The 144,179-nt window shown below is 33.5% G+C and overlaps 8 protein-coding genes across 12 annotated transcripts; 6 read left to right on the forward strand and 2 right to left on the reverse strand.

Annotated features, from left to right (window-relative positions):
• The first annotated feature begins 19,824 nt into the window (after positions 1-19,824).
• Positions 19,825-33,671, forward strand: LOC142636662 (phosphoinositide phosphatase SAC2-like). Of its 2 annotated transcripts, XM_075810937.1 has the most exons (16): positions 19,825-20,090; positions 20,265-20,365; positions 25,145-25,349; positions 25,460-25,625; positions 25,813-26,035; positions 26,671-26,747; positions 26,867-27,057; positions 27,146-27,243; positions 28,070-28,209; positions 28,314-28,439; positions 28,960-29,299; positions 29,883-30,004; positions 30,146-30,226; positions 31,559-31,789; positions 31,875-32,061; positions 32,996-33,671. In XM_075810937.1, the coding sequence occupies exons 2-16, from the start codon at positions 20,306-20,308 to the stop codon at positions 33,071-33,073; spliced, it is 2,325 nt and encodes a 774-aa protein (XP_075667052.1). In that variant the 5' UTR covers positions 19,825-20,090; positions 20,265-20,305; the 3' UTR covers positions 33,074-33,671. The 2 variants fall into 2 exon arrangements, with proteins under 2 accessions (XP_075667052.1, XP_075667053.1); XM_075810938.1 differs by lacking the exons at positions 19,825-20,090; positions 25,145-25,349 and having other exon boundaries at positions 32,996-33,669.
• Positions 33,672-37,827: 4,156 nt separating this feature from the next.
• On the forward strand, positions 37,828-38,397 carry LOC142633331 (uncharacterized). The gene has a single exon (XM_075807557.1). It carries the CDS (start codon positions 37,828-37,830, stop codon positions 38,395-38,397), a length of 570 nt encoding a protein of 189 aa, XP_075663672.1.
• A 7,296-nt stretch (positions 38,398-45,693) lies between these two features.
• On the reverse strand, positions 45,694-48,673 carry LOC142634359 (small ribosomal subunit protein uS2-like). Its single transcript, XM_075808656.1, has 5 exons — positions 48,437-48,673; positions 47,227-47,489; positions 46,866-47,063; positions 46,574-46,772; positions 45,694-46,005 (listed from the first exon to the last, which is right to left on the reverse strand). Exons 1-5 carry the CDS (start codon positions 48,579-48,581, stop codon positions 45,911-45,913), a joined length of 900 nt encoding a protein of 299 aa, XP_075664771.1. The 5' UTR covers positions 48,582-48,673; the 3' UTR covers positions 45,694-45,910.
• A 1,167-nt stretch (positions 48,674-49,840) lies between these two features.
• LOC142636352 (protein SLOW WALKER 2) lies at positions 49,841-59,821 on the forward strand. Its single transcript, XM_075810543.1, has 16 exons — positions 49,841-50,739; positions 51,766-51,841; positions 52,271-52,390; positions 52,459-52,534; positions 52,932-53,000; positions 53,121-53,201; positions 53,879-53,950; positions 54,784-54,876; positions 55,078-55,233; positions 55,374-55,457; positions 55,598-55,741; positions 56,926-57,015; positions 57,371-57,453; positions 57,547-57,906; positions 58,416-58,638; positions 58,803-59,821. Exons 1-16 carry the CDS (start codon positions 49,956-49,958, stop codon positions 59,481-59,483), a joined length of 3,192 nt encoding a protein of 1,063 aa, XP_075666658.1. The 5' UTR covers positions 49,841-49,955; the 3' UTR covers positions 59,484-59,821.
• Positions 59,822-61,649: 1,828 nt separating this feature from the next.
• Positions 61,650-64,039, reverse strand: LOC142633567 (17.4 kDa class III heat shock protein). The gene is made up of 3 exons (XM_075807812.1): positions 63,838-64,039; positions 62,831-63,068; positions 61,650-62,147 (listed from the first exon to the last, which is right to left on the reverse strand). The coding sequence occupies exons 2-3, from the start codon at positions 63,032-63,034 to the stop codon at positions 61,890-61,892; spliced, it is 462 nt and encodes a 153-aa protein (XP_075663927.1). The 5' UTR covers positions 63,035-63,068; positions 63,838-64,039; the 3' UTR covers positions 61,650-61,889.
• A 17,329-nt stretch (positions 64,040-81,368) lies between these two features.
• LOC142637316 (auxin-responsive protein SAUR78) lies at positions 81,369-82,166 on the forward strand. The gene has a single exon (XM_075811590.1). It carries the CDS (start codon positions 81,538-81,540, stop codon positions 81,898-81,900), a length of 363 nt encoding a protein of 120 aa, XP_075667705.1. The 5' UTR covers positions 81,369-81,537; the 3' UTR covers positions 81,901-82,166.
• Positions 82,167-102,169: 20,003 nt separating this feature from the next.
• LOC142633785 (putative complex I intermediate-associated protein 30) lies at positions 102,170-106,912 on the forward strand. 3 transcript variants are annotated; one of them, XR_012843968.1, is made up of 9 exons: positions 102,170-102,484; positions 103,381-103,442; positions 103,713-103,826; positions 104,228-104,278; positions 105,109-105,200; positions 105,640-105,720; positions 105,864-105,962; positions 106,395-106,549; positions 106,634-106,769. XR_012843968.1 is itself a non-coding variant. In XM_075808034.1 (8 exons), the coding sequence occupies exons 2-8, from the start codon at positions 103,403-103,405 to the stop codon at positions 106,820-106,822; spliced, it is 666 nt and encodes a 221-aa protein (XP_075664149.1). In that variant the 5' UTR covers positions 102,178-102,484; positions 103,381-103,402; the 3' UTR covers positions 106,823-106,912. The 3 variants fall into 3 exon arrangements, 1 of the variants encoding a protein (XP_075664149.1); XR_012843969.1 differs by having other exon boundaries at positions 102,171-102,484; positions 106,419-106,549; XM_075808034.1 differs by lacking the exon at positions 106,395-106,549 and having other exon boundaries at positions 102,178-102,484; positions 106,634-106,912.
• Positions 106,913-117,677: 10,765 nt separating this feature from the next.
• Positions 117,678-122,807, forward strand: LOC142636399 (uncharacterized). Of its 2 annotated transcripts, none has more exons than XM_075810608.1 (6): positions 117,678-118,146; positions 118,451-118,544; positions 118,793-118,863; positions 119,576-119,632; positions 121,366-121,566; positions 122,351-122,807. In XM_075810608.1, the coding sequence occupies exons 1-6, from the start codon at positions 118,039-118,041 to the stop codon at positions 122,495-122,497; spliced, it is 678 nt and encodes a 225-aa protein (XP_075666723.1). In that variant the 5' UTR covers positions 117,678-118,038; the 3' UTR covers positions 122,498-122,807. The 2 variants fall into 2 exon arrangements, with proteins under 2 accessions (XP_075666723.1, XP_075666724.1); XM_075810609.1 differs by having other exon boundaries at positions 117,679-118,146; positions 122,347-122,807.
• The last annotated feature ends 21,372 nt before the right edge of the window (positions 122,808-144,179 follow it).

Here is a 144,179-nt window from a genome sequence, read left to right on the forward strand (position 1 = left end):
CAACTGCCAAGGCATGAACCAAAGAAATTTAGAATCCAATAATGAAAAATATGCTAAAATAAAAAACTAAATATACTATGAAAAATAAAACTAGCATCCAATCTTAGTACATTTATAAGGACACAATTTGGCTACAAATTTGGTTGTAAATGTAACAACTTTACTTAATATATTTTTTTACTGGATAAAAAATTTGACAAATTCACAATCGGATTACCTTTTTTCTTAGATTTTTCATACTTACAAAATTTCTAGAATATAAAAAATTAGTAGTTATGTCATCAATCAATTGTTTTAATTTAAAATTTTTGTAGTTTATGAATCATATAGTAAATAACATCTGATTGACACAAACATGCTTATTAAGAGTGTAAGCAACATGAGAATCAATGGTTTGATTTAATTTTTTGAAAGGAATTTGTAGCCTTATACTATCAAGTTTGTAACTAAATTTTGTCCCATTTTTAATCAATTATTTATTAAAACAGAATGTAACGTTCTTTTAAATCTTGAAAATAATCTATGATTGATTTTGTATTAAATTTGTAGAAATTTTCTTTTAAATGTACAAAGTCAAATATTCATTTAGAAAACCATATTCATTTTTATTGTGAAGCCTAATTTCAACAATATACATTATTGAAAATGCTCATGTTGTAGTTGTAGTAGAAATAGAATAGTAAATACAAAGCACAATCACTCTGTATATGAATTGGCAGGTTGTTGTATCAATTCCTGTCAGGTATTAGACGTGATTAAGAAAGAAAGATGATGAATTAAAAAAAAAAAAACATGCGTGTTTTGGAAAATGTTTGTACACACAAACTGGTGAAAAAAAATTATTTAATATGTAGAAACAAAAAGATTAATCGTACTTAAAGAATAATCATTGTCTCTTAAGTATTTTGTTGATTTAGGGTCTATTTAGGATTCATTTATTTTGCTGAAACTAAAAACTTTTTGTTGAATGTATTGTAGATAAATGTAAAAGTTAGCTGAAATAGTATAGTGAGACTCATGAGTAGTACCAAAAAGTGCAGTGGAGCCCACAAATAGTAGCAAAAATAAGCTGAATAGTATAATAAATTGGGAAAAAATAAGCTATCCAAATGCAACCTTAGAAAAGATTTTTTTCTCTCTAAAGGATTTTGCTAACATGCATAAAAAGACAGAAAAAACCTTAAAAGTCAAAATTTAAAAAATATTGTCATTTTTTGAATAACTTGAAGTAAATAATAATAATAATAATAATAACCTTTTTATCATTATTTTAACACAGGTAATACTAGAGATAGAATCTATTTTATAAAAAAAATTTATAAACTGCTGATTTGATGAGTGATTATTGATAAATAAAAAAGTGATGTTAAATATGGATCTAGATAAAAACCAGTAAGAAGTTAGCCACAACATTAGTTTGTAAAAATGTTGCAAGATAATTTTGTGTCTGTAGTATTGCTCTTCGAACACTACTTTCTTCGTGACTGTGATGAGATTATGATATTATTAAACAATTAAGCCTATTGGTTTGATTGGTGAGTTTACAAAGAAACCGTGGCTTCACAACCCCCACGTAACTTAGATTAGTTAGCAAACCAAACAGAGACAGCAAAAAGAGTTAGTATTCTGTCCACAAAAAAAAAAAGGTTTGGTGTACCCAAAACCAAACCAAACCTTTGCGAATTACTAACATTAATTATACTCAAAAGTACTAAACCACAACAATAGTCAACATTTTTCATTGATTTTCCATGCAAGATGGGCAAGGAGATAGCCTAACAACAGGAAAGCTCGTAATGGCAAATTACATGCCAAAATACCAATCACCAACCTTGCATATCTAACACAACCCTTTAGACGTATTCCATCTTGCTATAAAAACCCCGAGCATGGTCATTGTTTCTATCATCAAAACCAAAGAGAATTCCTTGCTTTCCCAATTTCAAAACCTTGTAAAACACTTCTTTTTCTATCATGGCATCTAACAAGTTTTTCATCTTGGCTTTCTTTGTGGTTTTCAGCGTATTATCAAGCATCAACCTCAGCTTAGCAGCTCGCAACCTCTTACAAACTGTGCCAGTGCTGCCTACTTTGCCTAAACCAACACCATTGCCACCTTGGCCTACACTGCCATTGCCAACCACTCAGCCATCACTGCCCACTCCCACACAGATGCCTCCACTTCCCAACTTGCCCACCATCCCATCAATCCCACAGTTTAACTTTCCTCAAATTCCAAACATTCCCTCACTCCCAACTATTCCCACTACAATTCCTTCCTTCCCATTCTTCTCACCACCACCATCTGCTACCAGTACTACTAAGCCTTGAATTATGTTTTATCTTATGCCAACCGAACTAGTATACAGAACAGACACATTCAATGGCATGGAATTATTGGGGGCGGTTATTTTCTGTTTAGTTTTATATGGATAATTTATGTTGTATGAAGTATTGTTATTTATTGCTTTAAAAGTTGTGTGTGAGCTGTGTCAGCTCTTGTATTGCTAGATTTCATTGTATGGAAATTACATGGTATTTTATAGATATATTTCTATGTAATTTTACTTTCATTTACTGTCTCTCTTACTTATTATTATTATTTTTCCTTTTTCCTTGGGCCATTTACGTTGAAGCTCATCTAAGTTTTAAGAAATACATTGTTGTAGCTAAAGACTCTGACTTACAGGGTTGATCATCCAGTGATATGGAAAAAGTTATAGTAAAAATAATGGAATTGCTATTCTACCATACTAAAAGAAATCAAAATGACTATTGGCAATGGCACATACTTAATAACAAAACCATTAAATTATTGAAGTCACGTGATGATTTTGATATAAGTCATATAATTAGAAGAGCGCGATTTGATAATCATTTATATAACCACATGATGCATCGAAAGAAAAAACAGAGCCAATAAAAAAGCACATACATACAGTAACAATAATTTTTAACAATAATTTGTCATCTTTATAAAGTTTCATGAATAAACATATATAATATTTAATTTGCTATAGATATGTAAAAAAAAAATCACAATTATTTTATTGTCTTTTTTTTATTATTTATTATTTTAATCTTTCTTATTTTTCAAATACTATCATTGTAACATTATATTAAACTCCTATGTTTTGCTATTTCTTTAAGTATTATAATGAATTTGATATCTTGAGTTTTTGAATCAAACATTTAAAAACATTTGAAAAAATGTAACGAAGAAAAATATATTTACAATTCCATATATTATACAATTGTAAATCCAACTTATGACTTATAACTCATAGCAATGATAGAAAATTCTATTAGATCCAATCAAGTCCTCAGTTACCAATGCTTTGAAGTTAAAATGAATAAAAGAAAATTTCTTTTATATGAAAAAAAGATTTAATCAAGAATAACTAATTCACTAGACAAGATAGGAAAAAGCTAAAAAGGAGAAATACTATTCTAGCATTGTTCTTATATTTTTTTTCCGAAAACTATATTTTAAGGAGTAATAAACTTTATTGTTTTGAGGGAGCCATTTGACAATTATACCATTGATATTATTTTTTTTATCTACTAATAACAATTTACCGCCTTAGTAGTGAAATTATTTGGAATATGTATTAATTTTTTTTGGAATCATTGGGCTAATCAATTGTTTTGTCTGCATGCTTGTCACCTTGGTACTAAATTGACTTCGATAAAAGTCTAGGAGATATAAGGGTCACTATATCAAAGTTCAAGGGGTGTAGAATTTTCCCCTCAAACCATACATCATGACTATTAGATAAGTCATGATACTCTAAGCACACATGAATAAACATTTAACTTGCTTCATAAGAGAATAAAGGAATTTTCCTCCAAACAAGTTTGAAGAACAATTACCTTCTTTATAAAAAGAAAAGTGTATGCGATCAAATAAGTTAGGTCCACCAAATTTGGCTTTGATCCAATTGGGTACGGGTTAAATGAAGTTTGGGTTGGAAACCTATCAAATTAAAACAAGTTGTAAAAGTTATGACAGTTTAACATTTATGCAGATTTTGACGGGTCAAATCAACCAAAAATGACCCCAAAAAAATTTTCACATACGAAAAAAAAAAAAGTAAAAAAAATTAAACGCGAACATTTTTTTTTTCCTCTCTTTTAATATAAAAAAGAGAACAAAGAAAAAAAAATTTGTTTGGCAATAAATTCTTAAGTTTTCAATCCAAAGATTTCAAATTTAATAATTTCATAAAAGAATGAACAAAAAATCATATTCCATTACCAAATATAAACCTCAGGTGCACCTATTGTAATATGTGAAATATGGTTAACAGAGTAATAACAAGCTTTTTAAATTTTATCCAGAAATACATAAATTAATTAAAAATTTGCAAGTGAATGAGAAATATATATATATATATATATATGTATATATATATATATATATATATATATATGTACGGGGAGTATTCCCAGGCCCATTGGATCCTAGGCCCTAGTCCCGTGATACAGTGCAAGACCTCACACCCACTGGATCTTGGGCCTCAGTCCAAACACCCTTTAAGGCCCAATCTTAGCCCAAAAACGACACTAGGTCCGTTCATCCTTGAGCATATTAGAAGCAAACGCATGCCAATCAACTTATAACCTCATTGGGAATGCACTTGCTCGGGACGGTCTACGTGCTCGGCAGCTCGGTACTGCCTTAGGGAATATCGCTGCTGAATAACCTTTTTGGAGGTTGGAACCAGTTCCAATACCATTAAACCAACTCCCACAACGGAACATCTTTTGAAGAGAAATGATGAGATTGGACCACACCTACACAAGTGATAACCCCTCCACTCATCTTATACTATAAATAGAAGAATAGAATGAGAAGAAGTGGTTGGCAAGTGAAGAGAGAAAACAGGGAGAAAAGAGTGATAGTATCAAGAAATAATAGAGCTACTTGGAGAGAGAAAAGGAGTTCATTTGAATGAGGAGGTGCTATCGGGTCGCCCGACAAAAGACTTCCCGTAGTGGGAAACTCTTAAGCCCACTACACAAATAAGTGTTGAGCCCAAATATTGGCCCATCTAGTTTAAAGCCTTTTTTTGGGTAGGCACAATTGATGCCGCCTGTGGGAATCTGCTACGTAGCTGTGGTTCTGCAGAGACTCATGTTGGGAAAATGTCTGAAGGTTAGTCAGGGAGTTATGCTGGAAGCGGTTCTGGGAGATCCTCTCGAGGGTCTGCTTGGCAAGAAAGAAGGCAAAAGAGGTGCGAAGACGTGGAGCATGAGTAGGACGAAGAACGATCTGACCTCAGAGAAGGGTTGTTTCAAATGCATCAGACATTGTCGGGCGCTTTGGGGCGTCATCGTTTTAATGAAAGGAACGAGGAACTTAAAAGTTTGCGTAGGTTGGTAAGAGATTTGGAGTTGGAAGCAAGATGTGTAGGCGTCAGAGAAGAGACCACGGGGAGCGTGATGAAGCGTCGGCTAGCGTGGGAGGGCACTATGGAGCAGGCTCCCACCAATTTGGTTCCCATTGACACTGAGATTGTTCACGGGAGTATATAGACCGGGACTTAATTTCCCCAGAAGAGCAACAACCCTGGAATACTGCTATGGATGCTATGAGTCGAGCATTACGTAGAGCTGCTCGTCTGCCATTCTCAGGGGACATTGAATGGGCCCCTATGCTGAGTAGATTTACACGCCTCCGTTCAATTCTTATGATGGGAAAACGGACCCGGTAGAGCACATAAGCCATTATATCCAAATGATGTCTTTGCACACTTATAACGACGCATTAATGTGCAAGGTATTTCCATCGAGTCTCGAGCCCATCGCTTTGAGATGGTTCAATAGGTTAAGGAAAGGCTCAATTCACAATTTTGCCGAGCTGATTCAGGAGTTCGGCTTCCAGTTTATGACCTGCAACCGGGTGCCACAACCAGTAGATGCGTTGCAACATTAGCTAGTATTAGGAGCTGTACAACTAGATCGGCGGAGGCAACGAAAAAATCGCCACAAGTACTTTTCAATTAGGATTGCCCGAGGACTCCGAGTTGCGAGATTCGTAGACAAGGAGACCTTCCGAGGATATGAGGCAGTTGATGAGGCATATCGAAGAATACAAAAGGTTAGAAAATGACCAGCAGCAGAACAAAGGCAAAACTCCGATCATGAATCAGCCTCGGCAGGGGGGCTTTCAATCAAGGCCCCAAAGGGATTTGAGGATTTGGGATCCAGACGCATAGGTAGGGGAAGTGAACATGACGTTCAAAGAGCTAGTGCACAAAATTGTAGATCAAATAAAAAATTAGCCATACTTTCGGTGGCCAAACAAGATAGGGGGTAACTAGTTAAGGAGAAATCAAAACTTATACTATACTTACCATAAGGACAAGGGGCATACTACTGAACAATGCAGGGTGTTGTAAGATCATTTAGAACAGCTAGTAAAGACAAGGTATTTGAAGGAGTTTGTGGTGGATCCGAGAAATCAGGAAGTTGGGTAGAATACTCGACCCCGAGGAAATCCCCTCCCACCCCCATTAGGAGTGATAGAGGTTATCCATGTGGCTTCGAGGGGTACCCTGGTGTCCAAGAGGAAAGGAGTACCAGCCATGGTGTCGGCAGAGGGTTGCTTGGGTGAGCAACCGTCCAAAAAGAAATTGAAACACGCCTTGGAACCCATCGCCTTCAATGACGACGACCTAGAAGGAAAAATTCAGCTGCACGACAACACTTTGGTAGTTACAACCTGGATAAATGGTTTCATAGTGGAGAGGGTATTGATCGACTAGGGGAGTGGTGTCAAAGTAATGTACCCCAACTTGTTCAAGGGGCTTGGCTTAAAGAATGAAGATCTCTCCAAGTACAATACAGCCCTAGTAAGGTTTGATGGCCGGATGGTGATCCCTGAGGGGCAAATTTTGCTACCCGTGAATATGGAAGGTAAGGAAGTAATGGTGACATTTATAATGGTCGCCTCGTTTTCTCCATACACGACAATCTTGGGAAGGCCGTGGATTCATGCAATGGGAGCAGTTCCATCCACCTTACACGTGAAGGTCAAATTTCGCATCGAGCAAGGTATTGCTATAATGAGGGGAAACCAGTAAGTAGCCAAGTAGTGCTCAGTGGTCGCAGTTAACCAGGAGATCAAACAAAAGGAACCAACCGGAGAGGTCCCCTTATAGCAATTACAAGAACCTCAGGGGGAAATGGGGGCTAGCTGTGCTGAGGATTTAGTAAAGGTAAGGATACTTCCAGATGATGATAAAAGTTTTCAGATAGGAGCTAGTATGAAGTATGAGGATAAGGTGGAGATGTTGCTGTTTCTGGTACATAATGTGGATGTATTTGTGTGGAGCGCGTATGAGGTGCCTAGGGTGGACCCTGAGTTCACAGTTCACAAGCTTCATGTGGACCCATTGTTCCTTCCCAAGAAGTAGAAACCGAGGGGATCAGCAAAGGAGCACGTTGAAGCTGTTAGGCAAGAGGTCAAGAGTTTGAAGAAAGCTGGGGCAATAAAGGAGATATTCTTTCCGGAGTAGCTTGTGAATACAATGGTGGTAAAAAAGAAGAATGGAAGATGGAGGGTTTGTGTTGACTTTACTGACTTGAACCGAGCATGCCCAAAGGACCCATTTCATATGCCAAAGATTGATCAGCTAGTGGATGCCACGTACGGGCACTTGAGGATGAACTTTCTGGACGCTTTTTAGGGTTACCATCAGATTACCCTAACGGCCAAGGACCAGGAGAAGATGGCGTTCATTTCCCCTAATGCCAATTACCACTATACCGTGATGCCGTTTGGGCGAAAGAATGCTGGAGCCACTTATCAATGGATGATGGCGAGCATGTTCAGAGATAAGATTGGGCGTACAGTTGAGGTGTACATTAACGATATGGTGGCTAAAAGCAAACATGAGGAACAACATATTGATGATCTTAACAAGGTGTTCGAAGTGCTCGGGCAACACAAGCTGCACCTCAATGCTAACAAGTGTGCTTTCGGAGTGGGGGCTGGCAAGTTCCTAGGGTATTTGATCATTAACCAAGGAATAGAGTTCAACCTTGATCAGATTGAAGCTATGAAGCACCTCAAGCCGCTGGGCAACCCAAAGGAAGTCCAAGTACTGATCGGCATGTTAGCTGCCCTTAACCGGTTTATTTCCAAGTTTGCTAATTGGTGCTATCTGTTTTACCAACTTTTGAAAAAGTGGAAGGGATTCCACTAGATTGAGGATTGTGAAAAGGCTTTCCAAGACCTGAAGGAATATCTAGTACAGGCGCCTATGTTGACAGCCCCAGAGTCCGATGAAGACTTATTTATGTACCTCTCGGTGTCTGAGCATATCGTGAGTGCCGTGCTACTGGGGGATCGAGGTGTACAACAACCAATATACTATGTCAGCAAGACCTTGGTCGATGCTGAGGTGAGATATTTGCCTCTAGAGAAGTTATTAGCGCTAGTTCATGCTACTAGGAAGCTACTCCATTATTTTCAAACCCATACTGTTTATGTATTGACCGAGTATTCTCTACAATCGTTATTGAAGAGATCTGATTTCATAGGTAGAATAGCTAAGTGGGGAACTCGGCTAGGCTCTTTTGACATCAGGTATAAACCTAGAATCTCGGTGAAGGGTCAGGTTCTCGCCGATTTCGTTGCGAAGTTTTCCCCGAGAGGGGAGAAGAAGATGGTTTGCCACGTAGAAATCCTTCCGTGGAAGGTGTTTGTGGACGGTGCATCCAGCGCATCAGGAGCCGGGGCTGGAATTGTGATAATCACCTCGGAAGGAATAAAACTAGAGCACTTTTTTAGGCTAGGCTTTAGGGCTTCTAACAACGAAGCCGAGTATGAAGCCTTGCTTGCTGGATTAAGAGTTGCTTCAAACCTAGGTGCTAAGGAAGTACAGGTCTACTCAGATTCTCAATTGGTGGTTAATCAGGTGCAAGGAAGTTTTGAGGCCAAGGACCCTCGAATGATGCAATACTTACGGTTGGTAAAGCAGACTATAGACCGCTTTCTAAGTATGAGAGTGATTCAAGTGGCCAGGGGACAGAATCAGCACGCTGACTCTTTGGCCACATTGATGTCGTCATTGACTGAGGAGGTACCCTGGTTAATCAAAGTGGAGTTGGTAGCCGAACCGAGTATTAATGAGGGGGTAGGTGTTTCATTGATAACAACAGCCAAACCATGTTGGACGGATCTGATCATTGAATTTTTAGCCGAGGATCGAGTGCCAACAGATGAAAAGGAAGCAGAAAAGGTACGCCGGGCGACTGCTTAGTATTGGTTGTCAGTTGATTGTAAGCTATACTGAAGGTCTTTTGAGGGCTTTACCGCTGTTGCTGCCCCAGTGGATGGGCGCGGGGCACGAAACGAGCTAGGCTCATCTTCCGACTCGGCTGCTGCTGGTTTGGCTGCCTAAATTGGGGCTTCAAGCTCTTCAACAGGCACGTGGACTCTACGGCTTTGAGACATGAGATTTGCCGAAGCATCCCGTATAGGTTCCAAGGATTTTGCGATTATGAACTGGGGACCGAGATCCCGAGCTTCACCAATGGTTAACTGAGGAGGGAGAAGGTTGGAGTGCCGCACGTCTATGTACGACAGCAGAGGATTGTCCACCAACAAAGCTTACTCGTAAGGTTGCCAAGTCGAGTAGACGGGAGTACAGCCGAGAATAAGGTGAGACACCTGAAGCTGCCCGTCAGAATTAACAAATATTTCTGATCGGAGCACAAAATTCAAGTCCCTTATGAAAGCTCGAATTTGTGTTAAAACACAAGAGCTTGTTTAGACCCCAAATTAAAAATACGGCTCGGTTGATTTTACTCTTACTTAAACTAAGTGCGGAAACAAGAGTAAATGTGAGCAAATAAACAAACAAGCTACTCTAATCCATAATCATAGCAACATAGCAGTATAATGGAATGTAAAAGAGTAGGGAAGAGAGATGCAAACACAAGATAACACGTCGATGTGTTATCGAAGAGGAAATCGAAGAACTCGGCGAAAAACCTCTCCGCCGCCATCCAAGCAGTAATCGATCCACTAGAGAATAAAGTTGGAGTACACGAATAACAAAAGACCCTCCAAGCCTAGTCTACCCAATGTACTTGAGCCCTCCAAGCTCCTGTTACCAACGGACTTCATGGAGTCATGTCTTCTCTAGCTTTTCGGATCTCACAATATGCCCCGATTACATCCGCCAAGCCTCATCGGCTTTTTTTGGAAAATCTCCAAAGCTTCCCAAGTTCCAAAATGCTCTTTACACTCTGAAAAGGTGTGGGTTATATTTGGGGTACAAATCTCCTCTCAAGGTATGGCAATGGGAGAAGGAATGAGATGAGGGTAAGATGATTTCTCACTTAAGGATTAGTAACTCTCTCTCTAAAAGATGGGTGTATGTGTTGTAGAAAACCTATCAAGGGTTTTTCTCTTTTAATGGCCTCCTTACACATTGTGAGTAATGAGGGTATATATAGTATGGGTGAAGAGTAAGAAAGTCACACTTAAAAAATCCTCCAGATAGAGAGTTTCGAGGGTGTCTTGCGGGAAGGCCTTAATCGCGAGACAGTCGCAAAAACCTCTAGGCTAGCACAACGTTTTAGCTTCCAGTGTGTGCTTCTCACGTGGCTCTTTCGCGGGCTAGCATCTAGCGAGACAGTCGCGAAATCCACTGTTCTTCAATTAAGCTTAAGTCTTCACCAACTTAATACTAAACCCAATATAATAAAATCTTACAAAGTATAAGGAACAAAATTAAAGCAAATACAACACATTTTGTCATGGAATAAAGCTAACATAAAACATAGTTGTAAATCACAACTTTACAATCTCCCCCTTTGGCTATTCTATGACAAAACACCCTATAACAGACTCTAGACTTAAACGTGAATTTGAGAATAATGGCAAAACTCACTTACACCTAAATTTAGAAGCTATGAAGCACTTGGAACATATATACCTGTAACCTGAAACACTTGCACAAAACGCAATAGACCCTTGAGGTAAATCAAGTGATAAAAAGACAAGTATAATGTAACAAGTAAAATGTGATCAAGTAAACATGATGTGAAACATATGAGCAACTTGATCATACACCAGAATAATCATATAAAAATGACTACAATGATCACATGAGAAAGCAAATGATCATCCAAACATGCAATCATTAAAGCACAAAGACATAAGGATATATACATGTCCAACACACAACCAATGCAAAACACAAAGGAATTGCATTAAGGATACAAGATCCAACAAGGGAACAAGTGTGTTCCAACACATAAACACGATGCAATGAGAGAAACAAAGCATAGATAATAAATGTAACTCAAAGCACCACAAAGTAACGAGAAAACAAACATAAAGTAGAACAAAACAAAACAAGGTTTTTTCATAAAAGAGTTGTCTTCTCCCCCTTGGTATATGCATCTCCCCTATGGCTTTCTTCCCCTACGAATGTGCATGAGGTAGAATTTCTCCCCCTAAGAATGTGCACATGAGTCATATAGAAATGATGAAACACACTGGTATACTTTCTGGTATATACTCCCCCTTTTTGTCACGAATAGACAAATGAATTAAGAGGAAGGAGGGAAAGAAAATAAGATATGAACAAGGGTATGATGCATGAGGGGTGCAAGATGTATGAGAAAATGAAGCTCAAATAAAAGATAAAACATCTTAAAAACACAATGCTACAAAGCATAAAGAACATGACATGCTAAGAATGTGGAACAAGATATGGACCTAGGCATGACATAGACACAAGAACATGTTATATGTGCTAAAATGTATAAAAAGACTTAACTAGCATGAGTGAACCCAAAACATGTCAAGTGTTAGAGTGTGTGTAACAAAGGTGCATCTAGTGTGCATGTGAGATGTATGACCAATGCATGAATAAGCACTCACGGGAAAAAGTGTATAAAACATACCACCAATGATCAAAACATGATAAACATGAATAATTATGGTGATCCCCAAAGTTTGGTACTCATCAGAGTCCAAAATAATAAGAAAATGTCATTTGAGCATTTTATCAAACACATAAAGTGCACACACTACACATGTATGACAAACAATGCAAGAACATATGAAAAATTTGCCTAAATACATGTTATTTTTGCCATAATGGGCCAACATTCATAGAAAAACATCATTTAAAATAAAGCCCAATCAAAAGATTGACAAAAAATAAGTTTTCCAACTCCCATTTGAGAAAATCCCAACTATGTACATAAAACACCCCCAAAAACATAATCTAAGGATCAAAATCAATGAAAAGAGTTTAAGATTACCTTGGAGATGTTAATGGAATGAAAAACACTTGAATTTAGTTGGGTTTTAATGTAGAAACAGTAAAACAGGGGTTTGGGAGAAGATGTGAGAAGTTTAAAACAAATGACCCACGAAATGCCCTTTAAAAGTTGATCTGGAAATTTTTGTGGGAAGTTTCGATGGTTACATACTAGCAAGATACTAGCGAAATTTCGCTGGTGTCTCACTAGTAAGCTTTACTCGCGAAACAGTCGCGAAACAGTCGCGAAACTTTCTGTCCAAAACTGAAAAACTGGAGAATTGGACCCTTTAACTCGTGACTGAGCTTACATCACGAAAACACCCAGAACCCAGAAAACATATTTTTCACACAAAAACAACTTGAAAAACTTTCAAAAACATGAGTGATACAAATCACTTCCAAAAGCAAACAAAAAGAACAAAAATCTTTTTGGTTTGGTCCACATAAGGTTGAGCACACACACATCAGATTTGAACATGTACAATCACACAAATGAAATAGACATTCATTGAACAAAGTCTTGTGTGTTGTGTGTGAGTATCAAGTGTGGAAAAGTTCTTAGTCTAGAGTGAAACTTCAATGATCAATTCAATCAAGTCATACACAACTAGTACTAAGTCAAGTGAACTATCTCAATTATAGAAATGGACATATATGATCTCCCACAAGAATGATTACATAACTTTGAAGCTTTTCAATTGGCTTCTTTAACAAAACATAACATGTGATCATTTTTGAACAAAGTACATTTCATTTTGAGATTGATGTCTGAGCTTTTGATATCTTAACTTTGTAAGTGAATAAGCCTTTGGCTTTTTAAGGCACCATACATTTCAATATAAGTCATTCTCCCTTTTTCTTAGTCAAATACTAGTATGTGTGACGGCTTTTGCAGCCCAAAATCTCTTTTCGAGATTTGACATTTGATGAGCTCTTTAAGTAAAAACATAAAAATATGAGAAAAGATATAGGCACAAGTCTATGCATGTATCAAGACCAACAAGACTATTGACTAATCATTCATGACAAGCTTGAAGATCGATTTACAACAATCACACATAGATTTCAAGATTTGTCCCACAAAGATAAATGTGCATACAAAACAAACTAAGTTTGTAAATGCACTACGCCATTAGTACGAAAGTACTAGGCCAAACTCACATGTGATATGTGCTCAAACATTTATGATCAACCTTTTTGAATTTTTCACTTTTTATGTGATTTTGGATTTTTACACATACAAAAACAAAAGCATAAAAGTAAGATCAAATGCAAAAACAACAAAGAAAATGCATATCAAGAGATGCATGATGCACAAATGCATGACAATGAAGCATCTAATGCATGAAGGGTCCTACAAAGATCAAAAGAATTAGATCAAGGACCAAAAGAGCAAAAGTTCAACCATAGGAACCCTTCCTCATCCAAACAGAACGATTGTTTGGAATGAGTGTCTCATGAGAAGTGAGACGAGGGTTGGAAGAATGAGAACCGGAGATGTACATAGACAAGGAGGTAAGAACATCAAAAAATTTCTTCAACAATTTACCATTATCCCCTGAAATCGATTTAGCTTTCATAGCACAACTTCCAAGAAGCTCAAGTTTCTCTTTTCTTTTGATTCTTTTAAGAGCTTAAAACTTAAAGCAATGAGATCTAAAATGACCAATAACATCACAATGGTGACAAACAATGGGTTTAGGTCCATTAGGCTTTTTAGGAGGGGATCTAACAACATGGTTTTATTCTCTCTTCAACTTGGGACATTGTGGTCTTATATGACCGATCATACCGCAATGGTGGCAAGTTAGAACAAATTTAGATCCATCCAAAACCTTAGGTTGAGACCTAAATGGAGGCTTTGGCTTAAGAACCTTTCTCTCCACTTTTTGGTTCTTTTGTGTGGAGAAATGTACACCGATTTGTCCTTTGTGGTAGAACACACAATTGGGTACCACAACATGATTGCAACAAATATTTTCATCATTTTTAGCAATAGGTTCAGCAATCAAACACTTGGCATGTATCTTAAGAGATTCATTTTCAAATTCAAATTCAAATTCAAATTCAAATTCAAATCCAAGTTCAAATTCAAACATTCAAACTTTTTTAGTTTTTCAAGAGAATGTTCAGCAAGTTTTTTATACTTTTCAACCAATTTATTGGATTCATTGAATTTAGTAATCAAATCATCCTTTTCACAAATGAACTTGCTCAAATTCTCATGAAAATTCTTAGTCTTTTTTAGGATTATCAACAACACCCAAAAATTCATGTAACATGTCATCACAATTTTGAGGATTAACGCTCATAGAGGCATTTTCACAAACACATGGCATGTTACAATCAACAACATCCATAGAAGCATACATAATACTATCCATGGCAAAACATACAAAGGGGTCAAGGATCACACTTAGGTAATGAAACCAAAACAAGTGTACTCGCTCTGATACCAATTGAAAGCTCGGATTTGTGTTAAAACACAAGAGCTTGTTTAGATCCCAAATTAAAAATACGGCTCGGTTGATTTTACTCTTACTTAAACTAAGTGCGGAAACAAGAGTAAATGTGAGCGAATAAACAAACAAGCTACTCTAATCCATAATCATAGCTACAGAGCAGTATAATGGAATGTAAAAGAGTAGGGAAGAGAGATACAAACACAAGATAACATGCCAATATGTTATCGAAGAGGAAACCGAAGAACTCAGCGAAAAACCTCTCCGCCGCCCTCCAAGCGGTAATCGATCCACTAGAGAATAAAGTTGGAGTACACGAATAACAAAAGACCCTCCAAGCCTAGTCTACCCAATGTACTTGAGCCCTCCAAGCTCCTGCTACCAATGGACTTCACGGAGTCATGTCTTCTCTAGCTTTCCAGATCCCACAATACGCCCCAATTGCATCCGCCAAGCCTCACTGACTTCTTTTGGAAAATCTCCAAAGCTTCCCAAATTTCAAAACATTCTCTACACTCTGAAAATGTGTGGGTTATGTTTGTGGTACAAATCTCCTCTCAAGGTATGGCAATGGGAGAGGGAAGGAGAAGAGGCTAGGATGATTTCTCACTTAAGGATTAGTAGCTCTCTCTCTAAAAGATGGGTGTATGTGTTGTAGAAAACCTATCTAGTTCTCTCTAAATGGCCTCCTTACACATTGTGGGTAATGAGGGTATATATAATATGGGTGAAGGGTAAGAAAGTCACACTTAAAAAATCCTCCAGGCAGAGAGTTTCACGGGTGTCTCGCGGGAAGGCCTTAACCGCAAGACAGTCGCAAAAACCTCTAGGCTGGCACGATGTTTCAGCTTCCAGCGTGTGCTTCTCATGTGAATCTTTCGCGGGTTAGCATCTAGCAAGACAGTTGTAAATCATTATTAAAGCAAATACAACACTTTTTGTCATGGAATAAAGCCAACATAAAACATAGTTGTAAATCACAACTTTACACCTTTCATGTACTACTCTGAGGTCGGGTTTAAACCTTTTACCGTCTACATCAAAACAATACAAAAACTGGTTAATGCTTGTTTAAGCAAAAAAATCACGGGTAAAACATGACAAAGTTAGAGGTGCTCAGTACCGACCAATGTCACGCGGCGAGAGTGGGCAGGTGAGCTCATCGGCAAGCCAATTGTCGCTCACCCGAACATATTCCCCCACTGAATTTCTGTTAGAATTGGGAAGGCATGATATGAGCCGTACTTGTACATCCCTAGCCTTTAAATAATAGTTAGACTTAATATTGCCACACAAACTATACATAAAATTTATATCGTGGTGGTTTAATTGTAACCCATATATCCGATTCAATCTACTAACACAACTTACGACTCGGTAAAAATTAGGAGGAAGTTGATCAAGACACAAACCATAGAACCTAAGGGTGCTAAGTATAAGAGGGTCCACGGGAAACCTAACCCCTCCCTCTAGAATAGCCATTAAGGGAAAAAATGTTGTGTTGGGCACAAAGTATTGTTGGAGAGCGATGTCGCCCTCATGACAATAGGCTACATCCATATCTCCAGGGATGTCAAAAACTGCCCTAAAGTTAGCCAAGGATGCCTCAGTAGAAAGAATGTGAGAGTATCCCATTCTTTAACTCTAAAGAAGGAAAAAAGAAATTGAGAGAAGAGGAAAAGGAAGAGAAACTTACTGTGGGCTCTAGGAATGGGTGATCTTGACTGAAGAATTTATGCATGGAAGAAAGATGCTCGACAGAGAAAGAGTTGAATAAGAAAGGAAGTAAAAAGTGGAATGAAGACTCAAAAGGGGCTATTTATAGGACTAAAGCATTTAATGCAAAGGAAGACGGGAAAACTTCCTGAATCCTTTTTGTAACCCCCACACGCGTGGCCTTGGTTCATGAACCGTCAAGTCATAGTTACAATTAAATACGACAGCCTGACGCGAAACTCCTTTTGAGAAGGCATTAATGTTCATCTCGTTCACTCAGGAGCTCACGGTTGAACTTCCCGAGGGTTTGCTAGCCCCACCCACGCTCTCCTTGATTCATTCTCGGTAGCTGGACAAGAATCAAGGGGGGGCTATTGTACGGGGAGTACTCCCAGGCCCACTGGATCTTGGGTCCCGCCCCGTGATACAGTGCAAGACCTTACACCCACTAGATCTTGGGCCTCGGTCCAGACACCCTTTAAGGCCCAATCTTAGCACAAAAACCACACTATGTCCGTTTAGCCTTGAGTGTATTAGAAGCAAATGCATGCCAATCAACTTATAACCTCATTGGGAATGCATTTGCTCGGGACGGTCTATGTGCTTGGCAGCCAAGTAATGCCTTAGGGAATATCGCTGCCGAATAACCTTTTTAGAGGTTAGAACTAGTTCCAATGCCATTAAACCAACTCCCATAACAAAATATCTTTTGATGAGAAATGATGAGATTGGACCACACCCATATGAGTGAGATCAGAAATAATGATAACCCCTCCACACATCTTATGCTATAAATAGGAGGATAGAATGAGAAGAAGTGGTTGGCAAGTGAAGAGAGAAAACAGGGAGAAAAGAGTGACAGTATCTAGAAAGAATAGAGCGACTTGGAGAAAGAAAAGGAGTTCATTTGAACGAGGAGGTGCTATTGAGTCGCCCGGCAAAGGACCACCCGTAGTAGGAAACTCTCAAGCCCACTACACAAATAAGTTGTGAGCCCAAATATTGACCCATCTAATTTAAAGCTTCTTTGGTTATGCACAATATATATATATATATATATATATATATATATATATATATAGGCACACACACACATACATATATATAATGAAAAATAAATACCTAGAATGTATATGTATAAATGATGAGGTTGTGGATTGAAGTATGCATGTGGTTGCGCCAGTTTTTTTATGTTTATTTTTATTTAAGTCTTGTATTTTTTTTTTATAAATCTTTTCCCTTTTTATTTTTCCGAAGATTTTTTTATTAATACTTTAATACGGAGGTGGAGGTGGTCTATTAGAGTTTAAATTAGGAGTATAGAGTTTAACTGAAATTGTATAATCTGTTATAAATTATAATACCAAAGTCGATCAACGCAAACAAATAATAGAAACTAGAGAAGCAAGGTCGGTTCCTCGATCATTGAAAAAATTAGGTTCTTCCATTGTTCAAACTTGAAATTTGAAATTAAATTCCAAGGTCGGTTAAGTATTAAATAAATTTGTTCTTCTTTTTTAATTCTTTTTCCTCTCTATTATGACTCAAAGCAAAAGTCTTTGTCGCTTTTTGTAGACGGGAGAAAGCAATGGTAATATTCTCTATTATCATATTTTCTTTTGAATGTGCTTCTGATTCTGATACCTTTGTATAGTTAAAAGATTTGCAGCTTATGCATGCTGTGATTTATGTAATTTCTATTAAAACTTTTTTCTTTTTTAATCACCCAAAATTAATGATAGCAATTACATCTCACACCGGATGGTAATTACAAAAATCAGATAAATCTTCAAATATATATATATATATATATATATATATATATATATAAGCTTTTCTTTTAAGTTTATTCAAATGGATATGTTAACAAGCACCAAAATAGACAAAATTTCTTAGAAAAGTTAAAAAAGAAACCAAATGGTACCTATAAAACTGAAAAAATGACATAAACTACAAAATAAAAAAAATTTGTCAAAAAAAAAGTAAAAAATATTGTCGTTAATGGGCACCTTGTGGTGCCCGTTAACATAACTCTTATTAAAACATTGATATAACTTGAATAAGTTGTAAGGATAATTTAGAGTAAAGTTACTCAATAGTTGGGAGAAAGAAGATTTGAATCTTGATTGTATTTATTGGAAACATCATGATCAAAAAGTGCTAGAAGAGCTATAAAGCTTTACTGCTTTAGCAACTTAGGATAAATAGGATAAAGTTATAAAGGGTACTTCTTCATTTCTTTTGTTTATTTTTTTTAATTTGAGAAATCTTAATAAAGTTATTATACCTATATGCAAAATCTTCCGGTACATTGCATGAATTTACGATTAGTTTGAATTTAATTCATAAGGAGATTAATATATATGTATTGTATTTAAGTTTTACAATCTTTTTTAACAACTAATAATCTTTTATTATTTTGAAAAATTACCTAAACATCAACAATTTCGTTGAAGTTACGGAGAAATTGTCATTGAATTTCGTAGTAGGTTTCCCATTTTTTGCTTCTGAAAATAGTCAAAATAGGCTACGTTTGTTGAGGTCAGCGGAGATTTCCAATGCATGTGATGGTTGTCTACTTGTCTTTGTGACTTAAACGTGTTAAATAAATAAATGAAACTTATAGTACCAGTTAAACGTGTTAAATAAATAAAAGAAACTTATAGTACTAGTTGGAAAGGATAAGGACGACTACTTTTCTACATGTCAATTTAATATTAATTTTCTATTAGCTAGTGTATGATTCTTGCACTATCTTAACAAACTTGTTCAAAATTTAAATCACTTGGAAAAATTTAAATATCTTCAGGTTTTGTAGAATCATTAGAAAGAAGGAATGGTAATTAATGACAAAAAAGTCATAAAACCAAGATGTTCATTAATGTTCTCTTGTTGTGCTAAAAAATCAAATAAGTTCACTCATAATTAAACCCAAAGCTTAAGAAAAAAAAACATTTTTTAATATTCACTTGTAAAGACGAATTGAGTCTTAATAACATTTTTTTTAAAGAACCAAAATAATTTTTGAAGTCATAGCTTTGAGGCAATTAAAAATATTATTATTTCACATAAAATTTCAAGATATGCAAATAAAAAAAATTAAAAAAACAAAAAATCCATGAAAAAAAAGGTATATATATCTTTTGTATACATAAACTTATGTATTATATTACGATTTATGTGCATATATGTATATATGTAATGTATTTATAAAACGCTAAGAAAAAAAAACTTATATAAATGATAACAAATACAAGACTTTGACCGAAAACTTTGACAACAAATACAGCTCATGAGATTGCTTTCTGTATTTGCCTTCTTATAAAAAGGAAGAAACCAAATGATATCAGAGTTCTTTTACAGAGACACTTATAAATTTATCCTTTAACCCGTAGTTCCTAAATTCACACACACAAAAAGATACGTATGGATAAAAGCCAAGCAAGCAAGCAAACAATAAAAGCCTAAAAAGTCTAAACCTCCAAATGGATCATATCATTATCAATGTTGTTGTTGTTTTAGCCTCTGAAAGTTGTGGGTTCTGCCTCGGCCGTACTCTGATTATCGCTTTGTTTGGAAACAGAAAAAAGGACAAGGATAAAGTTTCATCAACTGGGTACGTATGACCTCGTTTTAACTTTCTTTATTCTCAATCTTAGTCTCATATTATTCTTTCTCATAATATTACACACTATTGTGTCACATTTTTTGTATATATAATATATGTTTTTGGGCTGTATATGGGTGCGTGTGAACTGTGAAGATTGATATTGGAAGGTTTATTGTGCAGTGATAAAGCGCTTGGGATTAACGAGGTTTTGGTGGTCTATCATGGGTTCTGAGTCATCTGAGAGCTGCTTGCAAAGTTTCAGGCTCTATGAGACCTTTTCGGTAAATATATTTCATAGAGAAATAAGCAATTTCTGTCTCTATATATGTTATGTGTGTGTGTTTTTCTTTAGTTTATATGTTATGAATTATATGATTATAGTTTTTTTTTTCACTGTATTTTCTTGGTTGCTTTCTTTTTGTTCAGCTTATATAAAGATCAATTTGGGTTTGTTTCGTGTTGATTATATATAGTTTTTTTTTACTGTATTTTCTTGGCTGCTTTCTTTTTGGTCAGCTTCTTTATATATACGATAAAGATCAAGCTTTGAATTTTGGGTTTGTTTCGTGTTGAAGATATATATATATATATATATAATCATTAAAATTGAGTGGCCACTAGCCAGATTGAACGTGATGCGCATATAAGCATATTTAGACTTTGTCTTTTTGAGAGGCAATTGCGTGCAGACTCATACTAAAATAATTGTTTTGACTTTTGAACATTACAAATTTTGATATGATCTCCGTCTAAAGGTGATCTTGTTGTTAAATGATCAGCGTAAACAATTAACGAAAAACCAAATTGTTTACCTTGAATTTCTTTTTTATTTTTACTAAAATAGATTCTATTTATTTTTTTAGTTTGTCATTTAAAGAGTGGTGAGTTTGGTTTTGCCATGTGATGCATTATTTGAGATACTCTTTATTGTAATAATAATAATAATAATAATAATAATAATAATATATTTAGAAAAAGATATTCTTCATTTTAATTGCTTTGATAATAATTGAGACGAAAACCATCAAAAGTAAAATTTTCTAAACAATAATTAATTCAACCATTTAGATTTCTTAACTTCTTATAGTGAAATGTAATATACACACACATTTATTTTGATGTATTAATTATTTACTTATAATGAAATTTTGATGTCATTTCTTAAGATTTAAATGAGAAATAATTGATTTGAAATATTATATTTTTGCTCAAATTTAGTTGCTTTTGCAACAATTGAAACAAAGTCTAATAAAAAAAAATAATAACACATAATCAAGAATGTAATAAAATAATTGAAGGATATTTGAAATTTTGTTTTATCAAAACAATTTTTGCATTCTTGATCTTGAGTAGGCATAAAACATGCTTATGGAGGTAAGAAACTATATCATGCAATTTTTAGTTTTGTAAACTCATATAGTGTGATCAAATCACTACGTACACCACCCTTTTTATCTTTCAATTTTGTCTATAAATTAAAACATTAAATATTACAATTTTTTACAAGAAAATTTATTAAAATATTGGAGGAAACTAATAATACCTAAAGGTTGTGATCAAGAAAATAGGAGAGATTGGCTACACTTCCTAACCTTGAAGATGAAGAAAGGTTCACTAGTGCCTCTGTCACGTATATTTCTTAGATATGTTTATAGTTATTTTGAATTTTATTTTCTTCTCCTACTTTTTAATTTATGTTTTCTAAGTTTAGATATCAAATTAAAAAAATGAGTTTTTAAGGAACTATATATATATATATATATATATATATATATATATATATATATATATATATAAAAAGTAAATAAGCAAAATAAAACCCAAAAAACAAATCAAACAATTACATAAGTATAATTCTTTCTAATTAACATGCGAAATGTACCATTCCAATAAAATGTTTTAAACAATATTGTCTTAATTAATATTAGAAATTTCGTTCCATCACATAGATTAAAATGTTTTCTAACATAATTTCTATAATAATATATATAAAACTGAAGATATTTGACTTTTAATTGATGTCATAATATTTTTTTATTTAAGGTTTTGAAGTTTACATGTCATTATTTTAATATATATATATATATATATGTGTGTGTGTGTGTAATTGAATTTATATTCTAATTTATTTTTAAACACTTCTTTAGAATATTCTTGCATCATATCTTACTTAAATGGTAGAATCTAATTCTTTTACCCCTTAAAAAAATTATCCCACATTACTTAACAAAGACAATTATTTCAAGTATTGTCTTTTCTTTATTATAAAGATTTCTACATGTATTTTATCTTTTTATCATTACAAATATATCATTTTGTTAGTTTTGGCGTGTTTGATTAATATTTTTTCAATGTGAACCATATTATTTTAACTTTTATTATAGTCTGTTATATTTACCTAATATATAACTAAACTTTATAAGTTTCATATTTATTATTAAATTTTCTCATCTCTTACTTATTAAGGAATAAAAGATTGTCATGATAATCAAAACTCATCACAAAATTATAGTGTTATCTTAACCAAAATTTAAAAGAAAACCATAAGAATAAAGATAGACTTTATAATGATTTACTACTCAAACAATTGGTAGGCACATTTGAATTCGTAATCATGTTGATTTTGTTTTGATATAAACTCAAATTCTTACTTAAAAAAAAAAAAAAACTTAAGTATTAACCCAAACCAAAATTCAACCAAAGCTCTATAAGAGGGAATTGTAATGGGAAATTTAAAAAACACCACCAAAATACATATTAAAATTAAATAAAAAAAACCATCAACTTAATTATAAATGATATCAAATCAATATATATATAAAAGCAGAGACCTCATTGTGTGAGGGTCTAAGCTTTTGCCAAGTGGCACCTTCTATGAAATTTCTCTACAATCATCCAACTCTCTTATTAATTGACTAAGTTTACATCACAACTCTCTCTCTTCTTTATGGCTTTTAGTATACCAAATGTTTCAGTTTTTTTTTAATTTTTATTTTTAATAAAAAGGGATACTAATAACTAATGAGATCGAGATAGATAATCTTCTAGCATTTCTGTTGCCTAAATTACACAAATCCATATATTTTATTTACTGTAATCAATATTATTTTATTTTATTCTATGGGAATTCTTATTATTTTATGGTTATAAATTTACATACAAACATCTCATAAACAAAGTTTCCCTCAGCTATTAGTCTTTTTTTTAATATGGCAGGTTTTTATATTAGTTATATAAAAAGTTTATGCCTTTATGATTGTGTAGATGCATTAATCATAGCTTGCCTCCATAATGAAGTTTTGGTTTTCAACTTTTTGTTTTCACATTATGTACATTATCAATACTCTGCTATAATGATTAATGTAGGATTTTCTAAATCTTTGACTCCCCAACCTCTCTCTCACACTTTGCCTTCCCCTCTCAACTTTGACCATATGCCTCCATTCTCTTTCTTTCTCTCTTAAAAAAACTTTCTTTCTCTTCAAAAAAAAAAAAAAAAACCTTTAATAGTTAAATTTCCTAAACTACTGCTATTCTCAAATTTTGTTTCCATACTCACAATTTTTTAAAACACCAAGCCAATGGAAGAAACCTATTGCTCTTGTGATCTTTTGTTGTAGTCAGTGACTATCCATCGCACATTAAGTGGCCTTGACATGTATGAGTTCAAGCTATCTTTTGTTATTTTCAAAATTTCATTTCTTCACTTATAATCGGTAGGGTTAAGATCGTGAGATTCTTTGTTTTCCTATTTTCTGTTATAGGTTGCGTTATTGTGTATATCGATTTCCAAAAGATGCTTGAAGTCTAGAACTGAGAAGTCAATAATTGTTTATTTAGTGTAAAAGTCACATTGTCATTGTCATTTTAAGATTGTCTAATCTTAGCATATGACTTGAGTAGACTGGTCTTTTCAAAATAAACAAAAGCTAAACATGTTGTAAATCATAAATTGGATTATAGGGATCAAGCAGTAATCATCTAGGGTGGAGGTGTTTTTTTTTTTTTTTTTTTATACAAAATAGAAATTTTACTCTAGCCAAGTCTAAGTATATATGTGTGTGAAGCTCTCTCTTGGAGACTTGAACCCGGCCCTTACTCCCCATACCCCTACAAGCACTTATACTTGTGGAGTGATCATCACACCAAGGATATGCAATGGTAGGGTGGAAGGGATTTAGTCAAAGGCAATTGAATTTGCAGAGGAAAAACAACGCGACTATTCAATCCGCATTCTTTAGACTCCAAAGCTCATTTCTTGAGTAAGTTTCTTGATATTTAATTAAAGAAATACATATTGACTTTTTTCCAACAATAAATTGAGTTTTGGGTTAATGGTTTTTTTTTTTTTTTTTTGAGTTTTGGTTTAATGATGAATGTATAATGATCTATATGTTGTGTGTGCTTTCTTTTCTATGAATTTCAATAATGTATGAATCGAGGATTTTAGCATTTGGTTTATTAAGGTTTTTTTCATCTTTATTTCATTATTTTGTTTAGCTTTTGTTACTTTTTATAATGAACTCTTACTAACAAAATTTTATGACAATTATGGTATAATATGTGTACAACATTCTCTAAACTTATCTTACATAAAATATTACAATATTATCCGTGCATCGCACGGGTAACTTACTAGTTTATACAAAATAAGAAGGGGGAAAAGAAGAGCCAAAATATAAGAGGATGAAGGAAGTTTAACATTTAAGTAAAGAGTAGTAGGGAGAAACAGAGGCAAAGAGGGAAGGAAAAAAGAAAAAGAAAAAGTGTGATAGTAGATGTGGACTAACAAGACAAGAAGTTTTTTTTTTTTTTTTTGTAGGGAGAAGAAAAGTTAAAAAAGAGAAAAAAAAAAAAAAAAAAGTGGCTAATATGGTACAATGATAGAGTGGCGAAATTGTTTAGCAAAAAAGATAGAGTGGCGAATTTTATCGCATACATTAATATTTATATATATATTTGAAAATTTATGGAAAGAAAATGACATTGATGTTGTTGTTTCAGTTTTTAGATATATATAAATATAGATTACATATTCATATGAATTTTATTTGCAACAGAATTATTATATCATAGGAAGAGATAAGAAGAAAACCTTTTGGAAGGTGTTAAAGATTGACAGGTTGGAGTGTTCTGAGCTAAAAATTTATGAAGATTCTACAACATACAGTGAGAATGAGTGTGCTGGCCTGTTAAAAAGGCTGGATGAAGGGAATAAAAAAACAGGTGGACTTAAATTAGTCACAGCTTGTTATGGAATCGTTGGTATGTTATATGTGCCAGATTTTACCACCACCATGCAATCATATAAAAATGTATAATCATACAAAAATGTATACATATTAAGTATCTTTTGGGCTCGTGTTTTTTTTCAGGGTTTGTCAAATTTCTGGAGCCTTATTACATGCTGCTTATAACAAAAAGAAGGAAGATTGGTGAAATTTGTGGTCATGCAATATATGCTATTACAAAAAGCGAAATGATTCCAATTTCAAATCCTACTGTACGGACCTTAATGGCTTATTCTAAAAATGAAAACAGGTATCACTTCACAATAAAGTATCATTCAAATTCATTGCCTATAATTTGTCCAAGATAGATCTAATAATGCATCTTTTATATTTGACATAATTGAAGATATATTATTTTGTTTTACTTTTTTTCCCATATTTGACATAATTGAAGTTATATTAATTTTTTTTTACTTTTTTTCACACATTTGACATAGGTACCAGAAGCTTCTTTGCACAGTGGACCTTACAAAGGACTTCTTTTTCAGCTACTCATACCATGTTATGCGTAGTGTACAAAAAAATTTATGTGAATATAAGACAGGACAATGCATTTATAATAAAAAGTGTGTTTGGAATGCATTCCTAACAAGTGAAATCCGGAATATTCTCAAGAATACTCTGTGGACAGTTGCTTTAGTTCATGGCTTTTTTAAACAGGTATGGGATAGGGAACTTTTTAAAGATACTCAATATAGATAGATATTTAAATTTATTGAAATTGAACAATCATATAGATTTTCTTTTGATCTTTGCACACTACACTAATCCTGCTATTAAAAGCCCAACTGCTAAACTAAACTTTGTGCAAAATTTGAGTTCTTTTGTTAACTTTTTGCCAACTAGACTAATATTTTAATTATCAAAATCAATACCTTTGATTGCTATTAAGTATGCAATGAGTTGCCTTTTCTTTCATCTTTTACTAGGGGCTACCCAGTTGGTATAGCTTATTTGAAAATGGAAATATTTGAATAAGCTATACAAAGAAAAAATGAATTTTTTTTTTTTTTGGAAAAAGTGAGGTTTGAAAACGCATTACCAAAGGGGTAGGTGATCATTTATGTAGCGAGTATATGTAATCCATTTATGAATATCTATTTGAAGTAAGAATAATTCAATAGGAACATCACAAACCAAAATAAAGGTAATCTTTTTAGTAAGTTAAACAACTTTGCTGTAAGGTGTCATCCATAATTCATAATCTGATGATTTATGCATGCCTGGTGTTAACTTTATTTAATAGAGAAATGAAAGGTTTGAATGAATTGATGATTTGAAGTTTTGTTATCCAGGTCAAACTTTCTATATCTGGCAGAGAATTTACATTAACCCTTATCGCTAGACGTTCTCGTCTTTATGCTGGAACCAGGTATGGAGATGACTGCAACATACTTTCTTAGTTAAATAATTAAACCTAGCTACATCCTTTTGTTTTACATTTGATATGCCTTAGTTTCTATCACTTTATTTTTCTATCTTCTGATGCAGATATTTGAAACGTGGTGTGAATAAGAGGGGCAGAGTAGCTAATGATGTCGAGACAGAACAGATTGTGTCTGAAGATGCTACTGAAGGTCGCACAATGCGAATAAGTTCTGTTGTGCAATATCGAGGTTCAGTCCCCCTAATTTGGTCGCAGAATATTTCAGGGTTTCATAAATTCAAACCTGAATTTTCTTGTATGACTCAAGCACAACCAATTTTTACATTCTCCTTTCTCATTAATAACTTTTCATTTATTCTACTGACTTTTCTTTTGGTTTACAGTAGCACCAGAACAACATAACTATGAAGCCACAAAACTTCATTTTGAGAATCTTGCCAAAAGATATGGAAAGCCAATAATTATATTGAGTTTACTGAAGGTATGCCTTTCTATTACCTTTCTAGATTTAATGAGGAGACTAGAGGCTGAGTCGGGACTATTATTCTTTGGAATGACATGACAGTATAGTTGTAGCTAGTTCAAATTTGATAATGGCTCGAAAAATTGTAAATGAACTCAAGTAAACAAAGAAAATATAAAGAGCATTCAGTTCATTGTATATATCTCTTATTGATACAAGCAAAGGTTTAAATGAGCATTTTCAAAATTTGGTCAAGTTTGTATAAATGATTAAAAATTTTACTCTTCAAGTTGAGCTAAATTTGGCAGTCATTAGACTTGCAGAAGAAAAAAAACATAAGAGATAGAAAAATGAGTCCTGCAAAGTAGAATCTTGGCGCAACAATGAAGGTTTTTAAAATGTCAGAATAGAAAGATACTATCTTTGTATCCATAAGAAAGAAAGAAAAAAATGCTATCTTTGTCTGTGCTCATTGCTATAACCTCTTTCTTAGCTAAAATTATAATGTTTGACATCACCTCTTTTTTGTCTTTCATTCTTTACCATCTATTGTGAGCTGTAAATATTAGTCTACCATTTCCCAAAATATTTATAAGTAAATTTTTAAAAGGCTCCTTTTGATGCCATTAAGCAATAGTGATGATAACGTGTGCAGATTTTGATTTGACTTTCATAACTCACTTCATTTACGATTTATACCCTATTTGGGGCATAGATCATCTAAAATTGGAACTTTATGTAGACTTAATAGTCTACATACTTGTAGCAAAAGTAATTGTGGATCTGCTCCCTAATTTTATTCTCATTTTTTTTTTTTCATTTGTTTACAATTGTTTATTAACAGACACGTGGAAAGAAGCGTGCTGAAAAAAATCTAAATGCAGCATATGCAAAAGCTATTACATCCATCATTGAGAATTTACCAGAAAAAAATCACTTAAGGTTTTGTCGTTGGGATTTAAAAACACACATGTACCACAGAAGGTACCTACCTTTCCCTTGTATATATAATAACTATAGATTTTCTGTTACTTAAAGTATGATTGCCATAAATATAAAGCTTGATTGACATGAATCTTTTGCCGCAGAGCTATACAGGAATTGAAACAGCTAGGAGAATTTTTTGCTGATACATTGGACTTAACTGGCATCTTCTACTGTCATTTACCACAAAAATTGTGTTTGGAGGGATTTTTAAACTTATCCTACTTTGAGTAAGCCTGATACATATTGGATACTATTTGTTTGAAATAGTATCTCATGTCATTTAATTTCTTGTACATGATATGGATATGAATTTTCAGAGTTGTAACATTAACATTTCTGCTTGTCTATCCACTTGACATGTTTTTCCAAACCAACTTAGTTGTAGCTTGTAACTTGTTAAATCCTGATAACATTACCATAAAATGGAAACTGAATATTCCAGTTTGGCTTATTTTTCATATATATTACAGGGTTATTCTCGTGCTCTCATTTCCTGATTTGGCATTTCTTCACCATGCCATTGCTTTAAAATTTGCAAGTGGTGATTGCCAACACATAATTTACTGTATGTATGTATGCTTACAAGTAAATGATGTTGGATCAGCTTATAAAAAGCTGCTTAGACTCTTCAGAGCCTTCATGGATTGATTTTCTATTGCTTAGGCTTTAAGATAGTTGCTATTAGTTCAAATTTTTGACAGTTTTGATGGTTTAGTTCAAATTTTTGACAGTTTCCTTTTGCTGCAGTGAGAATCTCAATGAAAATGAGGATGCTGATAACCTAGAAACAAAAGTTGGTGATGGTGTTGGTAGTGGAGATGAATATAGAAAATATGGTGTCAAATCCATAATTTGTCAGAAAGGGGTTCTAAGGACCAATTGCTTGGACTGCTTAGATCGCACAAACATTGCCCAATATATGTATGGGCTAGTTGCCCTTGGACGTCAGCTGCATGCTTTGGGACTTATAGAATCCCCAAATGTTGATTTGAAAAAAAATTCTTTGGCAGAGGATTTAATGAAAGTTTATGAGGCTATGGGTGACACACTTGCACTACAATATGGTGGTTCCCCAGCACACAATAAGGCAATCCTTCTAAATTTTGGTGTATTTAAAATGTGTAAAATTTATTAGATGTGAATGGAAATGAAAATTCTTATGTGTTTGCTATCCAAAATGATTGTCACCTAGGATTGACTTCCAAGAAGGTATTTTAGGATCTTAGAGTACTCAGATAGTTTTGTGCAGTGAGGAGAGAATACACTTTTGCTTACTCCTTGTGAAAATTTGGAGCCGAGACTCTAAATCATATAGTTGTATCCCTCTCAAAGGTCTTTTGAGATCTTAAATTGATCATGAATGGTCCGAAGCTCTAAGTAATCAATTTTTTCATCACCTTACTTAGCAGGTTCAATACCCATAGCCAGGGCAAAACTGGATTAAATTCTAAATATATTGTATTTAGAAATTAAATAGAATCCTAATGCACCTTTTTCTCATTATAACCTTGCTGACCAGCTGGCCCCAACTAGATACATTTGTTGTGACATTATGCCAGTTAATTCTTGTCTTCCCTTTTTTTTTCCTAGCTTAGACGCATGTTTCACATTCTTGATTAAATTTCAACTCTCCCAGCTGTTCACAATTTTGCATTGGTGATGCTAAATAGATATTTGCTGAGATCAGAGGTCAATGGAGACCAGCAGCCGGTTGTCAAGATCTTATGAAAACTGTACAAAGATTTTACAGCAATGCCTTCTCAGATTTTGAGAGACAAGATGCAATTAATGTGTGAGTCAATTACTTAATAATATAGTTGATTCACTATGAAAGATTCATAAAGCCTGCAAAATGTATCATTCAAATACTAAGTGCATCAACCAAGACAGTTGGAGGAAATCTTATCAATTATATGACTTGAAATTTATGTAGGTTCTTGGGCTATTTTCGTCCGCAATTGGGTAAGCTATCTCTGTGGGAATTGGATTCAGGCCAGCGTTTCAATGATGGGAGGTAAGATTTTGATAAGCATGTTAGACACAGATTGTTGTGCTGCCTACATTTTGTCTTTTTCAATTCAATGCAACTTCTGTAATGATTAATGAAGTAAGTTAGGTAATGACTATGTATTTGCCAAGTATTCTTTTAACTCACAATAATCTGTAGGTAATTGTATTTTCTTCCATATTTGTTAATAGTCTTTTTTTTTTTCAAGAACTTGTTAGGTTTTAATCTTGGCTAATTCCTATGAAAAGATTAAGAGTAAAAATGTATTGAAATTAGTTGTACTTGAGTTAGATTAGAACTCTGTAAGAGCTAATTGAAGAAATTTGAAATCAGAGAATTTCACTCAAGCAAAATTCAAATTCGCTTGAGCAAACCATTAATTCAGATAGAAACTTTGTGAATACTTCACTTGATGTGCACTTGAGTGAAATTTTCATGATTTACAATCCAAGTTTGACTAGAAGATGTATTCTTGCTCAATGTTTACCCTACTTTGTGCATCTATATTGATATCGACACATCTGATATAGCCAATTGTTTGAAAGTTCCTCTATTCAATCCTTTTAAATCACTTGATGCACAAATTTTTGAAAAGAGAACAGCTGCCATACCAGAGCAATATAGAGAAAACTTGATCCTTTATTTCCCTTAAGCCAAACTGAAAATGAATTAGATTTTACCCACTCATTTTGTGATCCTGAAGAGTGTGAGATTAGCTTGAAACCATAGAGATTTTATATAGCGAGTTCATTGCAGAAAATCTTTGAGGAGTTCATTGGAGTTGTAGAGGTTTTAGTCCTATAAAAGGATTCCAAAGGTTTTAGGTCTACTGTGGTAAGAAGGCAAGCGAGGGGTTTGCAAAGACTACATTGAATAGGATTGGATCATAGACTATTGTAACTAATTTTTTTATGAATAAGTCTATTATCATAACTATTTCCACAACTTTGCCACAATTTATTCATGTGTTGACTTGTGATTAGTGGAATTGTGGACTCACTATTTTTTCCCACCACTTACAAGTCACCACATAGGCAAATTGTGGCCAAAGTTGTGAAAATTGTTGCGGCACTTTTTATAGTGGATTGATGGAATTGGATCCCTGAATTGGTTTTTCCCAGTGAAGAGGTTCTTCTCTAGGTTTTAGGTTTCCAAGTATACTTTTACCGCTTTATCGTTATTGCTTTAGATTTGATATTTGATTTTTATGATTGATATATTTGCTTGTGTATGACATCTATGATAATCTTGAGTATTCAATCAACAATTCCATTGCTTAGGCAAGTAGAAGTCTATATAGAATTTCAGAACTTGTAGTGAAACTTTTCAAATTTGCAGGTCATCTATTAAGAGGTCATTTTCGGAAAGTGATATTCACTCTAGGGGTGACTCAACTATGACAAGCACAGATTTAATACATAATCAGACTTTGTCTAAAGAACTGCAAGGAGGCAGCACGAGTCTTTTACAGTTCATACCAGATATCCCAACTCAGCCTTTGTCTGATGAAGCACAAGGAGATGACACAAGTATTTTAGAGTGCATGCCAGAGATCTCAACTAGCATCAGGTTAAACCTTTTTTTTGGTGGACTGATCTTTAGCCAGATAGTTAAGTGAATATAATATAATAGATGTTGGTTTTCTTTGACATAGGCAACTTATGCAAGTGGACCAAAGTCTCAGAAGTGATGACAATCATAACAATGAACATAGGGATGTATCTGACCACTCAAGTTTATTTGATATGGACTGGCGTTCTTCATCTGGAAATTCTTTTGTTGAAGCAAATGACACTACATACAGGTGCCCTGAGTGTAGGGATACGATTGATCAAATGAAGGTATGCATATTACTATCTCATTGCTGACTATGTTTTATAATGAAAAAATAAAAATAAAAAAACTATTTAGCCTTAAATTATGTAGCCAAACAGCCCCCTTTTCAAATTATGTAGCAAAATAACTTTCTTTTGGAACTCAATATTGCTGATGTCATATTCTGTCTAGAAGTTCTATGCGTATTTGGCCATTTAAATGTTTTTGAAAATTTTACACAAAACGCAACATTAGGACCGTCAAGTTCCACTTAAATATATGCATAAAATTCGATATTGCTAATATCAAGTTTTAGGAAGAACTTGGTATCAAAGAAATTGAATTCAAAAACAAGGATATTCTGCTCATAGTTTGAAAAGGGAGCTGTGAGCTGTTTAGCTACATAGTTAAAAAATTAAGGCTAAATAGTCATTTTACCCTTAATAATGATGTATCTTGTCCAACAGAAATCCAAAAATTATGTTATGCTAATCCACAGAAATTACAATAGATGAGTTAGTGACACCATTCCACTGCCCTGTAAAGACTATATGAGAAAATCTCTTCCAGGCATTTCTATCTTTGACCTTATTGGATAAAAACTTAAACTGCTATGATCAAGCTTTCAACAAATATTCAAGCATATTTAAGCACACCACTTTATTCTTGTTGTTCATGATAAGTAGCACAGGATGGTTGCAATTTCTGCATCTAGCAATGCAGCAAGTCAGTCAGGCCATAACAATTTGTCTCTCTCCCCAATAGACATCGAAGTCCTATGTTTAGTTTTTCAAGCCTCTATGAAACACGGCCCTGAACTTATTACATGGAAAAAATTGTCATCATCATTTGTCTTCTTTCAATGCAAGTGAAATGGTGACAGAGTTATTATGTTGCTTTGCTTTTTCTGGTTGCTGTAGTTAGAAAAAAAAATGCTTACTTCTTTTTCCATTTTTTTAGGGAAAATTAATTGGTGAATATGGTATGAGCTTTTTGAACTGGGTTTTTCATGGGGAGGCACTGTTCCACAGAAGTTGACAGAAGTTATTTAAATATAACACTACAGCATTTGGATGAAGCTTTTTGCTAACAGTTGGCTAAAGTTTAGCGGTACTTTTTAAAGGTCTACAGATGGATGTAGAGTGCTGGACAGAAACAAGAAGGTTAGAGAGAAATTGAAAGTTAAAGACTATTGGCATTCAATACATTCCTTCAATCTCTATAATTTCTATAGAGTGTAAATATCTACTACTGATTCTTTGATTCTCACATAGGCTTTGAATTGACACTGTAAATTTACTGTAACACAATTATAAGGTTTTGGCCCAATTTTTTTAGTTTTGCTCTTGCTTTGGCATGTCAATGTTTTGGAATTGAGGTCAACTAAATTTTCACTTTTTTTTTTTTTCCCATTATTTTGTTGGTGTATTCCTTAAAAAGAGAGTTTAGAAAGTTGGTCAGCCATTTGGTTTTTTTCTCTTTCTAGTTTTTTGGTTCTTCCAAGTTTATGATGATTACTTAACCTTTGTGCTCCCCTTTTTCCTTTTTGTTTTTCTCAATTGTGATTGTGAGTAATTAATGAAACTGGGACTCTGTAACATGTAAGTTTGTCAATCTTTTAGTTTCTCCTCAATTTTTCTCTTGCCAACTTTTTCCTTTTGTCAATTTAAGGCAATTTCTTGTTCTTTTTTTTATATCTTCGTTTGTATCGTTTCTTTTGTCTCATCTTCTCTTTCCTTATTTCCAAACTCAAATAAAATCAAACCACAGATATAATGCTCAAAACATAGATGACAGTCTTTTCAAATGATAATTGATATCATGAGATAATCATCTGCTATCATTCATATGACAAATCTAGACGCACTATGCAATCTAGACGAGGCAAATATTGAACAGTATCTTATTCTTGAAGAATGTATATCGCTCTCTAAGTGTTCCCTGCCATCAGTTTAGTACTATTATATGTAACCCTCTACGATATTGATGTTTTAATGTATTTTACCCTGCAACCAATTTTCTATGTCAATGCTTGACCCCTCCTTACCTTTTTTTTTTGTTTCTTAGTCCTACAACCTATGACAAATCCCCTTAATCTAATGGAGCAAGCCTTAGAAGAGCAAGGCATACGGTATATAACCCTTTAGCTTGATGCTAGAATGCCCATAAAATAGCAAGCTTGATGCAGCAGCATAACTAGAAACTATCTCAATATTTTATTTTTTATTTTCATTGGATAATTTTATATTTTAATCTTTTTATTTATTTAGTTTGAGTTATGATAGGGATTGAATTGCATGTCCTTAGATAATGATTAGTTTAGTATTTGGATTAGCTTAGATTATTATTTGAGTTTGATTAGGATTCATTTTAGGATGTTTGAATCCTAATCAAATTCAAATGCTAATCTAAATACTAAACTAATCATTATCTAAGGATATGCAATTCAATCCCTCTCATAACTCAAACCTTTTTTTTTTAAAGAAATTATTTTAACCTATAATGTCCGCCCTTGATTATAGATCTTTAATGTCAGACCAAGACACCAATTGGTTTTCAACCATCACAAATTTTACCAATTGAGTTAACTGAAACCCACTTATCATAACTTAAACTAAATAAATAAAAATATTAAAATCTAAAATTATCCAATAAAAATAAAATAAAATAAAATACTGAGATAGTTCTGGTTATACTCCTTCATCAAAGCTGCTGTTAGTACTCTAGGTTCCTTTCAAAATACTTGCCATTTCCCCCCTATCCAGATAGAATACTATATATTTAGATAAATATATCACATATATTTTGACAAGTAGTGAGTTGTTAGGTATCCAAAGGTAATTTGGCTATGTAAATATAGACAAATCATTATATATATATATATATATATATATATATATATATATATATATATATATATATTGTGGGGGGTAAAAAGATCCTGATGGGAATGTGGGCCTTTTGGGCCGTGTTAAGGAAGGCCGACCTGCTCCTGGGTTTAGAATTTGTTAGTACTATGGGTCGGCCCATACGCCGAGGATCCGAGGATCCAGCCGAGGGTGAACTTACCCTCGGATGGACACCAAAGAACTCGGGATTTCATAGTAAAGATTAGGGAATGACACGGTTAAGGCCAATGGTTAAAAGGGGTGAACCTTAGAATGCCCCAGAAGCACCGGTGTTGGAGAAATGTCAAGGATAAAGGCTGCCACATCCGCATTAAAGACCCTGCACCTACTACCCTGGCCGCATTTATGGGGAAGTGACACCTGAACAGTGGAAGGGAAACTTCTGGTTACTATTCAAAGGCACTGAGAAAAGAAATATCTAGGTTAAGGGGGAGATGGGACAACACGTGTACAAAGTATCAAAGGGAGGAGTATTTAAGGGGCAACCTAGAACACAAAAGGGGGGACGGACTTTTTGTAACCTAAAAAAGAAAAGAAACAAAGAGAGAGATAATATAAGAACAACTCTCGGCTTATGTTCGAGGAAGCTGATTTACTATATTCCTTGTTGTTTCCAAGTATTTGCAATCTTTAGTTTGTCATTTAATCCTCACACGCTTCTAACCTGGGTTTCAAGCCCACACTCTACAAATTCATATTGTTTAAGGCTCATTGGGCCTGAGCCCATAACTGTTCTTGAGACCAGGTGCAATTGTGCACTTACATATATATATGTAAATATAGACAAATCATTATATATTTATATATATATATATATATATATATATATATATATATATATATATATCTATATAGAAGTAGGAACCTCATTTGTGAATTATTAACCTCATCTTTTATCTAGGGTTATGCTGCCACTCTTTTACAAAAGAGAGATATAATGCATAAAAGATGAGTTTATAATCGAATGGTAAATTATATCCGTTTTGCATGGAAATTGGCATGTATGTTGAAAATATATAAAACATGTAATCCAACGGTTGGTTTTTTAAAATATGAATTCAATAAAATGTTATTGGGTGGTATAACTCTAAGCAATGTTACACCAGGTATAATTTGAATCCACACACACACACATACACATATATATATTTATTTATTTATTTATATATTCATTTAACCTTCCACCTAAGCAAATATTTCAATGAATTATATAATTTTTATTATTACTTATATTAACAATAAATAATTATATTTTCTTAGAATTTATAATTTTGATAAACATTTTAGGCAACCACACTTATTGTCATGTGTTTAATGAGGTACATGTACTCATTTTTATTAAGTATTAATTTTTTATAGGTGATGTATAATAGTTATTAATATATAAAGGGAACACATTTTTTTTTTCTCACAATAAGTTGGATGGAGGATTTAAATTGGGTTCTTTAAGTTGGTACCTAAGCTTTAATATAATTTTCTATTCACCAAAAAAAAAAATATATTGAAACAAAAACCAACAAAACACATAAACCTATTTTATAATACACGCAATAAAAAAATATAAAACATAAATATGTGGTTAAGTTACTCAAAAATAATTATATATTTGTGAGTTCGTCAAATTTTTGTTTCTCTAATACAAAAGGTTAATCTATTAAGAATTTCATATGGGAAAAGAGAAGGTTACCCATATTTTTTGATAATATGAAAAATTCTCTTTCAACTTAAACAAAAATGGTGAAAAAGTGAACAAGAATAAGAACTAGACAGCTTTGTTCTTTAGTAAATCCACACCGGAGAATGTATGTCTTGCTATCAAAGGAAGTTTGGGATTGCAAGAAATAACACAATATGAAAAATATCTTGGACTACCATCTCTAATTGGAAGGGGGAAAAGAGAGTTTTAATTACATCAAAGAAAGAATATGGAGAAAATTACAAGGTTGTGAAGAGAAGTTATTATCACAAGCTAGTCGTGAAGTTTTGATAAAATCAATTACCCAAGCCATTCTAATTTTCACTATGGGATGCTTCAAATTACCCATTGGCTTGTGCAATGATATTGAGACTGTGATTAGGAAATTTTGGTGGGGACAATGTGGAGATAGTAGGAAGATTCATTGGCTTCAGTGGGATAAGTTGACAAAATCCAAGTTTGTAGGGGAAAATGGTTTCTGAGATTTGGCGATGTTTAATGATTCTTTATTGGCGAAAAAAAACTTGGAGATTGTTACACAACAAGAATTCACTCTTTTACAAAGTCTTTAAAGCACACTTTTTCCCTAATTGTTCTATTATGGAGGCTAAAGACTCAAGGTCCGGATAGTATGCATAGTATTCTTACAAGAAAGGGATGTTATTCAAAGAGATGCTCACTGGTGAATTGGGAATGGAAAAAATCTAAAAATATGGCAGCATCAGTGGCTTCCCAAGAAGCACCCTCCATTAGTTTGTTCTCCCATGATTGCGTCCTTGGAAGAGGACACAGTTGATCTGCTTATTGATGATACAACTAGGCAGTGGGAAAATGGCGTCATTGATGGGATATTTGCACCGGAGGAAGCTAATTAACTCTACGAAATCCCAATATCTAGAGTGAATCTAAGGACGCTCTGTTTTGGCCAATGACGCGTGATGGTTGCTATTCCTGTAATTCCGGTTCTTGAAGGAGGAAGAAGAGCTTGAGGTTAGGGATATGGAGGACTATCAGGGAAACACTTTTGTGGAAGAGTATTTGGTCTTTGCAGGTGCCGAATTAAGTGAAGAATTTTGTTTGGAGTGCCTGTTGAAACTCACTGCCCACAAAGACGAATTTAGTTTGTCGTATGATCATTGAATCTCCCACATGCGATCCCTGTCAGGATTGTCTAGAAACGGTGCTCCATGCTCTTTGGTCATGCTGAGAAGTTGACGTTGATTGTTCCGATGTGGAGCTCTGGTTTTCGGTCAGGCATACAATTTGGAGACTTCAAAGAACTGGTAGCTTGGATTCTTAAGGAAAACAATAGCCCAGAATATTTTGCAATGATCGTATGGCCAATTTGGAACCAACGCAACCAGGTCAGATTACAACATCCCTGTTGCGCTCTCCATCTCATACCTCAGTTGTCCAAGGATCAACTTGAAGAATTTTTGGCGATGCAACCACCACCAAAGCCCCCACCGATTTTGACTCGGGTTTGCTGGCGCCCCCCACCTCCTGGTTTTGTTAAAGTAAATTTCGACGAAGTGGTATTTTCGGAGGAAAATAAAGCTGGTGCTGGTATTGTCATTCGGAATAGAGAAGGCTTTGTGTTGTCGTCTCAATCCCAACAGCTAAATCAAGCTTACAGTCCAAGTGCTATTGAAGCTATAGCTACACATACAGGTCTTCAGTTAGCGACGAAACTTGGCTTTACTCAGGCTGTCTTGGAGGGGGATTCTCTAACACTAATGTCGTCTCAGCAACATTAACGTGAACTAATGTCGCCTGATGGTCTGCTAATTCAAGATGTTCGTCACTTTTCTAGTTCTTTTCATCAATTACGGTACTCTCATCTGAAGGGAGAAGGTAATAAGGTTGCTCATAGTCTTGCTCGATGTGATTTAAATATCTCTGATTTTGTTGTGTGGATGGAGGATGTTTCACAACCAGTTTCTTTTGTACTTCAGACTAATTTAGCCAATCCTATTTAATAAAAGCGAAGTGGTCTTCTTCCAAAAATATATATATATATAGAACAAAAATGGCATACCAATTATCATGAAAAATTCTCTTTCAACTAGGAAAAAAGTGGCATACCCAAACAAAGTTTCCAATAATGAGTTTTCAAAATAAGGCACACTATGTACAAAAAAAAAAGAAGAGAAAAATAGTAAAATAATAATGTAAATAATAATAATGATATGTACATTTTTATTTATCACTGTTATATTTGCTTGCTTGAGTAGGCATTAAATATGTTTATCTATATCAGTCACTATGCTATAATTAGATTACTACACTACTCTTTTTCTCTATAAAATATAACAATATAGACTGCAAATTTTTTTACAAAGAAACTTATTAAGATATCGGAGAAAAATAATAACAAAATGGTGATATTTGTGTCACTCGGACATTCTAATCATCCAAACACAAACACAGAATCCAACAAATAACCAATACCCATTAGTCAAAACTATACAAAAACCAAAATCCAAAACTCAAAATCCCTCATTTCTCACTTCCCCACTTACACTTTCTCATAATCCAACACACTACAATAGAACCAAACTGCCAAAATAGAGAGAGAATTGAGAACGTCCAGTAATGAAGACTCTTTAAGTCTGAGAAACTGGAAGCCACTAACTCCGAAGGCTTTGTTTGGAAAGCAGACAAAGCCAACTTTATACCAAGGACATTAACCAAGGTGCATGCGAAGATGGAGAGAGACTCCTGTCCCGACTGTCTAGTTGATTTTAGGAGCATTTGATTTGAGTTTGTCAACATTTGATTTGTAATTGGACATTTGATTAGTACATTTGAACATTTGATGTCATATTATTAGGATTTAAGTCTCTCTTTTGCATGAGAAAGTTTTTTTGTGGAATTACAATCTTTGTTCACGATGTGCCCCTTTTCTTTACTTCACAAATGGGATTTTTTCTTCTTATTATATTTAGATATAAAAAAGTATATTCATCCCAAATTTAGAAGAAATAAGCAATATGTATAAAATTAATTAAGGTTGTCTTTCGTAGATAATGTTCAGACACTTTCACCATTGGGCATATCCACAAATGACATACCTGCCGTGTACAAACTATGGTTTTCAAACACCGAACTAGCCAGTTCAATCGGAAATAGCTACCAATCCTGTTCGGTAAAAACTTCCATAACGGGTAAAAAAATCGGTAAAAACTGAGAACCGGTAGTTGTTTTGATTCTTTGACCCTACCGATATTTAAAACCATGATGTAGACTTTCAATTATTTGTAGTCTTTGAACTTTTAGTAATATTTTCTTGGCATATACTTTCATGTCAGCAGAAATTTAGCTTATGTATCTGTATAATTATAAACTAAAGAAATTATAATCACAAACTATGAGAGGAAAGTCTTACCTTAGCTGAACGAGATCTTATTTTACTAAACTATTAATTTTTTTATTTATTAATAGGATAGTCACAACCAAAGTTTCTTTTTGAGATATTACCTACTTAAATTAGGTAATGATTTAATTAGACCCCAAATTTTATTTACGACTAATCCAACAATTAATGCTATATATACATGATTAACCAAGTTAACCAAGCATGGATACAAATAATTGCATGGATAGGCATATTGAACATTTCAAAAAAGATAAAGGGCAATAAATAAAGAGAACCAAACCTAAGATAATACCAAAAGTGTTATCAAAAAGGAAAATTGGGGTACTTGATGTAAAAATATCTCTGCGGCTAGACTGTCGTCGAATGATCAACTAGAAAGAATAGTTGCAGTATAAGACACGCACAAAATCCTCCAAGCCTAGTGTTATCTATGTACCCAAAACTGACAACCCTGATTGAGTCTTTTCTTCAATCTAGCTTCCCCGATCCCTCAACAAAGCTCAGCTGGACCTTTAAGCCTTCAAGGCTGAAATTGGGCAAACTCCAATGGTTCCCAGCAACCAATTTCACTCACAATACTTAATGAATGGTATGATTATTATTGCGATGATCTTCTTTCAAGGTTTGGCTATGATCAAAGGGAAAATTATAGAGAATTTATTGTGTTTGAGTCTCTTAACAATGGCTCCAATTCTCTCAACTCATATGTGGGTGCTTAGGGTAAAAATAATGGGAAATGAGATGTATTTATATTGATAAGGGGCTGGTATATCAAAGGATGTGTACATTTTTTGATTTTAAATTAGGAAAAAATAACTTTTTGGTCCCTACACATTGAGCTATTTTCCATTTTGGTACCCAATTTTTTGAAGGTCCTATTTTGGTCAATGAAATTGTTATCAATTTAGTCCTTACTGTCATCTCACTATTAGAAATATCGCAGATAGAGTGCATCATTGGCACATTACATGTTGGCTATTAAAACAATATTAAAAAAATTATTTGGCATTCAAAAAATGTCACATCAGCATCCATTTCAGTTTCTAAATTTAAAATAAATCCTTCAATTTTATTTTTTCAATAAATTTTTTTATTTGTTTTTCATTTTTCATTTTTTTTCCTTGGAAAACAAAAACACAAAATTAAACACAACAAACCTAAAAATCAAACCCCAAAACCACACCAAAACATCACAACTGAGTTAAGATTTATCTTTCAAACCACACGGCCACACACTTTCATTTTTCAATTTCGTGTGTGTGTGTGTGTGTCTCTCTCTCTCTCTACTTATTTGAAAATTTGTCTCTCCTTAGAGAGAGAGAGAGAGAGAGAGAGAGAGGTCAAGATTAGTTTGATTTGGGTTAGAAAGAGAGAGGTTGAGATTGATGATTGGGTCTTAGGTGGTGGTGGTAGGTGGTAGCAAAATGGAGGTTGAGATGGAGGGTGTGGTTGAAGACTCAACTTCTTAGTTTTGTAATATTAGGGGTGTGTTTTAATACCGCTTATTTTGCTGAAAACAATGTAGAAAAATAATTTTTAAATGTGTGAATAGTGGCGTGAGACCCATTTTTTATGAAAGCTTTGCTGAAAAAAAAAGATTTGTGGATCCTGTGCATTGGAAAAGTATAAAGTTACTGAAACGCGCTTTTCAAAAAAAAAAAAAAACAAACATAAAATGCAGACACTCTCATTTTCAGCACTATCCAAATGAATGCTAGATTTTGGTTTTTGATTTTGGTTTCATATGGGTTTGGCTTCTCAGTTTTGTATGGATTTGGCTTGTAATGAGAAATTGAAAGAATCGACTGGGTTTTTGCTACATGGGTTTGCTTTTTTAGGTTTGTAAATTTGATGAACATGGGTAGACAAGCCTATACCGCTGCCTCACCAGTAATTGATTAGATGCTCTCTAGCTCATTCAGCAATTTAAAAAAAAAAATGCTCTCTTGCTCTGCTTTATATGATAGGCTAAAGAAGAAATCAATAACCAAGATTGGGGAATGATGCTTGCTTATTTGTTCTACTTCTATTTCTGACTTAAAAATATGAAGCAATATGGTGTGCTCAGACACTTTGGCACGTTGTATTGTCAAATAATGGTGCACTTTTTTTTGAGAGACAGTTGGTTACTATTTTATTGAAAACCAATTTTAAATTAACCATGATCTATTACTATTGTTTTCAGGTTATATACTTGAGATAGATCTCAAGATGCTGGTGCTAGCTCGAAGTAAAATTTTGATTTCTTAGACTAGAGCCTGGGGTCTGTAAACGCTTAACTTGATAAGATTTTTGGAGAAATGCACTAGTTAATCATGGAAATGAGAAATCCTAAAGTGGCTCCTAATTGACTAAGTTTAGCTACTTGAATAAGTTACCATGCCTACTCAAAGTAAACTAAATTGAAGTGAGTTATCTCAAAATTGCATGAAACATAAAGGATTCAATCCTACTGGATTGCTCTAACACTAATTTGCCTTGAAATAAACATTAATAAAATCAAACTCCAACAAACAAGACAAATAATACCAATAGAACGAGAATGCAGAAACTGATCTATACAAGAAGGCATGTTATTGTCAATTTCATCCATGTTCAAGTAATAGGATGAAAAAGAACAGAAAAGAAAATAACTGATAAAAATTTATTAAAACAATTTTTTTTTCGATAAATTGCATATTTGGTTTTATCTTTTGCACCATATTTTAATTTGGTCTCTAACCTTTCAATTGTGTCAATTTGGTCCATAACCTTTCAATACTGTGTTAATTTTGTTCTTGTCATTATCTATTGGATGGAAATTGTTGTCGTGACAAATGACAAAAATAAAGAATATGTTTATGTTAATGTGACAATAAGCTAATTTTTTTATTTTGGTCGTTTGCCATGTTAACAATTTCCATCCAAGAGATAACGACATGAACTAAATTGACACAACACTAAAAAGTTAGGAATCAAATTGACACAATTGAAATGTTAGAAATTAAATTGAAATATGATGTAAAGTATAGAGACCAAAATCGTAGTTTATTCGAATTTTTCCCTCCAAAATTATTGGTGTAGTATGTTATGGTTGATGTAAATAAAATAGTGTCAACACTAGATGTTTGTGAAAGTAATGTTGCATTATTCACAATATATCATATCATGAAAACTATAAATGAAGTAATAAAAATAGTTGTGTTACTACTTGCTATCTCTACTTAAAACTAGATAGCCATATCTTCAAGGTAAAACCTTCATTTGGAAAGGGATGAATGAAAGACTTGGGGTTCCATTCACAAGACATGTGAGAGTTCTTGTGGGGGTAAAAAATACTAATTAGGAGTACTTAACAAAAATTCTTGATCAATACTACTAATTTCTAAAAAGTGGGAGATGATAATTTACAATGGAAAGACCAAAAAGATAGTCAAAGACAATAAGTAACTGAATCGTGTGTTTATATACGAAGAAAAAGGTGTTCTCGTGGTACAAAAAAGGTATTCTAAGTGATGAATAAAGGTGAAAAGTTCCAACTTTCTTTCTCTCTCTTGTTCTTGCTCCAGTCCTCTTGTTTTTCTGGATCCGTTTTTCTAGATCCGTTTTCTTGTTGCTTTCTTCCTCCTTTTATAGCCATATCCCTTCATCCAGCTATCTTGCTCTTAGCAAGATTTGGGGGGATACTTGTCCCATCAACCTTTTGCCTTGCTATTTCTTGATCATGAAAAAAGACTTTTGAACATTTAATGTGGCTGACATTAGGTGGAAGCAGTTCATTAATGTGGAGGTGACTTTTACATTGAACTCTGCATTTTCTTCGACGTGTTCCTTAAGAGAAGAGTGAGTGATAGGTTACCCCTAGTTAGGAGGAAGGTCGTTCCTTGGACAACATCCTACTGTCTTGCTCTTAGCTAGATTTAGGGGATACTTGTCCCATCAACCTTTTGCCTTGCCATTTCTTGATCATGAAGAAAGACTTTTGAAGGTATTTCTATTGTTCAGGCTAGTCATTCAACATTTAATGTGGCTGACATTAGATAGGAGGAGTTCGTTAATGTGGAGGTGACTATTACATTGAGTTCTGCATTTTCTTCGATGTATTCCTTAAGAGAAGAGTGAGTGACAAGTTACCCCGAGTTAGGAGGAAGGTCATTCCTCGGACAATCTTCAAGTCCTTGGGAAACGTAAGGTTTTTGAAATTACCTTAACAACAAGACCTAATGGGCCTCGAGAGAACAAGTACCATGGTTTAGTTCAATCATAGGCCCAAATGGCCTCTTCCTATTAGAAGTCCCTTTTGTCTCTTGTTGGACTCTAGGCTAGGCCCATTTCTCGAATTCACCTTTTGGGATTTGAGTCTCGAAGTGGACACTAAGTATCTATTTGGATCCAGCGTTTACAATATATATTTTTTTTTAAGCAACACGTATCAAGAGGACAAATTTCACTATATATGAACAATAATTATATATATTTGACTTTTTAGCCCCTTTTTCTCACTCATGTGTCCCGTGCACTATTCACAAGACCCACAAACTTCATTTTTCAACAACTTTTTCATTAAAAATGAGTCCCACGGCACTATTCACACATTTAAAAATTATTTTGTTACAGTGTTTTCTGTTGTATCTAAACGGACCCTAAAGCACAAAACAGACAATTTTGTTTTTGGCTAATCTTAGTTGATTTGTTTCAATTGCGTTGGCATTATAGTTATAAGTTTTAAAATATGTCATAATTTGAATCTGTCACTTATTTTACTGAAACTAAAAACTTTTTGCTAAAAGTACCGTAAATAAAAATAAAAGTTAGCTGAAATAGTACAGTAAGACCTGTAAATAATACCAAAAAGTACAATAAGACCTATAAATAATAACAAAAATAAACTAAATAGTAAATAAATTGGCAAAAATAATCTTTCCAATCTTATAAGAGTGCTGCTTCAAATGATTGTTCAAGTAGCATATCAAGTGGAGGAGATGATAATTTTACTCGGATATGATAATGCAAAGTCACAACATTTGCAGTAGAAGAATATATCAGGAATAATTACTCTTGCAATAATGATTTTTAATAGATTATTATGAAATATTCCCATACATTTTAGAGATATATATTTGTAAGACATTGTTCTCTATAAAGTTATTTTCTAGCATAATTACAGTGCCCATTAGATAGTCCTCTATTTCGAGTTTTATTTTTCATTAAATGATTTCGTTTTTTTAATGCTTTTTTTTTAATAATATGGGTAAAATGCTATCATGCAAAATGACTAGAATCATATATTATGAAATTCATTCACTGTTTCTCAGCGTATACGCAGAATTTTCCGACTAAATCATAATGATATGATGATTAAAAAAATCTGAAACTTATAGTAACATCTTAAACTACAAATAGACAAGACATTCAACTGAAGAAGAAATCAAGTCTTTCCCGAAAGATACTAATGCATCAGCTTATGAGAATGGGTACATATTGATTGAAGGGGACTGACAGGAAGCCAGAAATCAAACCAAAAACAAAAAGAATTCCCCTGTCATGAGCATAAAATCCATTATAAATAATATCTAAATCAATTGACATCTTTTGAGAAAAACACTTTTGCAATCATTAATATTAAATCATAAAAATTCCCTGCCCATGCATTAATATCCCCTCTTTTTAAAAATTCTTAAAAGACTTAATCAGGTTGTAGAGAATTTAATTCTATGATAGTTCATAAAACATGTGTTACACAAATATTAAATCATAAAATATAAAGCATCCTTAACAAAGTCAAAAATCCCTGCAACTCAAATCTAAAACTAAGCTGTTCATTTCCCAACAGAAAATTGATAATACTTAAAAATCTAACTCAAAATCCTGAATGCAAAGAGCATTTAAGTAAAAAAGCTGGCAAACTTCTTTTAATCCCAGCCAGTAGCAGGAGGAGCATTCTCAACAATGACAGTAGAAGCCATTGGTGGTGGTGGAACAACATCCCATTCACTTGTGAGAGGAGCTGTAGTAGAACACAAAAGGGTTTAGAAATATATTTAAAAACATGTCAGCAGCTCTAAAAAATGCCATATTACATAGTTATCTGCATTAACGGTTTTAGTTTAATACAAGTTAAGCATATGTTGCAAAGGTTTCTTTTAGTAAAAACTTTGAATAATGTAAAGGAATTAAACAATTGAAGGCATTGAAACCAAGAACAACCAACCAATAAGAGTTGTTAAAATTTTTAATACAGGTATAAAAGTTACCAGATAAGGACAGAACGACAGCCATCATATAATTTTTAGAAGTAAACACAAACTATCAGCTTTGTAAGAAAAGCAACAAGACACTAACACAAAAAGGGGGAGGGGAATTTAAGCTCAAAGCCAGGTTATCATGCATGAGAGAATATGTATAAACAATGTCAATAAATCACAAGGCTCTTGGAAAATATGTATAAACAATCACATTATATATGCAAAAAATAATAGCTCATGTCCATGCAAATAAAATTAGATAGACAACGTCAACAAGATAATATCTTCCATTTTAACAAGCCAATGTATAAGAAAGTAATTTAGTTCTACCTGCTTCCGCGCCCCAGGTACCAGCAACTACTGGTGGCGGAACTTCAGTGCTCCACTGGGCATCGGCACCTTGAACAGGCCATTGGTCAGCAGCAAGGGGAGCAGCAGAATACTCAATTCCATAATCTGCAATAGCAGTTGGTTCTTCTTCTTCTTGTTGCTTAGCCTCCTCTGGCTCCCGATAGAAGAATAGATCCACCTAAACATACAAAGAATGGCCCATTTTTAAATTAGCAATTTAGCTTTCCAACAGCAAAAGGCAACCAAACAAAGCATTCTAGTTTCCACATACCATCACTTCCCATTTAGCACCAACACGAATAGTACCACGCATCTGCAGAACCATCCTCGCCAAAAGCCAGAAGAGACAACCTATGCTATGCTTCCCCTTGTTGTTAGCAGGGATCCCAATATCAACATACCGCATTGGTGAATCAGTATCACAAAAAGCAATAGTTGGGATATTTCCAAGAGCAGCTTCCTTAATGGGCTGCAGTCAAATTTTGGTAGTGAGTAAACATTGGTACAAACAAGAAGCAGCAAAAGCAAAAATAATGCAAGAACATCAATATAAATATGATTCCTAAAATTTAATAACAGTCAAAGTTCTCAATAGCATGGGCATCATGTTAATTGTGAACAGCAGTAATCACCTGGTGATCAGTCCTTGGATCAGTAAGGATGAGAAGACGAGGCTCACTGAATGATGTCTGTAACTGATTGGTGAAGGTACCAGGAGTGTGCCTTCCAGCAATAGCATGGGCACCTGTGTACTGAGCAAACTTCAGGACCGCTCTCTGACCATAAGGCCTTGCAGACTGTACAATGATGTCCTGAGGATTCTCAATGGCAACAATTACCCGGGCTGCCAGCTGAAGCTTCTCCCAAGTCTTTCCCAGGTTGATAATGTAAATGCCTAAAGTCAAGACAAAAGTAATCAAGTATTATAAAATGTATATCAATACATACACATACAATAGCAAATTGCGCATGCAATATCAAACAACCCCAATTCATGTGTATATATACACACACACAGACAAGAAAATGAAGCTCTTTATAGCATTTGTATTTTTGATTTACTTTCGCAGTACACAATGCAATTAAGAACTGCATTTTCAAGCCCAAATTTCAAAAAAATTCAATTGAATCAATATATTGCAATTAAGAACTGCATTCTATTTACAGATGAAATACAAAACAATATAATCTAATATGCAAAATTTCACTTCTCATTCTGAGATTGATTGAAAACAGATACTCTACACAAAAGATTGAAACAAGCATCCACGCCGATCCTAGGGTATCTTCATTTTTGCAGAAATAAATCTCAAAATCATTACACAAATTATGTTGTCTCCGAAGTCCAAATCCAATAAGATCAATTATACAAAGACACAGCAGACAAACTGGCCAAGATTTGGAATCAATTGTATAAACAAGTCTTCAGTTTCACCAACTGACCACAATGCATAAAAACCTTCCTATTACTTCAGCATCCAAAGTTGCAGAATGTGAGACATCAAGACAATTACGTTCATCAATCTTAACAATCTTCAACATACAAACAAATATACACACATTAAGAAAAATAACAATAAGATCTCTAAAAAATAGCCAAAACCCAGAAACCAAAAACTCACAAAGTCACGAATCCCACATCCTTTTTCTTCACAAACTCTAACAAATAAGCAATACCCATTTCTCCAAAAGACACAAAAACCAAAACCCAGATCTCAAAATCCCTCCTTTCTCTCTCCCAAACTCACACTTTCTCACATTCCAAACACACTACTACACAACCAAAAACAGAGAAAGATCTAAGAAAGTGATGTTGAGGAAGAAAAAATAATAAATAAATACCATCGTTTCTCCTCTTGAAGATGTATCGCTCCATCTGGAAATCACAGTTCTTGGTTCCCAAGTGGACATCGGAGGCCAACATCATCTGAATATCAGACTCCTTTTGGGAGAGCTGGTGTGGCGGTGCTGCGGTTGTGTTTGCCATTTTTGCTTTGAAAAAGCTCTGAGCTTTGCAAAAGCTTGCCTGCCGTGCCTGAGCTTTCTGTGAATGGTAGAGGAAAATGAAAGAGGGATTCGGGTAGGGTTTTGTACTGGTAGCTTATAAATGGGGTACACTGAAACCCTAGCTTCGTCTTAATGACTCAAATGCCCCTTTCCCTACTATGCAATTTACGTTTTACACATTATATATATATATACACATTATTTATTTTTATCCATTTTCAATTAAAATAATTCATACTCCAATCCTTAAATTATTTATATAAAAAAATTTGTTTAAAAAATTTGGGAGGAAAGAAAAACTTTTTTAACTGTGTTTAAGTACCTATAATTTACACTTTTTATAAATATTTTATTTTATTTTTATCCAATTTCAATTAAAATAATTCATACTCCAATCCAAAATTATTGTAAATAGTACTTTTTTCCTTAAATTATTTATAATAAAAAAATTTTAAAAAAATTAGGATGAAAAAATATCTTTTTGTGTGTTTAGGTACCTATAATTTCCTGATTTGTATTTAGTAATTAAAAAAAATATAGTTTCTAATAGTATACTAAATATGTGACAAAAAAAATTAACTTAAAAACAAAAAGCTAGTTTTGTTACCATTTTTTTAAAATATAAATAAGACAATAAAACATAAAACTTTTAACCGAACATAACTTTAAAGTTTAAAAGCAAAAAATTAAATTGATATTGATTTTAGAGATGAAAATAATATTTTATTTTAAAATAAAATAAAATCCTAATTTAGGGAAAAAATGTTATAAAATTCACTTCTTTATGGCTAAACATTTACATCATTTTATGCAAAAAATTTTTATTTATTTTAGCATAAAATTTTATTTATTTATTTTACGTACTCACTTTTTAAAACACTTAATATTTAAATATCTATTTTACACTATATTATATTAAAATATAAATTCTCATCGATTGTTCAATCTTTTTTTTTTCTTCCTATACAATAATTATTAATTATTTATTTTTATTATTAAATAAATAACTAATAAAAAATAAATATAAAGTGAATAGTATCTAGTATAACAACTTTAATATTGAGGCTTATATATGTAAAATTTAATACATTTTTCTATTTTTCATTTTTTATCTAAATGATTCGTTGAGCTCCAAAGTCCAACCCTAAACCCTTAGACCCGAGCCCATAACAAACGTGTGTTGGCCAATACCCAATAGGGCCAACAGTCCAAAAACACTACTTTGCATCGTTCACAAAAACTTCCAACTTTCTCACACCATTCCGTTTGAAAACCCTCACTGAACTACAAAGTTACAAACCTTAAACCCTGTCTCCCTTCCCTCTCTCTCTCAGTAGCTTTCACATATGCAGTAATGGCTGGTTCATCAAAGTCCAAAAAACCTTCAAAAATCCCAGAAGACATAGACGCTATCAGATCCGACGTGGCCTCTTTTGCTTCTTCTCTTGGCCTCTCTTCCTCTCTCCCATCCTCCTCTTCTGGCTTCAACGATTCTGATTTTCTCAAAACTGGTCCTCTCAAACCAAAACCCAACAAACCCCACAAGCAAAACAACCAGAAGACCAACAATACCAATGAAAACAATGAGAAATTCAAGCCTAGTAAGGGGTTTGATAAGCCAAAACCAAATCCTAAGTACACCCAGAAGCCAAAGTTTCAGAATTTCAATCCAAATGAGAGAAACAAGAATACCCAGAATCCAAAAGACCAAGCTTTGAACACAAATGAGAAATTCAAGCCTAAACCACCTGTACTGGCAGTTGATGACAGTGATAAGCAAAGGGGTTTTGATAAGTTCAAGAATTTACCAAAGCTGCCATTGATGAAAGCTAGTGGGTTGGGAGTGTGGTATGTGGATGCTGCTGAATTGGAAGCAAGAGTTGTTGGAGAGGGGAAGAGAGTGGAGGCAAGGAATGTGCTGCAATGGAAGAGTGTGGTGGAGAAGAAGAGGGAGCTTGGGGAGCGGTTGATGGCACAGTATGCAAAGGATTATGAGGCCTCAAGAGGGCAGAGTGGGGATATTAAGATGTTGGCGGCCACCCAGAGGTCGGGTACTGCAGCTGATAAGGTCTCGGCCTTTGCAGTTATGGTGGGAGATAATCCAATTGCCAATTTGCGGTCACTCGATGCGCTTTTAGGTAAGGTTGCTTTGGAATTGAAGGTTTGACTATTTTGAATTAATAGTTTCTACATTTGAATTATGAATTTGTAGTTTGCAGAGTTTAGGTTGATATTGATTTGTTAGTAACTTTACTTCTGATGCTGAAATGTGGCGATTTTATAGAAGTTGAAGCCAAAGGGTGCTTTGATGTCTAGTTTGGTTATTCTATAAAAGTTAATTTTTGTTTCTTGGTAAATATATTTTTTATTTTCTGAAAATAGAGAATACAAAGTTTATGGTCATGGTTAAAGAAGGTTGGTTAAGCTTTTGAAAAACAATATTGTTGAGAGGATTTCTAGGCTTGTAAAAGTTATGTGACTTAGTAATATTGTGTAGCTGTAAGGAATGTGTGAATGAGATAGACGTGGGGGTGGAAGTTGGAACATGACTTTGTCTAGTTATTGATGAATCCATGATAAAGTTATGGCTTATGAAATGTACGTGCTCCTCCTTGTAGAACTCTAATCATGCTTCTATTGATATTTATGGGACTAGGGAAAGTCAAGAGAGCAATTTCTGCATGTTGTATGCTCTTTTAGATATATTGGTATTGGGGATTGTATACACAATAGTGAATACTGGTTCAAGCAGTATTTGTACAGGAATGTTGTTCTTGGATTGTTTTCCATTATAATTAGCTTTCATCTAGAACATTACTTGAAAAGCATGTGTCCTTTGTTCCATGAATTCTTTGATAAGAGAAAGTGTTGTTTATGAATGCTAGGTCTCTGTTTTTGTATGGCTTTGCTCTAGATGCTGCTTCAATACTGATTCTTGGCTTGTTTACTATTATGTGCTAAAGGGATACTACAATAAGAACCACACTTTTCTGGTGTTGTATGTATTGCATTTCAATGTGGTGTAAAACTGATGATCATTCTAGAAATGAAAGTTATTTGTGTCAAATTCTATGCACTTGAGTGCTTCTTTTTGCTCAAGGGGGTTTGATGAGTAATCTATTGGGCGATTGAGTTGCTTTTAATGGATGGATCATTTGTTGCAGGAATGGTAACATCAAAAGTTGGGAAGCGTCATGCACTTACTGGTTTTGATACTCTGAAAGAACTGTTTATTTCAAGGTTCTCTCTCTTGCTCTCTCTCTAATTTCATGAAATCTTATAACCTAGGAAATGACTAATCTCTGTTAGTTGCTTAATGCCCTCTCAGAGCATGAGTACTTGGTTGAGGTGTGCCCTAGGTATGTGGCCTCTGCCTGTCATAGCCACTTAAATCACTGTTTTTATAGTTTCTGGTTGTATTCTATTACTTTAGAGTTTCTTTTTTTTAATTTTCAATTAATGTATGAGAACCTTCTGGTTCCTAGTTTGTCATGTGTTATTGTACATGAGTCAGGAAATTAGAAGCAGTTCCACTGTTAGTATAGAATTTCATTGGCTTCAACATTTCTGTTTGTATCATGACTCTTATCCAACAATTCTCTACTTTGCATTTATGTAGATTACATGCTTAATTGCTGCACTGACTGCCCCATATTTTCCTTTTATCAGTTTACTACCTGATCGTAAGCTGAAGAGCCTCTTGCAGAGACCGGTAGATACTCTTCCTGAGACAAAGGATGGTTATTCCCTTCTACTTTTCTGGTATTGGGAGGACTGCTTAAAGCAGAGGTATGTGTTATATCTGTATCATTAAATGAACACTGCTGGTTCTACAATTATAAACATTTCTTTTTCAGGTATGAACGCTTTGTTGTTGGACTTGAGGAAGCATCAAGAGATCTGTTACCTGCACTAAAAAATAAGGCTTTGAAGGTTAGTTGATTCTTTATGTTCTCTCTCTCTCTCTCTCTCTCTCTCTCTCTCTCTCACTATCCTTTAAGCTTACTCATGAAAATTTATAATTCACTTTTATAGATCACTTTCTGAAATGTTTTCCTAATTATAGACCTTGATTCCTCTTTAGAGCACTTGTAATAGTTATTTGTAACTTGGAAGTATGATCTAAGTATCTTGCAACTATTAAAGTTCTTGAATAAGCTTTTATTTTTTATTTTTATACACTGTATGTTGCAGTGAGGTTTAGCTCTAAATCAGATGTTGCATATAAATGTGAATGATAAAATCAAATATATATAGTGGATTAGAACATAAATAATATAAATTTGATGCTGGCCAAAGTTTTTTGTGATATCAATTTCATATTTTGCAGACAATTTATGTGCTGCTGAAGAGTAAATCAGAACAAGAACGGAGGTTGCTCTCTGCGTTAGTTAACAAAGTAAGTTCACTGTTCACATTGAATTTTGGGCTCATCTTATTGAATTATTTTGTCTAGTTGAAGTTACTCCCACTTTTGAACCTGGTTTCTTGTCTGCTTCAAATTTTTGGTTACGTACAGCTGGGAGATCCTGAAAACAAGGCCGCATCCAATGCTGACTATCACTTAGCAAACCTTCTGTCTGACCATCCAAATATGAAGGTAAGACAGTCTTGTGTTGTTGCTTCTAATTCTTTGCCTTATATATGACATGGGAGCTTATGTGCTTGTTACACTGGCTTGTTTTAACCAATGACCCATACAAACTGAAACTTCAAGGGTTAGAGTATAGGACATTGCATTCTATTCTGTAGGGAAAGGCTGTACCTAGGTTATAAGTCAAATCTAGCTAGATATGCCATTTTATAGATGGACAGTTTTTAATTAGGACCCCCGTGTTCCCCCCCCCCCCCCCAAAAAAAAAAGAGCGGCTATGAATCCTCACTGCATTAATTAGGGTTGGCTTACCCACTTTTCATTGCATTTGAGGTCTGATGCAGCGTGTCATTAGTTGGGGACGCTCCAATGAGTATTTGTATTGGATCCATTCATAATAGTGACTAAATTATATGCTGGCCGTCAACCTACTGCAACCATCCTCATTTACCCAGGCTTGGGACCAGCTGTGAACTAAACATATGACACTAAGCACAAACACAAGCAGAATTAACAACCCCTTCCCCCCCCCCCCCCCCCCCCCACACACACACACATAACAAAACAAAACAAAAAAAGGAATAGAAAACTGCTGTTTTCTGGTTTTTTGGGTGAACATAGTAACATTCAGAGGAGCTATTCTGGATGCTGATGTTATCTAATTTGTGAGGTCCTGTTTACAGGCTGTGGTGATTGACGAGGTGGATTCTTTACTTTTTCGGCCGCATCTAGGATTTCGAGCAAAGTACCATTCTGTAAGTCCCTTTATATAAACTGCTGATTAATTTAATCACTGCCATGTAATTAGGAGGAAACTGCATTTAGAAAATGAATTCTCCCATATGTTTTTCTACTACTCTCCATATTTATTTCAATCTTGTACTTGGAAAAAGAATGGCTGCAGTCTTATGTATAACATCTTATGATGGAGTTTTTAAACTTGACAATCTAATGGCCACCACTTTCCTAGCACAGTGGTGAGATATTTGGAGGAGTGTTTAGCATTTTGTTGCACCATAATCATGTTTACTAGGATTAACATTTAACTGATAAAACTCATTAGATCATAAGTCTGGTGCATTTTTCTATTCTTGTGTAGGCATTCATAGGTTCCCGAGGATCATATGAAATAAGAATGTATGTATAATCTGGAATCTTATCCTACTTAGGATATTTCTACCTCTCTACCCTAATGCCATTTGTCTTGCTGTAAATAAATTCCCTCTGTACATTTGTTCAACTGATTCCAGTCACTTTGATAGTTTTGAGCTTGATTCAATGTATTATCCCAATTCTTTCTGAATTATTTATTCCTGAGGAAATTCATATATTATGACTCTATTTTGTATTTGAAATCATATGAGCAGACGGCATGTTATTTCTTGTTTTGTGCCACTTGTTTTAATGTACTGAAACTGCATTGGTACATATAGTGAACTGATTCTGATCACCTAGATTTTAAATATTCCATTAAACTATGTACTTCAACTTCCATAAATTACTCCAATTCTTTACACACACACACAAGCCAATTCATTTTCATTTGTTTAACCTGCAAACATTTTAAATCTGTTGTGTACATTTGCAGGTTAACTTTTTGAGCCAAATTCGTCTCAATCATAGGGGAGATGGACCAAAGGTGGCAAAACGTTTAATAGATGTATATTTTGCACTTTTCAAGGTATGAGTACACTTATGTTTTTACTTTTTATTATTTCTAATGATATTTTTTCTTTCACATTTAAATTAATTTTACAAATCCTCTACCTTACCAACTCAGGTTCTTTTGTCAGATGTGTAGTTCAATTACTACAATATTGAGTAGTCCTTTTGAATTACTAAGAACGTTAGAAAGTCCATTGATTATAATTCACCATTTCAGGTTCTGATTACCGAGGCTGAAGCTGATAAAAAGATAGATGGAAGTGGCAAAGCAATGGATAGAAAAGCTCATGGTTCTAAGAAGGATAGCGAAGTGAAAAGTTCATCAGAAGCTCACGTTGAATTGGATTCACGGCTTTTATCTGCTCTTCTAACGGTCAGTACCAAAGTTCATTATATCTAAGTCGAGAGTTACTCTGATTGGATTTTTTGTCCCAATTGAGATAGCCAGGCTTTCTGAAAGGCTTTTTTTCTGAATTTTTTTACTTACTTGTGCTCTCACTTTCATCCTCATAGGGAGTTAATAGAGCATTTCCGTTTGTCTCAAGCAATGAGGCTGATGACATTATTGAGGTCCAAACACCAACGCTTTTTAAATTGGTAAGTGTAATGGTTGATGTCAATTAATAGTGAGAACTGGGTGAGAAGAAAACTTTGTTTTTGTATTGTCATATGAATGTTCATATCTCATGATTGCCTTTGTAATATGCTAGATGTTAATATAAACGTTTTACCTTCAGGTTCATTCAAAGAATTTCAATGTAGGAGTTCAAGCATTAATGCTTCTTGATAAGATCTCATCTAAGAATCAAATTGTTAGTGACCGGTTTTACCGTGCCTTGTATGCAAAACTCCTACTTCCAGCTGTCCTGAATTCTTCAAAGGTAAGTAAATTTGGGCTTATTTAATGTGTGCTTCCTTTATCTTTCAACTTTTTTGGGGTTTTGTTATCACAATTTTTGGCATTCCATTGTCATATGATGGCATTTGAATATTTAAACTAGCTTATGGTATGGAAGTAGGGTGAGGGTGTTTTAATTCAAGTTCATCTCTACATGGATTTAGATATTTTTGTTCTATTGTACCTACTTTGATCCTCTTTGACATCTATGTTTCTGGTAAGGTAGTTTTGAAGTTTATGCTGAGTACAGATTGCCCGCAATCCTCTCTTTTTTTCTACAATAGAGGTGATTAGAAAAATAGAGGCGCGCCCCCTGCCCCAGGGGTGGGAGGGCCAGAGGGGGCGTTAGAGAGAGAGAACCCCCAAATTAATAGTTCTACCTAATGCCCTGTTTTTCTGATACTACCAAATGCATGAAAATGCATTTTTTTTTTTTTTTGGAAAACAACCCTATCTCATGCTAAGCTAAATAAGGGAAGTCATGAGATAGTTTTCCTTTGATTTTTTTTTTTTTTTTTCCTGATACTACCAAACACAGGAAAACGCAAAAAACTATCTTCACATAAAGGTTTTTCATCAAAACAAATGGAGACTAAGTATGACCTTATTGATATTATAGGTTCTCCTCTGTCATATACAGCCCTAAAAGTGAAGACTATCTTCCTGACCCGCGTGGGCTTGCTGTGACAATTGTTTCTTCAGTTATTGAGATAGTATGTAACAAACTTAAGATCTCTCTAAGGAATTGTTTCCCAAAATAATAATAATAATAATAATAATAATAATAATAATAATATCCATTCTAAAAATATGAATTTCAAGGTGGTTTGCAGGACATAAGTTATCCTTTGAGAATGTGGCAATCTCTTATTTAGTTAGATGACAAATTTTTCATATGTGATTTGATGATAGTGTTAACATTACTAGCTTGTTCTTCAATTTTCATTATCATTCTTCCCCAATTGACTTGTACCATAGAATTGGGTTTAGCCAGAGCAGAGTGGCATTTCTTTGATTCATTCACCCTACATGATCATTAACTTTCTTCCAGTGAAGGGGCAGACCTTTTCCCATGCAGCTTTTTTTTTTTTTTTTTTTTTTTTTTTTTTTTTTTTGCATTCTCTTGTTTTCATTTTGTGATTGATCTTTACATGGCTTGTCTTTCAGGCTGAAATGTTTATTGGACTTCTTCTTAGAGCAATGAAAAGTGATGTGAATTTAAAGCGTGTTGCAGCTTTTGCAAAGCGTGTTTTGCAGGTTAGTATTCTCAGCTTGGTCCTCTTTTAAGCAGATGTTGAACAAAAGCAATCCACTTGGATAGTTCTACATGTACTTCCTATTGTAAAGTACCTTATCAATATAAACCCAGAATTTACCTTCTGTATTGCATTCATTTATGCTCTTTTGATGCCATGAAGAAAGAGCAAGACATTTTTTTGGTCACAAATGAGGGCCCTGGTCTTTGTTTGTACATATGTTTGAGCATTTTGTAACTCATGATTTATGAAGTGAAGATCCATAGGGTAGTCAGAGTTGGGTCTGTCAATTAAGGATTTATGGCTTTTCTTGTCCTGTACTTTGACAAAAATTACATATGCAAACACACCTACAGGTTGCGCTTCAGCAGCCTCCTCAATTTGCCTGTGGATGCATTTTTCTCCTCTCTGAAGTTCTTAAAGCTAGGCCACCCTTGTGGTAAGATGGGTTTAATTTTAGGATTCTCTGAGCTTCATTGTGCCCCATTGTAAATGTTTATACATTTGAAATAAGAATTCTATCACCATACAGGAACATGGTGCTTCAGAATGAGTCAATTGATGAAGAGCTTGAACATTTTGAGGATGTTGTTGAAGAAACTGATGATGAACCAAACACTACATCAAAGAAAGAAGAACATGTTGTTGGGCTTGTTCATGGTAGTGATGCTGCTAAGTCTGACAGTGCATCTTCAGAAGATGATGATGACACTCCTGCTTCTGATTCTGAAGATGTTTCGGATGGAGAGGAATTGCTTGTGAGAAATGACTCAAAAGATCTTGAGGAATCCAAAACCTTATCTGAACATAATGGGCAGCAACGTCAAGTATCCTCTAAGTCATCTTTGTTGCCTGGAGGGTACAATCTGCGGCATAGAGAACCCTCTTACTGGTCAGTTGTCTATCCTAAGCTTATTTTAACTAGTTCCAACTTCCACAGCGTGCAACATATATACATTGGCAATAAAGACTATAATACAATACTTTGGATAGAAGCCTTCTGGGCATGAGGATAAACTGTTTAGCTCGTCAGGGGTGAAAAGCCCTTGGATTACTTGGTAACTAGTTCTAGCGGGTGGGGTCCAGTTGCCCATAGGCATTTGATTAATAGTAAGGATTATTGTACAGTATGCTCTGCGACGTACAACTAATCTAAGTGAAGTTCTCCTACATCCAAAAAAACACTTTGGACAGAAAACCACAAAATCATCCAAATTATAAATATTTAATCTAGTCATTGTGTAATAGTTAAGCAACATTGAACATCTTTGCTGTAGGAACAACCTAGTGCAGGGTTTTTCTTTTGGGTTATGTTGCAAATTTTCTAACACATTGCCTTTCTCTTTATCTAATAGCGTGTTCATTCTTTTCTCTCGTTCTAATTTTCTAATGCACTTTCAGCAATGCGAATCATGTAAGCTGGTGGGAGCTGGTGGTACTTGCTTCTCATTCTCACCCTTCAGTTGCTACCATGGCTAAGACCCTTCTTTCGGGGGCCAATATTGTGTACAATGGAAACCCACTGCATGACCTATCACTGACTGCTTTTCTAGACAAATTCATGGAGAAGAAACCAAAGCCAAGCACATGGCATGGTGGTTCCCAGATCGAACCTTCTAGGAAGGTCAGTTTCTATACTGAACTTTCTAGACCTGTAAATATTTTTCCTTAAGTAACCCCCCCCCCCCCCCCAAAAAAAAAATCCTAATGTGAAATTCTTGTCTAGTGTTCTTGAGTGATGAAATCATGGAACTTTTATTGTGTTGCTGACTTGATTTTTGTCTCCAGCTTGACATGAACAATAATTTAATTGGGCCAGAGATTCTCTCTTTGGCTGAAGTTGATGTACCCCCAGAGGATCTTGTCTTTCACAAGTTTTATGTGAATAAAATGACTTCCTCCAAGAAACCAAAAAAGAAAAAGAAGAAAGGAGCAGAGGAAGAGGCTGCTGAAGATTTGTTTGAAGCGGATGGTGGTGAAGTGGATGAAGGTGAAGTGGATGGCGGTGATGAGAGTGATAACGAAGAAATTGAAAATATGTTGGATTCGGCTAATGTTTCCATGGAAGCAGATGGTGACTACGATTATGATGATTTGGACCAAGTTGCTAATGAAGATGATGAAGACTTGGTTGGTAATGTCAGCGATGCAGAAACAGATGTCCCCTCAGATATTGCTGAGGGAGAAGATTTTGATGCCATTGCAGGTGATGATCACAGTGACGAGGGCGATGATGTTGATATAGGGGATGCAGATGATGATGTTGATAATGAGGATGGGGATGAGGATGAGATATTTGACCAAAGAAAAAGAAAACAAAAGGCTGGTGGCAAGGCTGCAGCGTCCCCATTTGCAAGTCTTGAAGATTATGAGCATTTGTTGAATGGGGATAGTCCTGCTAAAGAGGGTTCTACGAAAAAGAAGCTCAAGTCACGAAAGAAAAGAAGAGTCACCAAAAATGAATCTTGACAACTCATTCACTATACCATCTGATCTAGGAAACACAATGTAATACTCAATTTATTCACATCTTGCAGTAGCTGGAAAGAGATTATTCAGCCTAGTGCATCAATTACTGGTACAAATGGCACCCCAACTATTCCGTAGCATTTTTTGTTAAAGAGGAAATATGCTTTGATTAATCTAGAAACAGAACTCAAGGCTCAAGTGCAGCAAACTTGCTTTTTGGGCTTTGCTACACCTCATATAATCCCTTCCGAGATCCCCTTTGCTCATAGGTTTTTCTTTGTATTGGATATTTGTCACCTTCTTTGAATGAGATTGGATTGCAAAGTCCCAACATCATAGTCATGAGATTCAATTCATTGCACTTGCATGAAATGGGAGACCATGACCTCTGGTTCATCTTCTCTATATTCCAGTTTATCAACTCAAGCCATACTTTTCTTATGATGTAAAGTACAGTATTCCGTATGCATGGAACAAAAAATCAAGTATAGTTTGGATGAAAAGGAAAACGACATGTAGTTTACCAGGGCAAAAAGGACTGACCAGGGAGCTTACCAGGGCAAAAAGGACAGGGTCTTGCTCTTTTGATGAAAAGTGAATAAAAGAGAACAAACATCAAGTTGAGGAAAAAGCCAAAAGGCTATGCGTAATTTAACCATAAAGATCAGCAGTGTACTAGTGTAAACTCGATAAAACTTCATGCTATGCCTTTGTGTGGACGTGGCAAAAGGGGCAGGTCTGGTTTGGGTAGGGTCAATCGGGTTGTTGATATGTATTTTCAAACAAACTTTTTTTTTTTCAATTATAAAAAAACAAATCAATAATAACCTGTTTAGAGAGAATGAATAAAATCAATTAAAGAAATGAATTGCACTCAATGTCACTTGTTAATATTCTTTTAATTATAACAGTTTTGGGCATGACAAATTATTTATAGTCATAAATTTATGATGAAAAAAAGTCTCTAATGTTAATAGTTCATTGTCAAAATGCATATAATTACAAGTTTACAATTTCAAAAAGAGAGATCTTAAAATAAACAAAACAAGTAAGCTAGCAAAAAAGAGTAGAGGCACAGTCACATAGAGAGAAAAGAGTAAAGGGCAGAGGCGGAGAAAAGCTGAAAGGGTAAAGGTAGAGGCGCAAGCTTTGTGTGAAATTGAAAAAGTGCGAAATGTGTGAAAGTGTGAAAAGAAGGGCAGAGGCGCAAGAGTAGAGGAACTGAGCAAGCTTTGATCTTTGTGGTTTGTTACATTTCACATTTGTGCCTTTGACTTTGGATTATAGCTAGTCAATTATTGAATGGGATTTTTTTTTTTTTTTAATGGTTGTCTTGTGTTGTCTTATCTCATTCTCTCATGTCTGTGAAACTTTATTGGTTGTGAAACTCAAATAATCAAATTGAATGTGAAGCTATTGTCTTGTCTATTGTATATATCTATAATTTATTGACTATTGATTCTGGTGCTTTGTGCTTTATGCACCTAGTATCAGGATGTAGTCTCATTATTTTTTAGTGAATTTTTTTAAACGGGTCGGGTCACGGGTTATCCAAGTCGGATCATGGGTTATCTAGGTCTAGTCAAGTTGACCCATAAAAAAAAAATCAGATCAGGTTAGAAAATTCTGACCCGTTTTGCCATGTGTCTGTGTGGATTGCATTGAATGGTACTTATTAATACCTTTGTGCTGATTGCATTGTATTATAGATTTTGATTTGCAATTATTAATCATGTATCAGATTACCTCGTATATTTGCTCTACAATACATCCTCTCATGATGCGTCCATACCTTGTGAGAAGAATATGAAGGGAAGAATCAATATATCAAATCTAAGAGATTAGTTGATTTGTCGCTATATAAGCTCTTTTGGTTTGGTTAGCTAGATAATTATTCATGTATCATATCATCCTCTCATTATCTCATACACAACCACACCCTCTCACAATGTGTACACTCTGAGAAGGATCCACTTTTTCAAAATGGATGAGATACTCTTTGATTAGATTATGTCAAACTCCTTTGTTTTGGTCAGCAAGTAATTACAAGTCATACTGAACTCCAACAGAGGCTTCTAAATAATTTCTACATCCTCCGTGCCTTACAGACATTGTTTGTCCCTAGTATTAACTTCAATTTATCATATCCAAGGTGGTCTCAAACAGTGATCATAAAAGACATAAAAATAACATTACATGAATCAAAACAATACACCATTTACTACAGAAAGTACTTGGAAGATACACAGGAATTTTTTGACATGCTACATTGCTTCCTCAAACCATTCAAATGGCAACCAGCTTGACGCCTAAACTAAAACCTATCTACAACATGGTGGTGACACAATTAGAAGCATAGAAACTTATCACTCCCACTTTGTCTTTCCCATCCTCCCCAAATCTATTTTAGGAAATGGTAACTTCAACAGTTTTGGACTTGGGTGGTGGAGGAAGCTTCTCAACAACCACAGTCAAAACCCCATTTTCGCATTTGGCTGTAATGGCTGACACATTAGCATTTTCAGGCAATCTGAACTTTCTCAGGAGCTTTTTTGGTGCCCTTCTCTCAAGCCTGAGGTACTTGCAACCTTCTTCTTCTCCATCTTCACGTTTTCGCTTTCCACTGCTCCTGATCACGAGAGTGTTCTCATCTTCAACCATCACCTGCAACAAAGTAGAAAGAAGACTTTAGGCAGAGCTTCCCAAATATATATCATTTGCACAACATTTAGACAGTTTAGTTTGCTACTAAAGTCTTCAGTATGACATACGTATTCAGGCTTCATAAAGACCAAAAGGCTTGGGAGAGAAATGATAGATATTAAGTCTCCCATAGCCATTTCCAAAATATGTGTCATTTCTAGCTAAATCTTAATCATTTACAAATACCAAAAATTCATTAAATCCATCAAACATAAAATTCCTAGACAAGTTTCATGACCTACAGCCTTGCTCAATATACATATGAAGTTCTCTTGTATCATAAAGGATAGTACTAGGGATCCTCTCCCTCAAATTTTTGAAAGAGAAAAGCGCCATTTTACATCAAAGATTTAGCTTTTTATGAATATAAAGATATACATGATCCTAAGTTATCGAAAATCAGAGAGCATTCCTTATTGCGCAGAATGAGATTTTCAATCACATAAAATTAAGTACACCTACAGATTCATGAAAAAATCACATCATATCAAAATGGATGTGCAACTATCACCGCGAGCTCTCTCAACCTTGTACCTCCTCTTCATCGAATTCCACAAGCTTCTAAATCCAACCATACCATTCAAGCACACAATATTGTAAAATAAAACATTTACAATGTAAGAAGGTGGGAAAGATAGACACACCTGAATATCAGACTTGGACAGACCAGGCACGTCCATGTAGAAAATGTACTCCTTGGGAGTGTCCAAAATGTCAACTGGAATGCTCAACACACCCTTGTTCTCATTAGACTCGTGTTCCTGCGAAGGAAACATCAATTTCTCAAAGCTCTCCGGGAAATTGAACAGGTGGTTCACCAAGTCCCCACTGATCCCAACACGGCTCATTTTTTTCCAATTCTTAGCAACACAAACGAATGCTCTGTGAATTTCAACAAACACAGCAACAAGCATTAGCAACTAACTGTGACAAGAGCTATACTACAAACTTTACTACATAAATTGATGTGTCAAATTATTGTTGATGTGACACTCATTACATTCATTTGCACATTAATTTGGAAACTATTTATAGTAAAATTGACATAGCTTTGCATTATCCATCAACTACACAATATTGAAGTGTTTCATTTCATTCGTGCATAAATCAAACAAGCTTAGGGATAGCATAAACAGTACGTCTTCCGGATTAAGAACTCTGTTTGTTTCACGAGAAATTGGCAAAGTAAAGTGAAGGAAAATGGTTACAAGTAAATATAATAGCAACTAAAAACATTAATCAATAGCTTTAACCCAGAAACTACAACTAACTCATTTGCGCAAAACTTCGAAAAAGAGCAATGGCCTAGTAAAAATCCCACTAACCCAGTAAAGAAAGTATAAATTTTTCTAAGATTTACAAGCTGATGCTCTGCTTGTTTCTCGAGAAAAAAAATGCAGAAAGAGAGTGTGTGTAGCAAAATGCTAACTAGTAAAGGGTGTTAGCATTTCATTTCGTTTCATTTATGATGACCAACAAAAGATTAGTGATTGATTAAGCATTTAAAGCGTTCAAGATCAAGAAGGTAGTACTCTGTTTGTTTCTCGAGAAAACAGTAAAAGAAAGTGAAGAAAAAACTGTTCACAAATAAAATGAACTGACCCACCTAGAAGAAAGGAAAAGAAGAGAAAATGAAAACCGGATGCTTTACCTGATAAAAGGCCAAATGGGTCTTTCGGATTTGCGCGGGAAAACACACTGATAAAGCTGGGACTCTCACTGATTGTTTGCTGAGAAAATGTGGGAAATGTTTATATAGAAAACACAGAGACAAAAGCAGAGGAAAGTTCGAGAGGGACGACCGAATTGTCTGGAAAAATCTTGGCCCTTGGAGAAGCCTGATGCTTACACTTGTAAGCCTCTAAGATGGTCTTATCGTTTTATTATTTGTTGATGTGACTTATCAAATTATTATAATTATTATTATTATTATTTAAAGAATAGATAGTATTTCAAGGAAAAATATGCATTTGTTCCTAATTTTAAAGTATGCATTAAAATGTCTCTGTTTTTTAGATTTGATTTTAACAAAATCAAGTTTTGTTTAAAACTTAATACTATCAAAATTGAGTTTTTTGTATATTTTTAAGGAAATTTGACATTAGCAATGTCGAGTTCCACATAAATTTTCAAAAAAAAAATTAAGTGGTAAAATATGTATAGAACTAAATATTATCAATATTGAGTTCTACCAGTATGTATAGAACTCGATATTGCTAATGTTGAGGTCCACTTGTAACTTGATTATGTTAAAATCAAGTTTAAAAAAGAGGGGCATTTTTGCAAAATAGTTTCAAAGAGAGGCATTTTGCTGCACAATTTGTAAATTGTGGGTAAATGCCCTTTTTCCCTAGTATTTCAAATGCGTTCTATCCGTAATTTCTTTATTATCAAACTAAAATATTAATTAGTTTTTAAAATTATTAGATTAAGATATCAATCAATTTTTGATGTAAGTATGAATTTAAGCTTAACTATTTTTTTTTTTGAGAGAGTTTCAACTTATGGCGTCCGCTCCTGATAATAGCTTTTTATTATCAGACTAAGACACCAATCAGTTTTTGGTGTAGGCAGGGATTGAACCCTAGATCTCTTATACAACTTTTAGACATTTTACCAGTTGAGCTAACTGAAACCCACACCTTAACTATCTTATTTGAAAACAATAAACTTATCAACTACTCAAGTACCAACAAGAATAAACAAGTTGTTAATAATAGGTCAAAAAATTATGTAGGTAATGGATACTACTAACAACTTGCTACTTAGATTTTGTTGTGAAAAGTGTCGTCTCAGTAACATCACCCTTAGCACCACTGTGTTATCCTTGGCACACAATTTTTATTTATTGCTCGAAGCCTTCAATGAACTTATATCCATAACAAAAGTAAGAAAATCAAATTATAGCAGTATACTTAACAAAGTCTTAAAGATTCATCAATGTCTGGCTCAATCAATTTTATAGGGGCAAGCTCTAATCCATGTTTACCAATCTCTATCAATTTCTATGTCATCTGGTGTAACTAAACTTGCAATAATGTCTTGTTCAAATGCCCCATCCCAATTAGCCTCCTCAGGTCCTAGTCTTGCTTCATCTTCATTAGCCGCAACACCATCATCCTTCCAGTCCAAGTTTTCTAAATCCACATGTACAACTACAAGATATTATATTTACGCATAAGATTATAAATTTATAAGTTACGCTACCTTTATTTTTAAATTAGTAACATAAATATAAAACAACAGAAGGATCGGAATGCTTTTGGTAATCTTCAATAGTACAAGCTATTAGTTCTTGTAGAAATGCTTCAACTGTTCAACCTCATCAATGGTTAAAAATGGAGATTCCTCCTCTTAACATCCATGCAACATTGAAGCTGAAATCTTCAAAATCAATAGGATCATAATTTCGACCCATCCAATAATTCCTATAAGAAAAATACAATTTACATTTATCTTAAAAAAATTTTAAGCAATAAATAATAAGTTCATGAGAAGTGAAATTATCATACCTTTATTGCAACCTTGAAATGTAATGAACATACACAAGATCATTAAGCCTTTTTGTAATCCAATCTATTTCTTTTCTTGGAGTACAAGTGTTCAAATACACTCGAACTACAACGACCCAACACAGGAATAGCTTATATTTGGAGATTTGGTGCACTGCTTCCACATCAAGACCACCATTAATCTATATACAAATTTTGATTATAAGTTTAAATTTCACAGCTAAATATTATAATGAATTAAAGTCGAACTAATTTAAATACGTCAAAGTTAAAAGTCTTACCAAGGAGCATTTGATTACGATTACATATCAAAGAATTTAGTCCAAAATCTCCCTCGACCTTTTTACACAATGTCATGATTTGGTGCACTACCAATCACCCAATATATCTGAGACAGTAAGTTTATGCTTTTCCTTGACAATACCATGTTGGTAGTGGTTGCTAGCATTAATCTAAAAACTAGCTACATGAAGACTTTTATGAAGTCGAGTATCCAACAAGCATTATGATTTTTTAGATAGGTTATGCATTTTTCTTCTTTCTCGAAATCTTCTTAACATCTCCTCCCTAGCCTTAGGATAAATTTTTTTTATTCATGTAAATATTCCATCTTCTAGCAAATTTTGGTTTTAACAATTTTAACTGTTTTTTTTTTAAGTAATACAAACCAAAAAAAAAATTTATTTTCTTTCCTATTGAAAATATTAGCAAAAAAAATTTATATAAAAAATTCTGCATACTAGTTTTTTTTCAAAATAGGATTAAGCATATTTACAATATTTTATTCTAGCTTATGTAAGATACACATCTGGCTCGGTTGGCACTTAGCACTTAGCACTTAGCAATTTATTCCACGACCTCACCCCCTTACTTAGCACTTGTATTGGATAGAGATGCTAATCGAGCTAGAGTTTATTGACTAACTTATGAATCTGATATTTTTTGATACGTAACGTTGTGAATGTGATATCAAATTAAATATTTTTAGAACCTACCATATAATCTGGTTATGCTTTTGACCTTGCTAATGGGGTTAACATTGGCCCAAGAACTAATTCTATTTGGAGCATATCAAAGGCCACGCGTTATTTCAAACCTAATCATAAAGATAGAATGTGGCCATAGTTGCTTACATTATTAATATGAACTTAGTATATGTCTTTTTGAAATAAAAGAAATTTGTTGTTAATTGTTTCATTCAATGTTTAATTTTATTTAAATGAAATTTCAAATCCTAGGAGATTTTACACTTTACAGTTTACACTGCTTGTAAAAAAAATTGCATATTTTGAGTTGTTCATGATCCAACTAGTCTAGACTTAAGAATTCGGTTACTTATTCTACTATCAAGGTCACCTATTTCTTTTTTCTCAAAAAAAAAAAAAAAAAAGATTTAAAAAAATAGTCCCTTTTTGTGTGTGTATAATAAAGAGGAGCAATTAACTTCAGAGTTGTAGTTAGGCTATGTTTGGTTTGATGGAAAGGGAGAGAAGGGAAGAGAAATAACTCATTGTCCTTTGTTTGGTTAGAAGAGAATAAATGTGAAAAATGATTTCTATGGGTCCTACAAATTTATTATTTTTAACTTTTCTTTCAAGTCCATAAAATTACTCTTGTACCCTTAAACTTTTTGTGTGAAATTACATTTAAATCTTATTTCTTTATAAATTAAAAGGATAAAAATGTAAAATACATTTCATTTCTTTCATTTCTCTTATTCTTTAGATCCGAACACAAATTTTCTTTTCCCTTTATTTTTCCTTTCTCTTCTCTTCCCTTCCCTTCCCTTCCCTCTAACCAAACATAGCCTTAGGTTGTGCGCTTGAGACACGATTAGGCCTTTCAGAGCAAGGATCAAACTTCTAGGATTTAGTTTTTTTTTTAATTATATATATATATATATATATATATATATATATACATATATATATATATATAAGTATTTTTGTGCATTTGAGACTTACAATTTCTGTTATTATTGATGTATTGGGGATTGTTTTGATAATTTAATCAATGAGGTTAGTTTTGGATTTGATTTGATGTGGCGTTTCTTGAGGATGCTACCCTATAAGAAGGCTTTGCATGCTTCTATGGTAAAAAAATTATAAGTGTGCAGAGATTGTCACAAGCCTAGCTTATTTGTCGAGTTAGGGGTGTGACACAAGGAGAATTCTAGAATTCACCATAAAATAAAAAGAAAACTCTAAAACGGAACCATTTTTTAATAGATACAATAATATTTCAAACTTATGGTGTCCCCTCAATGATGATTGTTTATTATCATTAAACCAAGATATCAATTGGTTTTTGGTGTAGACGGGAATCCAATCTCAGTTCTATTATTTAACAACAATAGGAGCAGAGTTAGGAATTTTTGTTTGGGGGCCCGATTTGTTGTCTATACAAACTTCAGTACATATACCACATACATCTATACACTCACACACACACACACACACACACACACACACACACACACACAAATTTAGTATCTTTCACAATGAAATCCTTAAAATTAAATGTTTTATAGAGTTAAATTCAGCTTTCACCATCTTGTATAGTGAATTCTCTAAAATTTTCATTTCAATATAAGTTACTAAATTGTTTACCATTGCAAGTAAAAAATTTTGAATTGAACTAATGAAGTGTTCAGACATGAATAATTCAAAACTTTAAACAATATGAGAACGCATTTTATAACAAAAAATAAATTTGAGAAATAGTTCATTCTCTATAACTACTATGTAAGAAGGCTATAATTTGAAGAGGAAAACAATAAGAGAAATATACCTAGGAGGCTATAGGATCAAGGAAATATTGTATAATATACCAAGTCTGACAAGTTTAGGCCTTTCTCTCATCTAGAGCCTTTCTCTCTTCAAAGTTATCGCCGACAATATCTTTTTGAATAGTGTGTTTTCCCCTTTCCCCCTTTATTCATTTTTGTTTTTTGTGTGCTATCTTTAACCTGGTAGGTGAAGCCATCTTGTCCTTTTTGATTTTTTGCTCCTTTTTATAGCTTCCCATCATTTCTTTAGTTCCTTTTCTCCTGCATGTTAGTTGCATGGCATTACATTCTTTCAAGTCAACTTTTGACCCTTGGATCCTATTATGATTTGCTCTAATTTTTTTCCTTTTCTTTTTTAATGTTACTCTTCCTTTGCCTTTTGCCTTACATTTTCCCCTGTTTTTTGGGTTTTGCTTTGTCTGTCTCTATTCTTCACTCCAATCACTTGTTTCCTTTTCTGTGTTTTCCTCATTTTCTTTTCTAGTCTTTGTCGTTTACTCTAAGTGTTCTCTTTTTTTCTTTTTTTCTTTTTTCTGGTTCATGGGTTGGTTTGTTGGCACCTTGCTCCCTATGCATGCAAGGTGTCATTGTTAGTCCTGAACCTATGGACAACAATATTGAAGCGAGAGAGTATGGTTGGACAGATAGTAGTGATACAAACTATAGTAGGGACATGTGAACAGAGGAGATGAAATATGATTTGCTATCAAGCGATGACGAGATACTTTTTACCAGGCACAGACCCATTATAAGACTTGATCAGGATGATGTTGCTGCTCAAAGGGAATTTTGGAATAGGTGCGCTATTGGCTTCCTTTTGGATTATCGAAAATTCTCAGTGAGTTTCTTTCAAAATATTATTAATGCTGCTTGGAGACTCAAAGGACCAGTAACTGTGGTGGGTCGTGAATCATACTTCTATATTTTGCATTTTGAATATATTGAAGATCTTTAGCATATCTATAATGAAAGACCGTGGGCTTTGGAAGGGGCTTTGCTAGTTTTGGAGAAATGGAGACCTAACCTACTACTGAATCATCTTCACTTAAATTACATTTCAATTTGGGTACAATTTCATGGTCTTCCTCTTGAATACCAATATCCAAAGCTAACAGAGTACATGGGGCAATTGATGGGTATCGTGGAACAAGTTGATTGGAAGGATAAAATGCCTAGAAACATTAGGTTTATACGGGTTAAGGTAAGGATAGACCCATGGTTGCCAGTTATTACAGGTTTTAACTTAAGAACAGATGAAGGATCTCACTTCTGGATTCAATGCCAATATGAGAGAGTACACAAATTATGTAATTGGTGTGGATTAATAGGACATACTCGAAGGCAATGTACTTAGTGCATGGATGATATTGAAAGAAACTTATATAGAAAAAGAACGAGAATTCAAGATCTTTATCAGGTTCAGTTTTGGTTTGATACGTTGCAACCACAGTCTTCAAATGATCTACGAGCATTTTATAGGAGAAGATGGACAATACAAATTAGATTTGGACATCTAACTCAAACTTTAGGACATGCAGCACCTTTCACCAAGTCCACCACATGCATCCCAACATCCCATACCCAACACTACACAACCACCAAAAAGTCACATGCAAACACCCAACCTAGCCCCCCTAAGCCAACAATGCTCATCAACCAAATAATAATGAATCCATACTTAATGTTGCGATTAATCTATTAAACTTGAAAAATATGGCAGTACCTCCTACACCAGCAAACTCACTAGCCTCAACTAATTCAATCCCTACCAACCCAGAGACAGTTGATCAAGAGACTGGACAGATAGCTACAAACAGGTTCTCCACAAGACCTCCTTGAGCACCACTAGAAAATTCAAATTTGACCTGGGCATGGATTGAAGGGAATGACCCTTTCATCACCAATGGACAAAGTCGACATCAAGATTTTGAAGCATCGGAGACAGAGAGTGATACAACAGCGGTGTTGTTTAACTTGGATAGCTTGAATGAGGAAATGCATGAAACTATACAACCTCGACCTTGGATGAATGGCTTCATACCAAAGTCTCTAGATTCTTTTATTGAATCTTTAGTACAGAGAGTTAACCGTGGGAGATTCAGATTTGAATTGGGAGGGTCAAGCACTGGGCCAAGCCTCCTACCTGATCAGGCTGAGACAACCTAATCAAAAAATGTTGACCCAAATTGCATAAATGACTAGGAGATAGCCCATGATACTACTACTGCTGACCCAAGCCCACATGCAATCCTCTCTTGTGTTAGCTCAGCTTGTCACATGGAAGGAAGGGTGAGTGACCTTAGTCCATTTGAATTGCTCACCTTAGGCCCAGGCCCACCTCTTCCTAATACTCTTGAACCAACAACCTCTGCCAACATCACACTGGACCAAATGATACACCTCATATCCATACCTGAGGAGGATATTCTGTTTGAGAATTCAAGGAAACGACTTAGGAAAGAGATAGAGAGGTTTGGGAAGGAATATTAGACAAAGGCTTTGCTGTGGATTCTTTGATAAAGAAAGCTAGTTAGTTGTTAGTACCTTATAAGAAATACAACAAACAACTACTGCAACCACTGCCATTGTTGAATCAGAAAATGGGTTCTGGGAAGCTGGCCCTCAGCAACTTCTCCAACAGCCATGAGGGTCTTGAGTTGGAACTGTAGAGGGCTGGGCAACCCCTTTGCAGTGCTCCAATGTCAAAAAAAGGCCCACAAATATAATCCCAATATTTTGTTTTTGATGGAAATTAAACTGGACAGAGGTAAGGACTGAATCTTTTGAGAAAGTGTGGTTTTTTGAATGGATGGGAAGTCCTAAGGGAGGGACTCAATGGAGGACTTTTGCTATGATGGTCACAGGAGCAGAAGCTTACAATCCAATACAGCTCGAGGCATATGATCCACTCAAAAATGCTAGATCATAAAGGTACTCATCTTTCTATAACTTTCATTTATAGGCAACCTGCCCATACTAAAGGGAGGAAGTTTGGATAGAGCTTAAACACCTCAGGCACTTAACCAAGATGAACTGGCTTTGCATTGGAGACTTTAATTAAATCCTATCCCATGAGGATAAATTTGCTTTTAACTCTAGGAAGATTGTTAAAGCTGATTTGTTTCAACAAATCTTGAGTGAATTAGAGTTGTGTGAACTTGAGGCTAAATGTCAAAAGTACACATGGATGAATCGGAGGGAGGATGAAAGCTTTGTCATGGAAAAATTGGATAGGGCTTTTGCCACTGTGGATTGGATCAATTCTTATCCACAATATACTCTCCATAACCACCCTATCATTAGGTCTGATCATGGTGCTATTCTCCTAGACTTAGAAAATAAACACCGTTTTAGGAGAAGGCTTTTTAAGTTTGAGAAGATGTGGGTTAATCATAATGAGTGTCAGCATGTAGTCCAAAATGCCTAGGGAGTGACTGTTAATGGGACAAGAGCATTCCAACTTCAGAATAAATTGGCAAATGTTAGGAAACAATTCATTAAATGGAACAAGGAGGGGTTTGGAAGAGTTGAAAAGGAAATTAGGACCAAACAAGAACTTCTTCAGAACTTGTAGGACTCCATTCACACCTTAGAGGATGTTAGGAGAGAAAATGAACTTAGAAAAGAGTTAGAAGACTTGCTGATTAAAGAAGAGATTAAATGGGCTCAAAAGGCTAGGTGTGATTGGGTTATCCAAGGGGATAAGAACACAAAGTACTTCCAAAATGTTGTTAACAAAGAAGGGCCAAAAACAGGATTGTAAGCCTAAGGAAAGCTGATAGCACCCTGACTGAGAATTTTGGAGAAATAGAAAGAATTAAGGTATTACATTTTAAGGATAGATTCACTGAAACAAAATCTCAAATCAGTTCATTGGATCCTTGGTAAGTTAGAACATCTTCCTATTCCCAAGTTGACCCACCAACAGTTAATTCAACTTGAACAACCTCTTACAAATCTTGAATTGAATCGGCAGTCTTTCAGTTAGGCCCACACAAGTCCCCTGGTCCAAATGGCATCCCAACATTTTTTTACCAAGAGTACTGGAGTATATTAAAGCAGGCTATTCTAAATTCTGTTCATGCTTTCTTCCATTCAGGCTCAATGCTGAAAGCTCTAAACAAAACTTTCATTACCCTTATCCCTAAAGTAATGATGCTAGAGGAGGTCTCTCAATTTAGGCCAATAAGCCTTTACAATGTAACCTATAAGATCATATTCAAGATAAATGGTTAATAGGTTGAAACCTTTAATGGATAAGCTCATATCACCATACCAAAAGGCTTTTATACAAGGTAGAAACATATCGGATAATATTCTCCTTGCACATGAAATCATTGACACTTTTAAGAAAAAGAAGGGTATGAAAAAAGGATATGGGGCTCTCAAAGTTGACAAGTGCAAAGTTTATGATAGGGTAAGTTGGAGTTTCCTTAAGGCAATGCCGATCTCAATGAATTTTGGTAGTAACTGGGTCCACAAGATCATGGAATGTTTTTCCTCAGTGCAATATGCTCTTCTTCTAAATGGCAGCCCTACTCAAGAGTTCCTTCCAACCAAAGGAGTTAGACAAGGGGATCCAATCTCCCTCTATTTGTTCTTGTTTTATGCCATTATTTTGTCCACTGCTCTTATACAAGCTAAAGGCCAAAAGAAAATTAAAGGAATCAAACTAAATAGAAATGGACTCTCCTTTACTCATCTATTCGATGCTGATGATTCTTTATTTTTCTTTCAAAATGATAGGAACTCTCTGAACAATTTGAAGGGCATAATCCTTTGGTATTGCTCCCTCACGGGTTAGAGCATTAATTTCATGAAATTTGATTTGTATTGCTCTCTTAATATGCACCCTTCTATTCAGGAATCCTTAGTTGATGCATTGCAGGTTAATTTAGTTCATAATCCTAGAAAATATCTGGGTCTAAATTTCAAATTAAGGGGTAGAAGAGTTGTAGATTTTGAAGATTTGGTAGAGAGGCTTCAAATAAAACTTCTGGGTTGGAGTGCTAAATTGTTGTTTCAAGCTGGTAGAGCAACTCTAGTCTCAATAGTACTACAATCTATGCCATTATACACTTTCTCCTGCTTTAAAGTACCAAAGACAATCTGCAACAAATTGGATGCTACCATTAGAGATTTTTGGTGGGAGTATAAAGAAGGTACTAGGAAAATGCATTTAATTGGATGGGATAAGCTTTGTACTCCTAAGAGTAAGGGTGGACTTAGTTTCAAAAGATTTAGTGATTTCAATCAAGCAATGTTGGCTAAACAGTATTGGAAAATTCAAAGTAATCCTAACTCCCTACTAGCTAGAACCTACAAAGCCAAATACTTCCCTAGGACCTCTTTGAAAGATTATACTCCCAAACCTTTCCACTCCTAGACTTGGAGAGCTATTGCTAACCCTTAATGTACTGTACTGCATGAAGGAAGATGAATAGTGGGTGTAGGGCACCAAATACCTCTCAATCATCCAGATTGGTTTCAGGCTCCATGTCATAAGTTAAGGGAGCTCAATTTGACCAATGGCACAGTGGCTGACCTTATAGATCCAAATTCTAAGGCCTAGAATTGTAATCTTTTAAGGAAATTATACTCATACCCCACTTGCACAGAGATCATGAGAACTCCTAGCCCTAAAACAAATTATAACCCTGACAAGCTAGTCTAGAAGCATTTCTCTTCAGGGAATTATCAGGTAGCTCAAGCTTACTCACTTTTACAACAACATCAACCCCAATCCACGGGAAATGGAGCAACAAGTGCTCAATTGTCGAACTCTAACTGGAAGTGCTTCTGGAAGGTCAAATTACCTACTAGAATTCTTACTTGTGTTTGGAAAATTATGCAGGAAAGCTTACCTATGTTTGAAACTCTTCAAAGGAGGGGGGTTATGAACTATGCTAACTGCCTGGTGTGTGATCCAGAGGTGGAATCTACCTCTCATCTCTTCCTTCAGTGTAATTTTGCAAGAGTTGTCTAGCATGGATCAGTGGCGACGCCACTCAGAAGCCAGGGTGTTCCTAGGAACACCCTGGCTTGAATTTTTTTTATTTTTTTATATATAATAATTTAATTTTTTTTATTTGTTTACCCTTAAAAAAAAAAAAATAGGAACACCCTCAAGTAATATAAGGAACACCCTCAAAATTTTTATACCAAACAAATTTTGAACTAAAAGGCATGCAGAGGTAGGGGTGTGTGCACACATGAGGTGTGTGCTTACGCACAGTGGGGTGTGTGCTAGACTCCTAATAGTTAGTAAAAAATATGAATGAAGCAACTAAACACCAATAATTAATAATTTAATTAACTAATACATTATAAAAGACAAACAAATTAAATTATGTTAGGCTAAACAAAAATTAATAATTTAATAATTTAATAATTAATGAAACAACAATACAACAAATTATAGTTTATAAAAGACAAACAAATTTATGAAACAACTAAACAACAATAATTAATAATTTTATTAATATTTCAAATGAACTTATAGTTTATTGTACCGATATCTTTGTTCATTAATTTCTTTTCTTTTTATTTTTTTTAAAATTTTTTTCTTTTGAGGTTTTTCGGTGTGCAGAATGCAAATTTGTTTTGGTTTTAAGAATTTTTTTTTAAGTACAAACTTCATGCTTGCCAAATTTTGAATTGCGGTCAATATTTATCGAAATGTCCCGAAACACCTGAAATAGACCGAAATGACTCAAAAAATTTTCAAAGTGAAATAGAAATACCCTGAACAAAATTCCTGGAGTCGCCACTGGCATGGATCAGCTCTTGTAATCAAAGCAATAGAACTTAACACCTTCTCAGTGAAACAGTGAATTTGGACCTATATCAAGACTAATAGTATCACAGGCAGCATGAAAATGGAGCTTCTTCAAGCTATGTTCACTATCCTTTGGTCAATTTGGAACCATAGAAATATGGTTCTTCACAAAGGGAAGGTCCCTAATCCTATGGAAATTGTGCTAATGTCCCAATCTCTTATTTGCAGGTATAGAGAGGCATTTCAATTCTAATAGAGTTAGAGAAAAAGATACAAGCCAAAGTCAAGTATCTCAATACTTTCTCAAAGTTGTCAAGTCCTTATCAAGGTGGCTACAGCCAAGAATAATATAGAACAAAAAGATGTGGTTTCGCATTTGAAGCTAGGAGGATGGACGGTGCTCTTCTATTTAGAGGTGGTGCTAGCTGTGGAAAACCAACTCAACCCCTTGTAGCTTAGGAAGCTCTAGTGGAGGCTCTGATTAAAGTGCTTGCTTTAGGTTTTCATAGAACCTTTGTAGTGACTAATGACAAAAGACTAGTGGAGCTATGCAACAACCAAAGGAAGGCAACCTGGTTGGACCAAGCCTTGGCAATGGATCTGCAGAATCTTTACCAGAAGGGTCTGATCACACATTTTTTGTTAGTCCCTAATGTTGTGGTAGGCCAGATTTTGTTTGTAGCTAGTATAGCCACGAGGTTTCCTGTTCAATGTTTCCAGCAGTATATGTCTAGTAATAGCTTCACAATGTAGCTTGGTTAATCGTTGTACTCTCTGACTTTTTTCTTTTTAATAGATGTTGACTCTGTTTTATTAAAAAAAAAAATTATAACAAAAAAAAGAATGAAATATTGAATACAAATCCTTTGTACCACATTTTGTATTCTACTTTATGTTCTACCGATACAACTCGTCATTTTTTTTTTTTTTCTTTTCATTTTAAACTTTAGCTGTTTTATAAGGAAAGTAAACAAATACATGGCTTGACAAGTTGTGATTGGTAGAACATAAAACGAAATACAAAAATGTGGTATAGAAGATTTGTATTCTGAAATATTAACTTAAAATTTAACATTCCCAAAACTACATTAAACTATCCAAAATTAACAAACTATAAAAATTAAAGCCTATATTCTATCCTAGATCAATTGTTAGAACTCTCTATTAGCTTGATGCTTGAATCCCATAACTGCTCATGCAAACCTGATTGGAGCATTGCTGGGAGAATGCAGGACATCAATTTTTTTTCAAGAAGTAACTTTGTTTTAATTTGGACTCCTTTCTCTTGTATAACTAGATCAACCAATATGATTGCCGATTCTCTTTCTGATTGGGCTGGATCTTGTAACAAAGAAGGGCCCATTACATCTTTCCTCTCTCCCACCTTCGGATTTATGGGCTGAAAATAAGGAGATAGGCTCCTTTACTCTTTCGTATAATACAATATTTTATTAATTAAGAAAAAAAATTGGAAAACCAGCCGCATTGAATCAAACTAAGTGGCTCAGCTATGCTGTAAGATTCTTAGGACTTGTTTGTTCTTTGGGTTTTTACTTTTTGTGCTAAATTTGTTCATTTGGTTTTAAGATTTTGAAGGCCCATAAACTAAAAGAAAGAATTTTTTTTTCCCCTAGGTAATAAGTGCCAACTAGCTAGAGTTTTATTTGAATTAATTGATGATAAGTTGATTTATAAATCTACGAACTTGAGAGAGAGAGAGAGAGAGAGATGTCATTATAAATAGGGCTATATTCATTAAAGGACAAAACTTAAATGCGGCACCTTATGTCCACTACCTAAGTTTTGCCTTTCATTAAATATACAATATTGTTCATTTTAATTTATTTAATCACAAGTTGTATCTCGTTACAAAAATAGATTACATTTTCTAAGTCGGTATACATTTTTGTTGAACAAGTTTGAGTTTTTTAATGAACTACTTGATTAACTTTTTCTTTTACATATATAATAAAAACTATGACTAAATTAATTTATATCTTCATGAATCAATAACTAAAGTATATATTTAGACTATATAATTAACTATTTTTATTATCAATAAATTAAAAGTAATAAATTGATATCACTTATTTACAAATTTACATAACTCAAACTCAAATCTATATTAGTATAGAGGTGTGTTACATCCAAAATATTTTTACAACAAATCATAGGTGGTTAGTTATTATTGGTTCAAATTTGAAAATAGCACTAAGATTACTTTTTTGCCCCAACAATAACAACTAGTAACAATATGCCACTTATGATTTGTTGTAAAAATATTGTGAAAATGTTGTAAACATATCATTTCTCTATTAGTATATTATAAACATATAATATTATATATACATTAATGGAGTCTCATACTTACAAACTTGTTCATGAGTTATTATGTTTGAGTTCGACTTGTTTAATAGTCAAACCTAAACTTAGTTTTAAGTTTAGCTCAATGGTTAAATAACAAGTTTTTTTCTTGAACAACTTGGTTCGTTGATAGCCCTAATTTCGAGGGAAATTGGGAACTTTTCTATCTGCGCAATTTATAAATCTAACGAACTTTCAATGAGAGAGAGAGAGAGAGAGAGATCAGAACCTTTTTTTTTCTTATCTAAAATAACTACAGTTTTTCTTAACCATCTGATAGCAAGGAAAAGCTGATTTTTTAGACTTCTAAAAAAATGATGAACAAAAGATTAAGCTTCACTAAAGAACAAATTTTTCTTTAATATCATATAACAAGAACAGCTTTTCTACTTCGGGGTGTGTGGGGAAAAGAAAAAAGAAGATCTTGATTCTTTGATTTCAATAGGAATGTGTTTTAAAATTTTAATAACTGACTACATGATCCCCAACAAGATAGAGGCAACGTCCATTATATATGCAACATCATAATCATCATGCAAATATTGATTTTGATTTTATGTCTGCTAATCAGTTCTCAGACAGCATATATATATGATGCTCTCCACATTTCCAAATAAACACCTATTCAATTACATAGATTTTTTTTTTTGGAACTGAAAATGATTAATACCCTACAATTTTTATTACAAGATTTGAACCATTAAATAATCCAAATAAAAGTGAGTGATATCTTTTAATTATTTTTGTTGTAAAGCACATGATCCAATTATCCCTCGAAATCTTGCATTGATCACACACTGATTTTCCTTAAGCACATGCCCTCGATCGAAGCCAAACAAATCCTACTCCAGATTTAGGAAGAGATCGAGGCAATCCCATGTGAGTGAGCATTGCAACATTATGCCCTCGTTACCTTCCAACAAGAGTAATTAATTTGAATGTCGCAAATCATTTTCTATTATAAATAAGACATTATTATTATTATTATTATTATTATTATTATTATTATTATTATTATTATTATTATTATTAGCTTTTTTAAGACAAAAAAACTCTGAACTCATACGCACTTCCTGCTCTATTTAGTGACTTTGGATACCAAAATGAGAAAGAAAAAAAAAAAAGGGAAAAAGAAACAAAAGCAAGAATGGCTTGGTAGTAGCCAATTAGGTAAGCTTAAAAACTGATTGGTAGCTCAATTAGAAAAGTCGCTAGTGGTTGAATAAGAAATTTGGAGTTTAATTTTTTATTACACAATAAATTAATTGATGTCTTAGTCTAATGATAAAACTATTATTATGAGTAGACGTTATACGTTGAAACTCTTTCTCTCTTTAATTAAAAAAAAAAAAAAACTTAAATAAAGAAAAAGAAAATAAAAAAGATTGCTTGGAGTTTGGTGCCCATCTAACTACAGCCCAAGTTGGTGAGAAGATCTAGACTCTTGGACCACAGTGTTGGAGAGTTGGACCAGAGGTCCTTTGTCCCTAGCCTGAGAGCGCCTATGTGCCATATTGGACCACAAATTAACAATGTGACATACTGTACATTTTTTTGTTTTCTTCTAATTCTTATTTGTTCCATTTTTTTTTCTTTCTTCTTCTTTTTCTTGGGGGCCAAACAAAACATAACTAAAACTTTGAGTAAGTGATATAAATGAAGGTTTTATTATTATTATTATTATTTTGGACTGAGTCAATGACTCAAAATCCGGACATGCTAAAATAATGCATAACAGAATGGCAAAGCATATTGCAAGAAAAATCAGATGCCTATAATCATACTAATTATATGCACACTTAGAATGTTAATTAAGATCAAACCAATGCTTTTATAAATATAGGAACTTATAAAAAAAATAGTGCCATCAAAAGTCTAATCACAAAAATTAATATCTAAACTGCAAAATTCATTCTAATAATGTACAAAAACCAAACTAAAATTAAAAAATAAATAAATAAAAAGGAATTTAAGTTTTACCGCTACACAAATGAAGACAAAAGTGGGTACAGTATGGAAAGCTATATTAACAAAATAAGATGCCAAGCTTATGGCTTAATCTCATTTGGAAACAAAAACCAGTTGTTCCTTCGGATGGATGCTGGTGGGCTGGCTACCAACCAACAGCTAAATTTTTTTTGCTGTTAATGATCGTACAATATATATGCACAAGAACAAGAAACCAACCACCAAGAATGATACATTATACGTGATTATTCTTACAACCTGAGAGCTTTATTAAATTAATGCCCTCTTTTGGTGATGTATTGCAATACTTTCGTAAAATTTGAAGATAGTTGGAGACAAAGATTAGTCGTTATACTAATAATTTTTTATCATCTAAGTAAGAGAATGGGAATGGTAGATAGAATTTAATACCGGGATAGTTAGGTACTTTTGTGAACTTGTACTATATAGAAAATGATTATTCACCTAAAAGTACTCTATTGAGAGTAGCTTGTATGTATGAGATAAATGTAATGAAAATTGTTCCATTTTACACTCCTAAAATTAACACTCAAATTGTCATTCGTATACAAATGGAATTGAACCATTTAAGTTGGTAAAATGATCTTTTTATTTGAAATTGATCTATTTCATGCTTTCAATTAGTTAATACAAATTTTAAGGTGTACCTAATACTACTATTTAAAATTTTAACAAATATACTAGTTTATATATTGTTAAATTTTACAAAATAAAATCTTCATCTTGAATGAACTCTCATTAGGTGCAATGAAACGTATCTCATTTCTTTGGATTGACTGACTGATGCAATGAAACGTATCTCATTTCTTTGGATTGACTGACTGATGCATGATCGTGACAAGTATTGTGTTTCCCTTTCTTTGCACAATTTTCGTAGGGGATAATAAAAAATGTGGCTCAAAATGCCTTTCCTGATATGACCCAAACAATAAAAAGAATCAAATATACTGAATACAATTTTTTTTTAAAAATGATTCTTCGTACAAGAACATAAGAAAAATGTGCCTAAAAATAAAAGGACTCCATTGAGAGTAGCTTATATATATATATATAAGATAAATGTAATGAAAACTGTTTCATCTACACTCCTCAAATTATCACTCAAATTATCATTCATATACAAATGGCATTGAGCCATTTCAGTTGGAAAAATGATCTCCCTCATTTAAAATTAAAGTTTCAATTATATAATACAAATTTTAAGGTGTATCTTATGCTGTAATTTAAAATTTTAACTGATACATTAGTTTATATATTGCTAAATTTACGAAATAAAATCTTCATCTTAAATAAACTCTCGTCAGATGAAATGAAACAAATTTCATTTCTATGCAATGATTGATTGATGCATGCATGATATTATAGAACATGTGGCTCAAAACCTTGACAAGTATTCGATTTGCCTTGTTTTGTAGAATTTTCACAGGAGATAAACAAAATTAGGCATTGACCCTAGTTCAAAAAACTTTTCTTGATATGGCCCATACAATAAAAAGAATCAAATATACTTAATCCAATTTTTAAGGGCTTTCTTAACCCCCCAAAGAATAAAAGTTGATTAATTAAGAATAATGGGGTTGGAAGTGGGTTATTATGGACATACACTCTACAAGCAAACATCACTCCAAAGACATGTAGTCCCACTACTCCAAAGTCCCACCAGACGCCAAACAAAGGCTCAACTAGTTTTGCACCTAAATATATCATTCTTAGCTGGTATCAAACTATGGGCCATGCATGTGTGCACTCCTCTCTCTCTCTCTCTCTCTCTCTCTCTCTCTCTCTTCCATGGCCTTATATACGAACCTTCCCTAACCCTTTCCCCACAATTCTCACAATCACAACAAAGCCCTCCTCTTTCTCTCTCTATCACACACAGACACATACAAACACATTAAAAACCATCAAACACTTTCAAAGATGACCAAAGTTGGAAAGCTAACAAAGCTCAAGTCAGCCATAAAAAGATGGCCTTCATTCACCAAGCAGCTCTCTCGAGCCAGAAGCTCCGTAGCTTCCTCAACAAACGAATCCGATAATGTCTCAAAGCAGGAACTTCATGCTGTTTACGTGGGAAAGACTCGGCGGCGATACCTTGTGAGCTCTGAAATCATCGACCACCCTCTCTTTCAGGAGCTGGTGGAGAAGTCAGGTGAGTATGATGATGGGGTTGCGGTTGCTTGTGAGGTTGTGCTGTTTGAGCACTTCCTTTGGATGCTTGATAATGCTGAGAATCAGTTGGGGTCCATGGATGAGCTTGTGGAATTCTACACTACTTGCTGACTCTAGCCTATGGTGGTGATCATGGTGGATTCATGATTGAATTTTATAACAAGAAATGTATGAATATTGTAAAGATTAAACTAGGTTTGGTTGTAGTTTTATGAGTGATTATTGTGTGAGAGTACCAAGGTGAGGATTAACCCTTTTTATATTTTCATGCGGATGATCATTTTAAACAACTTGATCAATTGAATTCAAAATTGTTGTTTTGACATTATGGTGAATTACTCCATTTCAATGAGAACATGATCCTCTCTATTTCACGATATTGACTTTAAATTTAAATTTGTAATACTTAATTTGAAGACTAAAATTCGATTTAATCCTTCATTTTTACTTATCGAATTAGTTATTAAGGTTTAATTTTTGTTAATTTACTTCCTCACTTCATCGAAATAAGTCAATTTTGTCATTCCGTCCAAATTCAAATGAAGTCATTCAAAACTTTTTCTTTTTTAAATAATACTTATCAAACAACAATATCTATAAAATAATGTATCTCAATGTTTTTAGTAAATTTTTTAACAAAAATAATGTTTAAACAGTGTTATTTGTTAACGAATTTGGACGGAGCAACCAATCTTTTTTAAGGAGGGACTAAATTGATAAAAATATAATTTTAAGGACTAATTTGATAATTTCTCTCATGGATTGCTTGTTTGTTAGTTTTTTGTTATTTTCAATCTGACTTTTTTTCCCTATCTTTCTTGCTTCCTCATATCTAACTGGCAAACTAGTTAACCGGTAACTCTATAGTCTATACCCCACAGGGTGGCTTGAATTGCAGGACACTTGATTAGATGGCCCTTGATAGTTAATAACCACACAATCCACTGGTTATCACTTGCCACTTATTGATTGATTTTTTTTTTATATATATTTAATTTAAATGTCATTTGTGGTTTTAGTTACTTCAATTAGTAAAATCTCTAATGATTGAAAAAGGTATTTAGGGTTCAATCTCTACTTACACCAAAAGTTAATTAGTGTCTTGATTTGAGATAAAGATCTATTATTAAGAGCGGACGTCATAGGTTGAAACTTTCTCTAAAAAAAATTTAGGGGATGTTTGGCAAGCATGTTTAAACACATTTCCACACATTTTAAACAATATTATGTACATTTTCACATACTTTTTCACCCACACGTATATCAAAAACATTCAAACAATATAATTTAAACTACTCTCTCAAACACACCTTTAAGGGTACTTGTTGAATGATGGAGTTTCATTCTTGTACCGGAACATCAAAAGGCTCTGGGTTATGAAACGTCCATGTTATACCATTAAAAACCCATGATGCACTGAAAAAAAGAGGGGAAAACAATGAAAACAACAAATACTACTATTTTAGTCTTTTTCTCCAGTTCAAGTTGCCCTGAGACATGTACTAGACCGTGATATATAGTCAACTAAAGCAAAATCAAAGTCCAATAAAGGGTAGGCAAAACAACTGGAATTGGGTGGTTTTGTTGATGAAAAAAAAAAAAAAACCTTGCTCATGTACTGAACTTGCATTAATATTGGCCCCCCTAATTTGGGTCCTACCATTAGGAAAGGTCAATCTCTTTTAGATTGGCCATTGAATTATTCTGAATATATTGGTGATGGATGCAATCAAATGTTTTCTGGTAGGATCGATTAATCAATATTGTTGCTTCTGATTTTAGCTTTTTCATGACTCATAAATGTTGAGATCATCAAAGTCCTAAACGATAATATCATTATACTACTAAAAATGTTGGCAATTTTTCTATCACTTTAAATGTTCAATGTCTTAAACTAATTATTGTGTTACCTTCATTGATCACACAAATTACTATTTCCATCAATGTCCAATTATTAGTACTTTTAATCAATTCTTGAGATTATATTAGCATAGCAAAACAAGTATTTTTTTTTTACATTAAAATTTCCTTTTGTAGCTCAAGTAGCAGGGGATGACAGTTACCTTTGCATTACTATCACCATTAATTTCTAATTACAATTTTTTTTTTTGAATAATTTGATAGTTGGAAAAGTGAAGATTCAAATCTTAAATTTTTCTGTTAGAAACACTAAGAAATATCGGTTGAAATTTTTTTAATAGCAAGTGAAGCATCTGTTATTGAAGAATGTGTAAGGGGACCATTGTTGGTAGGGGTATGACCCAGATATGTAATTAATAGTGTAAGAAAAAATAAGCAGTCAGATGAAGTAATTATAACATTAATGTCAGGCGAATATTTAAAGAGCATAGCAAGCTGTCAACAGAGAGCAAGTATTGAGCATCTCTTAGACTTTACCTTAGAATAATGAGAATATTGTTGACATAAAGTTAATGGAGAGAATTAGTTTAAGAAGCAAATGATTGGGTAGTTAGAGAAGCTTTTGAGACATACAAGACTTGACCCAGAATTTATAAGCAAATTCTTGATCATGTACTATTTTATGTGAATTACAAACACATTTTGCCTGTGGTTGAAGGCAATTGACAGCTTAGCTTTTTTAGCTAAAAAGTTCTAGTTAACTTAATTGATAAAATTTTTGATAGTTGTATAAGAGATCTAAGATTCAATCTTTACTTACACCAAAAATTAATTGATATCTTGGTTTGATGATAATGAACTATTATTAGAAGCGGAAGTTATAAGTCAAAACTCTCTTTTAAAAAAAAAAATAGTAAAAAGTTAACCCCAGAGTCCAGACAGATGATGAATGTTTTGCATGAAAGTTCTTGAATTATCTTGTCCTGTGGTGGTTGATTAGCGTTTGGAAAGTTGGGGCTAATTTGACAAAAAAGACATGTCATTGTCTTAATTTTTCTTCTAATAACTCAAATCTCACAAGAAATGAAGCTGTAATTTGTCCTTCAATTCCAATTTCCAGTACGATTCGTGCACGTTAAGTGCATCTCCCAAAATTGCAAGGTCAGGCAGGTACGTAGCTGGCTCCATGTCAAAGATTGAAAGTTGTTTTTGCTTTTATTTTGGAGAATCCTCTATTTCTTTCTTTCTTTGCTAGAATATCCAAATTGGGATCCCTTCCCCGTGCAACTATTTTTATTGGAAAGTTTCTCCTATTACTTTTTTTCATCCCCAAAATTTGATTTCACTTTGACATATGTTTCTTTTATATTAAAAAAAATATATATATTATGATTTATATTTCAAAATTAAGGTTTAAGTTTCATCCTTTTATTTATTCGTTGTTAAATTTATTATAAATGTGTTTGAGATTTTTTTTTTATCAGGCACAATTTTTTCAAACCTTATTTTTCAGGTAAAATTTTTGGCTTCTATAAATTATTTTAAAGTAAAATATAACAAAATAAATAAGCTAACACAAACACATGCTGCAGTCTATATTAATTTTTTTTTTTAATTTATAAATCGATTGGGAGAAATTGAATTTTTTTTTTCTTTGGAAAAAATTAGAAGTATCAATCTATTGAATTATAAGGTTATTGACCAAGTATTTAGAGTATGTTTGGTTAGCCGTGATTTTACATTATGCCGTAATATTACATTAATGTAATATCAATATAAGAATACAATGTCAAAGGTCTTGTAGCTGAATTGACATCTCCCTGTGCATAAAATGTTTGGGGTCTATGGAGGAAAAAAATTCTAGTTGCTAAGTTAGCAACCTGTTGTAATTATCTCTAAAAAAAATAAGATTACAACATTCTATTATTTTAGAACTTGATAAAATGAAGACGATGTAATATATTTTGTAATTTTAAATTATGATAATATTAGAAAAAATAAAATAAACTAACAATTTTAATGTCATATCATCATAATGTATATCACATACAAAATACATCACAGCAAATTAAATGTCCCGAATTTGTGTATATAAATTGTACAATTTTAGGAGACCAGAATTAAACTCCATATCTTTCCTCTCTTATTGTTTATCTTGCGAATTTAGATTATATTATTAATTTGCCATGCCCATGCCCATGCCCATGCCCATGCCCAGTGGGTCAGGCAAATGGCTCAAAGCACTATGAGGCAGCAATATCAGTAGGTCGGCCAATAAAGTTATAAACGGTGTGCGGTTACCATGGACCTTGCCCACTGGATCCATCTCGCTGAGCAGATTATTTTTGCAAATTGGTAGATAACATCAATCTTCAAAGATTTTTTGCCAGGACAGGGCCTCCTAATGTGCTAGAAGCACTGCATCCAGACACTTGTAAAGGTCTCTTGGGTCCAATACAATTAATTTCCATTTTTAGCAAATAAAAATAAAGATTTATATATATATATGTATATATAAAAATAATAATATAAAGCTAAAGATACAAATAAATTTTATAAACTTTAGACAAATCAAGAATAGTAGCAGTTGTGAAAAATTTTATGTTTTTAAATTTAAGGAAAAATTAACGGATGTCTCGAAGGCATTAGTTTAAGAAATATATATTTTTCATAATTTTATGAAAAAAGAAAAAAATTATTGATTTTTTTAATAACTTTTTATATTTTTCTTAAAAATGATATCAAAATCTTCTTAAAATGGTCAATTCACAAATACCTAAAGGGCAAAGTCACCGTAGAGACCAATTTATTATATAAAAAAGGATTTTAGTGGAAGAGTTAAATTCCACACAAAAGCTCCAAAATAATAAACCATGTTGAAACTTGAAAGAGTAGAAAATGGGGGAAGAAGAAGGAATAAAATAAGGGGAAAAGAAAACCCTCCAAAGTAGACACTGGCTTATATGGCCCACAGCTTAATGGGCAAAACAAAGCTGGCCCCCCTAACTCGCAACAATGAGGACAAGATGTGAGTTGTGACTTTGACGTGGAGAGAGAGAATGTGTAGCATGCTGCATAAAAGAATGAAGAATTGCTCACCTAGATAGTGACTTTGTGCCTTTGTAATTTCGTACACAATTCATGTATTTGCTCTAGCTTGTCAATCCCTAAAATGGCAGCACATATTAGTGATTAAATGCCAGCTGCAGCCCTTGAGATAACACATTCAATTGTGTTATCATTTGATATCTTTTTACAAGTATTCCTTGTCGTTCCCATCTGTTGCTCGCTTGCAGATGAAGTAAAGGTTATCCGAAGGATGAGAATTGCAAATCAGATACTAACCAGCCCGATTGAAAGCAAAGCAATACTTTAAAGTTTAAAATGTTGAGAATTTAACCTAATTTGGAAGATTTATGTGCTTTGGTAATATATTTATGTCCACAGAGTTACAACGATTTTTACTATAAATCTATAAGATAGCAAACCCTAATTCTAAAACAGCAAATATATACTAAATAGGCCCAACTTTTTACTTGGTCTGTTTGAGATCTATTTATTTTACTAAAATTAAAAACTTTTTGCTGAAAGACAGTAGATGAAGGTAAAAGTTAGTTGAAATAGTATAATGAGATTCACGAATAGTACCAAAAGGTGTAGTGGGGTCTATGAATAGTAGTAAAAATAAATTGAATAGTAAAATAAGCTGACTTTTTAAGTTGGAGCCAAACACACACTAAGCCTTACAAAAAAAATTACATTTAAAATCGTAATACTTCCAAGTTGAGTCGAAACAAACCAAAATGAACACAAAGTCAGAATCCACATAGCCCAACATCCATTGTCTTAGTTTTTGACATTTTCTCGCCTCTAGGTTTTCTCTCTAGAAACCCCTAGGAGGCTAGGACGGTGGAACCTCCTGCCCTATCTTTTGGTAGGCTAAAAAGGATGATATTATGTCTGCGTTTGGATTGAAATGAAAAATTAAAATTATTTCACTATTCAACTTATTTTTGCTACTATTTATAGGCCCTACTGCACTTTTTGGCACTATTCATGGGCTCCACTGTACTATTTCAACTAACTTTTACATTTATCTACAATACTTTCAGTAATAATTTTTCAGTTTCAGCAAAATAAGCGGTATCCAAACACACCATATATTACATGCACTGATTGTCGTAAAAGGGCTAAAACAATTGGATCCACATTTTGGTGTGAAAGTTGCAAGAAAGAATCTTCTTTCCAACAATAAGGTTAGTTTTAATTTATGAAAAGATTAAATATATTTTATTGGACCCCAAAACTAGAGAATGCACACTACAATGATATGTGTTCATTTTCAAAACAAACTATAATGACATATGGCAACTTCTTACATTTCATTGATATATATGAACAAACAACACCACTTGTCAAAATTATTTATACATGTTAATATTGTTGCCATAAGCTAGACACATACCATATAATTAAAAAATTTGAATGAAGTAAAGTAGTATGGTATTTATGTTAATGTTTTTATTTTATTTATGACCATTGTTACTTAATTTGTCATTTACCTTTTAATTTCCCCAATCATTCCCCATCCAAAGGCTATTCAAATATTGTGTTGAAAATACTTTAATTGAGAATATATGTGCAATGGCTTAAAAATCTGGAAGCACTACTAAAATTAACGAAAAACACCTAATATAACGAAATTTTATTAAAATAAACAATTTTTGGAGTCTTATAATGCTTAATTAAAAAAATGGTTATGTTAACGGGTGTCCTTAAGGTAATTGTTAATAAACCATATTAAGAAAGTTTTTACATCACTTTTATGAAAAATATAAAAAGTTGTTAACAAAATTAAATGCTTTATTATTTTACCATAAATATATCTAAAAATAGTCCCTAAACCAATGTCCTTACGGTATTCTTTAACATTTTCCTTAAAAGAAATGCAAAAATGATGGGTATAGAACTTAATACCATATCTATCCATCTATAATAATAATGTTATTATATTATAAAAGTTGGATTCTATGGGTTTCAGTTAGCTCAACTGGTAAAGTTTTTGAATGTTGAATAAGAGATTTGAGATTCAATCCCCACCTAAACTAAAACCGATTGGTGTTTTGGTCTGACGATAAAGAGCGCTCATTAGGAGTGGACGCTGTAGGTTAAATCTTTCTTTAAAAGAAAAAAAAAATTAGATCCTTAAAACTGGTAGATGCACACAATAAGAGAATTGAAGTTTTTACAATCAGATTTAACCCTAAATCTAATGCTACCTCCAATAATAACTTACTGACACGACTACGTGCAAACTCCAAATCCACGGACTCCTTCTCTTCTTAGATTTACAGCAACACAAGCCGCCTTGCTTGTGACTTTGAGATCTCACTCAAAGGTTTCAGATCACCTTCACTTGTTGATCTTGATGCAACAACTATGTTCTACTAATGCTTGATTGTAGTTTTGGCTCCGGTAGATTCTTGTGTAGTTAGAACGTACAAAACCTCTCAAATCTCACAAAGAGTAACACACAAGTCTTCTTCAGCACACTCAAAACGTGGCTAGGGTTTTTATTTTATATGTGGAGAAGTTTAAATGAAACCCTAAATGTTTTCGCGGGTTTTGGGTCTATTTAAAAATTCTGCTGAAATTGTGCCTGCGATTTCGATTGATCGAGCCTAATTCTCAATCGGTCGAGAAAGGCAGAACTTCACTTTTCTTTTCTACAATTAGCTGGACTTCAAAACATGAAACAACCTTATTTAAGCATTGCCTAAACTTTATTTTCGGGGCGTTTTGGTCATTTCGGCCGAAATATTGATTTCCGGCCGAAATCATTTAAGAACAGGTATTACCTCTTTGAAACTAATTTTTGCTTGCAAAAACCCAAAATCCATGACACTAAGACAACGACGAAGTTCTGGCGAAGCCTACCTCTACATCATGGCCTTGTTCTGTTAATTTGCATCTCTCATCCTTACTTTTTTTTTTTGTCTTCTCTTCTCTGCTCATGAACACCAAAGACCAGACTTCTCGGTTCTGAGCATTTTCTCAATGCATTATCAAAATGTGTGGGATGTGTTTATTCTTTTTGAAAGTAACGTGTGGTTGTGGTAAAACTAAGGCATTGAATTCTATTCAAAATTCACGTGAGACTTAGGTGGGATGTTTGACCTTTTACATTTGTTTGAAGTTTTTTTTTTTTTTTTTTAATTTTTAATATAATGGTTAGATAATTTAGATTTATTTGTAATGGATTGGACCATTGTAGAAGGATAAAGATAATGATGAATTGGGCCTAAATATACTTAAAGAAATAGGGTTTAAATTCAGCATATATATATATATGATTTTATATCTATAGCGGTAAACCCGAAACGGTATACTGGTATTGATCGATACCTGAAATATATTATACCGCTGGTTAAACCGATACAGGCTTAGGTACGGTATTGACTTCCTTGGTTTTTTGTGTTCTATACTTTCTCTCATAAAATAATTGAAACCTTTTATTGAATTTTATAGTTTATAATTGTGGGTGATTTGCTTTGTTTATTTTAATTTGTACAAGGTGGAAGACAAACATTGGGAGCTTTATGGGCAGTATTAAGGGAATAGAGGAGGTGCTTGAGTCCTATAGAGAGAAGGACCATAATTAATCCAAGCTGTAAGGTCCTTCTCTAAACCCTAAACTTATCAGCAACAAAAAAGTTATCAAGATGGATTTTGTTAACAAAACCTTCAAAGATAGAAAAGAATGATGTTTGATACAATTGAAAAAAATAATTTGACTACCTAAGTGTAGTTGATTATAGTTGGGCTTATTGTAGTTGGCTTGGAATATTTTGAATGTCACATTTCATTTTGAAATGATATGTTGTTTTGGTTATACTTAACATACCCTTTGTGTCCCCTCTCTTCTCCCTCCTATTAGGAACAAAACTCACTCATTGCTCACACTAAAAAAAAAAAAAAAAAAAACAGAAACAAAACCCTAGTCTTAAATCTCTTAAGGTTAGCTATGGATCCTTGATAAATTACTTAGAATTTGCCACAGGTATTCTAGTCTCCCTCCTATTAGAACCAAAACTCACTCATTACACACAGACACACACACTCCAAACAAAAACGCCTCTTTAATGAACAACCACTATTGATATGGGGGGTAAAAACTCTTGAATAAACATTTGGGCTTTGGGCCTGATTGGCTGGTACCAGTTTGATTTGATTAGGGCCTCTAGGCCCACAAGTCAATCCGCATTATAGTAGTCCGAGAAGTTGTCCGAGGAGGAGTGTCTCCTCGAACAGGTTTAGCAATGACCCTAGGACTTGCTAAATGAGTTAAAGGCAAAACTCTGGAAGAACTGGTGGGTAAGAGGGTGATTCAAGCACCCTTTAGAAGCAGAGACATGTGAGAAATATCTAAGGAAAAAGCTGCTACCACCACATTAAAGGCCCTGCATCTACCTCTCTGACTGCATTAATGGGAAAATGACCTCTGAACAGTAGGATTCACCCTCCCTACTATTATTTGAAGACTTCAAGAAGGTGGTGGATGGGACAAGTATCCAAGGGGAAGATTTGTATGACACGTGGATGAACCAGTGAAGAAGAAATATATAAGGAAACGAAAGAGGAAAGTGAGAGAGAGCTGCACTTTCTGCTGAGAGAAAACAGGAACTAAGAATTGTAAACTTTGGCATAGAAAGAGAATATATATACACATATTGTCATCGGCTTACGTCCGAGGAGGTCTCTTTGTCATATTCGTCTACCATTTGTTTAGATTGTGGCACTCTAGTCTATTAACCAAACTTCCAACTTCCCGAACCTAGATTTCAAATCCATTCTCTACAAGTTTTATTGTATAAGGCTCATTGGGCCCGAGCCAAACACTTGTTTTTGGGTCCGGGTACAATTGTGCACTTACGATTGATATAATAGTTTTTAGGATAACTCCAATCCAATTAATCCATTTTAAAATGAGTGGATTGCATTTAATCACAACATCAACATCTAAAAAAAGTGTTGATTTTTCCGAATTATTGATAACATGAGGAAAATCCAATCCATTGAACATTTTAAAATTGATGAATATGATTTTATGAATTCCATGGTAAACTTACTTTAAGAACTCAAGAGAATCTTAATAAGTTATAATGGCATGCCATTGAACACCAAATACAAACAACGTTTGTTACAAATATGTCATGTTGTTTGATCAATGGCATGCAACTTATGGCAAACTAGAAATGTATTTAAAGATGAATAGCATGTGGAACAATTAAAAGAGGATGACCAAAAGCAGGTTTAAGTATGGCAAAGGGAACGACCAAAGCTAGCTATTACATCTTTGTACATTGTAAACCTGCCACTTGCTTCAAGGATTAGTCACTCACGGTGCCGCCTTGTGTAAGCGGGAGGAGGTGGTCGAGGGTAGTAAAAATGACCCTGTGCTTATGCTTTCTCACACGAATGGCAGCAGCTGGAACTAGAATCACTACCACCATCCTTGGTCAGAAACAAAAACTGGATGTTAAGCAGCAGTTGAAGCGCCTTAACAAGCCTGCTCTTAAATCCATCAAGGTTATTAATTATTTCATATAACTTGCTTCTTAATTTTATACATTCTCACCTTTTTGCTCTTCTTTTTAGCTCTCTCCTTTTTACATTACGGTAATTGACTTTTTTCGGCCTCTTTGGGGTAAGAAAACTTGTGTTCTATATAGTATTTTCAGTTTTAGTCTTTAAATAATTCACTTTTGTGGGTGTGGTGTCTCCATAACTACTCCTATGTACTACTTTTATGATCTTAGCATGCCTAATAGCAATGTAATTTTATTATAACACTAAGAATTCAAATTGATATTTATCTGTGTAATGAGAAAATATATCTGATACAGAGCCCGGATGGAGATATAATTGATTGCGTACATATCAACAATCAGCCAGCTTTTGATCATCCTTTCATGAAAAATCATAATTAAGGTGACTTGTTGAATATATTTACTAATTTCATTTGGTATTGCTAATAATTTGATATAACTATATATATACCTCTCTCTCTCTCTCTCTCTCTCTCTCTCTCTCTATATATATATATATATATATATATATATATATATATAGATGGTATATATGGTATGGGGTTTGCATTGATATTTATGTCGAATGTCATAGACGAGACCAAGTTTTCACCCAGAAGGGCGTTCATTCGATGAGAGCAGGAATGTCTCTTCAAAGTCCAAGTCCTTAAGTGCCCGTTTGGATGGAGGGGGGAAGGAGGGGCAGTGGAGGGGAGTAGAGTAGAGTTGGCTAAAAATAGGCTAATATTAGGCCAAATCTACTCTACTCTACTTTACTCCCCCTCCCTTTCTTTCAATCTAAACGGACCATAATTACTCAGCTATGGCCCTTGAATGGAAGGTGCCCGAAAGGAACCATTCCCATCAGAAGAACTAAAGAAGAAGATTTATTAAGGGCAAGCTCTATAGCAACTTATGGAAGGAAAAAACGCCCTGATACCATTGATGAAGGTTGCCATGAGGTACAACTTAATTTATAACCAATAATAATAAGTTTAAGCTCAAGTGGGTAAGTACCAATTTTTAAACTACAAGTAGGCAAAGTGTTTTTCGGGCAAACCACAAGTTGGCAAAGTATAATTTTCCCTACTTTTTATATTCACTTTTTCACATTTATTTTTATGTGTTAAATACACAGACATTTATGTTTTTTAAAATGTGTATATTATCGCATTAATTATAGGCATGTGCATAAAATGCACAACAAGGGAAAGAATATTAGCCTTCTGATCAAGATTTTGGTACGAAACTTAAGTGATGTTCCTTAGATTTCCCTTTTAAGATTCTGTCACGTAGATTTTTTCTCATGGGAAGGAAGTGTATTTCTCAGTCAAGTAGCAACATGGTTGAATTTTAAGAGGGGAACCTAAGAAACAGCACCTAAGGTACTGTATCTAAGTTTTTTCCTAGCCTTTATACCGTCATTTATCATTCAAAATATTACATATTGATTTGCATGACATGTCCAATGAGGTGGGTTCCAAGAGAGGGAGTTTGGTGGTTGGAAATTGGTAATAAGATATTGGGATATTGGCCAGACTACTTATTCTTGTCCCTGTCTGAGTGCAGTTCAGAGATCCAATAGGGAGGAGAGGTGCTAAACTCAAATAAAAATGGGGAGCACACCTCAACACAAATGAGCAACGGTCATTTCCCTCAAGAAGGGTTCGACAAAGCTAGTTTCTTTACAGATCTCCAAATTATTGCTGAAGGTAATGGCAATCTCAAGGATCTCGAAAACATCATCACTTTTGCCCCGAAACCTCATTGCTATAATGTCCAAAAATTTGGAAACTACTTTTTTTATGGTGGTCCTGGTAGAAACATTGATTGTCCATGATCATTTAGATTATTTTATCAAAATCAAGGAGAAAGAAGGAAAAATAATATGAGAATTATTTTCTTCTTCTCTTCATGTCAAACCAAATGCACCGCCTACCTACAAGCAATATGTGATATGAAACTCCCTTATTCATTAATGAAAATAAAAAAAGTTATTCTATGTAGTAAAAATTTGAAATTATGCAATTTAATATAGTGGAAGTTAGGATTGCATGGTGTAGTATACATACTCATGCTTTCCTCCATTCTAAAACAAGAGTTCTCACTCTCTTCCCCATTTATTCTATCTACCTTGGTGTGATTGAGAGTGTCTGTCTCTTCCGTTATATGTGGTGTATCAATGTTTGGGAATGTGATCATATAAAGGTCCACCAACTTCAAAAATGTGTATCAAAGCTAGTAGATTCGTGGTGATAATCGCATTTTCCAACTAAATGGTGTCATTTTTTTTTTATGGGTTATCAAAGAAAATTTTAATAATTGGTAGGAATGGCAACGGGTCAAGTTCGGGGTGGGTTCCTTTATGCCCGAACCTATCCCACGAGCCCGCCCTCGAAACCTGAACTCGCCCTGTTTAATGAATGAGTTTTTTAACCCCCAAACCTACCCCACGAGCCTGCCAGCCATAAAAAAAATCTGAAAGCCAGATCTGAAAGCCAAAATAAACCTTTATAAACCTAGATCAGAAACCCCCCCCCCCCAAAAAAACCCAAGATCATGTTCATCAATCTAGATTAAAAAAACCTAAGATCATGTTCATCAATCTAGATCTGAAACCCCAAAAAAAAACCTGAAGATCATGTTCATAAAGACTAGAGTAGCTACTATAACCCCAATATCGTTGCTCATCAACGAGGGATATGAGTTGTGTGAGATGGGTGAGGGAGATGAGAGAGCGGTGGCCTTGTGAGGTGAATGAGGGTCTGGTGAGGTAAGGGAGGAGGAGCGGCGTTTGCCGACTGCAGTGAGGTGATGGAAGTAGGGAGGAGGGACCAGCAAGGTGGAGAAAGGAGCGGTGTCAGTGAGGGAGCAGCAGCCGAAAGGCAGGGCGCTGGCAAGGGAGCAAGTGAGACTTAGGGAGAGAAAGAGAGGGCGTTTGAAAGAGGGAAAGAGAGGGTGAGAGTGAATGTGAGGGATTTAGGGTTAGAATTTAGAAGATGTTTGTATTTATAGTTAGGGTTTTTTTAATATATATATATATATATATATATATATATATATATATATATATATATATACGAGTCGGGTTCGGGTCGGGTATTACTAAAACCTGCACCCGACTCAAACCCGTTTCAAGTTTACTTTTTAAAACCCAAGCACGACCCTTATGTTTCGTGGGTCAGGTTGTTTTTGCCATCCCTAACAATTAGAATTTTTGAATGAAGGTATTACTCATATCTCAACATATATGGTAGATAGTGGTAACACACCCAAAAAAATGTTAAATAGCATGAGAATGTCCAAAGAAGTTTGGGTTGAACTTGTCGATGCAATCTATTTGTCTAATTATTGTCCCACATAAAGATTGTATGAGGAAAAACCCCATATAGCAAGCTTGGAGCAGAAAGAATCCTATAGTTTCTCACTTACATTTGTTTAGGAGCATTGCATATACGCATATACCAGATCAAGAAAGATTTAAGCTAGATACTATAGTGAGAAGTATGTGCTTATTGGTATGATCCAAGCTCTAAGGGCTATAAGTTGTGGAATCCAAGCACCAAAAATTAGATGAGATGTGGAATCTAATGAAGAATGCATATGGAATTGGAGTACCAAAAAAGAAGAAAAATATTATTTTTCCCTTTATTTAATGAAGATGAGCAAATGAATGAAGTTCTAGAAGAGCTTCTCTCTCCATCTTCATAACTAGCATCCCTTATTCATTAAAGTTTATCCTTGATATCATCACTAGAAGGATTGAATATTAGGAATGTTAAGGTCATTATTTTTATATGTTGGCATATTATTTTGCAAAACGCACTTTACTTGTAATTGGGTAGTTCTAAGTGGTTTTTAGAATATCATGAAGTATGTTTAACAAACAGGACAAGAGGTATTATTGAAGACAATGAAGACTGCACCAAGAAATAAGTGAAGAAAAGCTAAAAAAGTGAACCTCGACACTAGTTCGATACTAGCATCTATCGAGAATAAATGAAGAATCTTGATACTAATCTCAACACCTCTCAATCTATCGAGCTTATATAGAAATCTCAGATCTGTTTTTCGGTCCATGATAACTTCGATTACTAGGGTTTCATTCACAAAATTTCTAGGGGATATAAAAACTTCATTTTAAAATCATTATAAGATATAGAGACTTAATTAAAGAACTTATATACTATTGGTGATGCTACTGTGTTCTTATGCGCCTTAGGGTTTTGTAACAAAGTGCTTCAAGATCTTCAGTGTGTTTTGAAGTGAAGAACTTTGCATCCAACAACAAACATCAGTTGCTCAGAGTTAGTTACATACTGAGATTTGTGGCAAGGAAGAAGTCTCTACAAGATTAAGTTTAATTGGGGATTGGTGCAAAAGTCCAATTCGGGATTAGTGCAAAGGTTCAACTGTAGGTTGGTATTTTGGAATAATCCAGAGTAGTGGTAAGATTCTTTATACTTGTAACCGCATGGTTCTTGATTAGTGATTCTTAGGAGTGGTGACTTAAAAATCACCTGGTGGAATTTTTGCCTTATGAGATGTTTTGTCTATTAGTCAACAAATTACGTGTCAAATTTATTTTCCACTACACTCTAGTTTATTTGGTGATTTGTTTATGCCTTCGCAATTTGCATGTAATTTAACATGATTAATCAATTTAGGTAATTGAATTAATTAATGGGGGTCAATCTAAAACCTAACAAGGATCCTAGTGGTTCCTAGTGGAGATAGGAAGGTATTGTAGAGAAATTAAATTAATTTGAGGTAGTTACCCTCCATAGAGAAATAGCTAGAAAAGAGGAATTGTACTAAGTAATGCATTGGTTTATTCTTGAATATCACACACACTTTGTGTGCGCATGAGTCTTTTTTTTTTTTTTTTTTTAGGTTCAGGGTCATAATTTTCTATTCATCACAATTTGAGGTTTAAGTGTATGTTCGAACAGACTATGCATTTGAGAATTACTTATACGGCTAGGAGTGTCATGAGGCTAGCCACAAAAAATGATCATTGAAAAAAATTGAAATCATATGTTCATGTGTGAATGTGTTCATTTTTCGGAGGTAACCTATTGACACCCTTGACTGTATAAGTAGTTCTCAAATGCATAATACAATCGCCCATACAATTAACCTCAAATTGTGATGAATAGAAAATTATGACATTAAACTCAAAAAGAAAGGAAAGCCTTATGCACACACGGAGGCTAGTTTGAATTATTGATGACATGAGAAAATCAAAACTATTGATCATTTCAAAATTGATGAATATGATTATACAAATTGCATAGAGAAATTACTTTTAAAAACTTTAGAGAATCTTAATCAGTTATAACAGCATGCTATTTTGTGTTACTAAAATGTCATGCGGTTTGATCAATGGCATGCAGCTTATGGCAAACTAGAATTGCTTAAGGTTTGATTAATTAGTAATGACATGCAACTTATGTCATGCCCTCTAGTTGATGACCTGCCATCGAGTAAAAAAAGGCATGCTATTTTGTGTTACTAAAATGTCATGCGGTTTGATGATCAATGGCATGCAGCTTATGGCAAACTAGAATTGCTTAAGGTTTGATTAATTAGTAATGACATGCAACTTATGTGATGCCCTCTAGTTGATGACCTCCCATCGAGTAAAAAACGGCATGCCATTTAGTGCAAGAGAAAAAGATAAGTTACATAAAAAATAAAAATAATAAAAAAATATAAATAAAAATAAAAATAAAAAAGAGAGAAAAAGACGTAGTGTAAGTGTGTAACATGCCCTTCAGGGCCATTAACAAAAGCAGCTTGCCGTGTATGTTTCATCAACTTGTTTTGCTAGTGAATTGCTCTGATATTCGGGATGAATAAGGATTTTATTCAAACCAACTAAAAACTTTGGCACAAGCAACTACTAAAAAGCAATGGTGGTCCAAATTACAAGAATCATTACAGTTTAGTTAGAACTAACATAGCATACCTAGCAAGTAGAAATCACAAAATATAAACTTAATTGTAATTCAATCAATCTTAGAAAGCATGACTAAAGAACCAAAATATTACACCCTTGTAGATACTCCATGTCTTTCTCTATCCTTGTAAAGACCCAAGGAGAAAGAGGATTTGGAAATGGACCAACCCATTTGCAAATTACAGTCTAAAGGGACCAAGTTGAGCCAACAAAATTTATAAGCCCGTTAACAAAAATGAAAACCCAACATTAACATAGAAGAGTGCTCAAAATTGAGTTAAACTTAGAACAGAAAAAGAACCAAAAACCAAGAGGGATTAAAGGAAATGCATTGCAAAACATCAATCACACACTTGGAGTCACCTTTCTTCCAATAAATAAATGGTCCTTAAAAGTTATTTCCAACTTCGTGCCTACTTGTAAATGGCAATCTTATTCCAAGAAAAAAGCCCTGAAGAGGCAGTGCTATATGCTACCCCATTATTCTTATCCCCAAGCCAAGATTGCCTGTGAACATAATTATAAAGCATTGACAATACAAAGTATTGGGTATCCCATATCTAGATTGGTTTAACCCTAAAAACGTTTCTCTTGGACCTTCTCAGCATCCACTCCTCAAAGTCTTTTGCTTCATATGGAATCCTCAAAACTCCTTCATTACAGAAGCCATATTCTTCAGCTGACCTGTAGAGAAACTCCAAGAAATCTGCATCCTCTAGTGCTTTTGCACGAACCATAAATCGCCTCGTATCATTGTTCATACCAACACATATAGGGATGTAACCTCTAGGTGTCAATGAAGAGCCTCTTAAGCGCTTCCTTAGTACTTGAGCTCCAATAAGTTTGCTCAACTTACTGGCTCTCAACCCCATCCTCTAAAGCTTCCAATTTCACTATATGACTACTAAAACAGACTTAAGGCCGTATGTACTAGGTGTCCTTGCCATGTCACATTGGATGTTGATTAGAGATATTTTTCTTAATTAAATGACGGTGGTATGTTAATGAAATATATGGCTTGTCATGTTCTTGATTAAAATTTGAGGTAAATTGCCTTTGAAAGAGGTTGCATGCCGTCACCACAAAGTTGATTAGAGATCAATTATTATAATCCTCTGCTATATTAATATATTATTTAATGTAACACTCATCCTCGGTGAATTTGGAATATAGAGTGCAACTTTTGTGAGATTAACAGAATAATTCCACCTTGCCGACCCTATCTCTAGAAATTTAGAAGGCTCTTGTAAAAATCCTCTCGATGCTTCTTTGTTTTTATACTCATTTAGACCATGAAATACTCATGCCGACAATTCGGATTGTGTGTACAAAACAAGTACTTGACCAAACATTTTTTACTTAATATGAAGTATCTCATGTTAAATGACCCAAGTCCAACATGTTATCTATTCGACACATTTTTCTTTGGATTGTTTGCTTGTCCTAGAAAGCAAGCATTCCTAATTAAAGTTTTTTTTTTTTTTTGTTGAGGTAATTACAATATGTTGCTAACCTCACAACTTAAACCCTTTATCCCTAAACCTCTAAATACTTTGTGCATTTCTAATTAAAGTTAGAACTCGATAAAACTTGAGGACATTATAATCAACTAATTTGGTGCAATAGCCGACAACACACTTAAGTTAAATAAGTATAAAATAAATCTAGAGACATACCAAATTTTGCATATAATTTGACAACTTGCTTATTTGTGTGAGTGTTTTTTGTTGACTAATTACCATTCCACAAATCAAAAAGTTGTGAAATTTGGTATAGGAATGGTTGTTTATATAGTATTTGGGTCCTCAATTCTTGAATATTGGGTTGGGTTGTTGAGCCCACCCTCTATCTCAAAACAAAAGGCAAAAGACCCATTAACCAAAACGCAATTAGCCTCGGCCCAGAGAATGTGAACCTTGCAGCCCACCAAAGAAAAAAAAATTGGTCCAAGAATAATAAAATATGATTATTTTAGGTCCTCCTAAAATAAATCAAAATGAATTGGAGACTGTTCATTTGAAGACTAGGATTTATTTAAGATAAATTAAGGGTACAAATTCTTCTTCTACATCTTTTAAAAGCCAACATTTCAACTCTAGTAACTTCAACTGTGGTTAAGTAAAACTGAGGATCCATTTGCTCCAACTTAGGATTGGAGTATGCATTTTTTTTTTTTTTAGTTTTTGGCTAAATATTGCTTAAATTAGAATATATTTGCAATACATGGAATGTTCAAATTTTATTAACTGAGTGAGGAGAGAGACAAAATTCAGTAGAATTTATGAAAAAAAGTAAGAAAGGAGAGAGAGAATGACATGATTGAGGAGAGAGGAGAGAGAAAAAGTAAATTCGGCACTCTCTGTGACACAATTGCTTCCCATTTTTTCCTTGAGAATATACCCATGACCAAAAATGGAGAAAAGAGAAAAGGTAAAACTAGCAATGGTGTTGCCAAAATAGGAGAGAGGAACAAAGTTGATAATTGTGGCAATGGTGATGCCGAAATTGGTGAGAGGGAGAGAGTGAAAAGAGAGAAATTTTTTGAAAAATAATTATTGAAAGAGGAAAATGTGAGGGTTACAAATTTTTTTACAAATTGTTGATTTGATGAGTAATTATTGTGGTAAGTAAAAAAGTGATGTACAAGGTGAACCAAAATGAAAACTAATAAGAATTTGATACCTTATTAGTTTGTAAAAATGTTGTAAAATTTTTATGACTGTAGCCTTATTCATTCAAAAATTGTACAAGGTGTAGAAATTAGTGTGAGATGAGAGAGATAGAGAATAAAGTTGGTAATTGTGGCAAAACCATTGCCACAATTAACATTTTTTTTCTCTCTCCTATTTTTGCAAAACTTTTTCCACAATTACAAACTACTTTTTCTCTCTCTCCCCTCTTATTTCAACAACACCATTGCCACTTTTACTTTTTCTCTCTCCTCCATTTTTGGTCACGAGCAAAGAAAAAATGGGCAGCAATTGTGACATTGAGGGTGTCGAATTTACTTTTTCTCTCTCATTGGTGCGCCATTCTCTCTCTTTTCTCCTACTTTTTTTTTTCTAGAAATTTGGCAACCACATTGTCGAATTTCACCTCTCTCTGTACTCAACTAATAAACATTAAACAATATACATATTGCCAATAAACTCTCATTTAAGTAATATTTAGCCAAAAGACTTCATTTTTTTCCTCAGCAAGTTTTTGTGCATTTTTAGTTGTTTTAAAAAACTAGATTAGACCGGACCAACCGCTTTTACCAATAATCGAATCTTCAATTGGTCCGGTAAAAACCGGATAAAAAAGGAGTGAAATACCCAGCCCCAATTCTAATTATTTGACCATTTTGGTTTTTAAAACCATTTATTTTATTTTATTTTCAAATTACAACCGCAGCCACCACCATCCTCCACCGACCACAACTTTTCAGTGTTCATCACCTCCACCACTCTCTCTTAGATTTGGCGAGTTAATGCAATTTTTTTTAAGGGGAAAAAAAAACTATATGTTAGTTTACTTACCATGGTCAAAGTAGCTAGAGTTAGGGCTCGTTTGAAAAGGAAAATGAAAATATGAGAGAATAGAAAATGAAGGATGAATAAAAAAAAAGTGGGAAGATAGAAGATATTTCAGTTTTCTTTGTTTGTATTTAGTTGGAGTGGTGGAAAATTTGAGAAATTGAATTTTTATTTTTGTTTGGTGGAAATGAAGAAAAAAAATGGGAAGATAGAAAATAGTGTTTGCATAAATTTACCAATATACCCCAATACATAATTTTTTTTTTAAAAAAGCTAGAATTAATTACTCTTTTTTAATAATAAAAAAACACTCATGTACAGGTTAAAAAAAGTGATCCACCTGACCCCAAAAAAAAAAAAAGCACACATAAAGTAACCAAAAAAAAAAACCTGGCCAACTGAAAAAAAAAAAACCCACCCAGTACTATTTCTTAACAAAAAAAAACTCAGAAGTCAGAAAACTCATAACAGAACAACCATTCCAGATTGGTTTTGCTCAAGGTATTTCTTTCCCTCCCAGTTTTATTTTATTTATCCTCCCTAAACTCATCCCAACCAAACATACCCTTAAATTTGTTAACTTTTAGATGATGTGGCATAATCTACCCCCTTAGATTTATTTTCAATAAATCCTAACCATCAAATGCGCACTCTCCAATATTAAGTGAAATGGACAGGATTCCAATTTCCGATCCCTCCTTTGCGTTGTGATACTTGTGAAGTGAGTGCAAAGAATTTGCACGAAGCAGCTTCTTTGTACAACACTGGTGAGCTCCTCTCTCTCTCTCTCTCTCTCTCTCGTAAATTCAAGGAATACCCTTTTTTTTTCTTTTTCAATTTTTACGATATTAGTTTAAGTTTTGGGCATATGGGAATTAGATGGGCAAGCATGATTTGAATTTGTGTAGAGATACATAGTGTTCCAAATGGGTTTTTGAGTTGGCATGTTCTGATGCATTGATTTTGGAATTTTGGAGGTGTATGTTGCAATGGGTGTGTTAGACTTGTTGCATTTTGGTTACAATGGTTTCATTACTTTAAGGTTGCATTTGGGTGTTCCTTGGAAAATCAAATCAAATGGCTTCACCCCAAGGTTTAGACTTTAGATACCATTTCTTGAGTTACCAATACGTCTTCTGAAAAATGAGCCAATTTAAAGAATTCAATATATATATAACAGATAGTTCCACAGTTTCATATTTTGTGATTTTTAATGGAAATGATTGTTTTGCAATTGCTGCGATTTTATCGGTTCCTTTGTTCATGGTCTCAAGTTGCAGCTCTCAAGACTTGAACTTGTTCACTATTTGCCATTGCATTAGGACAATTGCTGCAATTTCAGATGTTTGTGTGTTTATATATGAAAAAAGGTCATCCTAATGCGCAAAGCTGTTGTTTTTGTGAGGTCTGGGAAAGGTGATTTATAGGCATACTTAAATCCAATTTTGGATTAGCCGATTCATGAACTCGAACTTGTGATACATGACTTGGTTGTGTATATATTAATATATGAAAGTTAGAGACAGAACTAGTGTGTATGCCATATAGAAATGGATATCTAAATATATTTCTGTGGGATACATCCAATTAAGGGCTTTTTTTTCTTCTTTTTTGTGCATTCAAGCTGACAGTTCTCAAAATATTGGTTTCTCCGATATTGTAGGAGCTTGAGAGGCGTATGAGAAATGTCCAGGTTTCGAGCACTTCTGAATGCAACTAAGAAAGGTACTATATGGTTGCCATCTTTGTCTCAAGCTTGGCTTTGTGGGTTGTCTTTGTTGGTCATAAAGCACTACCTTATTGCTTGTTCAATATGCATTGGAATGTAATTGTTAGCTATGCTTCTAACCAATATGTATACATGCGCAACAGAAGCAGATTATCATAGGTAGGATAATTTACTTCTTTACATCAATGGTATGCAGGATATATACGTATAATCACTACCTATGACTCTTCTTTTGTTTTTCTTCTTCTTGCAAAATCAATCAATAGCTCTCACATGGAGTGCCGAAGACTTGATACCTCCTACAGAAAGATACATATTCAGCTTCAATTCAAAGGAAGAGCTAAAAAAGTGGCATCTATATTCAGATTCTGAATATGGAGGTATTTATATACTCAACTGCAAGTCTCCATTGCATTCATATATATGAAGCTATGCACAATATGCCAAAAAAGAGCTTAGAAAACTAATGTGTCGTTGTCTGAATATAATTTGCGAGTATCAGTCCTTCATATTTTTTCTTAGCATGGATAGCACAAAACATTTTTTTATTATAAATGAAACCAACTCAACTGCAAACCTCTCCTGGTTCAATGCCCTCAGTAAACATAAAATTATGATCAGGATTACATTTTATATACGTTTGGGAATAAAGATTGGTTTTCTGAAACAGATTTATTTGTTTAGTACCTCTTTTCAGTTTCTTCTTGATTAATTGTAATTGGTATCCAATCAGAGCTTATTTTGAGACTAATATAGATTTCAATGTTTAATTGTATTCCAGGTTTGTCCTCAGCATCTTTGGAGATCAAAGAATCTGAAAATGGGTTAAGCGGTACTGCCAAAAACATATCTTTTACAAGTTGTGACACATTAGTATAATCTCTATAGCTTATGATATCCTTTTATTTTGGCTCTGACTACCATTTTTATGTTATATGAATAGAGTAGCTGTAAGGTCCAAGGTTGTTTTCGACATTCTTGACCCAAAAAAAATAAAAATAAAGAAAGAAAGATTGTTGCTTGAACAGAGACTGTTGTTTTTATATATATTTTTAGAAATGGATGAAGGATCTGTTAACCTTCTTAATATACCCGTGTTTCACATTCATTCTATGATGGTTTGGAAGAACCCAATAAATATTATTTTTCTATTCCTATACAGAATTATAAATCTTTACTGTTTTCAAATTCTTTGGCTTCATTTTGATAGTTTCTTGTCTATCTTTATAAATCATAACACCTTAAATTCTAGTGATCATATTTGACTAGGCCTTTTGGTGTGTTGGAGGTGGTCATACAGCAGATATTCATAAAGATCAAGTCTCCTTGCTGGAACACTAGCTTTGCAAATTGGCGATGGCTCTCTTGTGCCATCGCTACTGTCTATTTTGTCAATTTTGGTCTCTTCTAGCTGTAGTATTTTGTACTTATGTTAATGAAAACATAAAGTCCAACAAAGTAAAAAGATTTATTTATTGGTGGGGGGGAGGATAAATAACATGGTAAAAGGAATATATACAAGTGATTTTCAATTTCCGAAAATCAAAGTTCGTGAACCATGCCAAAACTTCTGCTTAATCCATTGGATCTGCTTTTTGCACTTTTTTTAATTTAGATGCATCTGAATTCTGATACCATTATCATTTTGAATTTATATGATAGGGGTTTTCTCTGGGAACCTTTCCTTGGATGTATCTGACGATTCAAAATGGAAAATTTCTCGCAGTGGCTTCTGTGGAATGCGATCCAAAAAGGTGAACAATATCTCCAAGATTCTTAGGAATTTTAAATCAATATTTGTAATTGAACATGCAATTTTTTATTTATTTTAACTAATATTAACTGTTATTATGTTGCACCTTTAGATCTATATGGTCACCCATTCTTTGTTGTTGGCTACTCCATGAGATCAATATGCATAGTTTATACCTTTCGTGTTTTGTGCAAATTGCTTTGCTAATGGGTCTTTGATGTAAGCTTTATTTAAAGGTTCCTTTTTGATACATGAATAGCAATTATAGCATGAGTGTTGTGCCCCCCCCCCCCCCCCCCCCTTCTTTTGTAATGACTACATAACGAATAATTTCATTTCAATATGTAAACAGCCCTTCCCTATCTCAGTTCTCTTAGTATCCGTCAGAGGCAACTGTTGGTAGAACTGTATCTTTTCTTAACAATTTTCATCTTCTGCAGTTTGATGGATTCATTGATTTGGATTCATATGATACACTAGCATTAAAGGTTAAAGGAGATGGAAGATGCTACATATCTACTGTGAGTATTCTTTCCCCTGTTCATATCATAAAGAAGGAAATAAGCAGTGGTTATTATTTCTGGTGGTTGCTTTTTTCTCAACCTTTCTGATTGATTTAAAACTTGAAAGTTTTACTCTGAACCTCTCTCAAATTCTGATGCAGATCTATACAGAAAATTGGGTAAATTCACCTGGACAAGAGGAAGATAACTCATGGCAATCATTTGTTTTTGTACCTAAAGACAATTGGTATATTGCAAAGGCAAGTTTCACTTTCTTCAAGCTTATCTGCTTGTGACCATTACATGGATAAACTTAATGAATTAATGACCGACTGTATTAGATGTAGATTTTTAGTGAAATTAGTTATTCAGTTGTACAAGTCTGTTCTGAGGGCATGGAATTAACAACTGATGGATGCACAAGGGTCAAACAACATTAGTGTATACTGCATTTTCATGCACATCCTCATCAGCTAATGATACATGGGAAATGATACCACCTTGTATATCCTATTCAATTAAAAAGTCAAGAAATTTAGTAGAAACATACTTGTATGACAAAATCAATCTAAGGCAAAGAATGTATTTAATGACATTAAATACATTATCCAAGGCAAAAAGTCCATTAGCTGTCAAATATGTTCTTTGAGTATTTTATTCATGAAGATGGAATTGGTTTTCTGCTTTTATAGGTGGTGGTATTGTGGTTTTTGCAGAAGTGTGGTGGGGGTAGGGTTGCAATAATGACCTTTGGACCTATGGGCTATGGGCTATGCAATGGGTGATAATTTACTGAGATGTGATGCACTGTGTGTCATTTGCAATGCATGAGCGTCAAAACACCATGGTGCTGTTGCATTTGTGCAATGTTTTCTTAGATAAAATTGGCTTATATTTTGTTTTATGCCTAAAATTCAACTGACCTTTTCAGATTCCTCTTTCTCGATATTTACCAACATGGAGAGGCAATGTTATAGATGCAGAGTTGGAAATGAATCCATCTCGTATACTCGGTATGTCTCTGTCTGTTAATGCTGAAGGTGGTGTGCCAGGTGCTAGAACTGGACCAGGTGATTTCCAGGTTGAAATTGACTGGATCAAGGCCATGAGAACAGAGTAGGTTGATGTAGACTACTTTGGGGAGAGGGGACATTAGATGTATTAAAGCCTTGATTTTGTGTTAATAATGGCAAAGTATTTTTGTTGTTGAGCTTTGACTAGCAAAATACTTTTCATGGGTACACTGGTTTTTGTTCCCCCCCCCTCTTTTGGCTACAGATTATCAAGCACTTGCTAATTTAAATGGGGGGGGGGGGGGGGGGATCTGTCTCATAAAACCTATGAACCCAATTGATCATTCCAACTTATCAAAGTAAATTTAGAAAGGAAAAGACAGAGAAAGAGCATTCTAAGCAGTAAACTAGACGGATTCAAAGCATGGATGACTCCTAATTATTGATGCTATTGACTGAGGGAATTGTTGTACCTTCGTTCTTTCATTTCATATTAGAATATATACCAAGAAAGGAACTATGCAATGTATTGATCATGAAGGCATTGGGTCCTTTATGAAATTTTGGTATTTGCCATAATGGCCGTGAGATGACATACTTATCTGAAAAATCAACAATCCCATTTCATGAATTTTAATATATTTAAAAGAATTTTTTTTTTTCAAACCATTTAAGCTAAAGTCATAGCTATGATACTTCGATTTTTTCTATTAAAAAATAAATTTAACAAGTATCTACCTTTAAGTATCAAATGCATAACATTGTCAATCAAATTAAAAAAGAAAGAAGGGTTTAATCCGTAGTCACCTGTGTAATGGAAATTGCACAACAGTTCGAGTCGACTCAGCAGAAGAATGGCAACCGTTGTTGGTATTAGTATTAGTACATTTTAAAACATGCACCAATGATCTAGCTCAATTGGAGATCACACAAGTCTTAAGGAAACATGATTTGGGCCAAGATTAAGGCTACATATTGACCACATCAAGAGTCTTTGTGATGTACCATATCAAGAGTCTTTACCATGAAGCCGCGCTAGCATTTGTCTTTGCCATGAAGCCACATCAATCCTCAATTTAATTGAAGGATGGATTGAAGACCCTTGAAATGAATCCTTTGCTATGAATATAGCCACATCAAGAGTCTTTACCATAAAGCCGCTTCAGCATTTGTCTTTGCCATGAAGCCACATCAATCCTTCAATTTGACTAAAGGATGGATCGAAGACCCTTGAAACAGAATCAATCACGCGCTCCCACATGCCATGGGCCTTCACGCGCCATACTCTGGCATATATAAAATGCATGCAAAAAACCAATTATGTATTAGTATGTGTAAGCGATGACATAAGTAATCCTGCACGTGTAAGCGATGACATAAGCAATCCAGCGTATGTAAGCGATGACATAAGCAATCCAGCGCATATAAGCGATGACATAGAAACAGATGATTTAGTTGGCCTTAGATCTCCTGGCTAGGTAGATCTGAGACTACAAGGAACAATGATGCGGGATATGTTATGTGAAATTTTATGAATAAATCTCGAACTAAGAAATTTAGTCATCTACACTTACAATATTCACAAGCTATGCACTTCACAAGCTGTAAGTGCATGTATTGGATAATTGCACTTACAGTATTCACATACTATGAGAGATATGTTGCAAATGCTCGATGTATTGGATACTTATTGCATATATCAGCAGAAAGTACGTATTTCAGTTCTAGTAAATGGTTGGTTTTGAACAAAAGTTTGGAAAGTTAAGGAGATAATCAAGGGCTCTGCGAAGGAGTGGTGGAGTAATTGGACTGGGTTTGAGCCTCTTTAAAGCATTTATCTATGTTCCATAACACAGATTGAGATGGACCTTAGGCTTCATGAATTAGGTCTCAGGAGGAGAGAGTTAAACAGCTTATCATGGCCTTCAAAAGAAAATTGACCAGATCTGTTTAGGGGCCGGGTGAATTTTCTTCTAAATCTGTCTAGCAATTGGCTGATAAACAATCCACATGGGACTCTGGACACCAGAAGTTGGGTTGGCTTTGGAAATTCTTATATTGGAGTGGAAATGTTATTAATGCAAATGTGGAATGAATCTATCTTAGTAGCCATGGCTGATATTGTCTCTATTTACCAATGCTTATGAAGGTGGTGTCCCGTGCCATGTGCTAAATGTGAAAAGAACGAATTTTTTGATTGTGAAGACCATCCATGGCCATCAAAATCTTTTCAAGTGATGCATCACCAATGTTACAGTTTTCTAACTGGTGAGCCCAAAAATGGTGCAAAATACTCTGTTACCCTCCAATTCACATCTCTTAATTATCCTTTGGGTCCGTTTGAGAATAGCTTATTTAGCTAAAGTTGAAACCTTTTTGCTTAAAAGTTCTGTTTGGGATCCACTAATTTTGCTAAAATTGAAAATTTTTTGTTGAAAGTACTGTAGATAAATGTAACAGTTAGTTAAAATACTACAGTAAAACTCATGAATAGTACCAAAAAGTGCAGTGGAGCCATGAATAGTAACAAAAATAAGCTAAATAGTAAAATAAGTTGGCAAAAATAATTTTTGCCAAACACACACAAAGTGTAGAAAAAAGTTAAAAAATAAGTTGAATAGTACAATGTGATCCATGAATAATATCAAAAAATGCAATAAAACATATAAATAGTAGAAAAAATAAACTAAAATTGCAAATAAACCCAAACAAATACTTTATGTTGAGTTCTTCCTTTCATGTACAGGCTTTGGTCTATATGGCAAATAGGAATACAAAAGGCAAGTTCGACTCAAAATTCTTTATTGATTGGTGTTAGACCTTATGGGCTTTGTTATAGGCCCATAGTTGTGGGAAAAAAAAACATAAAAAATGCCTTCAACAACTGTCCTTCCATCAAAATCTGTGAGAGCCCATTCTCTCATTTTAGCTCTCAAACTTTATGTTCTTGCCTTCTTGGTCCTAACCTGTACCTGTTAGCACTTGGATCGCTGTTGTAGTTGAGCATTTAAAACCTGGCTAACAAGGATTTCTACCTCATTAATGATGAAAGGTCCATGCAAACAAATAAAGAAGAGGACAGAGAGATGATCGCTGATATTTCCAAAATAAGTAGTATGAGAGTTGATTTCCAATAAAGGCTTGGCTGCCTTACTTTAGAGCAAGTACTCTTTGGCTTCTTGGTAGAGAGGATAGCTTGGTTAGTAAGGTACTTACACTTCATCACACGGGTCCATGGGAAAACTTTTTCAGTGAGCAATCTCCAATTGAGTTTAGCTAAGGGCAAGGTTTCTCATTATTCTAAACCTCTATAGCCTCTTGGAAGAGTGACATTATCCCATTTTAGGTTGTTCTTTTAGGGACAAACATTTTGTAACAGGCTTTGACATAATTTGCATATTTGTCGATTTGTGATTGAATTATATCACTTACCACATGGGGACCACTACTAGTACTTATAAAAATCAATCCAGGTTGACAAATACTAATTATGACAAATGTGTGTTAAAAAAAAAAGTATTCTTATCTGGACACATTTGGTAGCCAAAATGAATCTACTACTATTTGCAAAATAATTAAAAATCTATTACTCTTTTAAAACTCAAGTTTGTAAAACTCAAGTTTGCCGTGAAACTCGAGTTTATGGCAAACTTGAGTTCTATGGAAAAATTTTTATAGAACTCAAAGTGCCAAAAAAAATAGCACGGAAAATTTGAAGACATTTTTTTCAAAGAACTCGAGGTACACGAAAAACTCGAGTTTTAAAAAGGTGATAGATTGCTATTAAATATTTCACAAACAATAATATATTACTAAATATTTTACCAAACAGTATTATATAGCGATTTTGACCCACATTTGGCCACAAACTTTGATGAAACTTGCACATTTGTCATTGTGAATGGATTCCATTACTAGCTTACATATGAGAACCACTATTATTATTTGAAAAATTTTTCCCAATAACCGCTTAACATGTGTAATAATTGTGAAAGACTTTTTTGTATTTTACAAAACGGAGTTTCCTTTTCTTCTTTTTTTCCCCTAAGGTAGAGCCCCAAAGGAAATTTGGATTCATTGGGTCAATTTCTTTGGATACGTTACTTGATAATAACAGAGCCCCATGCATGATGTACTCTCTAGAATATATGGAGCTTGTAGAAGACTACTGAAGGACTCTCCAAGGTCTAGCCAGCCAGCTTTGTCTTTGGACTTTTCGGGTTACAAAATCTTAATTCTTAGATGCATGAAATCGATGAAAGACGTGGACAAATGAGTTCCAAGTTCCAATATACAAAATATCAACCTCCTTTCCTCACTCGTTCACTTCCCATCATTACCCATGTGTCATTCTTGAAGTTTGAGGCACAGCCTGCAAAATATGTTTCTCTTGAAAGGACCATCACCATGAGCCGAAAGTGAAATGTTGCGTGTGTTAGCTAATGGGAATCTTTTATTTGAAATGAGAACTTAACCGCACCGCCCCAAACTCTATTCTATTCCCCTTTTCTTTTTCTTTTTTCTTTTCTTTTTCTTTGTTCTTGTGTTTTGTTCTATATTTGAAGCTTGGTCATTATAACTAAGATATTTTCAAACTACCATGACATTCCGGTTGTATAATATAGGGTTGTGTTACTTGTTAACAACACAATTTTTGGCAGCATTTCAAATTTTTGGGCAGCTTTTAACAATTTTTTAAATTTTTTTAGGCAATTTTTTAAAAAGATAAGCATAGAAATTACACCTTGCAACCAATGACAAGTTTTTTCTACTAAAAGTAATAGGTTATAGTTTAGAGTTACAAAATTAACTTCTTTAATATATATATATATTCTGCAAAGTAAAAAATTTTCTTTCTTAATTGTTCCAATCGGTATATTTATATAAATAAATAAATAAAACCAAATAAACTCTTGACCCTATACCTTAAGAATCCTAATCCTGATCCGTTACCCCTTAAACCTGAAAATTAAACACCGAAGCTAGAGACATGTTATTGCCTAAGTGAATATAATTTTTTTTTTTTTTTGGGTCCATGAGTGTGACTTATGATTCACCCATGCGTAATTTCTAATTTAAATGGTAGTTGGCACATTTTTTTCGGTTTTTCCATAGGAACATGATGGAAGCTTGCTAAACTAGATGCAAATTATTGGACCCAGATGATGTGCAATTAATTTCTTCAATGAATTCTTAAAAAATAAAAAATCTTCTATGAATGATATATCTATCTCTCAATATATACAAGAGCTTGTAGGTCACTATCCCTACTCTTCCAATTAATTGAGATGGTGAGTTAGAGGGTATACTTAAAAGAGGCACAGATTTTCCATGGCCTTCCAAATTCCAATTTCACATGGCTGAATATCACGTGGACATTTTGAGCCAAAGTGGACCATTTGCGAGTTTGTCACATATGTATGAATTCGTCTCCAAGCCATTATTTCCATGCATGGTTCAATTGCACAGATCCTGATGGTCCCAAACATGGATGTGCTAAAGTGCTAACTGAGTCACTGACTATAGTACGAAGATGATCACTAAGCTAAGCCCATTGATTCTAATATTCTAAAGCTACAAAACCAAATTTTATTCACCCCTCTAAGATTATATTCTCATTCATCATCAACCACAATTTTTGCTTAGGTATGGTTCCAAACTTGCACTTTTTCATGTTTATTATTTCAAAAACACTATAAATCATTAATAATTATGAAGTTTAAACGTTAAGAAATAATGAATTTAATTATTTTATTTTTATTATAACACTCTCCTTTATATATGGGTTCAAAAACTTCATTTTAATAAATAAAGTCTAATATGTATAATTTTTAACATTTTAAATAAGAGATAAAGAGAAAATTAGATTTAAACTCATGAATAATTGTTTTGATATCAAAATAAATTATTACTACTAATCTTAAAAGTTTAAATTGTTTAAAAATAATTTAATCATTTAACTACAGTATTATTCTTAACCGTGAGAATATATATAGTTTTATGGCCCAAAATGTTCTTCTAAATGGTTCACAAAACCAACCCATTGTTGTTCATACTTTGTAGTAGTTCAACTGAATCAAATGACCTCGTTGTGTTGTAAGCTTAGATTTTAATATGTTGGCTTGGAAAAAAGTTTTTGAGAGGTGCTACGTCCACAACATTTTTACAACAAATCATAGGTGATTAGTTGTTATTGGTTCAAATTTGAACCTAACACTAAGATTACTTTTTTGCCCCAACAATAACAACCAGTAACATCCTGCTACTTAGGATTTGTTATAAAAATGTTGTGAAAATGTTATGAACATATCATTTCTCAAAGTTTTCTCTCGGAGCTACAGGTGAAGAAAATGCGGAGAAGTTAGAGAAAATATTAAATAATTAATCACTCAGAAATTGGGGGAGATGGAATTGTAAACAACAAAATCGTCAATAAACAATTGATTTGATGCTATGGAGACAAAAAGTGCGAAATTTAAGGTTGCCAGAGAGAGATGATAGTTATGACCTAAAATAGTTGTTGTCGCTAAATAGTAAATAAAGCTCGGTAGTACTCTCCCACGCAAAGTGAATCTGTGCATACCCAAATTTATAGGCTGAGATTGCGCTGAGTTGTGTTAGAAGAAAGTTACTCAAGAGTAGCACAATTACCTTGGCCCAATTATGTTTATGTTTAAACGTTTTTTTTTTACACTCTACCTGAGTGTGTTGAGTATTTAAGTGTAAGTGATGTCTCATGTTAATAAGAAATTCAAGAGGGGGTGGTTTATATAACATAGGAGAGATATTACGTTTACAATATTTTTATAACATTTTCACAACAAATTACAGGTGGTTAGTTGTTATTAGTTCAAATTTGAACCTAACACGAAAATTACTTTTTTGTTCCAACAATATAACAACTAGTAGCAACCTGTTACTTAAGATTTATTATAAAAATGTTGTGGGCATATCATTTCTCATAACATAATTCGATCCAAACTCATAAGTTTAAACTCTTTGGGTCAAGTGGTGTTATTTTTATATATTATATTAACTACTTAACTCAACACTCCTCAAGATGTTATCTCCCCAACAAGAGAGTATTGCGAATGGTATGCTAAATCACTTCCCATTGATATGGAAGTGTGAGCCAGTTTCCAAGGATGTGTAATGATCTTGGAAAAAGGCCCAACAAAGGAGTGTTGCTAATGGTGTGCTAAATCACTCTGTGACATGGGATTCCCATGGACATGAAAGTGTGAGTCCGGTTGACATGTAGTTTCCATGGATGATGCATGAGAAGTCCATGGATGACACATTGATGAAGGTGTAAAGCCATAAAGCAAGGGGGTGCTAGTAGAACTTATCAAAAACCATAGAGAGGCAATAACTCACATGAAATGAGAGATATATAATGTTGGGTATAAACATGTGAGTGAAGTCCTATATTGCAGAAAAATGAAAAAAATGAAGGTTTAATATAACATATTTGGGCCCAAACTTATAGGCTTAAGCATTTTGGGTCAAGTAGTATTCAAATTTGTTAATTAACTATTCAATTGAAGGCTTATCAAAGTGTTATCTCCCCAACACACTCTCTCTTTTATTTTATTTTATGAAAAGTGAAATTTATTTAACTAAGGAGCAACTAACAGCAATTTAAGCTACATTTAGTGTACATATTCGGATTTAGTTCCATTCCAAAAGATGATACACAAAGATGTTCATGTTGATTGCTACCCTTTTTTGCCAAACATCCACACATTAATTTGTTTCATGGTATACATGTTGGAGATTCACTTATCACTTGTCATTCCATGTTCAACATTTCCCGCAGTCCAGCATAATAGGGATAAAGAGGGAGAAACAATTCGGTTAGTAGTAAGCCTGCCAATAACAAATACTGACTTCACGTACGCCAGCCTGTCAATAACAAATACTGACTTCACGTACGCCACTAGCCAATTTATCATTTTCCATACTAGTTAATTTATTAAAAAGGCTACTTAAATTTAATCTAACTGCAAATATAATCATTTAAATTTGACAAAATTCATGGAATAAATGAATCACACAACCTTCTCATCTCATGCAGGACCAAACCCTTTACTCCATCTCACTCATTATAAGTAATTATAAGTATTTTACCATTGTTAGAGCATTCACAATAAAGATGCTAAAATAACTTTAGTATTTTACCATTCATTAGAGCATGCACAATAATGATGCTAAAATAACTCTAAAGTTATTTTAACACCTCAACCACCAAAAAAGGCCCTACAATAAAGGTGCTAAAGTTAAATTATTTTAGCAACTGACTACAGTAAGTTGCTACTACTAGCAACACACTATAGCAAATTGCTACTCAATTTTTATTATTTTTTATTCACCCCTCTCTCTCTCTTCTCTCAGATCACATATCTCACGTTCTCTTCTCCCTCTCAATCTCTCTCTCTCTCTCTCTCTCTCTCTCTCTCTCTCTCTCTCTCTCTCTCAGCCACATTCTCTTCTCCACAAATTGCACTAAAACTCCATCAAAACCCAACCCACATCTCTCTCTCAGCCACCTTTTCTTCGCCGCCACTTGAAGCCATTGAGAAGAAGAGATCTCGCTGGATACCACCCCCATTGTAAGCCCAAGTCGATAGTCGTTTTCTATTGCTTCTCCCCTGCTATCACCCACGCTACCATGACTACACAATCCCAACATCCCCTGTGTTGGGGTATATTATTTAATTGTATTATTTATATTATTTTATTGTGTTTTATATTAAAATAGAAACTTTGATGTTGAGTGTATTGTAAAGTGGGTTGTTAAAATAAATAAATATAAGTTTTTGAGTTACTAAAAGCTATATTTTTTGAGAACCTTGCTCTGATTGTTCTTAGTAATGAATATATCTAGTCATTAACGCTCTACTATGCTTTACCTAGTCCTTTCCTCCTATCAAACATTCACACATTTAAAAATTAGGTCTCATGGCACTATTCATTAAAAATGAGTTCTGCGGCACTATTCATTAAAAATGGATCATACGGCACTATTCACTCATTTTAAAATTATTTTGCTACAGTGTTTTCAGTAAAATAAGCAGTATCCAAATACACACTTAGGGTCCGTTTGGATACCGCTTATTTTGTTGAAAACTGAAAACAATAAAAAAATAATTTTTTGTTACTATTCACTTTTAAAATTACTGTTCATTCGCCTCTATGCACTGTTCATGGGACATGAACAGTGCAAGAGGCACTGCACTGAAAAAAAAAAAAAAAAAAAGTGCAAAACATGGAACGTGGAAGTTGAATCCAAACGCTACCTTAGTATCCATTTGGATATACGTCCACGTTCCTGCGTTTTTGTGTTTCACATTATTTGATTTTTTTTTTGAGAAGTCAATTTTCACGTGATTATGCACTGTTCAGTGGGTCTTGTGCATTGTTCACGGGACCCACAAACATCTTTTTTAAACAAAACTTTCATTAAAAATGAGTCTCATGGTACTATTCACACATTTAAAAATTATTTTGTTACAGTATTTTCAGTTTTTAGTTTTTAGCAAAATAAGCAGTATCTAAACATACTTTTAGTTTTCTCTCTAACCTCATGTTAGAATCTCTCTTACCTCTCATTTCTAATTGTAGGGACCTGCATTTTTCTTGTGAGACCCTCTAACGTGCGTTTAGTGAAGCAAACCAATAAGCTGATTCATTATCTAAATATCCCCCCCCCCCCCCCCCTCTCAATTTACTTGTATTATTTTGAATTACAGCCCATGGCCTATGGTAATTTGCTTGCTAGCTTTTGACAAAGCTTAACTATCTTTTACTGGTACTACATATTTTCCTTCAATGCAACGTTTTTATCACCCATAAATAAATAAATCATAATCAATTTTTTGATGAGTAATAAATCATAATCAATAAATGCATAATTGAAACAAGTAGTATTTTTATGCTTGAATCTAACCTTAAATTCATGGCTTTCGGGTCTGGTTTCTCAACCAAAAAAAAAGTCTAACCTTAAATAAATTGCTTAGGAAAAATTGTTGCAGATGGTATATACACACAACTGGATACTAATCACTATTTTTTTTTTCACTAGACAATTTTCCAAGAATAACTGGTCATTGATTCAGTACTCTAAAATTATTATACATATGATTTGTTTTAGCCCCCCAAAAAAAAAAAGTTTAGTAATTAAGTAATTTATATATAAACACACTGACACTGTGACACAAATGATTTGTGACTAATCTATGATAATATAATTTATGTATTAAAGAAAGCCAATATATTCTTGTCACACACAAAAGGAAAACTTAGCTGTAAATGGTCGTAGTAAATTAAGAACCGTTTGATAATATTGTTCTACTAATGTTATTTGTATTTTTTAAAAATATGTACAAATAAAAAAATATATAAAATTAAATACATGTAATTTTATTTAAAAATTAAAAACTATTGTTTAAGGTGTGGTATTAACGGTAATTAATAATTTAGAAACAACTTGCCAATTGAGACAATTTTTTTATTTTATCTTATTCCAAAAATGGAATGGCAGTTTCAGTAAATTTCCTTAAAAAAATGGGTGCCTCTTTTCTAACTGTGGACCCTACACCTTTTTTTTTTTTTCCAATTGCCCAAGTGATGTCCCAAGTTACCAGTGGGACCCAAATCTGAAATCTCATCTCGCTCAAAGTGCTGCCGTCAAAAAAGACTTAACAGTAAAAACAGAACTTTCTGGAGACTGACAATCTGAGAAAATATCTACCACCTCCATTCAATCTCAACCGTTCATCATCACCCAATACCTTATCTCTTAGTCAACATACAATAAGGACACAATGTGTTACATTTTATTATTATAATATAATAAAATAATCAAATACCTTGGCATATACAAAAAGTTGAAAAAATAAATAAAAAACAATTATAATATAAAGTTTTATTAAAACTATATAACTTGGTCCGACTTCTGGAGTGTTCTCTTGAGCTTTAGCATTTAGGGGGAGAGGTTGTATTGTCTGTGATCTCTCCCAAAAATTTTATTTTCTTTTCTTTTCTCTCTTTGCCACGGAAAACAAATGCTAAGGTTCCATTTTCCAATTCACAAAACATGTAATCCAAGATTTGTGATAGATATCAATATATCATATATCATATATAGGCCTCAATAAGTTGTGTCAAAAACTCATCAAAAAGAAAAAAGAAAAACTTGTCTCAAAAATTTGTCGACAAGAAAAACCGTGTCTTGGTTTAGTTGCTGGTGTTGTTTGTTTTTTGAGTTCTTTTGTGTTGGTTTGTGTGTTGGTTTGGTTTGGTTTTTTTGGTGTTTGAAAGAATGGCAAATGGAGAAGAGAAAAGCAATAACGATTTGTATGCAGTGTTGGGGTTGGAAAAGGAATGCACTTCTTCGGAGCTCAGAAATGCTTATAAGAAACTTGCACTGGTTAGAATTGTAAACCTGTTCTTAACCTTTTTTTTTTTTAAGCCTATGTTTTTTTCTTTGGACAATTCAATCAAAATTTAAAAGGGTCTTCTGTAAATCTCAAAAACATGTCTTAAAATCAGTCTTTTTGAGCTTAATTGCTCCAACGAACATCTGGGTCATTCTGAATTATTGAAAAGTTACTGTTTTTTTCATAGTTTTGCAACAAATAAGTGAATTTTACATATGAGTTTTTCCTGGGAAATCGTTTCCAAGGAATTGAGAAAATTTGTAGTAAGAAACAGTATTTTCTTTGTTGGTATAGAGATGGCACCCAGATCGCTGTTCAGCTTCAGGGAATTCAAAGTTCGTGGAAGAAGCTAAGCAAAAATTCCAGGCCATCCAACAAGCCTATTCTGGTAATCAAAGTCTGCTTCACCATTATTATGATTATTTTACTGAAAATATTAAACAATGAAATGCAATTTGCAATATTTAGTACTAGTACAGTAGTATTAAATGTCAAAAGAATCATGAATGTTCTTTTCTTTTTATTTTCAATTTTTTTTTACACTTTTTTTGTTTTCTGTGTTGGTTAATAATTTATTGGATAATTGGATTCACGAGATGCTACATCTGTCTTCTTGTTTCTATGCTTTGTGTACAGTTCTATCTGACTCGAACAAAAGGTTTTTGTACGATGTAGGAGTCTACGACAGTGATGATGACGACCAAAATGTGAGTTTCATATTCTCTACAACCTAGCTAACGTGAACCTTTAGGCCGTGTCAGAATTTTTGAATCTTGATTGGTTAAAAAGTTTGGTCATGTACTTATATGTTTGACTTTTTCTTCCTCTTGACCAATCATTTTGTTAAACTTTGCTGGGCTTGCCCTGTCCTATCATTGCTTCGCATCAGAGCCTTCACTCTGGGCATTTTCCATTGGTTAAGCTTGATGCATAAACTTGGTTTGCATTTTTTTGTGGTTTTGGCCTTGGGGGACCTCGGTTTGGCTATTCTGCATGCTTTGTTTGTCTTGTAATTTGGTAAGTCTGCCACAAATTTTGGTTTTAGTTGTTGGTGGTATTAAGCATTGGAGTTGCTTTTATTTTTTCTTCGTTGGTTTGGTAATTTGCATTTTTTTCTTTCCAAAATAGTTGTGTATAGTAATTGGTTGGTGCTTCAAGAAAAAAGAAAAAGAAAATTGTTTAATGATTAAGAGATATCTTGTGTGCCTGGAGAGAGTATTACATGTTTCGAAAATATGCATCCTCTTCCCCACACGAGAGTAGTGGACCCCACATGTATTAGGGGAGGAGGCATGTTTTCGAAACATAATGAATTTTCTCGTGCGCCTGGTGTATAAGACCTTTGTCCAAAGGTCTTATACATCCGGCGCATATAAGATTTTTACTTGATATAAACTTACTATCACTAATCGTGTGCAGGGAATGGGTGATTTTCTGAATGAGATGGCAGTGATGATGAGCCAAACAAAATCTAATGTAAGCTTTATGTTTTTTTTTTTTAATTTTTTACTTATACCTGAGTCTTGTTTGATTATTTAGTCAAATTTTTGTATCAAGTTTTAGAATAATTTCCTTTATCCTTTGTTGTTAGGTAAATTTTGTAGTGCCCCAAGTAGGAAAAAATTGTCTAATCCTATGTTAGAGCTGTTTTTGACTATCTTATGGAAGACCAGCTTTTATTTTGTCTGAGACTTGAAGTAAAATGATCGTGTGTCACTTCTGTATCGCACACCAGCCAATCCCAATCAAGAGAGACCAATTTATGGTCTGTTTGGATACCGCTTATTTTGCTGAAAATTGAAAACTTATTACTAAAAACATTGTAGCAAAATATTTTTTATTGCTGAAAATACTATTCACGCGTTTTTACTTCTACCTGAGTCTTGTTTGATTATTTAGTCAAATTTTTGTATCAAGTTTTAGAATAATTTCCTTTATCCTTTGTTGTTAGGTAAATTTTGTAGTGCCCCAAGTAGGAAAAAATTGTCTAATCCTATGTTAGAGCTGTTTTTGACTATCTTATGGAAGACCAGCTTTTATTTTGTCTGAGACTTGAAGTAAAATGATTGTGTGTCACTTCTGTGTCGCACACCAGCCAATCCCAATCAAGAGAGACCAATTTATGGTGTGTTTAGATACCGCTTATTTTGCTGAAAATTGAAAACTTATTACTAAAAACATTGTAGCAAAATATTTTTTATTGCTGAAAATACTGTTCACGCATTTTTCATCACTTGGCTGGTCCTGAAACAGTGTTATGGACCAGCCAAGTGAAACGTAAATGCACGCAAACGCAGAAATGCCGCCATGTAGACGCCCAAAAATGCAGACGCAGCTTGACAAACGCAGACGCCCAATACAAACGGAGCCTAAGTGGGAGATGATATGAGTATGATGGGGCCATTGAAGTGATTGACTAATGACCAAGGAAACTCATTTCTGCACTGTAGGTTTTACTGACAAACCCATGGCTATGAAGCATTGTGTTAGTCCATTGACGTGGTAGCCTAATTGGCCCACCATACCTTTATTCAATGAGATGTGATTAGCACACCTTAGTGATATTTTTTTTTTTGTGTCTCCCTATGAATTTTGGGTTACAATATATTTACTGACTTTGAGCCTTGATACAGTGACCAATGGAAAAAAAAATATAAAGCCTTAAAATGGCAAAAGAAGATAGGAGGAATTTGTGTTTTGAGGTGAGGCACTTCAGACTTGTAAATTGTCATGCTGTATGGCTAAAATATAGCAGTTGTAATTAGTTTCCTTTAAAGTATAGAAATGTATGCAAAAAATATTTTGAGCAATCAAGTTAGAAATGTTACTTAGAATTTCAAAAAATTGTTTCATGTGCTCTTGTTTCCAATGTCATGTGTCATCCATATGGAAGACATGTACAAGGAAGAAAAGTGACCAAAATGCATTTCAAGCAAAACAGATAGTTTAGCGGGCTTTTTTTTTATGTATTTATTTTTATTTTTGGTATTCTGCACAAAAACTATTAGTCTTATTGAATATTTGTGTGGCGCACAGAAATGCACTTTTGGAGTTGGAATAAGGTGACCCAATATTGCCTAATGTTACTTGTAGGAACCTTTGTAATGCTGTTGCCGTAAGATTTGAAGATAAATTACAATGATGATAATGACAATGATTAACAAACTAATGATATCTTTATCATTGTATGTTGATTGATAAATTTACAGGAAAAGCGGGAGGAGACCTTTGAGGAATTGCAGGACTTGTTTGAAGAGTTGTTTCAAGGGAACGATGACACTTTTGGCTCAAGCTCACAGACTACAACCAGTGAAACTTCTAGTTCCAACAACAAACGCAATTCCTCTGAAATGAATTTTGGGAATTCAGATTTGGAGGGTAACTTGAACTTTCAGAATTTCTGTCTAGGGGTTAGTGCACTTTATGTAGTTAATGGACTCTTTTTTATTTTTTTGGATCCTTTCATTTCCTGTGAAAATTTAAAAAAAAAAAATTATTAATTTTAGGCTTATAAAAAATGCAGTGTTTTTAGGCTCATCACAATTTTGCTTGCATGCACCATACAGTGCACCTCTTTCTTTTTTCCTTTCCCTGGGAAATGATATCAACAGACTATAGAAGCTCTAAGCTCTAAAGTCTAAACTTAGAGGATGGCTGAAAATACATAATTTTTTAAATGCATGGCTGAGAATTTTCACCTTAACAAGACTGGGAATCAATTAGGTGTTGGCTTTGCTACCAAAAAAAAAATACAGGTGTTGGCTTGTACCATAATGATTATTAGGAATTTGAATAAAGTGCTTAGAATTTTGAAACTTCCAGTTCAATTTCTTACATAAATGAACAATCACTTGTAACATGAACCTTACTGATAGTTGATTAATCTTTTGGCATGTTATAAAATTGTACATCGGTAAATAGAAGAAAAATATCCCTCTTAGTAATAGCCTTTGCAAAAATTATTTCTAAGATTTGTTGTAAAAGTTTGACCTTAAAATTGAAGCAACATTACAATGAACTCAGTAATTTGTACTCAACAATCAACATAGTGTTAGACATGCCAACCGGTTCTACTTCTTTGTCAATATTATTTATTTGACTTGTGCTAAGTTGTCTGTGAATACTAAGATCAAAACTGAAGGTTCTTGTATCGGCAGCATGCTGATTTATTATTCATAATTGTGTTAAAGACAGGTGGAACAGCAAGAAGATGCCATGAAGGGCAAGGGGGCAAGAGAAGTTCCAGGAGGAGCCGGCGATAGACGAAGACATGGCAGGAAACAAAAGGTTTCATCTGGTCATGATGTCTCCTCCACCGACTGTTCTAGCATCTCTGTTTGATGATCCACTAATTCATTCACCATTAGTTGCAAATCCAATATTAGCATTTCGGATAGCTTAAAAAATTGACTTGACCTTGAGAGGGATGATGCACCATATATCCAGGAAAATACTACAAAATTGTTTTTGCTTATATAAGTGGATGCGGTGACAATACTGGCACCAGTGGAATCATGAATCCTTGTTCTAGCCCATTGTACTGCTTTGCCATCGCTAAGCCAGTGTTCAATCTTAATTTTTTTAGTTGCTGTGCCTTGCTTCCAAGCATTTGTTATGTTACTTTGGAAACAAATAAATGATTTCTTCTCCAGACTCTGGTCACTATTATTGTTAGTCCAAAACTGAGAAATCTCCTACCTCAAATTGTTTAGTGAACTAGTCAAAGAGTTAGTGAATGTGATGCATTTACGTGCTAATGCGCGAGAGAGAGAATATTAACCTTGGGCTGTCAATGAAGTAGAGAAGTAAAAGCCAGGGTGCAATAAATTTCTATGTAAAATTTCTTTCTATTATTGTGCCAAGCATTGTGTAGTCTAAATCAAACATTTGGACCATGCTAGTGTGCTCTCAAGGGAAAAAACTTAGGTGCTCTGGGACAATGCTCTATCACATGAGGGATGGACTCCACACATGGGTCTTGTCATGGGATCCACCTCTTATGTGAGAGACGGGAGCATTGCTCTTGGAGCATGTAAGAATTACTTGCTCTCAGGCAGCAAATGTAGGGTTGGTTCGTAAAGGCTGTGGTTTGCCTCACTTTAATAGAGGAAATGGCATCCATTTTTGTGTATAAGATGGAGCTTTTGGTTGTCCTGTTCTTTGACTCATATAAAAGAAACCAATGGACTTTGCAGCCATGTGTTACGCATATAGATAAGAATGGGTTTCAAAATCTGAAGTCATTTGCAATAGTTTAATCGGTCACTGATGGCAAGTCAAATTGAGCATACGTCCAATATTAGTATGAAATTAATGATGGTCATTTTCCATTCCAAAAAAACAAAAACAAAAAAATGATGGTCATTTTTTCTGTTAAATGGAGTGGACTCCACTTATCTTAGTGTGAATCCTAGTCAATTAGCTTTTATTCTATCAGTCTTGTTGAGTAGGAAAGCTCTAAGGACACCAAAAGGTCTACACAAGGTGACAAAAGGCATTTCAAGCAATGGGTTGTCTCGCATTTTTTGTTGCCAAGTACGCAGTCACGCAGGTATGGTCATTTTCCTTACGAGCTGACAAATTGAATCTATCTAGCTACAGTTTTTTAGGCTGAATTGATCAATGTGTTATCTTTTTCAAACACAATTAGAGTCGCGTTGCCTTTTCCATGTGTGAATGTTTGTTTCTAAAAAAGAAAAAAAATAACCATGTGATTTATTGGCAAATGTATTAGAATGATTTTTTTTTTTTTTGAGAAGGGTATTAGAATGAATTGGTGAACATAAAGTATAGCATCTAAAAAAATGTTAAGGATGACAATGGGGCTGAGCAGATTGAAGATATTTAACTAATCCTAATGAGACTCATGAGATAAGGATGAAAGATAAAAGAAAAAACAAAACAATTGTAAGAGTATTAAGAAAAAATTAGAGAAGTTTTTTAAAATTGATAATGAGATATGTATAAAAACAAATAAATTTGAACTAAGATACACACACACACACACACATATATATATATATATATATATATATAAAGAAAAATGTTTGGTTTCAAACATGTTTATAGCTTTAGGTTTAAAATGGTAGGTGTACTATTATGTGCAATGCACCTAAAATACAAATGTTATCTTCAAGTACAAACATATTTGATACCAAATTCTGTCCAAAATAAATTATATATGTATATATTTAGTGGAGGATGGGGTAAGGTGAGATGGGACGAAACAAGCAAAATCCATTCTTGCCTGTCACCTTTTTGGGACCAGAAAAATTTGCGTGAGACGAAGTAGGGTAAGAGTGATTTAAGCAGGCTGAGATGCTTTTACCATCCTATCAATCGTATCAAGAAAGAGACTTAAGTATAATACTTATGTGTTATTCTTTATGTTCTCTTTTTAAGATTCTGTCATGTAAATATTTTTTATGAAATTGAAGTACGTTTTTTAATTAAGTAAGTACATGGTTGAATCTTAAACGGAAAATTTAAAAAACAGTACCTCAAGTAATATATCTTAATTTTGTCCAACTGTATCTTACTCTAAAATATAAGTTAAAGAAATTTAGATTAAAAAACTAAAAGTGAAAAAAAAAAAAAGGCAATATTGTAGATATGGCGCCGACAAGGGATATTAAGTTTGGAGTGCCCACAAGTGGGATGTGAATGCAGTCCACACGCCAATAAAACCCTCATTCGTCTGCCTCCTTTTAATTTAAGGCGGCCCCCACAATCCCACACAATTTCATGTATAAATCTCTGATATACTTTTCGGTTTAAAAGTCATGGCCCCAAGCATGATTTTGAACCCAACCGTTTAATTAACGGAAAGAAAGAGTATTAAAGTTTACTAGTCTCGTCACACGCGCTTCGCGCGTGCAATGAGACTTTTCTCTTTTAGTGGTCTTATTTTGTAAAAAAAAATTGTATTTAATTATTTTATTTATATATATATGATTTTTATTTTAAAAATCTAATTTATAAGTGAATAAATCAATTTAAAAATTAATAGGAGAGTGGTCCTATTTTTTAGGCAATATTTCAGTGGGAGTTGGAGTTGCATTTTTACCAGATTGTCCTTGAGTTTTGTCTCTATTTAAACATAAGACTGTAGAGGCATCTTTGAACTAAAAAATGAATTTTTACCGGATTGTCCTTTAGTTTTGTCTCTACTTAAACATAGGACTGTAGGGGTATTTTTGAACTAAAAAAATAGGAATCCAAACAGAGGAAGCCCCTTAAATAGTAGTATAGATGAAGTCACACCGAGGTTTAATCGATGTCACAGTGTGATACGTCATTTAATTTTTAATATATTTAATATTTAAATTGATTTATATTTATTTATTTTTCATTCCTAACTAAAAAGATATGTGTAGCCCGATATGTCAAAAAAATATATATATATAATAAATAAATTATATATACATATATAGAAGTACAAATGTCATCTTCAAGTACAAAATACAAACATGTTTGAAATCAAATTCTATCCAAAAAAATATAAAAAAAAATATATATATATATATATATATATATATGTATGTATATGTATACATTCGAAAATGGGGCAAGGTGAAATGAATGGAGACAAGCAAAACTCGTCCTTGTTCCTAACTTTTACAGCACAAGGAAAATTCATGTGAGACAAAAAGTGGTTTAAGCGGGATTAGACATTTTACCATCCCTATAAATTGTACCTTACCCTAAAATATAAGTTAGAAGAGTGTGAGACAAATAGTGGTTTAAGCGGGATAAGTCTTTTTACCATATCTATAAATTGTACCTTACCCTAAAATATAAGTTATAAGAGATTTAGATTTTTTTTTTTTTTGGTGAAAAAAAAAAGAAGAAGAAGAAAAGAAATGGCAATATTGTAGATACGACGCCGACAAGGGATATTAAGTTTGGGCCTGCGGGCCTAAAGCACGTGGTTAGAGACCCCACAAGTGGGATGTGAATGCAGTCCACACGCTAACCAAAACCCTCATTTGTCTGCCTTATTTTCCATGGAAAAATCTCCGATCTACTTTTGGGTTTGAAAGTAATGGACCCCCAAGTCAATTCAAGTTGATTCATGTCTCAAATCACAAACACAAAACACAATAAATGGTCTTCCTTTCTCCACATATTTTCGTCAGCAACTCAAAATTCACAATGTCATGTTACAGTATTACACTTACACACAAGTTGGTTGGCCAACTTGCTTTGCTCACCTTCTGTGATTAACAGTCTTCAATTAGACATGGGTTCTTTTCTTTTGATTCTTTTAGTGTGGAGATCATTGATTTTGATCTTTTAAACATGACTTTGTGTGGAGTTAAATCATTTTAAATGGTATTAGTTTAATCAATTCTTCCAAGTTGTAATTGCTTTTTAATTATTTGCGCTGTAATAGGGATAATATGAAAGTTGGAGTTGTAGTAGTGATTGGATCCTTACCTAATTTTGTGCTTAGCAGCTAGCTAGGAGAATCCATACTTTCTACTTTCTATCCATGAAAAGAGATAAATAATTGAAGTGAAATATGGCTTACAGCACATTCAATTTGGCATTTACTTCATTTTCTTTCTCGGTTTAACAAAGCTTTGATAATATATTTTTGAGTAAATTACGTAATTGGTCCCTATCTTTTATACAAAATATCAATTTGATCCCTAATCTTTCAATTATGTTTATTTAGTCTCTAACCTTTTAATATTGTATCAATTTAATCTCTGCTGTTATCAATTGAATGAAAAATTTTAATGTATCACCCATGTCAAATTTTTTTGTAAAAAAAAAAAAGTTTATGTTCCCACGTGAGTTTTAAAGTTCGGGGAAAATTCTAAAATCTAATATTTCTGCTCCTTCTACAAGCTTAACTTCATCTAAGAAGTCAAATTTGACATGTGCGGCTTGTGTCCAGTGGCAGTTGCCACTGGACACGTTGGATCTTAGACATGTGTCCGTATCCTGACATGTCTAATGACAACTGCCACTAGACACAAGCTACTCTCAAATTTGACATAGGAAATACCAGTTAATGTGCTTTAAAAAATGTATTGAAACTTTCTTTAATCTATCATTTATTTGATCTCTCTTTTGTATTTGTAACCACATGAAACCATTAAATCTAGAGGCAGAGTTTCACAATCAAATCTCAGAGAAGTGAAAAAAAAACATTTTTTTTAGGAAAAAGAAGAAACTGGTGGTGACCATGTAAAGCTTGCTGTCTAGGCTTCCAAATAGAAGCAAATCTTTGGTATTGTCCAAAGCTTCCATGATAAAAATGAGAGCCTTAACAGTCTCTTCAGAGATTTTGACCTTGATCTCTTCCTAATCTTTGAACAAAGGCTTCAAAAGCCTCAATCTCCTATTGAGAGCGTGACACTGCCTTCTAAAAATGCATCTGAAGTCTAAGATCTTGGAGTAGTCCACATCGTTGATATGATTCCCAAGTAGCACAACTATTTGGCCCTCCATATACAGTAGGAGTAGCTTTGCTTGGTGCCATTTTTTGTTTCCTAGGTCTTAAAATACTAGATAGACTTTTAATTTAGGTTAAGCACTATATTTTTTTAACACACGGGTGAACAGAAATTTGGGCTTTTTAATTTGACGTGGCTTTACACTTGGGCATTGATGTGTACGGAAAATCAATTTTTTATTATTTTGTTTGATACATCATTTTTTTTTTCCATCTAAAGGGTAACGACATGGACTAAATTGACACGACACTAAAATGTTAGGGACTAAATTGACACAATTAAAAGATTAGGGACCCAATTGACATTTGGTGTAAAAGATAGGGGCTAATTATGTAGTTTATTCTATATTTTTCCTTTGCAAATCAACAAGGGATTTTCAAGATTGGATTAGACTAATTTAGAGATAATAGAGGATAATTTTGGATAGAATGAAATAGCAGAAAATAATACATGCGGACAACCCTAATTTGTATGTTAAGAATTTGTAGCCAATTAGTAGTGTTGTAAATGTAGCAATGACATAATAGAAAATTAGGGAAATTTGATAGTTGATTATATCAACAATTCTTAAAAAAATAGATACATTACTTATCAAATCATTAAATGTTTCATGGACTTGCTTAAAAAAAGTTTAAAATTCTCATATTCATGGTCCGTTTGGGATCCGCTTATTTTGCTGAAATTGAAAACTTTTTGTTAAAATCACTATAGCTAAAGGTAAAATTTAACTGAAATAGTACAATGGGACCCATGAATAGTACCAAAAATAAGCTGAATAGTAAAATAAGTTGGCAAAAATAATTTTTGCCAAATAGATACTCAATGAGGTAACCATTTTATAGTCGTGTGGTTAGCTAGTTGTCAAATGGTCTTTCAATCAAAATAATGTAGAACAGACAATATAAACCTTTTTTAGCGGAGAGACCGTCAAAAGTTAACACATGGGAAATTCAATAAGAAAAAAAGTACTAGTAAAAAGTTAGAAATCATTGGTGACAGCGATGGAATTGCATGAAATTTGGTGATGTGAAGGGAAACGGTGGTGGAAGTAAAACTCATTGCCTTTGGCCGCAAACAAAGCCGCTTCTTGGGAAAATTACTTGATTAGAGCAATTGCACTAGTCAATGTAAAATAGAAAAAAATTGTGCATTTTACACTTTTTTTGCTCAAAAACTACCTACATTAATGTGTTTATAATATTGTTTATATGCAAAATTGCTACAGTAACCATGTAAATATTCACGGTTACTGTAGCTTTTTATTCTACTAGTTTTTTTTTTCTCTCCCTTGTCAGACTCTCTCTCCCCATACTGTCTTCATCGTGAAGAAGAAAAAGAAAAGAAGATCTAACATCAACCTCCTCCAACCCACCACCACACCAACCCACCACCACAGCAACTCAGCACCACCCAACTACCACCACTACAACCCATTCCAAAAGTTGATAATCCAACACAAAATCAAACCAAATCAACCCAAACCTATTGGAAAACCCATCACAACCCCAACTTAAAATCAACCAAAAACAAAATCAAATCAAAAGCAAACTCATAAAAAAATCCATAAGAAAACCCAAAGGAAAACCCAGTAGTGCCACTGATATAATCTTGGAGCTGTTGCTGGAGCTTCTACCAATGTCGTCGGATCTGCCAATATGACCTTGTGTGTGGCTATCTGGGATGAGAGTGTGTGGCGGTTTAGGATAAGAGAGAGGTAGAGGGAGAGTTGATAAAGAGAGCATATGTCATCGTGAGATTGAGATGAGATAATCTAATGTAGGTGTTTTGTAAAAATGGTTGTGTAAAATAGAAAAAGTAGGTTCTTTTTGTAAAATAGATAGAAATTTTTAGAAAGCTAATGTAATTGCTCTTAAGCCCTTGAAATTTGTTCTTTTACCTTTTAGATAATATTTATTTTCTTAATAACTTTTATTTTAAATTTAGAATAAGATCTCTTCTGTTTTAAGATTTTTCTTAAAGACAATAGTTTTAATTTCCGTAATTATTTAAATTTTACTTTTTTTTTTGTAAAACTATTTTGCTACCTAATTTCGTTATTAGAGCAAATTAGGATTTTTTTCTGTGTTTTCCTAATTGCCATAGATTTTCCTTTTACTATTAATTAAATGCATTGTATCCTCCAAAAAAATTCAGTTTTTAGATTTATAAAAATATAGACTTTTGTTTATTATTTTTCAGATTCCAGAATTTCATCATTTTGTGGATTTAAAGAACCCTATGAATTCAAGGTTTTTATATAAGAGCTACCATGTTAATTTTTTTTTCCCATTTAGAAAGTAACGTGTTGATTTTGGGTAATTTCCACAACATTACAAAATGCTTTTGACATTTTCATATCTAATTACTCAAGGCCCGTTTGGTACATGTGTTTAAAAATTGAAAATTGTTGTTTGAAAGCATTTGTGAAAATACGTGTGGGTAAAAAAATGTGTGAAAATACATATAATGTTGTTCAAAAACTGAAAATTGTTATTTAAAAACACAAACCAAACACTCCCTCAGTTGTCTAAAAAGATTCTTTAAAAAAAAATTAAAAAGAGAGAGAGAACATTGCGTAAGGTTATTTTTGTGCCCTTCAAAATAAATGTCATTGACACCTTCCAAAAATATGATACAAATTTCCAGAAATATCAATATCTTTTCGAATATAGAAGGAATTGTAACAGCTTGAATCTATAAAAATTATTATAGATTCAAGTTGCTACAAATCCTTTTATTATTGGAATATAGATGAAAAATTGTAGAACCTCGTGTGTCCATTTTTTAAATTAAAATATTGCTAAGTCAAGCATCCATAAGGCCTCTCTCATACTCGAGAGCCGAGACAAATCTTCAAATTAGCATATGCTATTGCACGGGAGAAACCTTTAATGATGATGGGGACAAGTTGTGACAGAAGGGGAAAGATCGTGATAATTAAAGTGGACAAGTTGATTGATAGGGAATACTAAGAAAAGTTTAAGAAGGTACAAAGTTGATGTTTAATGCAACAAGTTGAGATTTAAGAATATGGATTATGAGAACATGTTAATATAAAGTAATCCCAAAAATCTTTTCTGGTCTTGGAAAAATCATAAAATATTCACTCTCTCTCCTTTCAATAATGATTCTACAATTGTTAGAATGAAGTAAATATTTTCAACTTGCAGAGAGGTGTTTGTAGAAACTTATGCATGTATGGCGTATGTGATGATGCAGCCTATAAATATTATGATAAACGATTCTGTTTAAAGAATTGAGTATGTGAGTGTGTACTTTTATTCCCCTCTAGAAGTGGCTTTATATCCTTATGCTATATAGCAGTTTAGACTTTAGAGTCTCTTAACTGTTCTCCTCTACGGATTTGGTAAGGTTTCGTGGGTTCAATGAGAGCGTTCAAAGACCTATCAATGGTAAATAGAATGTACTAATTGAATTTTAACTCAATTATAACATTAAATGGAAGTCCAAAAAATGATCACATTCTACCGATTAAATAGAATGTTGACAATTGCATCAAGTCATGAAACAAAAATTGAATGCAACTTTCCATATTGGTGAGTAACACCTAGTACCACTAACCAAAAAATAGAGCTAGAATCCCTATAGCAGTAATGAGATTATTATAAGAAGTAGATAAAAAAATTTTAAAAAATTAAAAATGACCGTCAGTGATATAACTTATAAGTGGTAGTCGGTCTAGTAACTAAAACTAACGGTTGCTGCCATTACCATATGCGACTTGTCGTATAAGTAGGACAACCATGGTTATGACTGCTTGGTTAATGGGTGGGGCTGTCTTTAGAATGACGAAAATGCCATGTCCATGCCTGGTGTGATTTGTTCTGCTCTTTCCTGCACAAGTTTTTGGTGCTCAAAAGAAGTGATGGGTTAAGTGCATTCCATTGATATATGTTATTTATTTATTTTTATTGTAATTGACTAACTTTCTTTAGGTAGTCCAAGCCACTTTTTACTAGAGGAGTATTCATTTATTAATTTTTAATATATAGAAATTTATTAAATTCCTTTTTCACTAATACTTTTGAGTACTTTTTAACTTTTTAACAAAAACGCGAACACGCACATACATATACACACGCGCGCGTGCCCTTTCTCTATATTTTTTTAAATATTTATCTTATCAATATCAAAGTTAACTTATTAATTAGGAATAACAACTTATTTTTGACCCCCCTCTTCTACCGCCCTGAATAAGAGATGCTTGCCCCAAATAAGGGACTGGCGGGCAAGGCTAAGACACCCCTTATCTGACCATAATGCATTTTTGCCCTCAAGCTATCATTTGCTATTTATATGTAGTAGCATATGTTGCTATCCAACTAAATATTGTTTTCACTTATGGAGTAGTTTATTCCAAACTTTTAATTTATTTTTAATTTTATATTTTTGAGTGGGAGGGAAAGGATGAAAAGTGTTAAAGGAACAAACTAGATGCCATTAGGCTAAAAGCCCACTCGGGCTCATGATTTACACTCATTTGTTTCAATGGAAAATGCTTTTACAAGAATGATTTCCTGTGCTAGTAGGATTAGAAGATCATAATGTTAAGTAGAGGGAAACCAGCTTAAGCTAATGAAAAACACTACAACTATTTAACATGTTTTGCTTTAGTTGTTTTCTTCTCTCTCTCTCTCTCTCTCTTTGAGCTTGCGTTATTCAATCTTGAGTTTATATATATCTATTGAGATTTGAGACACTTTATATACATATATTGATTGCTTCTCTGAATAGTGTTTATCAAATTCGTTGTTGTATGATATTGCAATTTTTACCGTTGCAATCAGATGAATTGCTTCGAAAAAAAAAAAAAAAAAAGGCAAACAAACTGAACAATGTTTGCTAAAGCTTGCATTAAGGCTTATTTGAAACGATTCATCCCATTCAAGGCCCATAGTGGAGCAAAAAGGCTATCTACATATAGACATTACTGGGCTACATTGAAAACACACTATTTGAGTCCAAACAAATTATAGCCCAAAATGGTACTAATTTTTCAATGATGTAGTTTATATTTGACTTCATCGTGCACTGAGATTGATTATCAATTCAATTTCCATGCATTATTCACTGGCTTTTCATTGACATTTATAGCATCATTTAAACCCAATTTATAATCAAGAATATCGTTGGTGTGTTGGCATTTCTGATAGTCACACAGAAGAAAAAAGTAATGGCCAAGAATGTAGTGTAAAATTTGAGAAATTGTGGCATCATTTTAATCATTGATCTTGTGCTTGTTATCACCAATGTCCACTATAAATAGAATGATAAAATTGGGGTGGCTATAGTTGCAAATAAAACTTAAGATGAGCCTTTACAAGGGAAGAGACGAATCCATACATACAAGAGGTAGATCCCAACAAGTCCATGGATGAGAATGAGATACCTAGCTTCTCTTTGAGATTGGGCGAAACCACCTTTTCCTCTTCTTGTTTGGATTGAAGGAAAACAAGTGGAATGGGATGCACTTTTAATAGAGCATTCTATATATATTCTCTTATTTAAGAGTTTTGTAAAAATGAATGAAATAGTAAGGAAGGAATACTTATTTTATTATTATTTAGATATAATTTTTTAGAAGTTAAATTTTAGGTTTCTTAATTGAATTTAATCATGTGGTTGCATTGATCAATCTAACCAACAAAAAAAAAAAATGGAAGCCTAGTGTTTTTTTTTTCTTTTTTAAAGGATAATTAAATTTAACAATATAACCAATGCAACTACTTGGTTAAATTTAATTAGAGAAATTAAAGTATCAAAATTTTATCATTTCACCACAAGTATTGCATCCTTTCAAAAGTGGGATGAATCATTCATTCTCCTCATTAATTGCATAAAAATTAAGAGCCTGTTTAGTAGACTTTAATATGCGTTGTAATGTAATGGTTATTCCTATGGTTTAATTATTCTTTAGTTTGGTTATGTTTTTATTACAAGAAATAATCATTCCTAATGAATAGATATTTTTCAAAATGAGGAATAACTATTCCTCTTTAAAAGGTTGTATTAGCTATTCCTTAATAAGTGCAATAATTTCAAAACTTAATATATTTCCAAGTAAACAAACTTTTCATATACATCTAACAATTATAAAAATAAAAAATCATAAAAAATAACACATTTGCCTCTTAAATTTAAAAAAAAAAAATTTTAAGGAGATATAATTGTTTGAGTAAGATATTTCCTAAAATAAATGTTAAGTTTCATTCTAATGTTATAACTCACAACCAAACTAATGAATATATTTAGTTATTACATTACAACACATTTTATTACTAGTAATAAAGATTACAATTCCTGTCGTAATCCCTATTCAGTATACGAAACGTACCCTAAGTTTTTATCATGATTTGTTTCAATCATAATTAAAAATGGGCATAATAAAAAAAATTGTGTCCATTTTTTAATGGACACAATATATATTCCTTATTTATAAACTCCTGAACATGCTATGACAAGAAACCCTCTTTCTTTAGCTTACCTTGCAATTTATCCCTTAATAATTTATCCAATTCATTCTTTCATGAACTGTACAGTTACACTCATTTTTTGGTAATCTTCGTTTTCATCTCGTTTACTTCTTCGATTTGGCTCTAATAGGTGCTTCTTTATTTTGTATTTACTTTTTTTTTAATCGCTATATGGATAAATCCATGACTCTCCTGTGAGCAATAAGAGTTCATTGAATCATAACAACTTAAAATTTGCATCAATTACTTCAGATATGAGTTGTCTCACAAGGAGGTAATAGATTATAGCTCCGTTAGCAAAAAGCTCTCATCATGATGAGTCTTGCAATGTACGTACAGTCATACATGTATATAATTAAAATTTTATTAATGTGTGTACTTAGAGCATACAATAATATACCATTTTTTGAAAAAGTTTTTATTGAAAATTAAAACAGTTTTGATAGCATGTATTGTAAATTATATGGCTTGTGTAGTAAATTTTGTGCTATATATGAATAATGCATTAAACAGGTAAAGAGCTCGTATGTTGAGCTACTTATCAGAAAATCAAGCCAACAGATGAGCCAAGCAAATAAAGATCATCAAGAAACATAGTGTTAGAAGAAACTGGACCCGCGCATAAACGACTGTAACTTAAACCTGTAATGTTTTGATAGTTGTAAAGCTACCTGTAGTTAGTTACGGACACGTGTTAGTTGTTCATTGGTAGTTTTTGTAACTGTATTTTGGAGGGAAAATGAGTATAGTTTGGGAAGTTAGTTGCTAAATTCCTGTACATGATCATAATTCATTAATGCAATACAAATTTTTTTTTTTTTCATCAAGATTTTCATGCTACTAATAAGGAAGTAATAAACCTTAAAGAGGCTAGATCAAAACATAATTGAAAATGAATCCAATTATTGATCATGTCATAAAGAACTCTTATGTCCACGACCTAAGTGCCACCTAATTCAGCCATTAGTTGCAAATCCATATTATTAGATATTGGTGAATACACGATCATTAGGTGATCAAGAAACCAGTTCACAACAAAATTGAATTTTCTTGACAGTGGCAGAATTAGGATTTGACCCTAGGGGGAGCAAAATTTATAATTAATATATATGTGTCTCCATAAACAAATACATATTGTGCATGCAACATACAACACATGCATGCATCATATATACAAAATATTAACCAAACTTGACAATCAAATGCCAATAATATGAATAGTAAGCGATCATTCAATATTGAAAGATTCCTTAAAATCATTGCATATCATTATATTGTGTATATTTTATTAGTTTTTTTAAAATATATAGCTAAGTTGTATTGTAATTTTTGACATAGTTAAAATTCCATTTATAATTCTCATGATTTTTTTTATAGGATCATATAATAATTTTTAATAAATCAGTAAACCTAAAATACAGTTTTTGTTAAACTGAATATGATTAGATTATAACAATTTTAAACCATGTAATAACTGTATGTGCTAGAAAATTGATGGCCCAAGCCCACTGAGACTAGTGAGACCCTTCCTTCAAATTAAGCCCAAATCAATAGAATTTGAATAGAGAGTGGGAAAATGATTTTAGTGTAAGTTAAATTAAGTTCAGCTCTGAGGCTGAAAATCCAAATATGGATAGAGAAGAATGATTCGGACAGTAATTAAGATTAATGATATCCTTAGGTCTGTCCAAGGATGAGTTCTTATACAAGAATTTATGCAAGTCCTAATCTAGGTCCTTCACCACTGTTCCAGTTCTTATCCTCTTAATTATGTTCTCTCAAAAAAAGATTGGACCCCCATTGGGAAGTTCCCCTCCCTTTTATATTCTTTTCCTTTGCATCCTAACCCTCCACTTGTATACTTTTAGGCTTTCTTTAGGACACTTGTCCCATCAACATTCTACTAAATGTGGTAAAAGGGGCTGCTTAACTGTGAATCTACTGTTCAGGTGTCATTTCCTCATTAATGCAGCTGATAAGGTTATTGCTATGCATTCAATGCAAAGGTAGTAGGTAAACTTTTACAAAAACTTCTTTCCACTACATTGGCCCTCTCCTAGAAGGCTATTTCTCCTGCTTGGGTGCTCATGAGATATCGTGCACCTTTCCCATCCTCTTCTCGGGTAAACCAATTTCTCGGGCCAAAGGCACTTTACAAATGAATTGGTGAAGGATATACCACTCCTTACCCTCCTCGGTCCTCGGACTCCCCACAATAACTATTTGTGCAACTACATTTTTAGAGTTTAACTTTAAAATAATATCAAATTATGAAATTTGTCATGTAATTGTTTCCAAAATTTATGGCTTAATACTTTTGGAAGGAATCTTTTTTTGGGTGGTATTTTCATCTCTTCAATTAAGACTTTTTCTTTTTTATTTAAGTTTATTTTTTATCATTGTTTTTCTTTTTATAAATTCTGAACTTTAAAAAATATTGATAAAGTAAAAAAAGATATGAAGATATATGATATATCAATTGAGTTTGATTTGTAAAAAAAGATATGGACATATATACACACACAAAAAAACAAAAAAAAGGATGTACATGTACGTGATTGCTTATTGTGGCTCCACCACTTTTACAATTTTATTTTGAAAAGTGTAGTTGAAGGTGTTTTCAATGCAACTCACTTACTCATGCATTATTTATCACAGTTTCAATTAAATCTCCACTTTTTACAGCTACACACATAAAAAAGGGAAATCTTGGATAGGGGGAGAAATTATAAGTTCTTCATGTTGGATAAGGAACGTGATCCACTATTCCAGTAAAAGACTCCCACATGTTTAAAATTGCTGACTCAGATTTTTTTTTTTTTAAACAGAAACTAATTATTGACTCAACAATTTTAAATAAGTGAGAGTCTTTTAATGGAATAGTGGACAAGTGACGTGGTCTACCATGAAGACTGTATAATTTCTTGCCGGGGGGCAATTATCCCCTCTCGACCCCCTGGCTCCGCCCCCGTTTCTTGATCATTGTTTTCCCCAGAAAAAAAAAAAAAAAAGTCTTCTTTATTTTATTTTTTGTTAAGCAGTTTTGGTGTAACCACTTGTACTATTCAATTGCTTGAAAGATTACCCCATTAAAAAAGAGGAGAAGTGGAAGGAAAAAAAAACCTCCGTTATAAAATAAAAGAGAAGAAGTAGTTGCAAGAGATATAACTAAAGGGAATAGGGCCTTTTCTATTAAGTGGTCATCCACTTTACTTTCACATTGCCGAAATTACAATGAGTAACTTTTCTATTGAAGGTTATATCTATCACTTTCTTTACAACCATGCTCAAATTTATAGACTTTTGCATGCTGTTAATCTCAACTTTCTTACTAAACCAAGTGGGATATATGAGGCAATGACAACTTTGCCAATGATAGCTTTCTTACTAATTAAGGGCTGTCAATTAGTAAATATAGCTGTCAATTATATAAATTTTCAACAACCTCATCTTTATTGAATAATATAGATGACTTTTTCTATGGAACTCCAACTTTTTATCTCCCTATCTCTCTGCTATGGATTTATGGTTTCAACTCTACACGACCTAGGATTTTTTTTCTAGCCACCAAATAATCAAACCCACTAATCAAATCCAACCAAATTATTAAAAAAATTCTTGATAAAGAAAGAAACAAACCAAACATTTTTAGAGGACAAAACTTATAAAGTTGCGTCAAACCGTGGTTGAGTCGTTGTTTGGATGGGTAGAGGCCGACCAGATTGTGGGTGGCAGCCCCATGGTGGTGGTGGTCATATATATTTTTCTCTTTGTGGATTTGAGATTTGGTTTTTTGTTTTTCCATAATATGTGACTGTGAGATGTTAAACGTTGTTTCACTTTTAAAACGCTTTGGGACTCCTTTTTTTTGTGGTAAAAAATAATAAAATTAAAACAATATTGATTTAATTGTTTGTTGTGAGTTTTAAAGAAACAATTGAAACATTTGCATAACTGTATACAAATGAATTGAAAGATGAATGGTTAAATATTCTGTAATGAGTAAAAGATTTTTAAATATCAAATAGCAAAGTACATGCCAAGATAATCAGGTTATAATAGAGTTAAAAATATAGATTTAAAATTGTAGACATGTGTGAGAAACATTCATAAGTGTGAAAATAGTGAAGTCGAAATTTCAAATTAGCATAAATTATGAATGCTTAGACCTATTTTTTAACGATTTATGTCCAAAATAAACGGCTTTTCAAAATAAATTATGATATTTCCTAGAGTATGTGTTGCTTAACAATGATATGATATCCATAAAAGAGACCATGTATAAATAAGTGAACAATCAAACTTTAATGTATATTCTCAAATTGAAATAGAGTGCTAAACACAATTGATAATAGATTATAAATTAATTTTCAAAATTGTATTTTTCTTACATGTTTTTATTCTTTCTCAAATGAGTTATCCAATAAGTCATTTGTAATTTTGTTTTATATTTTGGGATGTTGATAGTGTGTAGAAATAAAACTTGTGTATTTATTTTACTTATCTTTGTGTTATTTTGTTTTAGTTAGCAATGTTAGGATTTGTATAATTTTAAAATTATTGAATAAGTTTTAATATGTTTAACTGAGTTCATTCTTGATATAAGTGGTGAATTCAAAGTAATGCATTTTACACCGAGTAATTTGTTGCATAACTTTCCAAATAGGAAATACATGTTGTTTTCTTTATAAGAAAAAATTCATGCGAAAAACACGGGTCAACCCGACCCGCAACGTGATTGACCCGATCCCGATCCCGACCCATCCGTTGGCCATGTCTACCCGTGTATATGCATGGACACAATTAAAATTAATCACAATTAAAACCATATATTTCTAAAATATTTGCTACAAAATTTTAAAACTTAGATGGACACATGACGAAAAATTAGACTCCAATTCAAATCCAATTTAGAATCTAATTGAATTTGGGCTTTTCAATTTTTACAATCAATAATTCACATGGTACAAAATTATAAATTAAATGGGATACGTAGCGCAAAATTGAAAATCCAAATAAAATCTAATTGAATTTTCTCTATACTTTGGTTATTAATATATATATATATATATATATATATATATATATATATATATATATATATATATATATATACCTAACTATATAAAAAAGTGTCAATAGCTTTTCTACAGTGATTTGGTTTATTCAATTTCTGTCTTTTTTTGGTTTTTGGTTTTGTTGTGAAAAAGCAAAAAAAATTTTAGTGAGAGACCAAATTTAGTGAGCAAAAACTCACCATTTCATGTGAGTTGGCATTTTTTTTTTGGTCTAATAATCATCGTTCATGCCAGATTGCTTTGAGCTTGTATCCATTTTTATTTTTAAAAATATCTATACGTGGTGATAGATTATTTTTGTTTTAGGAGTTGTTATACCTACACTATAAATTGTCATAATATTTTTACAATTGTTAAGGTGTCATACAAGTTAAAATAAAATAAATTAAAATAATAAACTATCAGATTGAGACTAACCACAACTAAAAATAAAGCTCTTGTGAAAATATTATGACATTTTGGTGTTGTTATAATATTTTTTACAATTACTAAGGTGTTAATTGCATATAAATCAAAAAAAAAAAATTACCATATTAAGACGTACCACAACTTAAAATAAAGGCATTGTAAAAATGTGACATTTTGTTATTGTCATAATATTTTTACAGTGTAAGTTTTTCAAAGCATTCGCATCAATTAATATGAAATGGCATAAGGGCCTAATTTTTTCCAACCAACCCTAAAAGTCACCCGCATCAATTTATGTATCTATTGTGCAAAATGCATTTTAGCTATGGTTCTTGTGCAAATATACACAAGCGCTGTTGTTGTGCATTCATTTTTTATTATTTCTTTGTGTTTCTTGATAATGAAGGAAAATAGTAGTTGGTGATTTTGTTATTGTCATGATATTTTTACAATTGCTGAGGTATCCGACTATTAGTAGCTTGGTACGGACACACTTTACAAGAGATACCTAATCAATTTTATTTTCTATTATTAAAAACTCTTTTATACTAACTTTGGCATCGGAGGTGTTGTGGCAGGCACCACACTGGTGACCTTTTCAAAGAATAGCTTATTCCATCGACGACACAAGCAGACATCTGGTTCCGTCTGGACGACCTCACTACAACTGACGAACCTGTGTTTTATCAATAATAATGTTGAAACATTCCTCAACCAAGTATGGACCAACCTGCACAACAGACCATAGGTGGGTACATAGGAGACTAGTGGTCCATTTGTATTGAAGGAAAGAAAGGCAGTAGAGTAAAGTTAATCCAAAATTAGCATATTGTCAGCCAATTCTACTTTACTTCTCCTCCCCTCAATCCAAACAAGCCCTAGAATACTCTAGCAGTGGCTAACTTGGGTAGGTACTAGGTACCCGGCCTTTCTCCAAAATGCCTACATCTGCCGAGGGGCGCCCAACTTCTGTGGCATTTAATTTTAAACACAAATTCAGCAAAGCCTTTCGTTGCCTCCATAAACCAAAAGTCTCATAAGTGAAGCAAAGTCAAGATGCTTATTGAATACGTGAACCTCAAAATCATTTGAGAACAATGAATGGAATCTCAAGTCATGGTCATTTCCTCAAGTATCATATCATCGAGATGAAACTCATGAAATAATTTTGTTCGTGTAACTAAAAAAAATAGACCACGTCTCCTGGTTAGCATGCAATCACTGTTTTTTTTTTTCTCAAATATTTAACTCCAAAAATATAAAAATCAAAAAGAGAAATGTCATGTCTATAACATTTTCATAACAAATTTTAGGTAGTAGGTTGTTAATGGTGGGCAAAAAAATAATTTCAGTAATGAGTTCAATTAGGTCTAGTAACAACTTATCAATTAAAATTAATTGTGAAAGTATTAAAAAATATTATGTATATAGCACTTCTTTAAACAAAAATTTTAATCAACCAACAAAAAAACGAAAAAGAAAAAAAAAAAACAAAGAGACCAAGTAAATGGGTTCTGAGAAAAAGCCCAATAAATCTCCACTTTCGCTCAATGGTCCGAAATACCCTAAGAATAGAATAATTTGTTGGGGCCCAAGGGCCCATACACAACCCCATGCTTCAAAAGAGTTTGAGGCCCAAAAAAACTAGAGAGAATCAAATCCCTCTTGGCTTACCCTCCCTAAAATGAAATTCCAGGGTTAGGACCACGTGCTCCGTCCATTTTAAAAAAGAAAACAACTGGACTTTTTTTTAAAAACAATGTCAGATTTGCAAATATAATTGATAATTCAAAGTTATCTCATTCAAATAATTGATATATTTTTTAATAGAGTTTTAACTTATAGTATTCGTTCTTGATGATAACTCTTTATCATCAAATCAAGACACCAATTAATTATTTCTTTTAAAAAAAAAAAAGACACCAATTAGTTTGTTGTTTAGGCGAAGATTGAATTCTAGATTGCTTATTTAACTATTAGAGATTTTACCGGTTAAGCTAACTGGAACCCATAAATAATTGACACTTTAATAGTGTTAGGGATGATAAATTACTTTCAACTCGCTTAAATTTTTGACTTGTCTCTCCCATCTAAAATTCTAAATAAGAGATGCATGCCTTAAATAAGAAACGGGACAGAGACAAGACACCCTTGATTTAACCTTACTTTGTATTTTTGCCATTCCTAAGACTATCATTTGCTATCCCTTACGTGAAATATTTTATTGCAGACTAATAAGTTTTTTATTTAATGGGGGTGGGGAGGGAAGGGGGAGACATGTTAACACAGGATTTACAAATCTGAAAAATTGGATTTCTTTGATTGATTGTAATTCCTATGGGAAGATTTTTTTTTTTGATTATTTTTGTTTTGAGATAGTCAGGCTCACTCTCATAGGGAAGCCTATGGATCGAATCTGAACTCATCCCTTTTGAAGAATGAATTGAAGTGCATATACGTTGGAATTGCAACATGGCTGCTAAGAGAGGTGCCATGAGATGTTTGTAAGATGGACTTGAAATGGGAACTCCGATAATTACCTTTTGAGGGTCCAAACAATTGCTAAGCTTGCATAAGGTTTTTTAGAAAGGATTCATTTAATAAAGGGCCTTAGGGCCCAAAATTTAACGAAGAGCTTACACATAGAATACAAATGGGCTACATTGAAGCACACAAGTACTACTTGTGCCCTAACAAATTTGAACCTCATGGGCTGAGAAGCTGTGATTGATTATCAATTTCCATGGATCATATTCACTGGCTTTTCGTTGATAATTAGTGTCTTGTGTCTCTTGTGTCTAGAGTCAACATTCTTTAGTTTTGTTTCTAATTAATTGTAGCATCAGTCAGTTGCATCATTTCAAACCACTTTAGTGTCAAGAGCATTGTTGATGTGTTGGCATTTCTGAGAGTCGTACAAAAGGAAAAAAAAAAAGTAAGGGCCAAGAATGCTGTGTTAAATTTGGGAAATTGTGGAATCATTTTCATTATTGATCTTGTACTTGTTATCACTAATGTCCACCTTGAAATAGAATGATAAAATTGGGATGTCTATAGTTCAAAGTTGACTTAAGATATTCAGCAAAAAAAAAGAAAAAAAAAAAGACTTAAGATGAACCTTTAGGTACAAGGGAAGATGCAAACCCATGCATACAAGAGGTAGATCCCAGCAAGTTCATTATAGATCCCAGCAAGTTTATGATGAGATACCTGGCTTCTCCTTGAGAATGGGCAAAACAATCTGTTGGAGCATTTTAATATTATTTAACTAAAAAAAAATTTATATGATAATATAAATGTAAAAATGTGAGAGTTAATATGGAAGATAAAAAATTAGTAAAAATGTTTAATTCTATATTGAAAAGGAAATAGACTATTTTATTCTTTTTAATTGTGGTGATTAATAGACTAATATGTATTGATTCAGATATTAAGCTAGATACGTGCGTAAGGGAGAGGTAGAGGGATATATATATAAAAGCTCAGTGTCGTTATGAACAAAATTTGGCTATAAATTTGGTTGTAGCCAATAACTACAATTTTTCTCAATATATATATATATATATATATATATATATATATATATATATATATATAAAAGCTCAGTTTTGTTATGTTTCTTGAAGGATAAACATATTTTATTGACCTAAGCAACCACATAATTGAATTTAATGGACAAAGATTGGATCCAAACCAACTTGGAGCTAGCTCCTCCTACATATTAGGTGACGATTTATAAAACTAAAAAATGGATTATTTAAATAAGTCACGTGACTCGTTAGCTAAAACTAAACCAGTTAAAGAGATAAATTTCTTTCAAATTTAATTTCCTTCCCTATATAATTTATGAAAAAAGTTTGGTTACAAATTTGGTTGTAGTCAATGATTATAATTTCACTTAATATCTATTTATTGGATGTGAATTTTGATAAATCCATCATTGAATTATATTTTCTTCTTATATCTTTCATGCTTGCAAAATTTCCAAAATATCAAATATCAATAGATATGTCATCAATCAAATATATATTTGGCATGCATATTAAAGACATAAAGAACAAAAAAAAAAAAAAAATCCCACCTCATCTTATATATGCTAAAAACGTTATGGATTGGCCAAATTTTTACTCTTGATTGCTAAGACCATCAAGGGCCACACGAATAACTGTAATTGTCATAAAAAGTATGGTTAATTGGGAAAAAAGTCACATTTGTAGATATGCCCTTCAAATTTGATCTCTGTTATTTGGATGGTAATTATAAGCTTTTCTTCTTAAAGAGGGATTCATGTCAAAGTTTGTGCCAATTGGATATCAAAGTTGTATGCATAATTTTAGACTACAAAAACTTTCAATTTAAACAATTTATTGATGACATAGTTATTGATCTTTCATCTTCAGGAAATTTTGTAAGCATGATAGATATAAGAAGAAAATGTAATCTAATAATAGATTTGTCAAAATTCACTTCCAACAAAAAGATATTGAGTAAAGTTGTTACGTTAAACTACAACAAATTTTATAGCCAAATTTTGTCCTTAATGTAATCCACATAATCCATAGTTATGATGCCACTA

The sequence above is a fragment of the Castanea sativa genome, chromosome 5, assembly GCF_040712315.1.
Source record: "Castanea sativa cultivar Marrone di Chiusa Pesio chromosome 5, ASM4071231v1".
Lineage (NCBI taxonomy): Eukaryota > Viridiplantae > Streptophyta > Magnoliopsida > Fagales > Fagaceae > Castanea > Castanea sativa.

Excerpts from the sequence above, each read along its gene's own strand:
- LOC142636662 (XM_075810937.1), top strand. The coding sequence starts at position 20,306 with ATGGGTTCTGAGTCATCTGAGAGCTGCTTGCAAAGTTTCAGGCTCTAT. Across the intron at positions 20,366-25,144 it reads GGCTCTATGAGACCTTTTCG|AATTATTATATCATAGGAAG; the intron begins GTAAATATATTT and ends TATTTGCAACAG. Across the intron at positions 31,790-31,874 it reads GAGATCTCAACTAGCATCAG|GCAACTTATGCAAGTGGACC; the intron begins GTTAAACCTTTT and ends TCTTTGACATAG.
- LOC142633331 (XM_075807557.1), top strand. The coding sequence starts at position 37,828 with ATGCTCTTTGGTCATGCTGAGAAGTTGACGTTGATTGTTCCGATGTGG.
- LOC142634359 (XM_075808656.1), bottom strand. The coding sequence starts at position 48,581 with ATGGCAAACACAACCGCAGCACCGCCACACCAGCTCTCCCAAAAGGAG. Across the intron at positions 47,064-47,226 it reads ATCCAAGGACTGATCACCAG|CCCATTAAGGAAGCTGCTCT; the intron begins GTGATTACTGCT and ends ATTTGACTGCAG. Across the intron at positions 46,006-46,573 it reads TACCTGGGGCGCGGAAGCAG|CTCCTCTCACAAGTGAATGG; the intron begins GTAGAACTAAAT and ends GTTCTACTACAG.
- LOC142636352 (XM_075810543.1), top strand. The coding sequence starts at position 49,956 with ATGGCTGGTTCATCAAAGTCCAAAAAACCTTCAAAAATCCCAGAAGAC. Across the intron at positions 50,740-51,765 it reads GTCACTCGATGCGCTTTTAG|GAATGGTAACATCAAAAGTT; the intron begins GTAAGGTTGCTT and ends CATTTGTTGCAG. Across the intron at positions 53,202-53,878 it reads CTGACCATCCAAATATGAAG|GCTGTGGTGATTGACGAGGT; the intron begins GTAAGACAGTCT and ends TCCTGTTTACAG.
- LOC142633567 (XM_075807812.1), bottom strand. The coding sequence starts at position 63,034 with ATGAGCCGTGTTGGGATCAGTGGGGACTTGGTGAACCACCTGTTCAAT. Across the intron at positions 62,148-62,830 it reads TGTCCAAGTCTGATATTCAG|GTGATGGTTGAAGATGAGAA; the intron begins GTGTGTCTATCT and ends ACTTTGTTGCAG.
- LOC142637316 (XM_075811590.1), top strand. The coding sequence starts at position 81,538 with ATGACCAAAGTTGGAAAGCTAACAAAGCTCAAGTCAGCCATAAAAAGA.
- LOC142633785 (XM_075808034.1), top strand. The coding sequence starts at position 103,403 with ATGTCCAGGTTTCGAGCACTTCTGAATGCAACTAAGAAAG. Across the intron at positions 103,827-104,227 it reads TTCAGATTCTGAATATGGAG|GTTTGTCCTCAGCATCTTTG; the intron begins GTATTTATATAC and ends ATTGTATTCCAG. Across the intron at positions 105,201-105,639 it reads GTGGAATGCGATCCAAAAAG|TTTGATGGATTCATTGATTT; the intron begins GTGAACAATATC and ends CATCTTCTGCAG.
- LOC142636399 (XM_075810608.1), top strand. The coding sequence starts at position 118,039 with ATGGCAAATGGAGAAGAGAAAAGCAATAACGATTTGTATGCAGTGTTG. Across the intron at positions 118,545-118,792 it reads CATCCAACAAGCCTATTCTG|TTCTATCTGACTCGAACAAA; the intron begins GTAATCAAAGTC and ends CTTTGTGTACAG. Across the intron at positions 119,633-121,365 it reads TGAGCCAAACAAAATCTAAT|GAAAAGCGGGAGGAGACCTT; the intron begins GTAAGCTTTATG and ends ATAAATTTACAG.